General features: G+C 41.6%; 2 long non-coding RNA genes across 2 annotated transcripts; both read left to right on the top strand.

Annotated features, from left to right (window-relative positions):
• Positions 1-35,682: 35,682 nt before the first annotated feature.
• On the top strand, positions 35,683-127,585 carry LOC109496439. The gene is made up of 5 exons (XR_002739881.2): positions 35,683-35,804; positions 43,042-43,095; positions 106,933-107,025; positions 119,075-119,184; positions 127,194-127,585. It is a non-coding gene; the product is annotated as an uncharacterized LOC109496439 (long non-coding RNA).
• A 399-nt stretch (positions 127,586-127,984) lies between these two features.
• On the top strand, positions 127,985-137,561 carry LOC111558736. Its single transcript, XR_002739863.2, has 6 exons — positions 127,985-128,824; positions 129,235-129,400; positions 130,333-130,435; positions 133,307-133,621; positions 134,817-134,914; positions 136,179-137,561. It is a non-coding gene; the product is annotated as an uncharacterized LOC111558736 (long non-coding RNA).
• Positions 137,562-144,179: the final 6,618 nt, after the last annotated feature.

Raw genomic sequence — 144,179 nt, 5'->3', positions numbered from 1 at the left:
ACATAAAAAATAAAGCAAGATACTTACTTAAAAGTAAAATGTATAAATAATGGAATAATGCCAATACCAAAGAAGGATTTTACTTCCTCTGATAATTATTTTTAAACAGCTATATTTGCCCTCAAATGAAACTTCTATTACCCACATTTCTAGAATTTACTTATTACAAACTGCAGTTTGATCTTTAATAAAATGTTAAACTGACAAGCAAACCAGGTTTTATTAAAATAGAAGGAGGTCGAGGATTACAGAACATTGCAAAAGGATTCTTGTTTGTTTCTCACCTCTTGTCTCCTGTTGGTGGAAAATAAAATCAAAAGTTGCCAATCCAGTCATTTTCTGTTGAAAATCAAAGGAAAAATTAGGCTAGGATTTTTATCACAGTAAATAAAATCATGGTAACTTCGAATTAGCTGAAGCATCAAATATGCATTTCATTATGAAATCGCAATGCCTTTACCATTATTAAAGTGTTTACATCATTGAAAAATGCTGCAAAATAATTGATTTGAGTTTTGGGCAATTTCTGAAAACTTGATAGTGGATGCCTTCAAACACCCACAAGAAGAAAAAATATATATAATAAACTCTCCTGTTCTCATCACTGAGATTCAACAAAGAATCAACATTTTGCCATCTTTGTTTCATTTATACACACCCACTTTTTTTTCTCCCCTCACCCCCCCACACTGGAGCATCTTAAACCAAATGAAAGATATCATGTCATTTCACTGTAAATGTTTTAGTTTGTCTCTCTGATAAGGGTATTATTTGTAAATTAACCATTATGCCATTAACCCACCAAACAAAATTAGCAGTTCCTTAATATCACATCACAATTAGTCCATTACAAATTTCTCTAATATCTGAAAATGTCATTTTTTAATTAATTTGTTTGAACCAGTATTCACAAGTTCCACTCATCGCATCTGATTATGGCTCTCTAGTTTCTATTAATTCTATTACAGGTCTTCCTTGACTTACAATGGGATAACATCTTGATAAACCCCTTGTAAGTTGAAAATATCAAAAAGTCAAAATGCATTTAATACACCTACCCTACTGAACATCATAGCTTAGCCTAGCCTACCTTAAACATGCTCAGAACACTCCTGTTACCCGACAGCTGAGCAAAATCATCTAACACAAAACCTATTTTATAATAGAGTTTTGACTCATGTAATTAATTGAATACTGTACTGAAAGTGAAAACCAGCCTGGTTGTATGGGTATAGAACAGTTGTCAGTGTATCAGTTGTTGACCCTTGTGATTGTGTGGCTGACTGGGAGCTACAGCTCTCTCCCCTGTCCAGCATCATGAGAGAGGATCGTACCTCATATTACTAGCCTGGGAATAGATTCAAATTCAAAATTTGAAGTAACGTTTCTACTGAATGCATATCACTTTCACACCACCATAAAGTCAAGAAATTGTAAATCAAACCATTGTAAGTTGAGGACCATCTATACCTATTTATTTTTTAGTTCTCGTGATACAAATTTGTTGGATAAACTTGGTTATTTGTCTTGAAGAATGGAGTATGGTTGGGATTTTTATTACTTCCTCATGGTATCATTTAACTCGTTTCTCTCTTTGCCAATATCTTCCGTAAACTGGCAGACAGACCTTGAGGCTCAGTTCAATTCAGGTTCAATTTTTTTCTTTGAGAATAACTCAGTGCTGTGAATATCCTATTGTATCTTATAATAAGGCACCCAATCAGGGCACCTGGGTGGCTCAGTCGGTTAAGCATCCGACTTTGGCTCAGGTCATGATCTCACAGTTTATGAGTTCAAGCCCCATGTCGGGCTCTCTCATACAAAGAGAGTTTCCGCTTCATTCCTAGAGCCTGCTTTGGATTCTGTGTCTCCCTCTCTCTCTACCCATCCTCCACTCGCACTCTGTCTCTATCTCAAAAATAAATAAACATTTTAAAATTTTTTAAAATAAAAGAAGGCACCCAATCTCTGTCCCATTTTCAATGATGTGAGAATGATCACTGGATTCCTAGGCTATCAGCTCAATCCATCATTATGAAGTTAGGAAGCTTTTAGCCAATGGTTTGGTATTTATTAATGGTCATTGGCTACCTTCATTATTTCTTTGATGGTTGCAAAAATAATGATTTTCTAATTCTGTTCCGTATTTATTTCCTAGAATTGTTCTATGAAAGGGAACTTCCCTTCAGGAACTATTGTTTACCTTCACATACCATTCACACAAGAAAATCAGAATAAAAGCTTGACTCTGATACTTTATTTATCAATTTCGGCAACATGTGCAACCTACAGAGATAATAATTTTCTGACTCCCATTATCCTTTTGACACACTCAGCAGAGTGTTCTATAGCATCGTCTGCCTTCTCATACGAAGAGAATTTCAGCTTCATTTCTCCCAAGGCTTGCTCCAGACGTCGGATCTGTCATTTCTCCAAGGAACCTTGGTTCTTTTTATCAAGGAGTTGTATCTTTACAACATAAACTGGGCCATAAAAGGACTTATTGCTACAAGGTTGTCATTAATTTAAGACCTTTTCAGTGAGAAGATTTGGGGAAACATTTTATGACAGTAAAAAGTAATAAGTTCATATTATATTTTCCTATTCACATGTAAGATAAGGTTTTTACTTTCATTTTATACTTGTATCTTTTGCACACTGAAAATATTGACTTCTTTATTTTTACCAGCTTGATTGAGCTATATTTGCTTATAAAAATCATATATATAGTTGAGGTGCCTGGGTGGCTCAGTCGGTTAAGCATCTGACTCCTGATTTTGGCTCAAGTCATGATCTCACGGTGCTTGAGATTCTCTCTCCCTCCCTCTCTCTGCCCCTCCCTCCCTCCCTCTCTAAATAAATAGATAAATAAATAACTTTTAAAAAACTGTATATAGCTACAGTGTACAGCTTGATGTTTTGATATATGGATACATTGTGTAAAGATCACCACAGTAATGCTAAGTAACATATCCATCACCTCTGCATAATTACCATTTGTGTATGCAATGGGAAGCTTTAAATTAAGATATATCTTCCTAGCAAATTTCAAATATACAGTACAGTCTTGACTCCTGTCACCATGCTGTACGTTAGATCTCTAGAACTTATCCATCTTGCACAACTGAAAGTTTGTACCCTTTGACCACCTTCGCTCCATTTCCCCCTTCCGCCAGTCCCTGCAACCACCATTCTATATATATAAGAAAGATCATGTGATATTTCTTCTTCTGTGTCTTGCTTAGTTCACTTAGCATTTATGTCATCCAGGTTCATCCATGTTATCACAGATGGCAGGATTTCCTCCTTTCTATGGCTGAATAATATTCCATTATATATATATATATATATATATATATATATATATATATTCCATTATGTATATATATATATATTCCATTATATATATATATGTATATATATATATATACATATATATATATATATATATATATATATATATATATATATATCACATTTTCTTTATCCACTCGACTTTGAAAGGACCTAGACATGGGATTGCCGGATCATATAGTGGTTCTATTTTAAATTTTTAAGGGGCACCTGGGTGGCTCAGTTGGTTAAGTGTCTGACTTCAGCTCAGGTCATGATCTCACAGTTCATGGGTTTGAGCCCCACAACGGGCTCTGTGCTGACAGCTCGGAGCCTCAAGCCTGCTTCAGATTCTGTGTCTCCCTGTCTCTCTGTGCCCCTCTCCTGCTTGTGCCCTGTCTCTGTCTCACTCAAGAATAAATAAACATTAAAAAAATTATTAAATTTTTGAAAACCCTCCATATTGTTTTCCACAGTGGCTGTACTAATTTGCATTCCCACCAGCAGTGCACAAGTGTTCCCTTTCCTTCACATCCTCAAAAATACCGAAAATCTTGATTTCTAATGGCAGCAACATAATTACTTATTTGCGTTATCTAAAATATACCCACAGAGAGGCACCTGGCTGGCTCAGTCGGAAGAGCTTGCAACTCTTGATCTTGGGGTCGTGAGTTTGAGCCCCACATTAGATATAGAGATTACTAAAAAATAAATAAATAAATCTAAAAAAATAAAAAATAAAATAAAATATACCCATAGTAATTACAAAAACACCAATAATTTTACTACTAGCAGTAAGGTCACAGTACAGTTTAAGATTTCTTTGTGGTTTTTGCTGTCCTCAGGAGATACCCCGCTAGAGACATACAATCAATACACTGTGTTTTAAAGTCATTTGAGGTTATTCCTATTTCTATATGCTTGTGACATTACCCTGACATATAATTAGGTTTATGTGTTTCAATTTGTTGTCATTCTTTATTTTTTTTTTATTCCAGTATAATTAACATACAGTTTTGTATTAGTTTCAGGTGTACAATATAGTGATTCAAGAATTTTATATGTTACTCACTGCTCATCACCATAAGTGTACTCTTTTTTTGTTTTGGTTTGATTTTGTTCTTTTTTTAACAGCAATACTATTTGGGGCTTTTTTCATTCTCCGTAAGTGTGCTCTTAATCCCCTTCCCCTATTTCATCCATCTTCCCACCCGCCTCCCCTCTGGCAACCACCAGTTCTCTATAGTAAAGAGTCTGGTTTTTGTTTGTCTTTTTTTTTCTTTGTTTTGCTTCTTAAATTCTACATATGAATGAAATCATATGGTATTTGTTATTCTCTGACTTAGTTCACTTAGCATTGTACTCTTTAGGTCCATCCACATCGTTACAACTGGCAAGATTTCATTCTTCTTGTGGCTGAGTAATATTCCATTTTATGTATATACCACATTTCTTTATACCACATTCATCCATCAGTGGATGCTTGGGCTGCTTCCATAATTTGGTGATTGTAAATAATGCTGCTATAAACTAGGGGTGCATGCATCTTTTCAAATTAGTGTTTTCATATTCTTTGGGTAAACACCCAGTAGTGGAGTGATTGGATTATACGGTAATTCTATTTTTAATTTTTGGAAGAACCTCCCTACTGTCTTCCACAGTGGCTGCACCAGTTTGCATTCCCACCAGTGCACCTGGGTTCCTTTTTCTCAGCATCCTTGCAAACACTTGTTTCTTGTGTTTTTTATTTTAGCCATTCTGGCATGTGCGAGGTGATACCTCATTGTGGTTTTGATTTGCATTTTCCTGATGATTAACAATGTTGAGCATCTTTTCATGTGTCTGTTGGTCATCTGTATGTCTTCTTTGGAGAAATACCTGTTTATACCTTCTCATTTTTTAATTGGATTATTTGGTTTTTTGGTGTTGAGTTGTATAAGTTATTTATATATTTTGGATACTGACCCTTTAGAAACAAAACAAATGAACAAAGAATAAAAGAGGGATGCCTGAGTGGCTCCATTGGTTGAGTGTTGGACTTTGGCTCAAGTCATGATCTCACAGTTCATGAGTTCCAGCCCTGCATCAGGTTCACTGCTGTCACCCTGTCAGTGCAGAACCCACTTTGGATCCTCTGTACCCCTCTCTCTCTCTCTGCTCCTCCCCCACTTGCACTCTCTCAAAAAAAAAACATATATATATATATATATATATATATATATATATATGCAAAAAACAGACTCTAACTATAGAAAACAAGCTGATGGTTGCTAGAAGGAAGGTGGGGGGGGTATGGGTGAAATAGGTGATGGGAATTAAGAGTACATTTATCATGATGAACACTGAGTAATGTATAGAATTGTCAAATCACTATATTTTACACCCAAAGTTAATATATTTCTGCATGTTAACTATACTGGAATTAAATAAATAATAAACAAATAAATTCCAAAAATGAAAAAAATGGGTTTTAACACCCTAAATAGGTAAACGGACTCCAAACCTATCTAATATATTGTATATATTACTTTTTTATAAGACGACCCCCACACAAAAAAATTAATAGAGTTAATTCCACAATCACTATGTCTGTGATTCATAATAAAAATCATAATTGTATTTGCTAATTTCACAATTACATAAACATGCACACACATATACCCATGACAGTGAACACACACACACCATTGAAATGATAGTGAATATGAGCGGTCACTAGAAGTTTTTCTTGCTTTAGCATTCATAAAGCCAGAGGTTGATGTGATGCCATCAACGGCCTTTATAGGTTGAGTCCAAGTATATGCTTTATAGCAAAACTCTTTAGACCATTGTAAGGAGCCAGCACTTGGATGTTTTACGGTGATTTCCCATGTGATGGCAGAGGTGATCCCAGGGCATAAAACTTCATCAAAATGACAGTAATGTCCTTAGATTGCAGGCAAAACACCAGAAGCTGGGAAAAGGCAAAGAATTCTGCCCTACAGGTTTCAAAGGAAGGATGGCCCTGCTGACATCTTGATTCAGATTTCTAGCCTCTAGAACCGTTAGAAAATAAATTTCTCTTGTTTTAAACCAAAAAAAAAAAAAAAGCAACAGTAGTGTCCTTAACAGTTGAGGAAGAAGAGGTTTTATCATTGTAAAGTGGAAACAGTATGATCCTGAGTTCACACATTTGGGTTCAAGTCTTGGCTCTACTACTTAGAAGCTCTTAAATCTCAGGTAGAAGGCGATGCGAAAGCCAAAGATATTCTCAGAAGGTTGTGACTCTCAGACCTATTTACCATACCTCAGCTCTGTTACCACTGGAGCTCCTTGTAAGTAAAACGTTTGCATGCTGCCCAGCCTTGATGGAATACCTGGACTTGACCTAGGTATATTTAGTGGGCATGTATGACAGGTGCATAGTGAGGAGGGAAGAGAAGTTTGTCTTTACTGTTTTCAGATGTAGCAGCTCCTAGAAAAAACAACTAAAACTGTATCTGATTCAAGGTAGTCATGGATGGAAGGTCACTAAGAATTCAGATTCCCCCCACCCCCCGTCAACTGTGATCTTCTTGTATTTCTCAGAGTAGAAATTTAAGATTTATATTCCCTGAAGAGAAACCACACTTACCCAGGGCTTTGAAAAAGTTCACAACATTTATTTGCAAAAAGAACTTCACAGATGTTATGCTAGCATTTTGCTACAAACCATAGGCATAGATAATACCTAGGGAACTAGTAATTTTAGTAGATAGATACAGAAGTCACTGAAAGACAAATGATCCAGAATCTAGATTCAGCTCTTAGACAAGAATGAGTTTATATGATAACGAAGTTGCTTTAGCCTTTCTTTTCTTTTTTTTTTTTTTTTTGTGCTTGTCAGTTGGATCAAGTTGCACCGTCTCAAAAACCAGTTGCCAAGCAACTGATAAAGCTTCCATTGGACTGTGAAAGATCCAGCTTAATAAATCTTTTAGCTAAAACCTCTTCCTTTGGAAATTATGTTCCCCAACATTCCCCAGGTATATAAGCTGTGAGGTACAAGATTTTTTAGCTCCATGTTTTATTATCTAAGGTACAAATTCCAATTGGACACCAATATGATGTTATGGTTGACATTTCATTAGCCTTTAAAATGAATTCAAACAAGAGGCCCAGCAGGCCTCTACTAAATTCTAAAGCAAGTAAGCTAGTGTCCAGGTGTTTTCTTTGAGTTGGGCTCTGGTGGAAGAAGAGGCTCCAGAGGTAACTCAGGATCAAAAGATGAAGACAAAGATAACGAGATTTGAATTCCAGTTCCATTACTTCTCAGCTCTGGACCTTAAACAAGACGTTTTAATCTACCTGAGTCTCAGATTGTTCATCTGTCAAATAGCAATAATAATAACAGAATGAACCTTACAAGGTTGTTGAAAGGATTAAGTGTGAAAATACATGTAAAATGCTTAGCAGGATGCCCAGAAAACAAAAAGTACTCAACGAATGTTCCCTGGTTGTTTTTTGTTTGTTTGTTTGTTTGTTTTTGTTTTTTTGTTGTTTTTTTTTTTACACTCTTAGCACTTTCCTCCCTTCCCTATTCTGGGCCACTGCTTCTAGTCTCTTCCATATTCAGGTCATTGTGCATCTGCCTTTTCCCAATGCTCAATTAACTGTTCGGTGTAGAGGAAGGAGCAAACTGTTTGGCATCATGAGACCTGGGTTCAAACTCCGATTTACCTCATAGTCATCCTGTGACCTTGGAAGAGGGATGGCACTAAATGCATGCAGGTGTGGCCCTAATGATCACATGTTATGAACCACATCAGCCCAGGTGAATCCCAGAAAAAGGAGACAGGGAAGAGTTGCTGTGACTGAACCACACCGTAACAGTCAGATGGGACAGGCCCCTGGCTTCTGCTCAGATCCCTTTCAGTTCAGCAGCGGCCATGGGCATCTCTGGATTAATGAAAGTTCTTCATCAGCAACCAGATCCATACCCTTGGTAGTAAGGCATCCACCTTCTCTGCCACCATTCTCCTTACTTAGCCAAACATACTTCCTCTCTTCACAGGCAAAGGGAGGAAGGCTTGCTTACACTTATTTACTCATTTATATGCAGGGCAAGATACTTCATTCATCACATCAGAACACAGTTTTACCAGCTCTGTTATTAAATTACATCATTTCCTGGATAAGCTCTCTGGCTCTCAGTTTCCTCATGTTTAAAACCAAGATTGTCATATCACCCTGTTGCTTCCTGCAGTCGCTACCTCCATAATATCTTAGAGTATCTTGCTATGGGTCCGGTTACCTGGTTAAGAACCTATGCAATTAGTGCTTTTCTATGTGCTGATCAATTGTGTTAGCCAATAAAAGCACTTTACTAGATTCTAAAGTATGCTACTGGGGCGCTTGGGTGGCTCAGTCGGTTGAGCGTCCGACTTCGGCTCAGGTCATGATCTCGCGGTCCGTGAGTTCCAGCCCCGCGTTGGGCTCTGTGCTGACAGTGCAGAGCCTGGAGCCTGTTTCAGATTCTGTGTCTCCCTCTCTCTCTCTGACCCTCCCCCTCCAGCAGGTTGGGAGAGAGAAGCTAGGAAGGATGCAGAAGGAGAGTTTGACAAAAAGGTCAATAACAAGCTACACCAGTAGCGAAAATTTCTCTAGGAATGACTTCAGACCATGAATAAGAGGGAATTCTCTTCCTTTCCCACTTTCTTCCTGTTCCACACTTCCCAGTTGCTAGAACTATGGCATATTCTTTATACAGTATGGATTCAAGATACTTCTGTGGTTGGTGTGACACGTAACCATCAGTTACAATAGTGTTGCCCTGTAACAAGTGGTCTGAGTTCCAAATCACCAACTTACTATTAAAAATGTTTTTAGGGGCACCTAGGTGGCTCAGTCAGTTGAGCATCTGACTCTTGATTTCTGCCCAGGTCATGATCATGGTATCAAGCCCCATATCGGGCTCCGTGGTGCTCACTGAGTGTGGAGCCTGCTTGGGATTCTCTCTCGCCCTCCCTCTGCCCCTCTTCCCTGCTCAGGTGCTCTCTCTATCCACCTAAAAAATTTTTTTATGTTTGTAAATAAAAACTTTACCTTTATAACTCTTCCCAAAGTTAGGGGCTAGAATTATTCAGTGAGGAAAGGCCCTTAGGAAAAAATTCCAGTTGAAATACAAAATGGAAATAGAAGGTAGTCAAGCAACTAGCGAGTGACTTGTGTGTGGGGCAAAGCAAAGCTATAGCTGAGTACAGGAAATCTGAGAAGGGGAAGTGGTAGATGAAGAAAGAGAAGTTGATGGGAGATAAAAAATAGATTGACAAGAATGGAGAGAAGAGAGAAAATCAGGAGAGTGGGCAGTTCTCAGAATGAAAATCAGAAATAGCCCTTTCTGTTTTTGGGACAAGGATCATAGAACTTACTCTCTCAGGAATAACAGGAAGATGGGTAAGATCAGAGAGTAACAGAGGATTTAGATATTTAAGCTTTAGCCACTACCATATGTGGACTGGAGACAGTGGTATGGTGGGGCCACCACTTAGGTGGAAGAGGATTGGCCTTCCCTACCTCATCTTCAACCACCTTTGTCCTGTCCAGTACAAGAGGAAAGTGAGCTCTGCTTATAGCCAGACTCTTGGTTATTACAAAATGTGATAACTTTCTAGCAGACCTCAGTTCCCCCAGGATTTCTGCTGTGAGGGCTAAGATCAGTACCAAGGATAAACCTGTTTCTTTTGAGGGTTGGAAAGTTCTCATCTTTATGCTTCAGTTATTCCCTGAAACTCACTGTCTCATACTTTTATGCATATCTTGTAAAATGGAAAGAAATAAATTTGGACCCAATCTACCACTTTTCTTGCTTACCCTTACTGGAGTCTTCTCTGACAGTTTTGGTAAATTCAGAATGATGCAGAAGGAAGATATTCTTTATAGCCTAAATGCTAGTTACATTTATAATGTTATGCTTCCAATCATACATAGGAAATGTCACTTTCCTTAAAATATAAAATCTTGATTTCAGGAAGCTGGTTAAAAAACCTTTAGTTTACTCTGGAATGGAGGTGGATCAAGAATTTGTTCTGTGCATCAGTAGAAGTGTTTGCCCTTAGAAGAGAAGGGCTTCTACAAAAGGGATTACAGTATTCATTAATGATGCTTGAGTGGCCCCTCCTTCCATCAAATTTTTCCATTCAAATCTCCCATTTTTATATTAAACAGTATTATTTGTGGTAGTTGACAAGGTTGAGGGCCTGACATATCATTAACGTAGAACAGGCAACTGCAGCCCACTGGATTTGACCACAAACTCACTGGAACCTTGGCTAAAGAGCAGTGTGAGTGGGATGGAAAAATGGGGAGAATCAAGCATGGAGGAACAGGGGCACACACAGACACTACTCTAGAGGGAAAAGAACGTGCTGGGTCATACAGCTTTTCAAAGTTTCACTTTCCTCAACTAAAAATGAGGACAACAGTTAATCTCATCCCTCTATGTTGATAATTATTTAGACAACAAATGTAAATGTGATAAGCAGACCCTTAGTAACATTCTTAATGTCCCTTCAGTTATTCCTTCTCTACCATTACTTCTCACCTTTCTTTCTGGAACCCTACTAGATATATGTTAGAACTTTTCCTGTTATTGTCCGTGCCTCTTAATCTCTTTCAAAATTTTTTTAACTCTTTATAACTTCATGTTTAGTGCTATTTTTTCCAATCTGTCTTCCAGTTCACTAATTCCTTCTTCAGTCAAGCCAAATCTGCTGTTTAAAACTTGCAATATTTTTTTAATTCATTGATTTCTTGCCACTGCATTTGACTCTTTCTCAAGGGCATGCGCTATTTAAAAACTATCTTGTTTATTTTTGAGTTTAGTTATTTTTTTTAGTGTTCATTTACTTTAGAGACAGAGACAGACAGAGTGTGAGTGGGGGAGGGGCAGAGAGAGAGGGAGACACAGAATCTGAAGCAGGCTCGGCTCCAAGCTGTCAGCACAGAGCCCTACGTGGGGCTTGAACTCACAAACCAGGAGATCATGACCTGAGCCGAAGTCAGACCCTTAACCAACTGAACCACCCAGGTGCCCCTTTGAGTTTAGTTTTTATTCTTCCTCTTCCCTCTGAATTATTTTTAAATGCAGTTTTCAAAAATATTCTTCAGCTGGATTTGTTATCCTAAGCTCTATATTTGTGAATACTTATGTGGTTTGTATCTTTTGACTTTTTCTCAAAGTAAATCATTTCTTCACATGGTTTATAAATTTTTACTGTGAGATCATCTTCATCAGGATTCTCCCACTCTGATAAGTGTCACAGCCACCTTAAATTTTAGAGTTGTTGCAACAGAACAGTTTTAAATTGTTTCTATTAAAGTACTCAAGAAGACTCATCCATTCTTGGTCAATTTTTATATTAACAGCTTGGAGAAACCCTTGCACAAAGTGAGTAGTGTAAATTTAGCCTCCACACCCAGGCATAATGTTGGCCTGAGGCTTTGCTTTTCATGCAAGAATGTTTTTTCATCTACCTCCTAATAAAAACAAGAAAGGCCAACTTCCTGGTGCACATGTGGGATGGTGGGCAGGGTGTTTCTAGTTCCTCTTCTACTGAGAGAACAACACTTCCACGTCCCATGCTTATGCAGAGGTCTTATGCGTCTCCCCTCTGCATCGTATAGGCTGATGGCCATACATTCAGTTATTACGTGGATATTAATATCTCAAGCCCTGGCTTGGTTACCTATTTCTGTGTAACAAACTACTCGGAAACGTACTGCCTTAAAACAAAAACAACCTATCCTTATCTCTCATGAGTCCATAGGTCAACTGAGCTCAACTAGGTACTTTTTCTATTCCATCTGAGTATTAGCTAGAAGTCATCTGGAGGATTTACTGGAGATGAAATAGTCAAGATGGCTCACTGTGATTGCTGGAAGTTGGTGGTAGCTGCTCAGTTGGGCTTTTGGATAGGAGGCATCGGTGCTCCTCCCTATGACCACTCAAAGCAGCTGGGTTTCAAGAGGGAGCATTCACAGAGGAGAAAGGTGGAAGCTCTAGATCTCTTAAGTCATGGCCTTGAATATTACACAGCACCCTTTCTCTCTCATTTGATTGGTCGAGATCAGTCTAGGTACAAATGGGATTTCTACGTCTTGATGGAAAGTGTGACAATTTGTGGCTGTCTTTAATCCACCTCTGACTCTATCCCACTAGAGCCTGTATCTGGTCCATTGCCCTCAAATCCTTCTGATCTTTTTCTCATAAAATTCCACTCTAAATTTACATTCCTTTTTTGGTTTTGGCAACTGAGCATGAATCTCATTTTTCCTTTTGAACTCAACTGAATGCTTAATTTTTTTTTTTTCATTTTAATGTAGTCCTCATTTCTAAGTTTAGTTTGAGGCTAACCTTGTCAGCTTTCTTGCTGGAACTCCATATTTCTTTTCTGTACTCCAATGCTTTAGCAAACTAAGATGTGTTTGTTAAACAAAGCCAACCTGCAGTTATTATTTTTCATAAAGCAACAAGATTTTTCTGCTATGCCAATAAGGAATTTCTGCCACAGAGAAGAAAGATATAATATTTGTATATGTGTCCTCTGGCACACGATTTGCCTGATCTCTCTCTTTTCTATCTAGGAAACATTGTTCCTCAGTTGTTCGTTGTCAGCCAAGCAATAGAAAGGCTCTATCCAACAATGGTGCAGCAATTTGCCTTCCATTATTAGAATTAATTATTAGAATTCGGTCAAAAGAAACTCATTTGAGCCCAGTAGTCGTACAGAATCAGAAATCACCAGAGAAAACCAACACGGTGAGTTCTGCCTTATAGGTGCTGAGTAGTAAAGCAATGAAATGGAACAGAGAATTCATTCTGTTTCTGTTTTCATCCAAGCTCTCATGTTCCTTTTAACTGCTAAGACTTCTAAAAAAGATGCATTTGGTATGGAGTATTGTTTTGGCCCTGCTGACAGAAGGAATCCACCTTCCTTTTAATTCTAGAGTTGTATCTATGTCCATTTAGTGTGGCTCATTTCCTTTCTAAATGAAATGAAATTTGCATTTATATAGCCCATAACATACCACATGGGATACTGAAAAGCCCTACATGACAGAAACTATTCACAAGCTTGGAATTGAAGCTCTTCTAGCAGACAGATTCATCTTCAAAGTCTTAGACCACCTAATGCTACCTGCTCTGAGTGCTCAATGGGTTAGGAATAAGAAGGCTGGGAAGTAAAGTTTCACTTCTTTCCCCAGCTTTATTAAGATATAATTGACATATAACATCCAAGTAAGTTCAAGGTGTACAAAGTAATGGTTAGATACATGTATATGTTGTGTCATGATGACCACAACAAAGTTAGTTAACATCTCTGTCATCTCACATAATTACCATTTTTGTTTCCATGGTGAGATCTACTTTCTTAGTAGGTTTCAAGTATATACTTCAGTATTATTAACTAGAGTCACCCTGCTGTACATGAAATCTCCAGAACTTATTCATCTTATAACTGGAAGTTATTCCACATATATGTGAAATCTTTAAAAAGCCTAAATCACAGAAATACAGAGAACAGTGGTAGTTATCAGGGACTGGGGGGCATGGAGGGTGATATGTTGGCCAAAGGGTACAAAATTCTGTTAAAATTCTGAATTAGGCCAAAGGGTACAAAATTCTGTTATAAGAATATTGAATTAGGTTCCAAGGATCGAACGGTATAGCATGGTGACTAGAGTTAACAAAACTCTATTGTATAATTGAAAGTTGCTAAGAGAGTAGATTGTAAATGTTCTCACACACACACAAGGGTGATTATGTGAAGTGATGGATATGTTAACTAACTTTAATGTGGTAATCATTTTGTAATATATATATATGGATCATATCATTACACTTGTGTACCTTAAAATTCTGTCAATCATATCTCAATATAGCTGAAAAGAAACTTAATGGAATGCTTCTTTGCCATTTTGTCCTTCCATTCCTTTGACAAGAGGAGAAAATTAAAAATATTTTTTTCTACTAACAAACCTGTGACACAGCCAACTTAGTCAATCACAAATAAAACCTATCATTCATTTAGTGTGATCATTAACATAATGGCCAAAGTGATTAGGTTGGCTGTGTTACAGCCAGTGTGGACTAGCCATGCTTAGATGTAAACTTTTACTAGCCTCTCTATATGTTCATGGGGAATATTAACAATGGAGCACTTTCTGTCTCCATTTTGGCTTTTGGCTGATATGTGAAAATAATAAATACTGAATTCCAATGAGAACAAAAATGTCAAAACTATTTCTTGAGAAACAATTAGATGACCATATTTTCTTCATGTTCATTTACTTTGAGAGAAAGAGAGAGCATGAGTAGGGGCAGGGGCAGAGAGAGAGGGAAAGAGAGAATCCCAAGCAGGCTCCGGGCTGTCAGGGCAGAGCCTGACACGGGGCTTGAACTCATAAACTGTGAGATCATGTCCTGAGCTGAAATCAAGAGTTAGACACTTAACCAACTGAGCCACCTAGGCACCCCTTGATGATTAGGGGTGCCTAATCATCTTTATTGAGGATATAGCATATCAATAAAGATAAGATTTAGAATTTTTGAGGAAAATTTCTTTGGACAGAACTGGATTGTTAACCCCATCATCCCAAGCAGTGTGTGGTATGCCTGTCCTTCATTTCTAGTCAGAGGGTTTTGACACTGTTCACTAGTGTTAAAGGGACACATTGGCCAGATCTCTGACTCCCACCTGTAAAACCTCAAAGCAGAGATGGGCTCTGAAGACTGGAGTAAAGGACAGATGATTGGGTTGGAACTGATCTATTAAGGCAGAAAATGGATGAGTGTTTTCCATGGACCAGATGGGAGACCTTCTGGCATTTAAAATCCCACCCAAGGGATTGGTGTGGAGGGGAGCTGTGACCACAGCAGAAGGAGTTCTCATAAAGTGGGCCCCTGAAGGGTCAGCTGCTGAAGGGGAGCTGCCACTCCATATCAGAAGTGCCATCAGATATTCCCAGTGAGGGCCCCTGAAGGACTCCCACCCAGAATTCACACAGGCAGCTTATAACAGTCTCATACCTCTGGACTCCCCTCCATTTTTGTGGCTCTGGTCTTGTCAGAACTATGGTCAGGGAGATGGGGGAGAAGGGAAGGCACCGTGCCCTGCTTCCCTGGCTTCTCTCCTATAGAGGGCCTCCAGATAGGGGAGAAGACATTTTAACTTCAAGTTATGACTATTTAATATAATAAGACCATGGCATTCTAAATTCTGAACTGGGTCTGTGCTGGTAACTTAAAAAAAACTATTGGCCTTTTTTTTCCCTGAAAGTGGACAAAACAGTCCCAAGACTGAGTTTTTGTCCAGGATCAGAAGTGGCATTTCCCCCACTAAATAAATCATGAAATGACTGGGAGACAAAAATCAGCATGCTTTCTGGTGATGTCCTATAGTTTGGTTTGTTAATACACTTTTTCCATCTAGAAAACATAACTTCTAGAGAGCCCCTTTTTTTTAACTGAAAGAGACTTAGGGAACATCCAATTTTCATTTTGCAGATGAGAATTCTAAAACCCGGAGGCTTAGATTGAAATGCCAAACATTCCTTGTACTAAGTCACCTTGGCCAAGGACCTTTGAACTCCTGAGTTTCAGGATCTACATAAGTATAGCCAAAATGCTCTAAAAAGAAAGAAGTGATAGTAAGAATATCTGCTTCCCTGGGTGTTGATATCAAATGATACAATATGTATAGAAGTGCTTTAATATTAGTAAGACGATAGACATTTATGTTTCGTGATTACTGTTGGTGACAGACCAGGGATTAGTATCAAAGTCTCCTGAGTTTATCTGGTGTACTTTCACTTTACCGCACTATCTCTGTTGCATATTTATGATATATACCAACAAGGAGACGAAACCATTTAAGGAATAGAGTCCTCAATATAGCCAGTCCATTTAATTGGCAGATTGTTGGATTGATCTGGCTGATCTGGGCAAATGATCCTTCCATTGGGTTTATACACATATTCTGAAGTGCTCCCATAGATTTAAAATAGTAATTTGTATTCGGTTACATTGAAATTAACATTAAAGTGTTACCTTAATTAACCAAAATACATAGTTAATGTAGATCTTGGGGGCTGAACCACACCTTTCCGACTCCAGCACAAGATTTACCACATAAAATCTGATATTACGATCTTATTGATATGGGTAGTTTGACATTAAAAATAGGGTAAACATATTCTTAATCAAGCTTTTTTCCTAACTTTTGATACTAAGTTGTGTATACATACACATATATATGTATACCTATACATAACATCCATACATACATAAATGAAAATGAAAGAAACTATTAAAATTAAGCTTCAGTTCACCAGGACTCAAGGACTTTTCAAACCATTAGGTTATGCACTCTCATTTTAAAAAATTGCAATATATTTGTGGAGCAGAAGTCAAATGAATTGTTAAGAATATGTAAAGGGAGAAGAAAACATTTCTCTAGCAACATTTCATCCTTTGTTAGAACTGGTACAGTGGAACGGTCATTATGGCCAAAACTTGCCAGGAAATGTCGCAAAAGCCACAGTCTGTTTCTAAGTTGCCCCTAGCATTGATTCCACCTAGCTGGAAAAGAAAATAGTTATTTATCTGTAGATGGTTTTAAAAAAATCTAAATTAAAATGCGTGTATCTGGAAGACCCACAGTAACAATTAAGAAGAGGTATGTCCATTTTTTTAAGCAAACTTTATATTCTTTCATGGAAGAGGTTCAAAGGAATTTTCTTCTAATTATGCTCTGGAGACCAAAAAGCAGTCACTGGGTTTCCTGTCCATATCATATCAGAATGAGTCAACAAGATGATTTTGCACAGGGATGACATATGGAACAGGAAAAATTAAACATGTTTCTAAGAGGAAATTGTTATCATCAAAGACATAAGGAAAGTGAAGCAAGATCTGCCATCAAGTGTATGGGTAGAAAAAAGCATTAAGTTTTTGAAAACATAACTCTGTATCTTCCTAACCCTGGAAACTTCTCTAAGGATGACAAGGCATGTAGTTTGGCCACAGAATTACATTTTTTAGTTATTTTTTTCTCTTCCCAGGTGCACAAAATGTTTCTCTGACTTCTAAAGCAATGGAAAAGCTTGCAACCACTTGTGCGTGTGTGTGTGTGTGCACGCACACATGCATATGTGTGGAGAAATAGAAATAGACACAGGGATGGACATGGATATAGAAATACACACTTTTTCACTATAATGCCAATTTTTTTAAACTCCAGGAAGTTGACAGTTGTGTCTTGGGCATCTTTCTTTCTCTCAAAATTACACTCCTTCTCATCCAGCACCCAACCCGGCCCTTTACCAATAGGCATTGAATAAATATTTACAGGATAAATTTCCTCTGGGGCTATCTTGAACTACTGCCAGAGAACTACTTGTCTGCAGAGGACCTTGGCACACTGTTCAAGAGAGATACTCAGCAGTAGAGATGAAGGGCCAGTTTCAACAAGTGTCTTGGGGTTCTCGTGTGAGAGCCCGACCCATAAAGATCCAGTAGATTCAGATGGGGCTGCGTGTGTCTGGAGGGTTGACTTTACCAGGGATCTTCACATAAGAGGACAGGGTCTCCTATAAAGTATCCCAGCCCAAGGGAACAAAGCTGAGCTTGGTGTTCCAGCTTCACGCAAGGGCAACGGTTCTGCATGAAAAGGGAGGGCATGGTTTTACATATGCCCTGTTCAAGTTGCTGTGTGACCGACAGGTAGTATATCACAATGGTTAGAATCCAGAGCTTTGGGTATGAATTTGAACTCTGCAATGAGTAGCTCTCTGCCATTGAGCAGATCCCTTAGCCTCTCTTAGCCTCAGTTTCTTTGGCTGGAAAATTGAGCCAGCACTACTATAGAATTCCATAGGGTTGTGAAAATTACCTAAGGGTGGCTTCTGGTTTTTGACAGGCTGACAAACCACCTCCTGCAAAAGCAAGAAACCATCAACTGAAGAAGTAAAATTATGAAAACTTTTAGATGCCTTGAGGGGCTGAGGGCAAGTGTGTCCTAACCCAGTGGGGTAATGAGAAGGTAGCTTCCCGGGGTGGAAGGCAAAGGCTGTAGCGATGGAAGGTGGGTTGGAGGACAGCTTTCAAGTTCTCCTGTTGTTTTTATTTCTTCACATTACCTCGAGGCCATTATTGCCTGTCCCACAACTAGAGAAATCCAGGCTGCCGCCGGTCTGTGAGGGTGATATCCAGAGAGCAAAGAAGCCCTTCTGTGGTAAACAGCTAATAAAACAGGTGTAGGTTGCAAAGGGAAAAACAGTAACTCTACAGTGGAGGGACGTGACAGACACCTCCTTAACCAAGTGAACAAGGTTAACATCATCAGTAAGAAGTCACAATTACACCACATATCCCTGATATGACAGAGTGAGAATGGAAATGTGTCTCTGTGGTATTTTTCCCCAAAACCCATAACCCCACCTGAATTTTGAAAACACATCAGATACACAAACTGAGGGATATTCTACTAAGTATATGATGAGTACTCTTCAAAACTGTCCATCATAAAAAACAAGGAAAGTCTGAGAAATTCTCACAGATCAGGGGATATGACAAATAAATGTCAATGTGGCACCCAAGATTGGATAGTAGAACAGAAAAAAAAAATAACATGAGTGGATAAACTGGTTAAATATGAATAATGTGTGTGGTTTAGATTAACCATATTGGACCAGTGTTCATTTATTAGATTTGACAAATGTACCATGATTATGTTAGATGATTGTATCAGGGGAAGCAGGATAAGATACATGGGTGAAGCTATATTGTGCTTATCTTCAAAGCTTTTCTGTAAATGTGAAATTATTACAAAAAAATTTTTTTAAAGTTCAAGTGGGGCCCCTGGGTGGCTCAGTCGGTTGAGCGTCTAACTTCAGCTCAGGTCATGATCTCACGGTTCGTGAGTTCGAGCCCCACATCGGGCTTTGTGCCGACAGCTCAGAGCCTGGAGCCTGCTTCGGATTCTGTGTTTCCCTCTTGCTCAGCCCCTCCCCTGCTCACGCTCTGTCTCTTAAAATTGAAAAAATGTTAAGAAAAATGTTCACGTAAAATAGGTACAGGTAACTCTGCTGTCCTTAATAGTCATTCCTCCACACACACACACCCCCCCCCCCATGCCCTAGAAACCCTCAGAGCTGGAGGGGACTGCCTCATTCTTGTACTGCTTCTTTGTAAGAGTTTACTATCAAATTCTCAGCAGAAGTTGCCTGGTAGAGGAGCAGGATATAGGGTTCATTAAAAGTGGTTTGTCAAGTTTTGTTTCTAGCAAAAATAAACTAGGTTGTTTAGGGCCTACCCTCCCACTGAGGACAACTAAAATACTCAACAAATATTTAAATAGTTCCTTCAAGTCATGGGAGAGCTACAGAGAAAGTAAAGAACGGCAAGTCCTGGAGTCGAGACAGAAGAAAAACTCAAAGAGAAATGAGCCTGGCATTTGAAGCTTCAATTTCTACTCGGGCCAATTTTCAATTCAAACGTGATGGCTGAAAGGCTGAAAAACTGAGCAGAGATTTTTAAAGAGCCTTGGGTGTTAGGTAGACAAAAATTGGAATCGGGGACTGCCAAAGAAGGGGAGATTCTGATGAACATTACAGGTTTTGCAGTTGTGACGTCAAAGGGCCACATTCAATAGTAAGGATAAACCAGAAATAAATAAACCCTCCTAAAGTTAAAAGCCCAGGGAAGGGCACCTGGGTGGCTCAGTAAGTTAAGCATCTGACTCTTGACTTCAGCTCAGGTCATGATCTCACTGTTGTGAGATTGAACCCTGTGTCTGGGTCTGCACTGAGCGTGGAGCCTGCTTAAGATTCATTCTCTCTCTCTCTCTCTCTCTCCCTCTCCCTCCCTCTCCCTCTCCCTTCCCTCTCCCTCTCCCTTCCCTCTCTCCCCCTCCCTGCTCACACACACTCTGTCTCTAAAATAAAAAAATGAAAGCCCAGGGAAATTTCTCCAAAGAAGATACACCAATGGCCAGCCAGGGATATGAAAAAATGCTCACTAATCATCAGGGAAATGCAAATCAAGACCACAATGAACTATCACCTCAGACCTGTTAGAATGGCCATGATCAAAAAAGACAAGGGACAATAAGTGTTGGTGAGGACATAGAGAAAGAGAACCCTTGTTCACTGTTGATGGGAACGTAAATTTGTATAGGTGCTGTGGAAAACAAGAAGGTTTCTCAAAAAATTAAAAATGGAACTACCACGTGATCCAACAATCTCACTTCTAGGTACTTATCCAAAGGAAATGAAATCAATATTTCGAAGAGATATCTGCACCCCCATGTTCTTTGCAGCATTATTCACAAGGCAAGACATGGAAACAACCTATCTGTCAATGGATGAATGGATGAAGAAATTGTGATGTGTTACTCAGCTTTTAAAAAGAAGGAAATCCTGACATTTCTGACAACATTGGTGAACATGGAGGACGTTATGCTAAGTGAAATGAGCCAGACACAGAATACAAATCTGGGAGGATATCACTTGTATGGTTGCCAGGGGCTATGGGATAGAGAAGATGGGGACATGTTAACTGAAGGGCACAAACCTTCCATTATAAGATGAAGAAGTTCTAGACATCTAGGGTACAGCATTGTAATTATTAATGTATGCTCTAAATTCACTCACAGAGTGGATCTTAAGTGTTCTCACCACACACACACAAAAATGGTAACTATGTGAGGTGATATGAAAATTAGTTGATCGTGGTAATCATTACACAAAGTATATCAAGATACCACATTGTACATCTTAAATATATACAGGTTTTTTATGTTCATTTATTTTTGAGAGAGAGAGAACATGTGAGCAGGGGAGGGACAGAGAGAGAGAGGGAGACAGAAGATCTGAAGCAGGATTTGAGCTGTCAGTGAACATGCAGGGCTTGATCTCACAAACTGTTGAGATCATGACCGGAGCTGAAGTTGGACGCTTAACTGATTGAGCCACCCAAGAGCCCCTTAAATATGTACAGTTTGTATTTGTCAATCATACTTGAATAAAGATGGAGGAAAAAATGAGGTCTCACCAAGACCACCAGTTAAAGACCAACTTAGAAAACTCAATATTTTCCTATAACAGTGATAATTAACTAGAAAATATGAAGTCATTTTCCCAAATTAATCTACAAACTCAATGTAATTTCTATCTAAATTATCCAGAGTTTTAAAGGAACTTGATAAAACTATTTTGAAATTTATATGAGAGCCAAAATATGCACAAAAAGCTATTTAACTCTGAAAAAGAAGAACAAAGAGTAGGACTTAGCCTAGCTAAGATTTAAGATATCCATAATCCCATAGTAAAAAATACAGTAAGACATTGGCCAAAAAAATAAGCAGATAGACCAGTGGAACCAAATAGAAACTCTAGAGACAGGCCCACAAATGTTTGAAACCGTAGTATCCGAAAGTACACCAGAAACTAATGGAGAAAAGGACTGCTCTTTGTGTGGCCTCAGGGAAAACTGGCTTATTATACAGAGAAATATAATGCTGTATTTGTACTATGCATCATATAAAAATGGGATCTTCAGCTTAATGAAATATGAAATAATAGAAGATAATGTAGGCGAATATCTTTGTGATGGATGCGAGGGGAAGAGCTTCTTAAAACAACAGCGTAACGTATCACGCAAAACTTTGATTACTTTGATTATGTCAACATGTTAGAGTTCGGTTTGACAGAGAACACCATGGGGGCGCCCGGGGGGCTCAGTCAGTTAAGGGCCTGACTCTTGATTTTGGCTCAGGTCATGATCTCATGGTTTTTCAAGCCCTGCATCTGCCTCCATGCTCACAGTACAGAGCCTGCTTGGGATTCTTTCTCTCTCCCTCTCTCTCTGCCCCTACCCTGCTCATGCCCACGCGCTCTTTCTGTCTCTCTCTCTCTCTCTAAAAATAAATAAATTTTTTAAAAAAGAACACCATGAAGAAACCTGAGGAGGCAAAAGATCCGTTCAGGCTTTTAAAGGGTACTTGAAGGAAAACACAAGTATGACTACATTTTGTCGTTCAAATATCTTAAACCAGAATGGATCTCTCTGTGACCATCCAAACTCCACTTATACCCCCAAAGCTTGGGACATTTGTTGAATACTTCAAAACGGCATATGGGCTGAAGCCTTAATGTGAAGTTAAATGACGATGTGGTTGTTTCTTTTTAATAGATTTTAACAAGATCATTAGTGATGACAAAGTAGGAGAGAAGGAACTTTGAAAATATCTCAATGTATCTTATCAGTTGATAAAGAAAAACAAGCCCAAAGACATCAAATAACTTACCTAAAGTCACAGTCGGGTTTTTAGTGTTGCCTTCTGAGAGAAATTTTAAATGCAAGGGCAAAATCTAAAAGTCTGCATGTTTAGATTTTTATGTCTTGAAAACTCATTCTGCATGGGATTTTATAAATTTGATCAGCCATTTGGCAACCTTCGGGTAACTAAGGCCCTTTTATCATGCCTTCAAAATAAACAAGAAATAAAAGGGAAATGAGTTATCTCTTAATACTTCCCTGTACATTTTTCTCAATCAATGAATAAAATAAAATGTCTTATTTAAATTTTGAAAGCAGCAGAGTTGAATACAATATATTAGTGTAATCACACAGACCCAGGGGCCAACACAGAATAGCAAACTGCATAGTTCACCTAGGGGAACCTGAGGAAGCACTTTTTCTGTAAATTCAGTGATATTTCTCCCTGCTGAGAGAGAGAATATTGCCTAAGAGGCAACTTTTTTTTTTTAAGAGACAATTTTTATAACCCTGGAAACCACTACTGAATGCCCAAAAACTGCTGAAATCCCCTTCCAAGGCTTCAGTACATTTTCATCCAAATTTTACAGATGAAATCAATTTCAGTGAGAATACTCATAGTATCCAAGCATTCGGTACCCTCTTAAACTATATGCCCCCCAACTCCCTCACAATCACTACCACATACCCACTGACCTTGATCCCTCAAGATTCTACTTGAAGGCATCACTTGGGTCTTAATGCTAAATCATAGACACACTGAGTCTGTAATTGGTATCTAGCCATCCCATGAGTCCCTCTCAGGAAGCTTGCACTTTTCCACATATGGTGGGTTGAGTAATATGACAGAAATTCAACTTTATAATCAACTTGAGACGTAAATGTTGGTCTAGACGTAAAATTGCCTTATGATCTGACACCAGAAAAATGTTTGCTGGTAGTATTAAAAAGAGAAAGCATTTTCACTCTTTAAGAAGTCTTAAAAATTAATATTGAAAGAGTAAAAAAAATCTGAGGAGATGGCCATCATGGCAGTGACATCATTCCTGAATCTTTACAGACTTCTCACATTAAAAATGACAGAATAGGGGTGCCTGGGTGGCTCAGTTGGTTCAGCATCTGACTCTTGATTTCAGCTCAGGTCATGATCTCACAGTTTGTGGTTTCAAGCCCCGTGTCGGGCTCTGCACTGACAGCATGGAGCCTGCTTGGATTCTCTCTCCCTCCCTCTGCCCCTCCCCTGCTTGTGTTCATTCTCATTCTCTCTCTCTCTCTCTCTCTCTCTCTCTCTCTCTCTCTCTCTCTCTCAAAATAAATGAATAAACTTAAAAAAAATAAAATAAAAATGACAGAATAATAGAGAAAAATAGAAAACTCGTTGACAATATTTTCAAACAAACTAACTGATAAGCTATCCAAAAGAATCTAAAACTACAAGCAGGTGCGGGGGAAAATCACCAGTAACTTTGGAGACCTGCTTGGTACTGACTTAGGGGAGAAAACAGAAAGAAGCATTGTTCTTTGAAGGACCAAAGAAAGCCCAAACTAGCCAAGGTGGTCCCCTGAAAGTGGGGCAAATGGAATTGGGAACATCAGCTGAAACTGCAGAGGTTTGCCCACTCCCATAGGAAATGAGGACCGCCATGGCTGAGAGCACCAAAGGGGCTGGAGCAGCTAAGACCCCGTGGACTCCCCCAAGTGCCAGGCCCCGAATCTTTTCCATAACAAGGTACCGCAATTTAGACGAACTGCTAGGAATGAAATGACCAGTGCGCAGGATGGGGGCAACAGAGATTCAGGAAAGACAGGGTCCAGTTAAAAGTGAGGAGAGGAACAGAACCAAGAAATCACAAAGAGCAACTACCATGTTCTTGAACACCAGGTAGAACCGATACACAGGGAGGGCTAAATCAGAAAGAAATCAAGAATGTTGATTCATTCACGACACTGCAGATAAAATAGAAGGTGAACAGCAAGAAAAAATGGTTGCAAAAAATGAATAAAGAGATAAAAAGGATTTGAGAGGAAGTGTCAGATATTAAAGATAGGCAAAGAACACTTAACATTAATGGATTGTAGCACCCCTGAAGAAAAAAAACTTAACAAATGAAAAGAATAAATGCTACAAATATTATTTAAGAAAACTTTACTATGATGATACCGTTTTAAAGTTTCAAATCTACAGGTTGCCTGAGTGGCTCAGTTGGTTAAGCGTCCGACTTCAGCTCAGGTTATGATCTCACGGTTGGTGGGTTCAGGCCCCACATTGGGCTCTGTGCTGACAGCTCAGAGCCTGGAGCCTGCTTTGGATTCTGTGTATCCCTCTCTCTCGCCACTCCCCTGCTCATGCTCGCTCTCTCTCTCTCTCTCTCTCTCTCAAAAATTATTTTAAAAAATCTTGAAGTTCTGGGGCGCCTGGGTGGCGCAGTCGGTTAAGCGTCCGACTTCAGCCAGGTCACGATCTCGCGGTCCGTGAGTTCGAGCCCCTCATCAGGCTCTGGGCTGATGGCTCGGAGCCTGGAGCCTGTTTCTGATTCTGTGTCTCCCTCTCTCTCTGCCCCTCCCCCGCTCATGCTCTGTCTCTCTCTGTCCCAAAAATTAAAAAAAAAAAAAAAAAAAAAAATTGAAAAAAAAATTAAAAAAAAATAAAATAAAATAAAAAAATAAAATAAAAAATCTTGAAGTTTCAAAACTACGTACTACAAGAGCACACTACTTATCTGAGAAGACTGACCCAGAACAGTTGACCAATACCCAGGCAATTTAACAACATTACTAGACTTTAAATAGAAATTTTTAAACACTTTTGGTCATGTAAGCAAAAAGAGCTTGTGAATTATAATGAAAAAATTAGCTTGTTATCATATATTTCAACATCAAAGCTTTAAGTCAGAAGAAAACGATGTGATATATTTCATATTCTTGAGGAAATACGTGAGCAAGAATTTTACATCAAGCAAAATTGACTTTCCACTATAAAGGGCAAAAACTGTTATCAACAAGCAAGAATGCAGAATATTGTCCCCATGAGCCTGCCTGAGAAATCTACTAAACACCAAACTTCAGATAATCTAAAGAACTAGAAAGATATTGATGTAAGGACTGCAGATGAGCCTTGGGTATATAGTTACCAGTACAATGAAGACTAAATGGCATTTAGAAGGAAGAGAGCAACATCTGTATGCTCAGATAATATGCATATCGTTCAACTATTTAAAATGAACAGAGGGAGCAAAGAGAAAAACATAGGCAAAAACTGTTTAACTGTTGGAGGTTGAGTGTTAGTATTGTTATTTTGAGGCTTTTGTGCATGAGGTGTGGAGTAAAGAAATTATAGGACATTCTATTCTATAATTTCCTATGTCCAAAATTCTCTGGGTAAAAGAAAGGAGACAAGATGTAATATGGGACAGGTTTAAAAAAAAAAGACTATATTCCTGAAATTGAAATAAAAATATCAGTAAGATGAGATCAAGTATTTTTATTTTTTAAAAAAACTACATAGAACAAGAGGGTTCCTCTTTCTCCACATCCTTGCCAACACCTCTTGTTTCCTATGTTGTTAATTTTAGCCATTCTGACAGGTGTGAGGTGATATCTCATTGTAGTTTTGATTTCTATTTCCCTGATGATCAGTGATGAAGAGTATCTTTTCATATGTCTATTGGCCATCTGTATATCTCCTTTGGAAAAATGTCTGTGTCTTCTGTCCCTTTTCAATTGGATTAGTCATGTTTGGGGTGATGAGTTTTATAAGTTCTTTATATATTTTGTACACTAACCCATTATCAGATTTGTCATTTGCAAATATCTTCTCCTATTCCATAGGTTGCCTTTAGTTTTGCTGATTGCTTCCTTCAATGTGCAGAAATTTTTTATTTTGATGAAGTCCCAATAGGTTATTTTTGCTTTTGTTTCCCTTGCCTCAGGAAACATATCTAAAAAGAAGTTGCTACAGCCAATGTCAAAGAGGTTACTGCCTGTGTTCTCTAGGATTTTAATGGTTTCCTGTCTCACATTTAGGACTTTCATCCATTTTGAGTTTTTGTGTATGGTGTAAGAAAGTGGTCCAGTTTCATTCTTTTGCATGTTGCTGTCTAGTTTTCCCAACATTATTTGTTGAAGAGACTATCTTTTTCTCACTGGATATTCTTTCCTGCTTTGTCAAAAATAAATTGACCGTATAAATATGGGTTTTTCTATTCTGTTCTATTGATCTATGTGTCCATGTTTGTGCCAATACCATACTGTTTTGATGACTACAGCTTTGTAATATAACTTGAAGTCCAGAATTGTGACGCCTCCAGCTTTGCTTTTCTTTCTCAAGGTTGCTTTGGCTATTTGTGATCTTTTGTGGCTCCATACAAATTTAGGATTGTTTGTTCTAGCTCTGTGAAAAATGCTGTGGGTGGGAATGCAAACTGGTGCAGCCACTCTAGAAAAAAGTATGGAGGTTCCTCACAAAGTTAAAAATAGAACTACCCTACAATCCAGCAATTATACTACTAGGTATTTACCCAAAGAATATAGAAATACTAACTCAAAGGGATACCTGCACCTTGATGTTGATAGAAGCATTATCCACAATAGCCAAATTATGGAGATAGCCCAGTGCCCATCGACTGATGAATGGGCAACAAAGATGTGGTATATACATACAATGGAATATTACTCAGCCGTAAAAAAGAATAATGTCTTGCCATTTGCATTAACATGGATGGAGCTAAAGAGTATTATGCTAAGTGAGGTAAGTCAGTCAGAACAAGACAAACACCATATACTTTCACTCATATGTGGAATTTAAGAAAGAAAACACATGAGCAAAGGGGGGAAAAGACAGGCAAACCAAGAAACAGACTCTCAACTACAGAGAACAAACTAAAGGTTATTAGAAGGGAGGAGGGTGGGGAAGTACATTAAATAGGTGATGGATATTAAGGAATGCATTTGTAGTGAGCACCAAGTATTATATAGAAGTGTTGAATCACTACATTGACACCTGAAGCGAGCATTACACTGTGTGTTAACTAACTGGAATTGAAATAAAAACTTTAAAAAAAATGGCACAGATACATGTATTTCCTAGCCCTATCCACTGAGGAAATAATAACCAACCCAAGAGCAATTGGGCCCATATGGGCCTGAAATATTTCTCACTAAAAGAAATCATGGCCATCTGGAGAAGTAGATGACTCCAGGTCTGCAACTAGAAATGTAAGAATGATTGGGGAATATTTTAGACAGCTACCAAAGACTACAAGGATCAAGTCAAAAGGATTCAGGAACTAACTTGAGGAAGCTTCCCACTACCAAAGATGTGACAATTTGAGTCGTAATAAATGCAACTAATTTAAACCCATCAAATATCTATAAATCCATGGCCATGTAATAGTATTTTTACAAATGTGATCTGTCACCTTTGAATGATGAGGATGACAGTGAGCCAACTCATTGCCTTGAAATTGTGTAAATGAAGGAAAAGCATCAAGCATCTATCCTGCCGTTCCTATATGAATTGTACCACCGGGTAACCAAAGAGCAGATGATAAGTATGTCTTTGTAAAAGTATTCAAAATAATAAATGAAAAATGAACAACAGAATAGCACCATGTTGCAACCTCATTGAAATTAACGTATCCATCCATTGAGAAACTACAGCTACTAACATCCTAACACAGAAAACAATGTGTCTCCAAAAGAAAGAACACAGCATCCTCCCTGGTTCTGTCAAGGGATTCAACCTGAATCTGATCAAACTTCTGGAACCACCTGCCAGTTTGTAGGAAATATAATGGGCAGAGAAACATTGACCTATACCACAAGTGTACCGTCCCAGCAAAACCCAGAATGTGTGAAATTCTCGATGTCAAAAGAGGCAAATTGTAGGAAAAGAAGGGGATTGAGGGGAGACCTGTATAATAGAAGAGACTCTAAAAATATATCTTTTTGGGGGGAACCTGGTTGGCTCAGTCGGTTAGGCATCTGACTTCGGCTCAGGTCATGATCTCACGGTTCATGGTTTTGAGCCCTGTATCGGGCTCTATGCTGACAGCTCGGAACCTGGAGCCTGCTTAGGATTCTGGCTCTCTCTCTCTCTCTGCCCCTCACCATCCCCCACTCACATTCTGTCTCTCTCTCTCTCTCTCAAAAATAATAAACATTTAAAAATTTTAAATATATATGTATATTTAAATATAATAATTTATATAATATATATTTAATATATATGATATAATATATATTTAAATATATATATATATATATATATATATCTTTTTTTAATAGGCAAGACTAAGCTATAGTTTCTAGGCATGCCCAGAAATATTTGCAAGGAAGGATTCCTATAAGAAGTAAGGATAGAGGCACCTGGGTGGCTAAGTCAGTTAAGCATCTGACTCTTGATTTCAGCTCAGATCATGATCTCGGGGTTGTGAGACTGAGCCCTGTGAGACTGGCTTCATGCTGGGCAAGGAGCCTACTTAAGATTCTCTCCCCCTTCTGTCTCTCTCTCTCTCTCTCTCTCTCTCTCTCTCTCTCTCTCTCACCACCCCCCTCAAGAAAAGAAAAATGACAAGGATAGTGATTACTTTTGAAGGAAAAGAGTGTTGAAGAGGAGTTCCAAGAGGCGACTGGCAAACTTCTATTTCTTGACCCAGTTAGGAGTTAGGATTGTGTTTTCCTTGTAACAACACACTAAGATACACATTTGTTTTGTGTGGTTATCCATATATGTATTTTGTTTCACAATGAAAGGATTTTAAAAGTAGCGTTTATACTCATATCACTATCAATGTTGGCATGTTTTCGTTACATTTCTTCTCCCCGACCTCACTCACCCCTGTGCTTACATCACCATAGAGGTCCACCATCTCCAGAAAGCCTTTCTTGACTTCCAGTTAATAGAGCAATTGGAACCTCATGGTAGAAGCTTATTCTACATGGAATTTTGATGATGTTTCTTTATGATATCTAAAAGTTTGTTATGGACCATTTCCATTGCAAAAATACAGGGGCTTGGCTTAATAGATATTTTGAAAACATGGTAGAAGGTTTCAGAATAGTGGGAAGTGAAAGGCATTATTTTGTGAACTTTCCTGACAGGCTTTGGATTCACAACAGTGGTACCTATCACATGTTTCCTGGGCTCTTTTGAGACCAAATTGTAGGAACATTTTCCCTTTTGCTTTTGCCTCTACCTGGACTAAATCTGATTTTTCTGTTTTGGGTAAGAATAACAATAAAATCTGAAAAGCCTGTCTATCTTGAAGAGAAGTCTAGACAAGTGATTAGGTTAAATGCCCCAAACATTTCACAATGGTAATATAAGGTGACATATTAGAGAGGCATAAAGAATAATCCTATTATATTTACATGCAGACATTGCCCTTGGGGCTGGCTTAATTAGTCCCGTTAATCACCATGGCCCTTTCAGCGCTAAGCTGGTGAAAAGCTAAACCTGATTAATATTCTCTATGGCCAAGCACAGTTTCGGCTGTAGCAGTGCCTAAGCTCACAGCTGTCAGGGAAATATTGCTGCATTAATTTTCCTTTCCTTCCATTATCTCTGCCCCATTCTCCCCTTCCCAGGTTACCAGCATATTAGCAACTTGAGGTGTTTTTGATATTCACCCTTGTGCGTATCATTCCTCTTTACACTTGATTAGTAGTCTGTTGTGCAAATAAATACAATTTTTTTTACCCATTCTCCTGTTGATGAACATTTGGTTGTTTCCACTTAAAGCTATCGTGAATAAAGCTGCTATGAACATTCTTGAACAAGTTATTTTGTGAACACATTTTCATTTCTTTTGAGTAGATACCTACAACCAGGATTGCTGGGTCATAGGGTAGGTACACATTTTACTTCAACATGGATGTAATTTGTATTTTCCTGATAACTAAAGATGTGGATCAAGTTTTCATATGCTTATTGGCCACTTGAATATCTTTTTTTGTGTGTGAATTGTCTGTTTAAATCTTTAGCCCGTTATTATTTCATTGTTCATCTTCTTATTTTTGAGTTATAAGAGCTCTTTGTAGATCTTGGATGTTAGTATTTTATCCGATAGGTGCTCTGTAAATCTATTTCCCCAGTCTATGGCTTGTCTATTCATTTTCTAAACATTGTCTCCAGATAAACAGGAGGTTATAAGTTTGTTGAAGTCCAACTTACCAATTTCTTTTCTGTTATGGTTTGTGCTTTTTGTGTCCTGTCTGAGAAATCTTTGCCTATCCCAACATCATAGATATTTTCTGATGCTATTTTATTCTAGAAGCTCTACTGCTTTAACTTTTATGTTTGAGTCTGTGATCTATCTTGAATTAACTTTATGTTATATGCTATCGTGGTGTATGATATGATACAGTATGTGGTGTGATATAGTAGTCAAATGTTATTTCTTCTCAAATGGATAACCAATTTTTCCAGAACCATGTGTTGAAAAGACCATTCTTTCCCCCTTTGAAATACCTTTGCCAAAAGTCATTTGACCATAAAGTGTGGTTCCGTTCATGAACTCTGTGATCTGATCCATTGATTTTTGTTTTTATGCCTATTAATACCGCAGTCTCTTGATTACTGTTGACTTGTAGTAATTCTTAGAATCAGGAAATGCGAATCCTCCAAATTTGTTGCTCTTTTTAAAGATCCTTTGACCAAACCCGATCTTTTACATTTGAATACATATTTTAGAGTCAACTTGGCAATTCTTAGATAGAAACCTGCTAGGATTTTGACTGGGATTGCATTGATTATATAGATAAAATTAGGGAGAATTAAAATCTTCGCAATATTGATTCCTCCAGTCCATGAAATATATACTAGTATTTTTACCCTAAGTAACCAATTATCTTTTAAATACATTAATAATTTTTTAAAGTCTTTCATATTTACTAACATATTTTTCATTTCTGCCACTCCTCATACTTTAGGTGGATTTGAATTTTTATCTGTACTTCGTTTCTTTTTAGCTTTAAGAATTTTTATAGTGCAGGTCTACTATCATGAACTGTTTTAACTTTTATTATCTGAAAACATTCTTATGTTTTGTTCTTTCATAAAGTAAAGTATCTCTGGATATTAAATTTTCAGTTAAAAGTTTTGGTTTTTGACACTTTATAATGTCATTCCGTTGTCTCTGCCTTGCATCCTCTGTGATAAGGTATCAGTCACTGCTTTTATTATTGTTCCCATGTGTGTAATGTGTCTTTTATCTCTGGCTGATTTTTAAGTTGGCTCCTTATCTTTGGTCCTCAGAATTGTGATTAAAATTTGCCTGCGGGCACCTGGGTGGCTCATACTCATGATTTCAGCTTAAGTCATTATCTCACATCCTGCAATTGCCTACCCCTACCACCCCCCACATCCCCCACATCCATCCAGGCTCAGCATGGAGCCTGCTTGGGATCCTCTCTCTCCCTCTCACTATGGCCCTCCCCTGCCTGCACTCGTTCTCTCTCAAAATATATAAACAAACATTTTTTTAATAAATAGATAGATGTTGCCTGGATACACTTTTCTTTGTGTTTATCATAAGACTTTTTTGAGCTCCTTGGATTTGTGAGTTGATATTTTTCAACAAGTTTGAAATACGGGGGGGCAATTATTTCCTCAAATATATGTTCTGCCCCAATGACTCTCTCTTCTCTCTCTTTTTTTTTTTTTTTTAATCGAAACTACTTATTGTTATACCCCCTGGTATTGTGCAACAGGTGTTTTACTTTTTGGTTTTATTTTTCTTTTGGTCCTTCAACTTGGATAGTTTCTACTGCCATGTTTACAAAAGCATTGATTTTTTTTTTCTTCTCCAGTGTCCAATCTGCTGTTAAACCCTTCCAGTAAAATTTTAATTTCAGATCTTGTACATCTGCTGTTCCTGTTTCATTTCATTTCATTTATTATAGTTTGATCTATAAACAGATTCCCCACATGTTCTCTCACTGTGGCCATTTTTCCTTAATATTTATATTGGTAATAGCTATTTTCTAACCCTTACCCACTAATTCCAGTACCTGTGTGATCTCTGAATTTGTCTCCTTCTTATATTTCAGATTTCTCTGTTCATTCACACATATTGTAACTTTTTTAAAATTTATACTTGGCATCATGAATGTTGTGGGGTTTTGTTTTGTTTTGTTTTGTTTTGTTTTGTTTTGGCCTGGATTTGGTTGTCTTCCTAGAAAGAGTGTTGGATTTTATTTTGGCTGGCAGATAAGTTTTGGTAGATCAGCTCGAACTTTTTGAAGCTTGGCTTTAGAGCCCTTCTTCTAGGACTATAGTGCCCTCTCCCTAGGCATGGTCTTCCTAGGGTCTCAACTAAATGACCAAAGTATTAAGCAAAATCTCTTCATTTTTGCCAATTGAACCACCTGTGTCTCTTTTATCTTCCGTATTCCCTGCAGCTGTTCTCCGCTAGACCTCATAGAGTTTGCCCTATGCCTGTACAGCTTGTATTTGACCAAAGATTCAAGGAGTCACCTGTACAGATGTGTGAAACTCCTGTTCTGCCCAGGTCCCTCTCCACAGTAAATTCTGGCCAACTCAGCAATCTGGATCTAAGCAGAGCAAGACTGCTATTCTGTTTGGGTACTGTTTGGGTACACCTCTGGCTGTAGCCTAGAAAGTTCACCAAAGCAGAAAGTGGAGTAAATATGGAGCCTACCTTGTATATCTCCTCTCCAAGATCAAAACCCTGTTTTGCCTACTGACTTAAATCAGTTGCTTCATTTATTTTGTCTAGTTTGATGGTTGTTTATGATAGAAAAGTAAATCAGGTAGCCATAACTGTGCCATGATCAGAACCAGAGTCTTTAATCTTCTGTGCTTTAATATTGTCAAAGGTTTCTTTGAGGATGCATTTAAAGGTTCTTGCTAATCAATTCTTGTATCGTTAATGTGGTTGGCCTCTCCCATGTATTTTGGATCATAGACACCTTTGAGAATCTAATGCAAGTTCAGGGAACTTTCTTCAGTAGAAAAAAAAAAGTACATGGTCCCATTTTGTAGGCAGTTCCAGAGATTTCATTGATCCCCCGCAAAGCCCAACTGTTAATCACTGCTATCAACAGACTGAGATTTAAGAATCCCTCGTCAATATGCTTTCTACAGCCGTAAATATGTGGCTGTTCTGTTTTGTTTGCAAAAATGAAAACAAGCTGATAATAGCCAACATAGAAAGTTAGGATAAATTTTACAGAAAGTAAATAGTTTCGGATACTGGGACAAATATATATTTCTTTATATACCTCAACAAGTTTATGATTCACTTTCTGAACTTAGGAAAAGGTTTAAGATCTTTCAAAGTCTTTTCCTAGGTGAGCCTAAACTCTATATCTACCACATTGTGGCTTCAGTTACACTTATCTTGTGAAAATTGATCCAACTGATTGTTGTATGGAAATCAGTTGGAGTTTTTTGGTAAAAACGGTTGGTCATTACGTAGTTAACCAATTTAATTATGTGCTTGTGGGTTCTTCTGTGATTAATAAAGGGAAATGCACCAATAAGGTCCAGTTCAAAACCATACAAGAGGCATTCACCTTATCTTCACATCGGTTTCTTCAGAAGCTGACTCTGAGATAAGAACTCAAATACAAGAAATGTATTTTTTAATGTTTATTCATTTATTTTTAAGAGAGAGTGAGCGTGCATGCATGTGAGCAGGGGAAGGGCAGAGAGAAGGAGAGAGAGAACCCCAAGCAGGCTCTGTGACATCAGTGCTGAACTCAGTGTGGGGCATAAACCCACGAACCATGAGATCATGACCCGAGCCAAAATCAAGAGTCAGACACTCAACTGAGCCACCCAGGTGCCCCAAGAAATGTATTTTGGAGGTAATCTCAGGGAACATTTGAGGGGCATAGAGAAGTGAGATGGGATAGGGAAGAAAGCCAAGGAAGGGACTGTGGTGAGGCAGGTTACTACTTTGGAAAACTAGAGTTTAATCCCACTGGAAATCTCTGGGGGCCAGTGTAAAACACACTCCTTACAAACCTCATATCCAAGGGGCAAGAGACCTGGGTTATCTGTCCACCAATTCCCACTAGATATTGGTTGAGGGCTGCACCCAGAGAGTGTCGATTGTCTGGCATGTCAGGCCTACTGTATGTGGGTGGACGGAAAGGATTTGGTGGCTAGAGAGATCCTTGAAAGATCACAGGTGCTGGCAGTTGAACTCAAGCTGTCACATATACATCAGCGCTGGGGGGATGTGGGTAGGGCACAAACAACAGCTGCTATTTCCTTCAAGCCAAAATAGTAACTAGCACTGATGACACTTAGAGTAAATAGCCATGTTTTCCCCCATTTTATAGTTTTATTTTGTTCTGCAGGATGATGGATGCCTCCCTTGGAGCCCCCAAGACTTGGTATCTGTCAAACAGCATTCACTCCCTAATATATATCATATTCAGAAAATAATGTTCAAATTTGCTGATTTGCTTTGGTTTGCATATTACTTCCCTCTGGCTATGGTAGCTACAGCATCATCAGAACATGTTTTAATAATAAACAAATAAAAGTCCCTGCCAAATGTAATTAATTTTCTCTCATATAAATTTGTTTTCTGGTGTGATGTCACCACAGGATTCTACATGACAAGGAAAATGGATGTAGTCTTTGTGGTGACTGATTTCGTTCATCCTCTAAATTGGAATCTAGAGTAACTTCAGGGGGAAAACATTTTCTTGGTATGCTTTGCTTCCTTTGAAATAGCTACGTAATCATGGTTCCTACTGTTTTCAGTGCCAGCTTCTGTCCTAAGTCCTTTGTGTGTATTGATTCATTTAGGATGCATACAGCCCTAGGAGGTATGTACTATCATCAGTCATATATTATAACTAAAGACAAGGAGGCAGATAAAAATTACTTTCCTTACCTAGTAAAGTCACAACAATGTTAATTAGAAACTTCTAGAATTATAACCCCTCCTAACAACTGCGAGCGCATTGTTTCCCATCTGCATCTCAACCACCACGAAGGAACTTCATCAGCCAGCAATGTAAATCCAGAGTCTATTTCTTCTTCTCAAACTTTTGCCAAACTTGGATTCCAGCTGGGCTTTGCCTGAACTCCCCCTGGAGAAAGAGGCCACTTCAGAATCTTGATGTACCTCATGGTGGAGGCTGCTCCGGAAGATATTTAGCAAACCAAAGCAATGTGCTCCAAACAGAGGTAAATAAACTTTTTCTATAAAGGACCAGATAATAAATATTTTCAACTTGACCAGCCATCGATAGCCCCTGAACAGTAGACAATGCATAAATAACTGAGCATGGCTGTGTGCCATGCCAAATAAAACTTTATTTATAAACACCAGCAAGCAGCAAGTTGGAGTTTGCTCACAGGCTGTTTGCCAGCCCCTACTCTAGAGCTATATGGAGTGTAATTACGTTCCCCATCATCATCTGCCTTGAGTTCCACTTTCAAAAAACATTTGAATATGTAAAGCCATTATTACCCAATTTGTAGGAAAAACTCATGTGAAGTTAAGGCTAGAAGGGACTTGGGGAGATTTTCCCACTTGATTTTGTTTCAACGTAAAGGCTTCTTTTAGTGCCCCTGAGCTTGGTTTATAAATGTTTGCTAGTGAAGGGTAGATTGCGAAAACTGGGGAGAGGATATTCAGGGAGAAACAAGTGCTTCCCTTGTTAAAATTAGACAATAGCCTCACAAAGTTCATTAGAGTTCTTCAAATTAATTAAATAGGGAAACGAGTGTTAAAGCATTAGAAGCGAGTAAGAACGATAATACAACAACCTTTACTTTTTCAGGCAGGGTAAAAAAGGAAAAGAATTCCATTCATAACAATTTAATGTTTATTCACAGTTCTTACAATAAAATCAAGTGAATATATAGTCACTATTTGGAGGTAACCAAGTGACATAAGTATGCCTAATTTGGGAGATATTTTATTCTCTGGGAAACAACTTCAATGGGGAGAAAAATTGACTTGATTATATGTAAGAAGTTATCATTGCAGCATCCTAAACTAAAAGAGACCCTAGACGTTAGCTTTCGTCTCACAAATAGGAATCTGAGGCTCAGGGGGTTCAATGTAAAACCAAAGGTCATCCAATTAGAAATGAAGCTGGGATGGAACCCACGTGCACTGATGAGAGCCATGTTCCAATTTTAAAGTTTTGTTTTTTTTTTTTGAGAGAGAGAGAGAGAGCACGCACGCATGTACACAAGCTGGGGACGTGCAGAGAGAGAGGGAGAGAGAATCCCAAGCAGGCTTCACATGTCAGCGCAGAGCCTGAGCTGGGGCTCAAACACATGAACCATGAGATCATGACCTGAGCCCAAACCAACTTCACATATCAGCGCAGAGCCTGAGTTGGGGCTCAAACACATGAACCATGAGATCATGAACTGAGGCAAACCAAGAGTCAGTCACTCAACCAACTGAGCCCCCCATGTTCCAATTTTCAAGCCAGAAGGGTTCAATCCCAGCTCTGCTGCTTAAAACTTTCTAACTTTTGGGAAGCCTCTTAAAATTTCTGGGTTCTCCTTTGTATTTTCTGCAACTGGGAATGACCAGTCAAGGTTTTTCAATGGTTAAATGAAATATCAGGTAGAAAATCCCAGGCACTTAGTAGTTGCCCAATAAATGATATCTATAATATTCATCGGATAAGTATTTGTTGGGAACTTACCATCTGGTAAGCACTACATCAGGGAATGGGGATGCAAAGGCAAATAAGACAAAACCCTCAGCCTAGAAATGCTCATAGGAAACAGACACACGAACAGATCATTTGTAACATAGTCTGTTTTAAGTGCTATAACTGGTAAGCACAAAGGCCAGGAGAATATGGAAGATGGAGCATTGAGGACTGTGCTGTCCAACCCAGCATCTATTAGCTACATGTATTAACGGAGCCCTTGAAATATGGCTAATCCAAATTGAGATGTGCTGGAAATGTAAAATACACACAAGACTTTTAAGACATAGGATGCGAAAAAAGAAAAGAAAATACCTCATAAATAACTTTCTATATTCAGTATATGTTGTAATGAAATGTTTAGATAAATAGGCAAAATCATATCTCTCAAGCATTATATATATTTGGCAGCGCATAAGCAGAGGAGGGCCAGAGAGAGGGGGACAGAGGATCCGAAGCAGGTAAGCCCGATGTGAGGCTCGAACTCATGAACCACGCGATCGTGACCTGAGCCCAAGTCAGACACTCAACCAAGTGTGAGCCATCCAGGTGCTGTCTTTCAAGCATTCTAAGTCTGGTAAAGAAGACAGACAATTGCTATATTGCAATACAGGCAAAACAGTATTGGGGAAATCCACACGGAGAAAGCATGCGTGCTACGACTTCGGACTTAGATCTGAAAGCTGAGCGGTTCCCTGGGGTGAAGGAGGGAGGAGAAGCGGCCAGCCATCCCAGTGGGAAAGGTGGGAGGAAACACACGACAGTGTTCTGGAAGGAACAAGCAGTCGTTTCTTCTGCCAGTTTTCTAAGATGTCCTTAAACCCTATCTGAAGAATTTAGAGCCGTTTGCAAGTCGCTTCCATAGTTTCGTTACTCAAGCAACATTTATTCGGCATCGGATAATATCATAGTAGCTAATATGTACTGGTTTCTTATAATGTGCCAAATACCGAGTGCTTTTCATTTAATCCTCAAAGTAACCCATGAGATAGGAAACCTTATCCCCCTATTTTATAGCTAAGGAAACTGAGGCCTACAAGGATTCAGTCACTTGCCTGAGATCATACAGTTAGGAAAAGGCAGAGCCTGCCTTGGATTACAGGTCTGACACCCGGTCCCCGATTCTGTGCCCTCAATTCCGTCAGGGTGCTGCCTCCCCACCTAGTCTGTATCCTCCTGGGAGGATTTGAGCAGGAAAAAAGCAGAAAGTTCACAGCATAGCCAGAGGGAACAGCTCCATTTGTGGCCACCCGGGATGTGACTGCCAGCCCTCATCCTAAAACCAGCCCTGTGTAAAGCACATTTTGAAAGCGCAGAAGGCTCAATGGAGAACTTTCTGTGGAGACAGAGTAACCAGAAGTGGTCCTGAAGGGTAGAACTCCGGAGAGCAGGCAACAGAAGCAGTCGGAAACTGCCCCTGGGAGAGTTGCCTCCGCCAGGAGGTGTGCCTGGAAGCTGCCGTGAACAGACAGGCAGGCAGCCACCATCCCCAGAAATGGCTGCTGAGGCCGCTACTAGAAGGGCAGGCTGGGGAGATGTTGTAACCAAAGGTTTCTTGACCTCTGCCATCTCAGAGAAAACTCTCTGGACATCAAGGCAACCGACTCCATTGATCTTTTAGTAGCCTACTTCCTAAAGATATGGTATAAAATTGCCTACCTATAGATCTGCTGAGGTTGGTCCCCGGAACTTCTGAGTAGGGGGTTTTAGGCCAGCAATATGGAAAAAGAGAAAAGGGGAATGTTGTGTCGGAGAAAGAGAAACTAGGACCCAGCTAGTAAGTTTCTGGTGGAGGTTAAGCCTTTGGATGAAAATACCTGGTTGCATGTATATGGCATATATAAAAATAACATATTCTATAGGATTAACCTAAATAAGTAAAGTTATACTCTATGTCAGTTTTTTTTTAGTTTATTTATTTATTTTGAGAGAGAGAGCAAGCAGGGGAGGGGCAGAGAGAGAGAGAGAGAGAGAGAGAGAATCCCAAGCAGGCTCCGCCCTGTCAGCACAGATCACCACGCGGGGCTCCATCTCACAAACTGTGAGATCATGACCTGAGCCGAAATCAAGAGTTGGATGCTTGACCAGCTGAGCCACCCAGGTGCCCCCATGCAAGTTTTCACTTTTAAATATAGATAACTCCTGGAATCAAGGACTTCTGATAACAAATGGTGATCAAAAAGATTTGAGTCACGTTGGGAATCAGATTCTCAGACAAAAGTTTGGTATATTTGACAACACTTGTGCCTAGGCTGTAGACAGTGTGTAGGCTGGCTGGCACAAATTCCACTCTTTTCTACCCGATAGCTATGCGACCATTAATCACGACTCCTCACTTCTCTGAGAGCAGAGATTTGGTCTTGTCATGTTCTCTTACTGAATCTCCAGTGCCTGGAATATGCCTACCGCATAGTCATTACTCAATAAAAAACTGTTCAGCTAAACTGAATTGAATAGCATCATAAGAATGATTCTTGTCAAATATTTATTAGACATTCTGCATTGCATGGTGCACTTGATGTTCAGAACTAATGTAAAAGAAGTCCAGCAGACTTTTCTCCAGAGTCTACAAAGAACCCTTACAAGTTGATAATGAGACAAACAACCCAACTAAAACATTGGCAAGAGATCTGAATGGACATGTTACTGAAGACAATATACACATGAATACGAAGCACGTGAAAAGATGCTCAACATTGGTCACTAGGGAAATGCAAATTCGGTTCAGACCACAATGAGATACCACTGCATACTCCCTACAATGGCTGGAACCACTGTCATCAACACAACAGACAAGAAGGGTGAAGAAACAGGAACTCTCATGCGCTGCTGATAGGAATGTAAAATAACACTGCCATTTTGGAAAATAACTTGGTAGTATTTTAAAAAGTGACACATAAATTTACCATGCACCCCAGTACTTCCATTCCTAGGTATCTACCCAAGAGAAGCCAATATATATGTCTACACAATATGTCCACTTGCCTACTTTGAGGGATATAAGAACCTCATTGATAGTTGAATCTACTGTTGCTTAGCTAAAGTCAGTAATTTTTCCCAAGGTCAGAGAGTCTGTTAAGAGTAGAGCTAATATTTAGGGGCGCCTGGGTGGCTCAGTCAGTTAAGCATCTGACTTTTGGTTTCAGCCCAAGTCACAATCTCACAGTTTTGGGAGTTTGAGGGCAGAGCCTGCTTAGGATTCTCTCTCTCTCCCTCTCTCTCCACCCCTCCCCCACTCGTGCTGTCTCTGTCTCAAAATAAATAAACAAACTTTAAAAAAAAGAAAGAGTAGAGCCAATATTTTAAGACAACCTTCTCACTGCATCACACTGTTGCCCAGATGTGTACAGATTTTGTAAGTACTTTTTGTTGTTAAAAATAAAACGTATTAAAAACTGACAGCAATACAGGGGATAAAACACTGTAAATGTGGTCTTTTATTCTGTAAAGTTCTATAGTGAGACAGTTTTGGTAACCTTTCTATATTTCCATTTCCTTATCTGCAAAATGAAGATATTAATAGCAACTAATTCATAAAATTATTTTTGAAGTAATGAATGAGGCGATACAAGATACAATGTCCCACCGATAGAAATGCTCAATGCTTGTTATCTATCATCCCCAGTGTTGTTATTATAATAGCCACGTTTCATCATTTCTCCATGGAAGTTGAGGAAAAGAAAACAAGCATCAGCTAATTTATGGGGAATCTTCTCAAGAATATGTTGCATATTTAGCTTCAGGAATCATGGAAAAGTCCTAATGGGTGCTTTGATTATCTCACTTTGGGAACAGGAAAACTGCAAACATGCTGACTACGCTTGGGCTAGGAATGTACTCTTTTGAATACATTAATTTGAGATTATGTTGTATTAGTCAGCATAATGTGGTCACAAAAATGATTTACTTCCCAGCATTGCTAAAATTTGTCGTCTTAAGCAAGATAAAGCCGTTAAGCAACAGTAATTACAGCCTGAGTTCTCTCAAGTGGAGTCTACGGAAAGTGAACCAATGGGAAATAAGCTGTTGATCTGATTTAATAGTCATGGCGAAGAGGGGGCAACATTACGAGAGAGATCAGCCCTGTTAGAGGCCGAGACCGGATGTGACCTGTGGGATGTGACCTGTTTGTGTAAATGATGCTCTGTCCTCGAGACTGGGTCACCCAGATGCGGACAAAAGAGTTGTCACCACCATGCCCGTTGCCAGCCACATCCGTCCAGAAAGAACAGACCAGAATAGTGCTGGACCTTGGGATCAAAACTGGAGAAATGGGAGTGTATTCGTTCACTAGGGCTGTCATAACGAAATTCTGCAGACTGGGTGGCCTCAACCATAGAAATTTATTTTCCTTGCACTTCCGGAGACTAGAAATACCAAATCAAGGTGCTGACAGAGTTGGTTTCAGCTGAGGCCTCTGTCCTTGGCTTGCAGGTGACGACCCCTTGCAGCCTCTCCACATGGTTGTCCTGTGGGTGTTCGTCCCTGATGTCTCTCCGTGTCCCAGTTTCCTTTTCTTTGAAAAACACCAGTCAGACTGGATTAGGACTGATCCTAATGTTACTCATTTTAATTTACCCCTTTAAATGTCTTGTCTCCAGGAGCGCCTGGGTGGCTCAGTCAGGTAAGCCTCCCATTGAGGCTCAGGTCATGATCTCACGGTTCGTAGGTTCGAGCCCCGCTTTGGGCTCTGTGCTGACAGCTCCGAGCCTGGAACCTGCTTCAGATTCTGGGTCTTTCTCTCTCTCTCTGCCCCTCCTCTGCTCATACTCTGTGTGTGTCTCTCTCTCTCAAAAATAAACATTAAAAACAATGTTTTCTAAAAAGGTCCTGTCTCCAAATACAGCCACATTCTGAGGGATTCCTAGGCCAAAATATTAAATCTATAAAATATTTTTGTTTTCCTACTGAATTAAATTAAGCTTGTCAATTGCAAATGTGCTTTTCATGTGGAGATTGAACCCAAAGTATGGAGATTGCTGTCTGACTGTGTAGTTGATGGCTGTGTTCTCCATTAGATAGAACAGGAGGTGGCCAAAGGGTTAATTCTCTTCTAAAGTCATGTAAAAAGTTCAGAGAGAATGTCATAAAATATATTTCCTGTGAATCACTATCATTTCTGAAGGAAATGACTGTAACAGAAATCTGTGCTATGTTCTCAGCATTGCCTAAGAAAAACAATTGATAGAAAAAGACATATATATAAGTCTTTAAACCTTAACTTGCCCCCCAGCAGGACTGTAGGGAAGCAATGATACTCTGGGCCAAAGGCCCCAAGCCAATTGTGTTTAAAGAGGCACTTGAGGCTTCCCTTTGAAAAGCTGAGTGCCATCATTGGTCATTCTCTAGTTGAATGGACAAGGTACCCCAAGGCATCTCCCAAACACTTTTTCATTTATACTTTAAAGATAAAAGGCATCACTCCTTCTAACACATTTGACCAAGGATCTTGGACAAACAGCAGAGGACAGCAATAAGACTCATTTATCTATTTCTGGGTAGATAGAAGCTGGGTAACTGGCTTCACTGCATCCGCTTCCGGCTCCAGCAAAAGCTCCGCCTCTCCAAGAAATAAGAGGAACAATAACAACAACAACCATAATAATAAAAAGAGCTGCCGTTCACTGGGAGTTTATTAGGCACCGGATATGTTTTAGGTGCTTCATGTACATTAACTTATTGAATCATGATAGTAATCCTAGGAAGCCAGTTACCGGTAATAATATAACCTTCCCATTTTGCAGATGGGGAAAATAAGGACAGACAGGTGAAGTGCCTTGAACAAGATCACAGAACCGGTAAGCGATGTTGCTGGGAGTTGGACCCAGCCCGTACAGCTTTGGCATTCATTCGTGTGTATGCTGCTCTCTACTGCCTTGCCAAAGCACTTTTCCACCTACCTGGACATCACCCCCAACAACAAACCTCAACCCCACCTTCTCTCACTTCTGCCCTCCTTAAGTGGCAAACAGATGATTCTCTAGACAGCTTCCTTGTGGGCTTATTTTTTAAATACTATATGTGGATGCCAATCATATCACTTGAACACACAAATGTTGGCCCCATTTCCCTTTTTGTGATGTTTGTGTATGTGTCTCCCCCCAGCGCGCTTAAATCCCCTCTGAAAATACAGATCATTCAACAAAGTAAGCAACTATGTGTTGAGAGGAGGCTACTTTGACTGGCTTCACTTTCTAGGTTCACTCAAGTTCCAGTGCAGGCACTGTCTGGGCACTTAGTAGGGAGGGATAATGAAAAAAAACCACAAGCCTAGTCTCTGCAAAGAGCTGACCTTCTAATCACAATATTCCTTACTGCTGGCTGCACATTCGAATCACCTGGGGGAGCTTCAGCATGAATACCAGTGCCCTCAACCCACCCTACACCTTGCAAACCAGAATTTCTAGGGGCAAGGCCGAGACGTAGTAGTGTTTCTGGAGCTCTCCAGGTGACTCTGTAAGCAGACTGGGCCTGCCCATCACTGTGGAGAGACATACATGTAAATGTATGAGACCTTGTGGTTAGAGTAAGGTCAGAATGCTATAAATAGCAGGAAGAAACAACCACTGCTTCTGACTATAGACCCTACAGATGCCTTCACAGAGGAGAAGACACTGACCTGGTCTAATTGGATGAGCAAACGTTCACAGGGTAGAAGGGAAGGGGTCTTGGATATTCCAGGCAGATTGAAGAGAAAATGCAAAGATACAGAGTTAGGGAAAAGGAAGGTGCATTTTGAGAAGAAATATGGTTTCCCATGGCTAAATAGTAGATGGATGTCGGCAGGGCAGGAATCAGATCATTAATGACCTTGAGTGGCATGCTGGGTGTTGTGCTTGAATCCTGCAACTGAGGGTCCTAGGTGTAAACCAATACCCTTCTCCCCTTAGGGCATGTAAAAGAGGACTCAATATTTTTCTATAGGAATTTTACTGTAAAACTTAGGAAAAACAGAACCAAAATCAGAGAAAATCAAAGGCACAGAAATTAAATCGTTATCCTATATAATTAACATATGGAACATACCTCTGTCATCCCTAAAAAAAAAAAAAAAAAACCCTTCAGGTAGGAGCCCTTATCAAGTAAGGACCGTCTTCCCTTCTATCTCATGAGCATCTCTTAGCTCGTGTCAACCTTGAGAAGGAAGAAGAAATTTTTTTCATCTGATTTAAAATCTCTTTTTATTTTTCAAGGACAGGAGATGGTCTGTATGTGGAGGTCCCATTTTTCCCTGTTCCCCAAGTGCTTTAATAAATCTCTCCATGGGAAATGTGGGCTCTGTGAGATTCCAATTCTTAGAGTTTAACAAAGTGATGCGTGTCAAGTCAATCAGTAGTGTCACTTAGCTGTATGACTTCAAGTCATTTCACCTCTTGGAGTCCCACGTTTCTCCACTGCATCATGAGAAGCTCTGCTCAGTTCCCACCAGCTCTGAGATTCTGTGACTTCCATGGATTCTAAATTTTTTCCAGCCCTAAAGTTTGGTGATCAAAATCACTTCTGATGCTAACTCACCATGATTCATCTGACAGCCCATGAAAGCTATTTTACACCTTGACACCCACCCCCCCTCCCCAGAGAGAAATCAGCTTAAAATGTTTTTCTTTGACAAAAATGTGGGCTTAGTACTTAAAAATGCTGTCAGGTTGCATGCAGTTTGATGGAACTGCTTAAGAAATCTGTCAACAGCATACTGGGTTAAATTGTTGAGCAAGCGAACTGATCCTGTACTAATGTAGTTGGATATTTTCTGACAGCCTGCGATAGCTTCTTTAGGTCTTTATGTTCTGTCAACTCCTGGAGATAGCTTCTTAAAGAGGGGTGAGTCTTTATGTATTAAAGAATGTCAAATGTGGTTCCGTCACTTACATTTCAAGGGCATTCTACACAAGGCTGCCCTAGGTCTCTGTTGGAATGCCCAGAAAAGTTCTGCTACACCTTGCTCCAAAGAAAACGATTCCGTTTCTTCTCGGAAGACTAAGGTTCATTCTTGTTGGAATATTTCAGTTTTGCCAAAAAGGCTACAAGCCGTGGCTTTGGATACACAAAATTAAAGGAAACTGCTCAGTACCTATTTTGAGTGTCCCAGTCTCTTACCATGGGACTTCTTCATAGTGTACCTCCTCTATTCTAAGAACCAGCCCAACCACTTGCATTAACAGTTTCGAATTGAAACCCCAAAGACAAACTCAGATAGCTATGGGTCAGACTTTGCCCACACTCTGTAAGTGTTCAGCTATTATTGCTGCCGAAGTGACATCATTACTATTATTCAATCTCATGTTCCCATTCCCTGTAACTCAAGGAATAGTGGGTGGACCAGCAGAATTGGCACCACTTGGAACCTTATGAAAAATAAAGAATTGAAAGGCCCACTCTAGGCCTGCTTAATCAGAGTCTACTTTTTTACAAGATAGCCAGGTGATTTGTAAGCACATTAAACTTTAAGAAACACTCATTGGGAGTGTATAGACTTTGGAGTCAGACTAGCTGTGTGACTAGGCAATGAAAATAAAACCTGACATTTACTCAGGGCTTAGTGGTGCCAGAACTGTGCCCAAGTCATCCTGATTAACGCCTCTGAGCCCCTGTTTTTCCATAGAATGAAAGACAAAGATAAAGATATTTCCCTCATATGGCAAATGGTATCGACAAACTGCTCCCTCCTAAAACCCAGCATCACCCTTGATCCCTCCCTTTTACCCCACTTTCATCCAGTCCTGACTGCCCTGCCTCCAAACTCTCTCAAGTCCATCTATTTCTCTCCATCTGCACAGCCAACAGCTTAATCTTAATAATCATTTTCCTTGTCTGGACCCCTGCGGTAGCCTCTTGACTATGGTAGCCTCGCCATCAACTGTCCATCTCAATTCCATCCATTCTTCCCATAAACATTAAAATATATAGGATTGAAAACCTTAAACATAAGATGCCATAGAACTAACCTATAATAAAAGCTGATTTATAAGACGTCATAATTTCCAAGCGTAAGCAAAGTGACCTGGGTGTGACTTCAAAGAGGCACATTTGGTGCAGGTCTCATGGCTTCTAGGAAAGGGGAGCCCAAAGTGGGAAAATCTGTATATGTAACTATGGCCTCTCCAGGGAAGACGAGACTCTTATCACACCTGGACGTGAGAGATCTCTCTCTCCCTCATCCTCTCCCTCTCTCCTTTGTAAATCTACTGTACAATGAGAGTGGACATGGACGCAGAAAGCCAGCTCTCAGACCAAGCAGTTGCCTCCTGGAGGCTGATATTTTTGCTACCAAGGCTGCCTTTTGAGAATCATCCAGACTCCCATGAAAATTCTCCAAAAGGAGAAAATGCACAGATAATCATCCTGTCTACCTATCAGTCTTGCTTCTTAGTATATGAATAAATTTGCATTGTTTAATGCATCTGTCCTTTGTGAGGTCGTCCCCCCAACCCCAAATACTTCTGAGTAGACTAACTAAATCATGTTCTTAGTATCTATATTAATTCAGTTGCATAAGAAACCACCTAGCCATGCAGTGGCTTAAAGGCACAGCTGTTTATTGATCTCATGATTCTGTGTGTCATCAATTTAGAGTGGGTTAAACTGGCTGGTGCTGCTGATTTGAGCTACCATGTTGACCTTGGTTGGGACTTACACATGTAGCAGTAACCACCTGCCAAGCTGACTCGGTGCTGACTATCAGTTTTTTTCCACATGGTGTCTCCTCCCCCGGTAGGCTAGCCTGGGCTTGCTGGCAAGATTCCAAGAGCACTAAAAGGACAAGCCCCGATGCACCAGCACTGCTTTTCAAGTCTTTGCTCATGTCACAGACGCTACTGTCTCTTTGGCTAAAACAAGTCAAAAAGGCTAATCCCAGATGTGGCATGGCACTCCTAAAGGACATAGATACTGGCAGCCATGAACAAATTGAACTGTCCTTGCAATCAATTCACCAAGCATCCAAGGCCAATAGCCAGAACACAGTAATGATATCAAGGAACCACCATAATAAAATCAGGCAGCCTCAGACATGCTTGAGTCACTATCTGTTTACAGTACATCCAACAGTTGCAATATTCTACACCATTTCCTTGAAATAAGATCAAGCCATGTACATGAGAGACGAATTGAATTTAAAAAGCCCTTGGAGGGGCGCCTGGGTGGCGCAATCGGTTAAGCGTCCGACTTCAGCCAGGTCACGATCTCGCGGTCCGTGAGTTCGAGCCCCGTGTCGGGCTCTGGGCTGATGGCTCAGAGCCTGGAGCCTGTTTCCGATTCTGTGTCTCCCTCTCTCTCTGCCCCTCCCCCATTCATGCTCTGTCTCTCTCTGTCGCAAAAATAAATAAACGTTGAAAAAAAATTTAAAAAAAAAAAAAAGCCCTTGGGGCGCTTGGGTGGCCCAGTCGGGTAAGCGTCCAACTCTTGATTTCAGCTCTGGTCATAATCTCATGGTTCATGAGGTTGAGCCCCACATCAGGCTGCACGTTGACGGCACAGAGCCTGCTTGGGTTTCTCCCCTCTCTCTCTGCCCCTCCCCTTCTCTCTAAATAAATAATAAATAAACAAACTTAAGAAGAAAAAAAAGAAGCCCTTAATCCCTAGGAGGCACTGCCATCTCTGTCTGCCCTATATTTCTGTGTAACTACCAGGAACACAAAGTGTCAATGGCATGGCTCATATCCATGCTGTATTGTCAGGAATGGGAGCAGGCAGTGATGAGCCAATACTACCCTTTGGCATGTAAGGACTCTCAAGTTTCAGCATCCATAGGAGATGTCACATTTTTCTGACCTTTTATGAAATCTGACTCATTGTGCTATGCTACTAAAACAAAGAAGAGTAAGAAAGAAATCATGTATGTGTTTCCAAAATACAGTTGGTAAAGAGACCTCTTTGTACTAACAAAACTAAACTAAAAGCTCTCTAAAGCAATTAGATCAGAAGTCTATGGCATTTTTCAAACAGATGAACTCAATAAAACCTAGGTTGTCTTCCAGAACATTCTATGAGTATTGTGTGCCTGGGGAGTGCCTTGTGAGTTTTCTTCTCAGAGTCTTATACATGAGCTAGGACCTGAGCCCCCCTCTTTGTGTCATCACCTATCAAACTGTGTGGAATTTTTCACCTCTTGGTATTGAGCCATTAGCATGGGAAGAAGTAAGGACACTAGAATCTGATCTCTTAAACTTCTTTGTCCTTCCTTGGGTCTCCCTCCCAGAGCCAAAAGAACTTCCTGTCCCAATGGAATAGAAGCATCTCTCCTTCATTTCCTCCTTTCATGTGTATGATCTTTGATTCCTCCCATTATTTCCCTGGCCATAAACCTTATGACTCATAAGATAGTGGCAGGGGAACAACACCTACAAAGAAATAAAAAAAAAATCTATTGAGTTATCATTTTCAAAATCTTATCCTCATCTCCTTATTTCTGAAATTATATTTTTGCTCCAGCAGAAATGGAAATATTTTTCATGCACAACATAAAAGAAGTAGTGTTTGTGTAATAGCAATAATATCCCAAAACTTGGCATAGAAAGATAAGCCAGAAAGGGATTTGTGTTCATCACAGTATCAGTCTTATATGCCTCTTGTCACCTCTCTCCTTTCTTTCCACTTACCTCCCGGCTATTAATAGATGCAGAGCTGCATAGTGGCAAGATGATGGTTGTGGTTAAGGAACAGGGTTTTGAACCCTAGATTTTCGACTTAGTAATTGTATTATAGGGAGCGAATTCACCCCATGGCCCTGAGCCTCGGTTTCCCTTTTTGTGGCATGGAGATTAAAAACACCTTTCCTCACAACATTGTGATCAATGTGGAATAAGAAAAGATATATAAGCAGATGCCTAGTTTGGTGCCTGACCTATAGTAGATGCTCAGTAAATGGTTGTATTATTATATCCTCAGCTGATAGATTTTCCTCCTCAAAGCATAACATCCAGCATCTCAATCTATCGCCTCCCCTGACGCTTTTTCCAGTCTGCAGGTGTTACCAGCTTATGTTATCAACTTTACTCTTCTAACAGCTCAGCCTTTCTCCGCAAAGGCTTCCCAACAGATCTGCGCTCAAATTCTTCCCAGGGCCGGGGCAGGTAGGAGGGGAGGAGAGGAAATTTCTCGCCACCTGCCTGCAACGCCCCGATGCCACTCTGTTTGCATAATCTCTTTATGCAATGCCTCGGGTCCAAATAGCTCATGAAGCACTTTATAAAGTTTACTGACTCTAGAAAGCATGTTGCAAAGAGAAAGTACTAGGTCCACCGCTGAGATGGCACACCTCCAGGGTACGGGGAAGAGGTTACAAAACATGGCACAGTAGTTCTTCCCGGCACTTGGGAAGCCAAATGAGGAGAAATGCTCTGACTTAACCTGAGGGCACAGGGGAGTTAGAATCTTAGGAGGAAATGACCCTAGCTGGAAGTGTAATAAGAAAAGAGAGATGCCTAGCTTTCATAACCACAGGTAGCTGAGAAATTAGATTTGTGATGCACCTAGAGATTTAATTTGTTTTCTTCAAGCCGGCATAACACTCGGAAAATAACAGGTCAGGGTTTCTCAAAACATGGCTGGGGAGGACCACATCAAAGTCATGTGAGGTAATTTTGAAATATGGAGATTCCTAGGCTCTAGATTGAGGCCTGAGACTCTGCATTTTAAAGCAACTCCTGGTGGCCATTATGGCCCAAAAGGTTTGTGTTTTGTTTCATTTCCATCTCCTTACACCAACTCTGAAAATGGGGGGGAAGCAGCAGAGAAACCCGAAAATCCTGTAGGGCCCAAGAAGCAACACTGAGGCACTGAGCTCCATATGAGCCACAGAAATAAAGAACCCCTCTCCCCTTTCCCTACCCTCAAGAGAAAGGGAACATTGAAGAGCACAGCCTTATTCCTTCCCACAAATTAAGACACTCCTATGGGCCTTGACCGTGGGTATCTATCTTAGCCTCTTTTCAAATTTGTATTTTCAAATCTCATACAAACTTCTTCACTCAGCTGGTTATACCTTAATTTCTTTGAGGCAGTGGTTCTTGACGTTTTTCATGTCACAGGCTGCTTGAGAATGCTGGAAACTGTGAATCCCCTCCTCTCAAAAAAAGAGGCATGTTCACAATATTTAGCAGAGAGCTCAAAACCTTCGGACTTAAAGTAGGGTCCCCACACCAGGAGCATGGGCATCATCTGGGAGCTTGTGAGAAAAGTAGGTGCCATTTGTGACAACATGGTCTCACTTATATGTGGAATCTAAAAACACTCAAGCTCATAGCAAAAGAGAACAAATTAGTGGTTGCCAGGGGTGAGAAGTGGGGGATAGAGGAAATGAGTGAAGGTAATTAAAGGGTACAAACTTCCACTTGTAAGATGAATATGTTGTGTAATAAGTAAAGCATGGTGACTGCAGTAACAATACTGCATTGTATATTTGAAAGTTGCTAAGAGAGTAGATTTTAAATTTTCACCACACGTGCAAAAAAACGAAAAAACAAAAAACAAAAAAAAAACCCTAGAATGATATGAGATGACGGATGTGTTGGTTAACCTTAATGCGGTAGTCATTTTGCAATCTGTACATACATAAAATAACTCTGCTGTATGTCTTACGCTTATGCAAAATCATATGTCAATTATATCTCAATAAAGCTAGAGAAAAAAGGGATGTAGCCACTGGTCTCAATAGATGCAGAAAAAGCATTTGACAAAATTCAACATCCTTTCATGATAAAAACTCAACAAATTGGGTACTGAAGGAATGTACCTCAACATAATAGGTCTAATAAAGGTCCCATATGGCAAGACCACAGCTAGCTAAAGACCACAGCCTAATAAAGGCTAGTAGGCCTAATAAAGGCCATATATGGCAAGACCACAGCTAGCATCATACTCAGTGAGGAAAGGTTGAAAGGTTTTGTGCTAAGAACAGGAACAAGGCAAGAATGCCCACTCTCACTACTCTTATTCAACATTGTGCTGAAGTCCTAGCCAGAGCCCTTAGGCAACACAAAAAAATAAAAGGCATCCAAATCAGGAAGGAAGAAGCAAAATTTTCTCTGCAGATGATCTGATCTTATCTCCATAAAACCCTAAAGATTCCACTGAAAACTGATACGACCAATAAAGGAATTTAGTAAAGTTGCAGGATACAAAATCAACACACAAAAATCAATGTGTATCTATACACTAAACAATGAACTATCTGAAAAAGAAATAAAGTAGTCCCATTTAAAATAGCATCAAAAAAGTAAAATATTTAGGAATATATATAACCAAGGAGGTGAAAGATCACTACACTGAAAATTATAAGACGTTGATGAAAGAAATTAAAGAAGACATAAATGAAAGATATTTCAGATTCATAGATCAGAAGAATTAATGTTGTTAAAATGTCCATACTACCCAAAGCCATATATAGATTCAATGTAATCCCTGTCAAAATTCCAATGACATTTCACAAAAAGTAGAAAAACTGATCCTCAAATGTGTGTGGAACCACAAAAGACCCCAAATAGCCAAAGCAATCCTGAGAAAGAACAAAGCTGGAAGCATCACACTTCCTGATTTCAAAGTTTATTACAAAGCAATAGTAAGCAAAACAGTATGGTATTAGCATAAAAACAGACATATTGACCAATGGAACAGAATCAAGAGCCCAGAAAAAAATCCATGCATATATAGTCAACTAATACTTGACAAGGAGGTCAAGAATCCACAATGAGGGAAAGGGTAAATGGTGTTGGGGAAACTGGATATTCACATGCCAAAGAATGAAATCAGACCCCTATCTTACACTAACTCGAAATGGGTTAAACACTTAAATGTAAGTCCTGACACCATAACACTTCCGGAAGAAAACATGAGGAAGAAGCTCCTTGACATCACTCTTAATGATCATTCTTTCAGCTATAACACCAGAAGCACAGGCAGCAAAAGTTAAACTAGCGGGACTACATCAAACTAAAAAGTGTCTGCACAGAAAAGGAAACAATCAACAAAACGAAAAGGCAGCCTATGGAATGCGAGAAAGTATTTGCAAATCACCTATCTGATGTCCAAAATATATAAGGAACCCATTCAAGTCAATAGCAAAGATAAATCAATAAACCAACTTAAAAAATGGGCAGGAGACTTGAATAGACATTTTTACAAAGAAGACATTCAAATGGCCAACAGGCACATGCAAAAGTGCTCAGCATCACTCATCATCAGAGACGTGCAAATCAAAACCACAATGAGAGATCACCTCACTCGTGTCAGAATGGCTATTGTCCAAAAGACAAGAAACAAGTGTTGGTGAGGATGTGGAGAAAAGGAAACCCCTGTGCGCTGTTGGCAGGAATGCAAACTGGTGCAGCCACTGTGGAAAATAGTATGGAGGTTCCTCAGAAAGTTAAAAGTAGGACTGTATATGATCTAGCAATTCTACTTCTGGGTATGTACCCGAAGGAAATGAAATCACCGTCTCAAATATCTATATCCCCATGTTCATTGCAACATTATTTACAATAGCCAAGACATGGAAACAACCTGAGTGTCCATCAACAGATGCCTGGATAAAGAAAACATATACAACAGAATATCATATGTCCATAAAACGAGAAGGAAATGCTGCCTTTTGCAGCAACGTGGTTGGACCTTGAAGTCGTTATGCTAAGTGAAATAAGTCAGGCATACCAATATCGTATGTTCTCACTTACATGTGGAAGCTTAAGAAATGGCTGAACTTAGAGAAACAGAGAGTAGAATGATGGTTACTAGGGGCTGGAGAGTGGGAGGAAGGGGGAAATGTTCGTCAAAGGAAACAAACTTTCAGTTATAAGATGAATAAGTTCTGATGATCTAATGTATAGCATGGTGACTATACTTAACTGCTGGAAGAGGCAAGAAAGGAAGATTGCCCAAATCTTCAGATGGAGCATGGCATTGCTAACATCTTGATCTCTGACCTCTAGCGTCCAGAGCTATGAAAGAATAGATTTATATTCTTTTAAGTCACCCAGTTTAGGAAACTAATACTGGCTACCTCATTTAGTTATTCCCTTGCTTATACTCTTTCTTTCATCATGGGTCTGGCTCCAATCTCTGCATGCTCCCTGAATACAGAAGACACATGGAGCAAGCTGTCTCTAAGAGGTGCCAAGAAGCCCCTCTCACTGACTTGAAGTGAGGGTAAGCATCCAACTTCACCTCCGTCATGGGAGGAAAAAAGAGGAAATGTCACACAACTACAGAATCCAAAGAACTTTCTCTCTCTCCCTCCCTCCCTCCCTCCCTCTCCCTCGCGCTCACTCACTCACCCACCCTCCTGGCCTCTCAAGCATCAATCTTCTGACATACTTGAGTTGATATTGAGCTAACGGTCCAAAATTCTATGTGTGTCAATCCAGCACCTCAGGTTGGAACATTAGAATGTGAGAGTACTTAACATCTTTTTATTTTATATTAAGAGCCTTTAAGACCTAAGCAAAAACTAAGACAGGTAGAATCCCATTTTATACTTCTGATAACACCAGAGGGCAAAACATGTTGGGTTTCCATTACCTTGGAAGCCACTATCTAATTTCTAGTCCTGAGAAACTTAGGTGAAACGATGATGTGCTAAGCAGCTAAGGTCCTCTTGCTAATTGTCTAAGTCAAATAGAAACGAAATGGTGTTCTGAAAACATCAGAACTCGTGTTCCCATGAGTCCCTCCAAAAATCATTACACCCACTAAAATCATAATCGCATATGGTTTACAAAGTCAAGTCTTTATTTTTCAAATCCAAGGGGTAAGGAGAAAAATGAATTTTCCAAACTATATGCAGTTGCTCCTCGGATTTTGAATAGGTTGTGTTCCAAGAGTTGATTTGTAAGGTTTTTGAAATTTAGAACACATATGCTAACAAAATGATGTCCAAAAAAGTGATTTCATTTTTTCAGATTAACCCCACACACACACACATTTCGTGTCATTTGATTTTGTTGATTTTGGCGTAAGAAATATATCTTGAGCCACAACTCTGTGCCAGGTACCAAGCTGAGCACTAGATTTCTAGCATTCTCTATTAACGCCCCATCCCTGATACCCAGCACGTGCTCAATAAATAGTGCGTCTGTTTGAGGCACTCATGAATAAATGAATGAATCTTAGTTGAAGGGGCATAAGCTTGCAGCCTGACAGACCTGGATTTGAACCCTGGGTCCATCTTTTCCTTGTTTTATGACACTGGGCAAATCACTCACTCTCCTTAAGCCTTGTTTTCCTCACTACGGAGGGAAAAAAAAAAAAATTGCTGTGAGGACCAAAGGAGACATGGCATATAGAGCAGCAGGTAAAATGCCTCACATGTGGGAACTCAATAATGTTAATATCATTATAATTCTCTTGAATTAATACCTGCTGAGTCAGTATGTCAATCAAACACAAAAGGACAGTCTCATTTCTCTAACTCAATGTTTCTCAACTGGGAGTGACTTTGCACACACACACACACCCCCACCACCACCACCAAAGGGGACATCTGCAATATCTGGAGACAATTTGGGTTGTCCTAACTAGGGATGCATGGTGGATGCTGATCCACCTCCTACAATGCCCAGGACAGCCCCCTAAGTCACATCTGGCCCCCAAATGTCAGCAGTTAAGAAACTGGGTTAAGAAACCTTGCCGCATCTTCGCAGGACCCATCGCTTTGTGGTACACCTACTTCCTTCTGTCTGAGTCCGGCCACTCCTTCGCTCTTCTCCACTTTCAATACCTTTAGAATCACAGAACACTTGTGTCGCAAGACATGATCTTAGTCGGGTCCCCCCCACCCCCGGAAGCAGACTCGGGGACAAGGTTCGAGTGTAAGTTATCAGGAGGTGGAGGAAACAATAGGAGGTGAAGAAGTGAGTCGGGGAGCAGAAGGAAGATAATAACAGATGCAGAGTCAGGGAGGGTATGTCTCAGTTATCCCTGAGGCAAGGGAGCCAGGGTATCTATCCACAAACCCACAGCAGTCATTAGCTGAGGACTGCTCCAGGGATGTTGATTCCCTGACACCTTCGGTCTTCCGCCTGAGTGGTAAAGCAGGATTCGGAGGTCAGAGAGAGTCCTCGAGTGACAAAATGCAGGCACTGGGAGTTAGAAGTCAGGCCGGTGTGCCATGATGCAGTTAAGAGTGATGGGCTATGTGCAGGACAGTGACAGCATCCGCTTCATAGCTTTGTCACCATGGCTTTGCTAATGAGCGCGGGCTCGGGGAGTCTGAGTGCTTGGATGCAAAATCTGGATGTGGCATTGACTTGGCCTGGGACCTTGAACAAGTTATCCTTCTCACTTCAGTTTCCTCCACTGCCAGACAGAAATGTCAGTAGTGCTGACCTCACAGGGCTGCCGCAGGAATGACACAAGAAAATGCCAGTGAATCGCATAGAGTGTCTCGCACAGGCAGCCTTGGCCGTGGTAGCCATCGAGGTCATAATAATAGCTGTCCGTGGCTGAGCATTTACTTCATGCCAGGGGCCCCCGTAAGTATATGGCACACGCTAACTCATTTAATCTTCCCAATGACTCTTTGATGTAGGAAGCATCGTTATCCCTGTTTCGCCGGTACCTGCGAGGTGCTGAAAGGTCAGCCACGTCAAGTTGTGCTGCTTGACATAAGATCGGAAAGTTGGGAGCCATCGGTTATATAAAGAAGGAGAAAAGGACCTTCCAAAAGTAGGAAGTTTGCAGTGTCCATGTATGCTAAATCAGAGTCTTCTGGAAAACCTTTCTCTCCTTGTGTGGTGACAGAGTCAGACACTGAAATATGACCAAATATTTCCTGATGCTCCGAGTGCCAGGTGTAATCATTCACCTGAATTGCATGGTGACATTTTGCCCAAGCCCTGTGCTCGCCAAAGCAAGCGGTGGGTGGCCGCTCCATCCTGAGGAATGTGGTCTTTTTCTCCCCGTGGCCCACAGTCACAATGAAACCTGACCTTTGCGGTTTCATTTTCGGGCTTTTGAAATGAAGACGTCGGGATCCAAAATTGGACAACGTTGTCAGCAGGGAGACGCCTGGAAGCAGAAGATTTATGGTAATAAAAACTTGTGCTCTCAAAGGACCGGCTAAATTACAGTTGGCACAGGGCATATTAGAGCTCGTCCAGATTTACTGTCAGCCCTCCGAATTCACAGCCTTAAAAGGCAATAAATTGTTGGAGGAGTGCACCGCTTAAGCAGATCAGAGGTAAAAACCAAAGCGGAGAGCCTATAAAATGAAAATTATTGGATTCCAAACTTTTCTCCTAAATTTTATCAAAATATAAGATCTCCTGACACGAACGGGGGTGTTATTAAGGAGTCTGAAATTCCTGTGGCCACCTGATCCCTCTGTCTGATTCTCCCTTACCCCCGATCTTGGGGGGCGGGGGGGAGTGTCTCAAGGTGTTTGAAGAAGAAAAAGGTTGAACAGCAGCCAGCAAATGAGTTCACATCACTTTGCTCATTTATCCCAGTCTGTTTTTGCCCTTCGGTGCTCTAAAATTGTGAACACTAAATCTGGAAATTGCGAATACCTCAAAAAAAAAAAGAAAAAAGAAAAAAAAAAAGGAAGGCTCGCTCACCATGAGTATCCTATAAGACTTTATGGTATTAAGCATAGATTTTATTCCTTTCGTGACACACCCATCTGTAATACGAATATCCTTAATTTACAAGTAAATTTAACACATTTATCAAGTTAGAAAATGCTCTGCCAGCATTATAGGCAGTATAATAAGGGGATGATGATTAAATATTTATTCATACCATCCTTAATAAGCAAAATATTTCTCCTAAGGAAGCTGAAAAGTTAAGAAGCGGGGGGAGGGGGGTGGGGAATGTGAACATAAAAGAATACAGAACAAAGTGTAATCAATGGTGAAAATCCGTATCTTAGCCCTGCTTAACGGATGACAGCTCTGTGCTGCCTCAGCCTGGCACATCCTCCTGGGCGCAACGTTCCGCCAACCTGCCCTCTCTCCCGAAACACACACTATCTAGTTCTCTCCTAACGGTGCAAGCCAAGACAAAAACTCCCAGATAAATAGGAAACAGAAACAGTCTTTCAGTGTGTTTTACCTCGAATAACCGTGCCCACGAGAGTCAAAGGTGATGAAATTCTATCCAACTTGAGGAATATAACAATATTCCTTCTTTCTTCACGCTAGCCCTTAGGAAATGAAATTCCACACCCTCCCGTTATAGCCCAGCCCAATTTTTTACAAGCAAGAACGTGAAAAAAGATCTGGCTTATGACTAACCTAACTCCTTAATCTTGCACGTTAAGCCACTCTTCCCTTTGATTGTCCTCACTCGATGTAGACAAGCTGTCATATATCTAATATCCACTTCCTTATTTCTCTTTATCTTCTCCGAGTCCCTCAATTTCACTGCCATTCTTGTTTTTTACATCTAGGCATTTATTTTCTGGGCTGTGTGTGAACTCTCGAAGGTTCTTAAACTTCATGAGTTTTGGAGTTCAGAATTACATAGGTTATTTAAAAGAGGCCTTGAGGCATCTGGGTGGCTCAGTCTGTTAAGCATCCAACTCCTGATTTCGGCTCAGATCATGATCTCATGGTTCGTGAGATTGAGCCCTGCATTGGGCTGTGCACTGACAGTGTGGAGTCTGCTTGGGATTCTCTCTCTCTCTCTCTCTCTCTCTCTCTCTCTCTCTCTCTCTCAATAAATAAACATTTAAAAAGTAAAAATAAAAGAGGCCTTAACCAAGACTGTATATGAACTCTATTTTATTTCAAATTTATTTACTATAAACATAAATATATTCCTTTTGTAAAAAAAAAAAAAATAAACAGTATAGAAACACATGGGTTAAAAAAAAAAAATCCATCTCAGGACACCTAGGTGGCTCAGTCCGTTGAGCTTCCAACTTCAGCCCAGGTCGTTATCTTGCGGTTCATGAGTTCAAGCCCCACGTCGGGCTCTGTGCTGAGAGCTCAGAGCCTGGAGCCCGCTTGGGATTCTATGTCTCCCTCTCTCTCTGCCCCTCCCCTGCTCGCCCTATCTCTCTTGGACTATTATCTCCCCATTTACAGACCCATGTGTATACATAAACAGGTAGTATGTTGAATTTTATAGAGATTATTTATCTTTGTTTATAGAATTTATCTTTGTATACTTCTTGGCAATTTTGTTATACTGATATATAAGACAAAACTGTTCAATACTAAAATGGATGTAACTTCAGTTGGGGACAGAGGCTAGGAATGACAATGACTTCAACAAATTAGATCACTTCTCTCTCACCGTGGGAGAAACTAGCTCATTGTTCTCCACACCATATTCAGTTTGGCATACAGTTAAACTGCACTTCCCAGACCCCTTAGAGTTGACCATATCCATTTGACTGAGGTCCACCATTCTTAACAAGTAGATCTTGGTACTGTCTGCTGTGCTTAGCCTCTGGACCTTGTAGGGATCTGAATGTGTGAGTCTCCAGGCTGTCTTCCTTTCTTTGATTACAATATATCCCGTGTCTGATGCCTATCCATTACTATATAATCTCGGAACACTATCGCAAGATGATGTTCATAGCATAAGAAAATGTAACAAAGTCTCATATAAGGTCTCAAAAAACAATATAGAATTCCCCAAAGTTCCAGATCAATTAATCTGTTCACTGCCTCAGAATTCTAGGAGCCCCTGTCTTCCCAGAAGGCCACTGGATTAACACCAAGGAATCACAGTCTGTGTGTATCAAGATTTTAGTGTTCCCTGCCTCAGGCCATGCCCCCACTTGAGGCTGACGTGAAGTATTATGGTTCTCCTGGCCCCTGGCTCGTAATCCTGATTCCTTGCTCCTAATCAGGGGCATAAACTGAGCCCTCTATGAAGATGCTAGCTTAATGTTCATATTGGTTGTGGCAGAGATTGTCAAGGTATTCACCAAACCCATCTCCTCTTCTTGAGCCCACAGCTAGACTACATTTCCCAGCTTCCCTTGCAGCCAGGTGTGGCTAGATGCCTTAGTTCTGGTCTATGGATTGTGGGAAGAAGTGATATGTACCACTTCCAGCCCTGGCCCATAGGGATATTTGTCAGCTTTCAAGTAAACGTGGGCAGATTTTTAATGCCTATATAAGAACAAAGTTGTGAATTAAGTGTGAGAGGAGAAAAGAAGACATTTCAGGGGAGGAAAGAGGAAATTATAGACGAGGATACACTTTTTTTAAAGAGAGGGCAGAATATATGTTATATATACATCCAAAAGAAATACTTGGGGAAAAACTCTCCGGACTACATAGCATGCCCCAATCATATACAAATCAAACCCTTTAGTTTAGTATAAACTACAATGAATATTCAGTCATAGGCCCAACCAACAGTTTTAAAGTCTTACGAGAGGTCTGAAGTGTGACTCAATGACAAGACAAGTACCTGGATTAGGGGCTCCGATGTAAATCAAGGTGGGTTCACATCCTGGCCCTGTTATTTATTAACTGGGTAAATTTAGATTAATCATTTAGTGACTCTAGCTTTCTGTTTCACAACTTCAAATACAGATAAAAATCCTACTTGTCTCATAGATTAAATTAAATCATGCATATAAAGTGCTTAGAACAAAGCCATGCACAGAATCACTCATTAAATTCACGACCTGTGGCAGAGACATTTACTGCTCTCTGCATATTCATGTGCACCCCCATATTTCCCAGGCCCTTTAAAGTTGAACAAGACTATGTACCTAGATCTGTCCAGTGAACTGTGAGCATGTGATGTGTGTCACTTCTGGGTCAAAACATTTAAGAGCCAATAGACGACCTTTCAGCTCTCTTCTCTAGAGACGTGACTGCAGGGGCTACAAGATGAGACAGCAAAGACACAAGATGGAAACAGTGTCCATTGCTGTGTCTTCAAAAGGAGGATGGCTGCCTTGAGTCACTGTCTCCTCTCAGACTTCATGTGAGTAGGAAATACGCCTTTGTTGGGCTCAACCACTGAGACTTCAGGATGTTGTTGCCCAGCATGGCCTAGGCTAACCTAATACACCATTATAATGCAGTCTCATTATATGCACAATCAGATACATTCAATTATGTAATCTTGGCAAAAAACAAAATTAAGAGAGAGGGAATGGATTGGAAAAATTATATTGTTGAAATGTCCACCTTACCCAAAGCAATCTATAGATTCAAGGCAATCTCTGTCAAAGTACCAACAGCATTTGTCACAGAACTAGAACAACGAATACTCAATCTACATTGGACCACAAAAGACCCCACATAGCCAAAGCAATCTTGAACTAGAACAACGAATACTCAATCTACATTGGACCACAAAAGACCCCACATAGCCAAAGCAATCTTGAAAAAGAAAAACAAAGCTGGGAGTGTCACAATTCCAAATTTCAAGACCTACTACAAAGCTGTAGTAATCAAAACAGTGTGGTACTGGCACAAAAATAGACATGTAGATTAATGGAACAGACTAGAGAGCCCAGAAATAAACCTATGATTATACGGTTAATTAGCCTATGACAAAGGAGGCAAGAATACACAATGGGGAAAGGACAGTCTCTTCAATAAGTGATGCTGGAAAAACTGGACAGCCACATGTAAAAAACATAAAACTGGACCACTTTTTCACACTACACACAAAAACAAACTCAAAATGATTAAAGCCCTAAATGCACATGGATGGCTCAGTCAGTTAAGCATCAAACTCTTGGTTTCAGCTCAGGTTGTGATCTCACCATTCATGAGTTCGAGCCCCACATCAGGCTCCATAGCTGGCAGCGTGGAGCCTGCTTGGGATTCTCTCTCTCTCCCTCTCTCTCTGCCCCTCCCCTGCTGTCTCTGTTCCTCCCAAAACATAAACTTTAAAAAAATAAAAAGCTTTAAAAAAATGATTAAAGACCTAAATGTGAGACCTGAAAGCATAAAAATCCTAGAACAGAGCACAGACCATAATTTCTCTGGCATTGGCCTTAGAAACATTTTCTTAGATATGTCCCCTGAGGCAAGAGAAACAAAAGCAAATATAAACTACTGGAACTACATTAAAATAAAAAGCTTCTGTACAGTGAAGGAAACCATCAACAAAACAAAAAGGCAACTGACTGAGAGAAAATATTTGCAAATGATATATCCAACAAAGGATTAATATCCAAAATATATAAAGAACTTCTATAATTCAGTACCAAAAAACAATATGATTTAAAAATGGGCAGAGGATCTGAATAGACATTTTCCCAAAGAAGACATCCAGATGGCTAACAGACGCATGAAAAGATGCTTAACATCACTCATCATCAGGGAAATGCACATCAAATCTGCAATGAGATTATCACCTTACATCTGTTAGAATGGCTAAAATCAAAAAGACAAGATATAACAAGTGTTGGCAAGGATGTCGAGAAAAGGAAACCCTGGTACACTGTTGGTTGGAATGTAAATTAGTACAGCCACTGTGGAAAACAGTATGGAGGCTCCTCAAAAATTAAAAATAAAAATATCATATGATCCAATAATTCCACTATTGGATATTTACCCAGAGAAAACAAAAACCCTAATTTGAAAAGATCTATGTACCTTTATGTTTATTGCAGCATTTTTTTTACAATAGTCAAGATGTGAAAGCAATGTAAGTGTCTATCCATAGATAAATGGATAAGGAAGATGTGTCTGTGTGTGTGTGTGTGTGTGTGTGTGTGTGTGTGTGTGTGTGTGTATACAGAACAGAATATGATACAGCCATAAAAAAAGATGAGATTGTGTCATTTGAGACCATTTGAATGAACCTAGAGAGTACCATGCTAAGTGAAGTAAGTCAGATCAAGAAAGACAAATACCACATGACTTCACTCGTATGTGGAACCTAGAAAAAAATTAATAAACAACCAAAAAGCAGAACCATGCCTAAAAATACAGAGAACAAACTGATGGTTGCCAGGGGGTGGGGGCTGGAGTGTTGGGTAAAATGGGGGAGGGAGAGAGGGAGAGTGGGAGGCTTCCAGTTATAGAATGAATAAGTCACGAGAATAAAAGGCACAGGATAAGGAGTAGAGTCAATGATAGTGTAATAGCGCTGTCTGGTGACAGATGGTGACTACACTTGTGAGCACAGCGTAACATATAGAGGTGTCAAACCACCATGCTGCACACCTCGAAACTATTGTGACATTGTGTGTCACCTATACTCAAATTTTTTAAATTACCCAAAAAGAGAAGGAAATACCATTCTGCTCCCTTTTTCACTCAAAAAGTACAAGCTCCAGCACAAGTATGAGGTAAGAATCATCCATGTATGGATGCACCCTCATTTGGTCCCTGTTTTTACTGCCTCTTATATAGTATAAGCATCTCACTAGCTAAATATAGCTGTAGTTTTTAAAGATGCATATTTCATGAACATTGTATTCCCTAAACAGACAACTTTTTTACCCCATGCTCAACTGAAAAGCAAAACTCAGAATTCTGTTCCAAAGCTGGTGAAAAATGCGGCTGTGTTGGGCTTGCTAAGAGAAAGTAAATCTCTTGCCAGCCAGTGTGGCACTTTTCCTAAGGGATCTTCATGAATCATTTTGACCAGAGGAACTTCCCGGCTAATTTTAGACCCTGACCTCCGTGTGCGATGTAACTCCAGCTGATTACTGTGAGCCTGAACTGATAGGACAGTGAAATTTGATAAGTATATAGAATTATTGGAACATAGTAGACACTCAGTAAATGTTAACCTCTACCCTTGGCTGCCACATTTACTTGAACAGCATACTTCAGAGGCCCCAGTCCAATGGATGACCTTCTCCTGGTCGGGGCTAGCGAATCCACGTTGGGTGAAAGAGGAATGTTTACACCACCCCTCTGCATCAACACACCCCCTTATGTTTCCATACAAGAAGGGGCCTCCACACCTCTCTACCTGATGACCAAGGGTCAGTGGGAACATCTACAATCTCTGCCCATTGGTTAGAGTCTAGGCTATTCATCGGGTACTATTTTTCTCAATCGATAGAGTTACGGAGCTTTAAGGGCCACAGTCCACTTGGGCACATTCTGCCTTTGCTCTTCTTGAGCTCAAGTGGCATTTCCTTGCCTTCTCTCTCAATGTGTCCTACCAGCCACTCTGTAAGCGAGGCAGGCGTGTACCCCCCTGAAGTAATGTGGGGGGGTGGACATAAAGACTGCCCTGCAGACTCCACTCTTCCAACAGGCAAATAGAGGGGTCTGGGCTCAAAGAGAAAGCAGGAAGTTCCACGCCAGGCATCTCTCTAAAGTGTATTTCGTTCCAGAGAACCCTGTATTTGAGAGTTAAGAGACTTGCATCCAGCCATTCATGCTGACATCATTTGGGTACTTTGTTTATAGTCTCCATCACCCAGAAGCTTGGGAAGGATAAAGGGTGAGTGCAAAGCTCACCTCAATCCCTGGCACAAAGAAAGGCACACCTTCCCTTGGGACATTATCCATAAATGTTCCCTTTAGAAGGAGATCAACAGGACACTTATTGTGATGAGCACTGAGTAATGTACAGAATTGTTGAATCATTATGTTGTACACCTGAAACTAATATCATACTGTATGTTAATTATACTTCGAGAAAAAAAAAAGAGAAAATGTTGTCCTTATAAACTGCCCTAGCTCCCTTTCTTATCCTTTGTAGAATTACAGGAATTATAACTAAAGACTCATCTGGAAATAAGTTATGATAGCGACGTGTTGCCAGACTTCATCTCTAAGAATTGTTACAGCCATTCATTCAGTAGTAGCTTGGGAGAGGGAGCCTCTTATGTGGTTACATATTAAAGTACTGCATCACTTATGAAAGAAATTACATTGCTCCGTTACAATGCATTTCTTTATCGCACAATAGAATAAAATATGCAAAATCTGATATACTCAATGTGCACAGACCAAAGCTGTTTATTCCTGCTGGGTCTTATTATGAAGACAAATGCTGTAGAAATGGGCGTTCATATATTTCTGTTTATATTATGTATACATAAAGATGTATACATAGGCCTGTAGATGTGGAAAATATTTTAATAAGCAAAAGCCTAAAATACCCAATGTAACAAAGTGAGCTAAAACTTTGGGGTTTTTAGGAATTGCACAGAGCTCGCCTTCGGATGGAGTGTAATATAATTAAGAGGCGAGGGCGGCTCAGGCCATGGGAGTCAGAGAGGCCACCAGCCATGTGGGATATATTCCACGTGCTGAACACAGGAGAAACTAAACATACAGATGCATCTTCCAAGAAGGCCACTTCGTGAACCTAATTAAAAAATTACAACCTCTGTGGTGTGTGTTCCATGCCCCACACCTGTGGGATTTGCTTTCTTCTGATGTGCGTTGCTATCTTCCACAAGTTTCTGTTAAGATGCTACATGCCCACTGATTCCCACCCCTCCCCCGGTACATGTTACTCCTAAAATTTTTAAAAAGGTACTAGTGACTCTTGATTGTATTTATCACATTATGTGGTGACTGCAGCCCACTAAATTTATTATCTTTCATGAGGTTTTTAGTGTAAGCTCTGGAGAAATTTTCAGGTAGGGGAAAGCTGGTAACAACTAATAGGTAGGGAAGCACCTGGGTGGCTCAGTCGATTAAGTGACCACCTCTTGATTCCGGCTCAGGTCGTGATCTCACAGTTCATGAGATCAAGCCCCATGTTGGGCTCAGCACTGACAGCAAGGAGCCTGCTTGGGATTCTCTCTCTCTCTTCTCTCTCCCTCCCTCCCTCTCTTTCTGCCTCTTTCTGCTTCTTCCCTGTTCATGCTCCCTCTCTCTCTCTGTCTCTCAAAATAAGTATGTCTTTACCACATATGTATGTACTCATAAGCAAACCACAACTGCTGTGCATACTTTAAAATTTTTTTAATGTTTATTTTTGAGAGACAGAGACAGCACGAGGAGGGGAGAGGCAGAGAGAGAGGGAGACCCAGAATCCGAAGCAGGCTCCAGACTCCGAGCTGTCAGCACAGAGTCCAACGAGGGGCTCGAACCTGCAAACTGTGAGATCATGACCCAAGCCGAAGTCGGTGCTTAACTGAGGGAGCCACCCAGGCACCCCGTGCCTCCTTTTAAATGCTCCATAAATAGTATCATACATTGCACATTCCTCTACATCATGCGTTCTCAACTGGAATGATAATTGGTTCTTGGGGGGGGTGTGGATTAGGAATAAATGTCTAAAAAGACTCTTTGGGGCAACAATAAAGGAAAAAATTTTGAGAAACCCTGTCCTACATTTGGCTATGTCCCCTTAGTTTTCTGCCTGTAAGATGTGTCTGTAGCTTTATGTGTGTAAGATGTGTCTGTGTTGATGTGTATGACTCGAGTTTATTCCTTTCCACCGTGACGAGCATTCCTTTGCGTGAGCGTGTGTATCCATTCCTCCGTGCAGAACGGGTCAGTTGCTTCTGCACCTATGGACATCCTTGAATATGTCTCCTCACTCACAGGTAAGGGAATCTCCCTGTGATATACACCTAAAGGTGGCAGCATTGCTGGGGCTTCAGTAGAAGCATATTCAGCCTTACTAAACGTGGGTCAAGCAGTTACAGAGCCACCCAGATTCAGAGAGACATAAACCCCACCTCTTGGAAGAAATTTCTGAGAATGTGCAGCCATCTTTAACTTCTCCACGTTGGGGACTTGCGGGGGGCATGGTCCCCACCTTCCCACCAGTGCAGCTCAGTGCAGAAGAAAACTCACTCTTTCTGTCAGTACTCTCTACTTATATCCATCCAGTCACCTATTTTTGTGGACTGTGTGTATGTGTGTGCATCCATCCTTAAGGTTGTTTTCATACAGAGAAGAGTAGTTTGGGGTTCGGTGTGTGTCTGTGGTTTTTTTAATTTTAATGCTTATTTATTTTTGAGAGAGAGAGAGAGATGGAGTGCGAGTGGGGAAGGGGCAGAGAGAGAGGGAGACACAGAATTCAAAGCAGGCTCCAGGCTCTGAGCTGTCAGCACAGAGCCCAACGCAGGGCTCGAACTCATGGAGTGCGAGACCATGACCTGAGCTGTAGTCAGACACTTAACCGACTGAGCCACCCAGGCACCCCTCTGTGTGTGTGTGTGTGTGTGTGTGTGTGTGTGTGTGTGTGTGTTTTAAAACTCAACATTCAATGTATTTAAATTACAAATTCAAAAATCTAATTCCTTAAGGTTTTTTTTGAAATGGCTGAAAAAATTTTACAAATGGTAATAGTATTGCACATTATGTTAAAAATGTCATTACCTTGGGGCACCTGGGTGGCTCAGACAGCTGAGCGTCCGACTTTAGCTCAGGTCATGATCTCATGGTTCGTGGGTTTGAACCCCACATCAGGCTCTGTGCTGACAGCTCGGAACCTGGAGCCTGTTTCGGATTCTGTGTCCCCCTCTCTCTCTGCCCCTCCCCTGCTTGCACTCTGTCTCTCTCTCAGAAATAAATAAAAAACATTTTTAAAAAATGTCATTACCTTGGGGCACCTGGATAGGTTAAGTGTCTGACTTTTGGTTTTGGCTCAGGTCATAGTCTCATAGTTCTTGAGTTCGAGCCCTACATCGGGCTCTGTGCTGACATCACAGAGCCTGCTTGAGATTCTCTCTCCCCCTCTCTGTGCCCTTCCCCTACTTGAGTGTGCGCTTGCTCTCTCTCTCTCTCTCTCTCTCTCTCTCAAAATAGAATAAGTAAACATTTTTTAAAATGTCATTACCTTTGAAAGATATACTGTATTTTTTTTCAAGTTTTTATTTAAATTCTAGTTAATTAACATATGGTGCAATATTGGTTTCAGGAGTAGAATTCAGGGGTTCATCACTTACATACAACACCCAGTGCTCATCACAAGTGCCCTCCTTAATACCCGTCACCCATCTAGCCCATCCCCCACCCACCTCCCTGCATCAACCCCCCAGTTTCTTCCCTATCGTTAAGAGTTTCTTATGGTATGTTTCTCTCTCTCTCTCTCTCTCTCTCTCTCTCTCTCTCTCTCTCTCTCTCTCTCTCTCTCTCTCTCTCTCTCTCTCTCTCTCTCTCTCTCTCTCTCTCTCTCTTTTCCCCCTCCCATATGTTCATCTGTTTTGTTTCTTAAATTCCACATATGAGGGAAATCATATGGTATTTGTCTTTCTTTGACTGACTTATTTCACTTAGCATAATGCACTCTAGCTCCATCCACATCGTTGCAAATGTCAAGATTTCATTCTTTTTGATGGCCGAGTAATATTCCATTGTCACATCTTCTTTATCCATTCATTAGTCATGGACATTTGGGCTCTTTCTGTAGGTTGGCTATCGTTGATAATGCTGCTATAAACATCAGGGTGCATGTGCCCCTTCAAATCTGTATTTTTATATTATTTGGGTAAATACCTAGTAGTGCAATTGTGAGATCATAGGGTAGTACTATTTTTAACTTTTTGAGGAAACTCCATACTGTTTTACACAGTGGCTGTACCAGTTTGCATTCCCCCCAACAGTGCAAGAAGGTTCTTCTTTCTCTGCATCCTCGCCAACACTTGTTGTTTCTTGTGTTGTTAATGTTAGCCAGTCTGACAGGTATGATATGATATCTCATTATCTCATTGTAGTTTTGAATTGCATTTCCCTGATGATGAGTGATGTGGAGCATCTTTTCATGTGTCTGTTAGCCATCTGGATGTCTTCTTTGGAAAAACGTCTATTCATGTCTTCTGCCCATTTCTTCACCAGATTATTTGTTTTGGGGGCTGTTGAGTTTGATAAGTTCTTTTTAGATTTTGGATATTAACCCTTTATCATATATGTCATTTGCAAGTATCTTCTCCTATTCCATAGGCTGTCTTTTAATTTTGTTGATTGTTTCCTTCTCTGTGCAGAAGCTTTTACCTTGATGAGGTCCCAGTAGTTCATTTTGCTTTTGTCTCCCTTGCCTCTAGCAACATATCTAGTAAGAAGTTGCTATGGCCGAGCTCAAAGAGGTTGCTGCTTGTATTCTCTTCTAGGATTTTGATGGTTTCCTGTCTCACATTTAGGTCTTTCATCCATTTTGAGTTTATTTTTGTGTCTGGTGTAAGAAAGTGGCCCAGTTTCATTCTTCTGCAGGTCACTGTCCAGTTTTCCCAACACCATTTGTTGAAGAGACTGTCTTTTTTTCCATCGGATACTCTTTCTTGCTTTGTCGAAGTTGACCATCCTTAAGTTTTTAAAAGCTTAAAATTTTGTTCTATGGATAAGGCTACCAAAGTTGAGGAATAACTTTAAAAGGCCCTTAAATAATGTCAGTCCCATTTCTAATTTAATTAAATGTTTTAAGCATTTTTAACTAAATTTACGAATTTAATGTATTTCATTTTTTTAAAAAAAGCTACAATTGTCTGACCTCACCAACAAAAATTTCAAGCTCTTCAGCAATGTTTACAAATGTAATAAACTTATAAATAGGACAATACTTAAGTACTTTAAATATTCTCATTCAGCTTATAAATTTAGTAAAATTTCAACTTAGCACAAATCTAAATTAATTACTCGATTACATGCTCTGATTATCTGAAACACATCTGTCGTTAATTCTAAGTTTTCTTGGGGTTAAAGCTGCTAACCCATTATGTCATCCCACACAATTTGGGGGTTGGTATCCCTTATAACTTGGGGGGTTGGCCAGAACATGACTGATGTTTGACCATGACACTGATGGAACTTACCAGGCCCTACTTATTCTTTGTAACAGCATCTTCAAAACTATCAAATGGGATGGGACATAGCATCCTTTTGATGTGAGTCAGATTTTCAAGCCAGATTAGACTCTGTCACCCCCCACCACGATGGTTGCCTCACTTGATTTAATTTCGCCTTTCTTTGGCTCATCAGACATATACATTCATTTTCCGTCTAACTCAAAAAAAACCTTTGAACTTGATTCTTTCCATGTCGTTCTTATCTCCTAAGACCATGTGAATTTTGTAGAAATTAAGAGCTCAGCCAGATGATCTCCAGATCTCATTCATGGTTTTTTCTGACCATTTGATCACAAGCCCCAATGTCATGCTACAGAAACCAAGCCCTGGATAACTGGAGAACACCCAGCTGGCCTCTCTGCACCCACACGTGGGGCTTCCCCAGTGGAGGAAAGCAACGACCCCTGCCCTACACACAGAGCAAGGAGGATTTCTAGGCACACACTGGTGCAACTGTCCCCACCCTGCCCTCCTCGACAGAGGCATGGAAGAAAGATTAGAATACTCTTCCAAAGTATTTCAGAAGCCTGCAGCTTTCCCTGAGATGTCCACACTTTGCTTTGAAAAGTCAATTTTACAAAATGATTCCACTTTCTCTCTCTAGCTGAGCAACAAAATAAACACTGCCATCTGGGGTTGCAGAGAGTGATTTACTGAATACTTATCCCATACCCTGCCCTATGCTAAATGTATTTTACATGTGCCTCTTTTACAGATGAAGAAAATTGAGGCTGAGAGAGGCATATCATGTAAAAATGGGCCCAGTGGATCTTGGAATTCGTGTCTAAAAATAAAGCAGGTTTCATCTAAGTAAGGCACGTTGCATCACACTGGGCAGCCTTCACTGTTTTCAGTTTTTCATGTTTCCCTTTAAAGCACAAGTCAGAAAGCCTTTCTAGTAAAAGGCCAGTTAGTAAATATTTTAAGCTTTGCAGGCCATAAGTCTTCTGTTGCAACTACCCAACCCAGCTTCACTGTAGAGGGAAAGAGGCCCTGGACAGGATGTGAATGAGGGCATGGCTGTGTTCCAATAAAACTGGATTTACAAAATCAGGCTATAGTTTGCTGATGATGGAAATGTCTGGAAACTGGGTTGTGATGACGCCTACTCAACTCTATAAATTTACTAAAAGTCATTGAATTATACACTGAAGATGGGTAAATTTCACGGTGTGTAAAGTACACCTCAATAAAGCTGTTAAAAACAGAAACCAGTTAGCTTCTGGGTTTAGATAGCATGAGCTTCCTCACCAGCCATAAACAATTCACAATTCTCCTCGCGTAAAGCAAGCCACCTCTTGTCTTCTTTTTTTTTTTTCAAATTCCTCCTCCTATTTTATTTATGATATATTCCTCTCAGGATCGTCAGGACGAGCACCTGAAAACCTACCAATGAACTAGATAACTCTGTGCACAAAAAAATTTGGCCCTGGGTTTCCTCATTTATATTTACTTTTTCTTATATGTACTTCTCCTCAGGCTGAACAGAGGCAGCCAAAGCTCTACTGTGATACACAAAACAGTTCTGGAGAATTCTTTATCAGTTCACATACAGAAGGGAAAACTCATGCTTATGATGTGTTATCCTATAACCTCAGCGCTATCTGTTGCCCAACCACACCGACACATTCGATCTTTCTGAAGCGATTAAATATGCATCATTGCCTGTTTTCATTTATAAATCCCAACACATGATAACCAACTAAGAATCATAGCACGGTGTTACTTTCCCTTTATTTTAACATCTCCTTGGCTGTGTAACACATTTTTTTTAATGTTTCCAGGTACTTCTTTTATCTTCATAGAACTCTAAAAGATACGTAGAGAGTCTTTGGTCTCTTCAGGGTGTAGCTCAGTTGGGGGCAATTAATGAGGACAGAACATTGAACCTCTTCCTTCAAGGGTGTTACCAGCTGTGGAGTCATGTAAAAAGCTCCTTGTGGTGTGAGTGTGGGAGGACTGGGGAAAATGCCACAAGGAAAACATCAGGCAACCTTAAGGACCTTGTAAGTCCCGGGCCTGTCCTACAAGCTCACTCAAAGCTGCAAGAGAAAAGGAATCATTGTCCACAAACAGAAGAGCAGCGGTTTTCAGACACGTCAGATACTGGTCACTTCCCAGTGAGCCATTCTCAGGCTGTCAAAAGGAAATGAAAGAAAACAGTCTCATCTTTATAATTAATTTCCTTAATCTGCACTGCCCAGGAAGCTAATCTTTGCTCAATATGCTTTTTTTCTTCTTCTATAATTGAACTCTCCCTTATGTGTGAGAAGGCAAGGCCTGCCACATGCTGACGGGGGAGTGAGCTCCACGGCTGGGGGAGAGAAAGGGAAGAGGAGAGAGGGCCATACAAGAAGGAGGAAGAGAGAAACAGGAAAAGAGGTGGTAATGAGGCTGGGTAGGTGAATGGGGGAAGGAAAAGAGAAAAGTTGGACTTTGAGAAAAGATAAAACATCCAAGCTCTCCCACACCAACCACATATTGGATGCCAACCCAGAAGAACTTTCTGAGGAAAGACTTGCTGGCCCACAGGTGACCCTGGGTGGGTCTGCCTATCACCAGTAGGATCTGAATGGATTTCTTTCCAGGCAAATACCCAAGTTCCACAACAGGCAACTTTATCCCTAAATTTTAAGAAATAATATCTATAGATCACTTCCAGCACATTCTGCTATCTACTCGATTCGACATTGTTCTTGTAGAAACCAGATCATCAGACAATTGTGTTCCTTATCCCTTTTATTTTGACTCTTCCTAGTCTTGGACTTACTGAACTGAGCTTTGGTATTAGGCCATCAGGCAATATCAAGGGAGTTGATAAAAAGTGGTTCATATTGATTTTTTTATGTCTGAGGGGTGTTTGTTTTTTTATCACACATAGCACTTTATCCTCTATTAGGAGAAGTCAGAAAAGAAAATTCTTTCAAGACTCAGGAGCAGGGTCTGTTACATACATTTCCTCTAAACTGTGAAGGGTCTTTACTTTGGCTCAAGTTGGGATACAGGGCACATCTCTCTCTTTCTTTAAAACAGAATTTATTTTTTTTAAGCAGTTTGGAGTCCACGGCAAAAGTGAACAGAAAATACAGCGATTTCCCATATCTCCCTGCCTCCACACACATGTGCTCAGCCTCCCTGACTATCAACATCCCCACCAGGGTTTCACACTTGTTACAACCTACACTGAGACGTCATTATCACCCAGAATCCGTAGTTTACATTAGGGTTCACTCATGATGTTGTACATTCTATGGGTTTCACCAAATGTATGATGACATGTGTCTGCCATTATAATATCACACAGTAGTTTTATTGCCCTGAACACCCACTGTGTCCTGCCTATTCATCCCTCTCCCCACTACCCCTGGCAGTCGTTGATCTTTTTACTGTCTCCATAGTTCTGCCTTTTCCAGAGTGTCATATAGTTGGAATCGTATAGTGTGTAGGTTTTTCAGATTGTTGTCTTTCTCTTAGCAATATGCATTCAAGTTTCCACCGTGTCTTTTCGTGCTCGATAGCACATTGCTTTTTACTGCTGAATAATATTCCACTGTCTGGATGGACCACAATTTATGTATCCATTCGCCTACTGGAGGCCATCTTGGTTGCTTCCGAGTTTTGCAGTTAGGAATAGAACTACTATAAACTCTCATGTGCAGGTCTCTGTGTGGGCCTAAGTCTTCAACTCATTTGGGTAAATGCCAAGCAGCAGGATTGCTGGATCACATAGTAAGAGTATGTTTAGTTTTGTAAAAACACAAAAAAAACAAAAACACAAAATCTGCCAAACTGTCTTCTAAAGCGGCTGTACCATTTTTCTTCACCAGCAATGCTTAACAGTTCCTGTAGCACCGCCTCTCTGTCAGCATTTGATATTGTCAGTGTTGCGGATTTTGAATGTTCCAACATTCTTATTGTTGAATTACAAGAGTTCCTTGTGTATTTTGGACAGCAGTCCATTATCAGAGATGTCTTTGGCGAATATTCTCTCCCAGTCTGTGGCTCGTCTTCTCATTCTCTTGAGAGAACGGACCTTCTTAAATGAGAGGCCCATCTCTCACAGGGTGCTATGGCATACATTTCGGGCATTACATTTATTTTTATTTTCATATCACTTTTCTATATTTAATTCTTTTTGCCATTTTTCTGTGATTCTTACTGTTTACTTTTCTGACACGAATGGAGTACACATGCATTGTAGAAACTACAGAAAATTAGAAACCAATGAAGGGAAAGTATCATCCTCTTTCCCTCGCCCTTAACCCTTCACTCCTCTACATGTCAGTTGACATTTTGAAGCAAACTGCTTCCTTTTTTTTAAGTTTATTGATTTATTTTGAGAGAGAGAGAGCAAGCGCAAGTGGAGGAGGATCAGAGAGCGAGAAGGAGAGAGAATCCCAAGCAGGCTCCACACTGCCAGCACAGAGCCCGACTGGGGCTCAAACCCATAAACCATGAGATCATGACATGAGCTGAGGTCAGACGCTCAACCGACTGAGCCACCCAGATGCCCTCGTTTCCTTCTTTTTCTTGAAAGAATACTTAGCTGTAGAGTTCTTTTACAAAATGAGATCGTGTCATTATGCTTTTCTGTAAGCCACTTTTTTTGAACACTTTTACACGCTATAAAGTATGTTTCTACAAAGTGATGTTCAGTAGTTACACAGTATTTTATCATTTATTTAACCAGTCTCCTTTCATTGGATATTTTTAGTAGATTCCAAGTTTTCACAAAATAGGTACTACAGTGAGCATCCTTGTAGGTATTTCTTTGTATAGATTCAAATTGATTTGCCTCCTCTTTTATTTTAATAATAGAACTGCAGACGGGCACCTGGGTGGCTCAGTCAGTTGAGTGCCTGACTTCGGCTCAGGTCATGATCTCACAGCTCACGAGCTCAAGCCCCACGTCAGGTTCTAGCCTGCTTCAGATTCTGTGTCTCCTGCTCTCTCTGCTCCTCCCCATTCACACTCTGTCTCTCTCCCTCTCAAAAAAATAAATAAACAGTAAAAAAAATATTTTCATTGAACTTCAGATTCTAAAACAATCTGAAAATTTTAAGATTGTTATATTTATTGCCAAAGTGTTCTCCAAAAGGGCTGTACCGATTTGTACAACTATCAGCAATGTACAAAAGTATCTGTGTCTTAACCTTTAGCCGTATGACACACTATTTTGTTTTGTTCTTTGTTGTTCGTTCAACCAAAGTGCATCTCAAAGTTATTTGAGGAGAGCCAACAGCACGTGGCTGTGGAATGCACCACCCGTGGCAATAATTTAAGGGGAAATGGAAGAGAAAGTGTTGGGGTCAGATGGACACATCAGGAAATGTATCGTGAAGTAACCCTGTATAGAACCTTTCAGAGAAAACATTGATGCCTATGGAGAAAGCCCAGCCACTGGGAAGCATGTCACATGGACAACCTAGAAGGTCAGGTGGTGTTGGCCAGAGAAACAGCAAAGCCAAGGGAAAGAACACTTGAGAACATTTAAACAAAGAGATATTTTTCTCTTTTCTTGTCCATCTTCACTGATGTAACAGATGGGGGGACGTCATCGGAAAGGGAGAGAAGGCATCCCAAAGCAGACAACATTCTCTACTCCTGATTACTATACTCCACATTATCATCATTCTAAACACCAGGCATCTCTTATCTTGGGGATATACTATTGTTGAAGGGCTAACACCTTCCGAAGGATCAATATCTAGTTAATTGATACATCATGACACATTTTCTTAGGGAAGGATAGGACCCGAAGGAAATGGACACAAGCCAGGTGTGTTTTGATGAGGCAGAGAAATCCAACCAACTCTTGACAGTTTTCAAAAAGGAAGGGGCAGGGGAGAGGTCAAAGACAGAGGTACCCTGCCTCCCAATTCTGGCTACTGCCAGCCCTGGCAAAAGATGGTTCTCCACAGGATGCAAAAGTTAGGTTTGACTTTATGGATTGTGAGGTTGAGCACCTGGTGTTTTTTGACTAAACTGTTTATTCAGGGAATTCGCTTTCAAGGTAGCCCACAGAGCACCTCCAATTGCCTGGGGTGTCTGTGTTAAGCTGGCTGATGGTGCATAACCTATGGGAGGAGGCAGAAGAGACCCTTCTTCAAACAAAATGGAATTTTAACAGAAAGCAGGAAACAAAGGACACGAGAAATGTTGGCTCTCATCCCCTCTTCTCCAGAATCTGTCACCCTTGAGATACCATAACATGGACACTCAAACTCCAAGCACAAGGCAACTTTATTTTGTCCCTTTCTGGAGCAGCGCCAGGGGAACCTCATCACTTGCACTACCCTCTCCAACTCAGGTGCAGAGGGTCCATCCCTTGTAGCCCCGGGAGTTGTCATAACACCTGCCTTGTAGGCCTGTTGGAAGGCTTAAGTGAAACAAGACATTTGAACCGCTTGGTATACAACCTGGTATATAACACACCCTCCACAAGTGTTACTAGTGTAGTTTTAGTCCTGTTCCTGTCCCTCTCAGAATGACTTCCCAGCAGCACAAACTAGAATAATCGATGACTCTTCAATGTCCATCCTCGTTAGGAGGACACAGTTAACCTTTCGTGACCTGCTTCCACCCATGCGTTGGACCTCATCTCTTGTCATTTCTCAGCCGGTTCTAGTTTTATCCAGGTTGAAAAACATGCACTTCACTGAATGGGGCCTGCTTCTGCGCACCCACGGGCCTTTGCTTTTGCCTTCTCTTTTCAAATTCCCATTCATTTGCCATTTCCTGACCTCCCTGTTCACATCCCCTCCCGTCAGCACACGAAAGCCAGATGGTGTTCCATGCAATCCCACACCACTGTGTTTACATCCAATCTGACACCTCCTCACCTGTTGTCCGCAGCTTTTTACTTGTCTGTGCTTTCTCACAGGGTGCTTCTGAAATTTTAATAGGCCTACAAATGACCTGGGCATCTAGTTGAAATGAAAATCCTCACCAGTACATCTTGGTGGGGGCTAGGATTCTACATTTCCGACAAATTCCTGGGTAACCTTGATGCCGCCAGTTCATGAACCATACTCTGTTCAGTTTTGTTTTTTATCGACGTTGAGTTGACACGCAATGTTGTATTCATTTCAGGTGTACAACATAGTGATTTGACAACTCTATACATTATACTATGCTCACCCTGATAAGCATGGTTACCATCTGTCACCATACAATGTTATTACAATGTTATTGCTGTATTCCCTATGCTGTCCTTTTCATCCTCATGACTTGCTTACTTTATAACTGGAATTTTGTACACCTTAATGCCCTTTACCTATTTTCCTGCCCCCCCCATCCCATCCCCTCTGCAACCATGAAGTTTGTTCTCTGTATTTTTTATTCCGTTTCTGGTTTCTCTGTTCATTTGTTTTATTTTTTAGATTCCGTATATAAGTGAAATCACATGCTACTTGCCTTTCCCTGTTAGACTTATCTCCCTTCACATAACGCCCTTTGGGTCCATCCAGGTTGTTGCAAATAACAAGATTTCCTTTTTTATGGCTGAGTAATATTCCATTGTGTATATACACACCACATCTTTATCCATCCATCTATCAATGGGCAGTTAGGTTGCTTTCATATCTTGATTACTGTAAGTAATGCTGCAATGAACATAAAGGTGCATATATCTTTTCAAATTAGTGTTTTTGTTTTCTTTGGATAAGTACCCAGTAGTAGAATTACGGGATCATATGGTAATTCTAGTTTTAATATTTTGAGGAACCTCCATACTGTCCTCCACGGTGGCTGCGCCAATATACATTTAAACCCACAGTGCACAAGGATTCCCTTTTCTCCACATCCTCGCCAACACTTATTGTTTCTTGTGTTTTTCTTTTTATCCTTTTTAAATGTTTACTTATTTATTTTGAGAGAGAGAGGGAAAGAGCAAGCACAAGCAGGGGAGGGGCAGAGAGAGAGGGCAAGACAGAATCCCAAGCAGGTTTTGAGCCATCAGCACAGAGCCCAACATGGAACTTGAACTCATGAACCATAAGATCATGAGCTGAGTTGAGATCAAGAGTCGGATGCTTAACTGACTGAGCCACCCAGGCGTGTCTCTTGTGTGTTTATTTTAGCCATTCTGACAGGTATAAGGTGATATCTCACTGTGGTTTTAATTTGCATTTCCCTGATGATCAGTGATGTTGAGCATCTTTTCATGTGTCTGTTGGCCATCCTCATGTCTTTGGGAAAATGTCTATTCAGGTCCTCTGCCCATTTTTAATCAGATTATTTAGTTTTCATGGATTTTTTTTTTTTTTTTGGTTTTGAGTAGTGTAAGTTTTTTAATAAATTTTGGATATTAATCCTTTACTGGATATATCATTTGCAAATATCTTCCTCCATTCAGTAGGTTGCCTTTTTGTTTAGTTGATGGTTTCCTTTGCTGTGCAAGAGCTTATTACTTTGGTATAGTACCAATAGTTTATTTTTGCATTTGTTTCCCTTGCCCAAGGAAATATCTAGAAAAATATTGTGAAGGTTTATGTCCAAGATATTACTGCCAATGCCTTCTTGTATGAGTTTTATGGTTTTATGTCTCACATTTAGTTCCCTAACCTGGACAACACTTTGAGTACCGTGATGCTCAACAGTAGGCTCTTTGATATCAGGAGTCCTGTCTCCTTAACTGAGTGTCTCCAACACTCAGCCTATTCTCAGATAGCTAAAGTCTTCTTCTGAATGTTGGTTAAATGGATATATGGTTGAATGAACATAGCAGGACAGTTGTCCCCAATTACCCTTGTAACAGGGCAGCAGCATGCTTCCTAGTCTAGAAAACTTTTGCCTCAACTTCCTGTACGCTACTCAGGACTGCGTTATAAGACCTTACTTCTTTGCACAGCTCACTTCACTTCTCATCTTCCTGTTCCAACCTGTGATTCCTGTTCCAACCTGTGATTCCTCTGTTACAATTCCTATCAATGAGAAAATGGCACAGTCAGGGTAAAGTGGGATAGACAAGCAAAAGAATGAGATGTAGGAGAAGGGGAGAGGGGAAAGAAAGGAGGGAAGGGAAGGGAAGGGGAGGATATCGATAAAAGGAGAGGACTAGAGAACGTCAAAGGAAGGAGAAACACCTAGTCCCTCACTTCATGTAACTCCAGTTCACACATCTATTATTCTTACATGCCTAAACTTCCTCTCAATACTTTCCTCATGTACTGACCTTGACCTTCTTCATTTATTAATTTATCCATTCAACACATCAGCCACTGAGCCAAGGATACATTTATGAGCAAAAACTAACATAAACTTGGAAGTTATAGCCCAGAGGGTGGGGAAAGAGAGAGACTAATTAAATAAGCACCCATTGTAAAATTATGACAATGTTCAGAGCAGAAAAGTCTTCTCTGGGAAATGGATGGTTGAGCTGAGCCAATTTCATTGGCTTTTGAAATTTATTTTAGTAGTTAATCATAAGATCCTAACTTAAAGTATTAAAATTTAAGCAAACAAGAGGAGAGACTCTCGCAGTTGTTCCATACTACATAATGTGTGGAAGAGGACTATCGTCTAGAAACAATGCCTGCAGGTGCCCCAAGGCAGCAATAATACATCTATGACACCTGAAAGGAAGGTCGCCAGGGGACTTGGTAGAATGGCACCCCTCTCAAGTTACCAAGCATTGTCACTTGGGAAGCCTGGAGCTGAATGTCTGGATTCGAAGGAAGTCTGTAATAGCCTCACATGAAGAGTAGCTGTGCATCCTTGAGGAATCTTCTCCTTATTGGAGAAAAGGAGAGACCTTGAAGAGATAACTCACTTTCAAACTGAACCCTAAGGCAGAAAGACAAGCCCGAGGTCCTGTGAGAAGACGTGGGCTGCTGAAGAGTATTCTAGCGCCCGAGTTCATAAAATGGCAGAAATAGGAATAGGAAAAGAGGCAGCAAGGTTATAACCGAACCCATCGGTAAATAAAGCTGAACCAAGCTGTACTGTGCAGAAAGTAAATTCTCTTACCTGTGACTAACCATAAAAATCCTTAATCACCAGTAAGCTTTAATGATATACACTGGAAATGTTATGGTAAGAAAAGAATTTTTAATTAAATATTTCCTTATCAGTCCCTTGTTGGGGGAGGATTCCATTAGGGTCATAACCACCAAACTAAAAATTCTTTTCCTTTGATTTTGAACTTGGAATCAAAAGACATCAAAACTAAATCTGTTTGAGAAAATATCATTCGAAGTTCTTTTCATCTTAAAATTAGGATAGTGTGCAATTTTGGCTCAGGCAGAGAGAATAAGAATCTCTGCGTTTTTGAAAAGACACTGAAATCTTGCTCTCCAGAACATGGCAGAAAGTCATGGCACCTCCACTAATTTTATGAGTGGTCAGGCTTCCTTCGTGTAAGAGCTACATCCTTTACGAACCTTCAGGGGTATTTCTCCATAGGACCATTGGTTCAAGATTCATGCACATGTTTTATTCCAATGTATCTTATCTTTGGTGCATTAGAATGTCCATATGGTGATTTCCAGGTTCTCCCAGAACCCAAAAATAGGCTTTCCAGATATTGGCACTTTCCCTGACATAGGAGTGTTCCTCTCATCACTGCTTACAAATTTATCAATCACCAAAAGTAATAATAATTAAGAATTGAAATGCCAGAGACCGCAGTTACCTTCTGAATAAAGCTCATCTCCTTCTCCTTTATGTGTTCACATTCCCATGCTGTTAGTCAGGTTAGGATAAGCCCTGCCGCAGTAACAAATAAACCCTGGAATCTCAGTGACTTCATGCAGAAATGTTTATTGCATAATCATGTTCAGTCCACCTTCCTCCATTTTGTGGCTCTACAGCTGGAACACATGGTTTAAAAGCTCAAAGTAGCATGTGATTAAATAGATGGATATGACACACAGATTCTTGATTGCTTTGTCCAGGAGTGACACATGTCACTTCCAATCAGAGCTCATTGGCCAGGACTAAGGACATGTTCAAGCCTAGCTTCAAGGGAGTATGAGAAGTTGAGGGTGAACATGGTGATTTAGTGAGCATTACAGTCTCTTTCACACCCATCAAGCAAAAGAAACTATTTAAATAAGAATAGAATTGATGTGGGAGTGCCTGGGTGGCTCAGTCAGTTAAGCGTCCGACTTCAGCTCAGGTCATGATCTCACGGTTCATGGGTTCGAGCCCCATGTTGGGCTCTGTGCTGATAGCTTGGAGCCTGGAGCCTGCTTCAGATTCTGTGTCTCCCTCTCTCTGTTCCTTCCCTGCTCGCTCGCTCTCTCTCTCTCTCAAAAATAAATAAAGATTTTAAAAAAGAATAGAATTGATATTCAGTGGGGAAAGGAACAACATAGATATACACATACTCAGACTGGTATGTCCACCATCTCCCCTAGACCCCCATGCCTAAGGCTACAGCTCACATGGTCAGTGAAATTCCAAGTTGTGGGGGAACCACTGGTGCTTCCAGAATAGTCTCTCAGCAGAAGGTGGGGCATCTTCTTAGGCAGTAGTAGCTTTGAGCTGACAGCACATAGCAGAACAGAGGAGAGAGAAACAGGCCAAACTCCTGCTGAAATGCTTGTGTTTTAGCTCACCTTTTCATCCGACATGCACGATTTTTAGTTTCCAATAATTAAATCCAATCCTCTTCTTCAGAGACAAGAAATGTCTACCTGAACTATATACTTGGAAGGAGGATCCTATAATGAATTAAAGATTATATGTGTTACATGGTGCATGACTGGGCAACAAGGAAGCGAAAGGTATTGTTAGCTCCGCGTTACAAGGAAAGGGATGGTGTGGCACGTGACCTGCCCCGGGGCCAGCACTGGTGGCTGTGGGTGGTGTTCCACCGTCTCCTGTGCTGGCTGCTTGCATTCCTAACAAGCCAGTGGAAGCGAGGAGTCAACCATATCCTACAGCGATCTCTGGCGGGCATCCGCGGTCATTGCATCTGAATCATTCGTGCGTACACTGGAGTTCACCCAGGGCAGAAGCGTGCGGCCAATGTCAGAACTGAATGACGCCTTGGGGGTGACCGAGTGTGGGCCTCTCATTTTGCAGAAGAGGATGACCAAGTTTAGCAGAATGGGTTGTTCCAGGGGCTGAGTTTAAACCTGAAATAACTTAGATCCCTTCAGATAGATCTTCAGGTGGCCACCCATCTACTTACAGTCGGCCGGCAGGTTCCCCGTTTCCTCTAACCCTCAGAACAGCCTGCAGGGTGGGTATCATTATTCTCCAGACAAACTCGCCCAGGTCTCACAGCCACTAGTAAATGGTCTTCTACTCTTTCCTTCTCTTTCCTTTTCTCTTTTTCCATTTGTGTTTCGTGTGTGCTCCTCGGGCATATAGAGGTGTTTAGAGGCTATGCTGCGTGTCCCAGGTCCCCAGCTATCGTAAGGTCATCATCGCTGGGCTTTGCTTTCTGGTGGGTGGTCTTCTCCGGATCTTCCCTCTGCTACTTTAACAAGACCAGTGGAGAAGAAAGCTTCTTTCCTGAAAGGTCTCCCAGAGTCCTGCACAAGGCTCTCACCGGCCAGACCTGGGCCACATGATCACGCCCAGACTCTAGGGATGGCATCGGTGCCGTATGCCCTGTGAGGGTGCCCAACCATCTACTGAGCAGGCCCAAAACAACTATCCGCTGTGCTCTCGAGAAGTAAGAGGTGACTTCCACATTCTGCTCTCCTACGTGCTTTCAGTTCAAGGCTCCCTTGCACTAGTTTACAGTTCCCCAGGCGTGGAACCGCTCTTCCAAGGTGAATGCTGGGTAGTACCTAAAGAGTAGAAGGAACGATCTCTTGCTTGCCACCAACTCAGAGGACTCGTGGATTCCTTCTCCTCTGTGCTGTTCAGATGGGAGAAGCCCCGATATTCGTGACTTCAGCTGAGAAAGGGAATGTTTTCTAGACTTTATGTCGTCTGGAAGAAACTGTGACATTATTTAAAAGCATTTTACCCTATCAATTTCTCCTACATTCCACTACAAATGACATCACCGTTGCAGAGGCTTGAATAAAATCTTTCTTTTATCACCTTTTCTTTTATCAACTCGTTCCTCCATGCCCCCTACGGTTCGATTACACCAAGTTACCCGCAGCTTCTAAAATTACATTTAAAAAAAAAAAAAGATTGACGTTTGCGTTTTTATCAAGTGGTTTCATGAACAGTAAGTAGGGGTGGAGCAAGAACTTGGAGAACAAAAATCTAAAAATAGTTAAGTGATAAATGATATGGTCATCCAAAAGTCTTAGGAAGAGTTGTCTTTTTAAGAACAAGAAAACATCCAGTGTTAATGGTTCCGTTCAAACCCTCACTTCCGGGTCAGAGAGAAAACTGTGCCCGCCATAATGACTCCATTGGAAGGCCTTTACAGTTAGTTAGCCAAAGGGTGGGATATGCTATCGCCATTACCAGCTTCCTCTACCCCTTTGGAAAAACAGAATCTGACACTTCACTCCGATGGGAAAGGAAACAAATGTGACAATTGTAAAATTTTGAGAAACAGGAGCTACTAATTTCATATATTTGACAGGAGCTCAGAATTTGAGAAATAGGTAGCATTTTAGGCATTCGTTGGAACCACGCCCAGTTTTTAGGTCACCTTTTTTTTTTTTCTGTCTTTTTTCAAGTAAGGGTAATTGGGTTGAAGACAAGGCTTTGCAAAGTTTGCCTGAAGCTAACCTGTAGTTCACAAGGGAACCAAGGGGTCTCATTCCACCAACATGTCTCATTCCACCAAGGAATATTAGCTTCAGCTGTGGGCATGCCTAGACTCAGAAAGTTCGATAGTATCCTGAAGAGTTCCGAGTCGACCACATAGCTTGTTGACATTTGATCTCTCCATGTTGTGGTTTTTCACTGCTAAAGAACTTCATCTACATCGTGACTGATTAACTATTTCAATTCATATTCATGTCTTTTCGATCATCCTGGGTGCAGTTCACAATCTAGCAATTCATATTCCACAGCACAGGGTTACAGTTGGTAAGAATATTAACTACATCTGAAGGGAAAATATATCAGACCCATGGGGGCAACAAAATACTCTTAAATAAAAACTTATTCTCCTAGTGTCTGTCAGATGCTCTCCGATGCTGTCTGTCAGAACTCCAGATGCTATGATATACTCTCTTTATGCAATAGCAGCTAGACAGATGAGTAGGAGAACCTGAAAGACAAAATGATGCAAATAATATATGCACCTCAAGAAAATCCTGCACATGGAGTTTATTGGGTCATTACATTTCTCCCTATGATCACCAGCGTTTAAAACTGATCTTACAAGACCCATGGGCTATTTCACTATTTCAATTACATTTAGTTTCATGGCTGAATTAATAATGAATGATGTTTATGGCATGAGAAGTATTATAACTACTCAAGGTGATATTTTCAAGAGGTCACCATATTTTCATTGCTATGTATAATTATTCTCATTTTCAAAGATGAAGCCTGTGACTCACAAAAGAGTGGCCCCAACTGAAAATAATGTGCACAAAACATGTGACCACCACTGGAAAATGTGACCACCATTCTAATATATTCAGAAAAAGTTGGCACCCCATGGGACATTTATTGGTCTCTACCCAAAGGAATTTATTTCCATACTGATTCAAAAATGATCTTGTAAAAGAATATCTCATCCATAAATAGTTCCCCCAGGACCCATCGCATCAATAGATCTGAGTAGAACTTGAGTGGATCTTTTTGAAAAGCATTGCTAACAATGAAATTTTCAGAGAGGTGAAGCTAAGGAAAAATAAGATCCTCTAACATTACACTTTTTCATTGGCTTGGAAATTTTTCCATCCATTCGAATGAACCTCCTATGCACTGAGCACTATCTGATACTTTGTCCAAGAACTTTGCCAAGTAAGTTGCCTCCATCTTCTGCCTGTTCCCTAAAACTTACATACCAATCATCTCCTTGCCTTTTAGCTCCATTTTCTTAACCTTATTGATCTATGCACCTTTTCCTTCTCTCCCACTGTCTTCCACAAGACCACCTCTAACAATCAAAAGTCTATTTTGGAAATTAGCTCCCCAAAGCTTCCCACCTTAACCCCACTTCCTATGATCAGGGGGTTCTCTGGGGGCAGAGGGTTGCCTTTCATTCATGAGATCCTCCTTTGCCCTGGGTAATACGGTCGCTCCTCACAGAGGCCCTCCCTAATCCTAGCCTAAGTGATTTTCTCTCTCATCCTGTTCTGATCATGTCCTCCCTTGCATGTTCATAATTGTGTTTTTATGTTTATTTGCATGCTGATTATATGCCCCTCCCAAATACATTGTAAGCTTTGTGAAAGAGAAACACAGTTTTTTTTTCATTGCCCCATACCCAACACCTGGCATAGTTCAGAATACATAGCAAGTACATGAGTACTTGAATAAATGGATCCTTGTCCTAAAATTATTCCCTCTGTGTTTTATTGGACCCAAATTATTCAGTGGCCTGTGTGTCCCCCTGAATATTCCGTAGCCCCTTCCATTACTGTGAGTAAGCAGTCATTCAGAAGATGATAAAACACATATATTCAAACTCTAGCAATATTAATTGATATGCCAACTGGGTAGCAAGCAGGAAAACAAGATGGCCAAAAACGTTGTATCTGAGGTTCACACACTGACATCTTAGGACAGGTTATTAAGGATCTGCAAAGCCTGGGAAATTTGTTTTAATTTTGCATTTTCCATCAAATAATCATCTGAAGTTTTAATATGCCACCTTCTAGATCATCAGAGTGTCCTCTTTACACCAAAAACTGTCTTACTTTCGGATATGTTTTTTTGTTTTCTTACAATCTACTTTGGCCTCCAAGCGATTTCACAGAGTGACAGCATTCAGCTTCACACTATGATGATAAGCATGTCTGGCTTCCTCTGGGTTGGCATTTCCTAATGTTCAAATGACAGCAATCAGCCCACATCTGCCTTTGAAGTCTTCCTGAATTCTTGTACAAGGCAGAAAGGCAAAACTTGATTTTGCAGTAATAATTTGTGCTTGGAAGACACGCTCATAGAATAAGACTTTAGTTTCTAAAGTATTTGCTTTTCAGAAACTGAGACTGTTTAACATAATGAAAGCTTCATAGTGTCATGGGTCAAGGGTTAATATGAAAATGGGAAAAAGGCCCAGCTAGTTGTTGGGGTTATTTTGTAGAAATTGAACGTTGATTCCAAACTTTATCTAGAAATACAAAGGACCAAAATTCCTTTAAAAAGAAAAAAACTAGAGGACTTACATTCCTGCCTTCAAGAGTTACTCTAAAGTTACAACAATCAATACAGTGGGTTTTGGCATATGATCCACAAATATATCAAAAAAATACCATAAAGAGAAGAAAAATAGACACACTTACGGCCAAATGACCTTTGACAAAGATTCCAGAAGATCCACATTGGGGAAGGAAAGTATTTCAACAGCTGGCACTGGAACACGTGGATATCTATATTTTAAAAGACGAACTTTGACCCTTACCTCACACCATACCTCAAGGTGGATTGCAGGCCTGAATGTAAAAGCTTAACAATAAAGCTACTAGAAAAATAGGCAGAGATTTCTTAGAGTGCAAAAGTCTCCAGCCTTAAAATTAAAAAAATGATAAATGGGACTTCATACAAATTTAGAAGTTTTACTGATCAAAGGATACCATTAAGAAAATGAAAATTCAAGCCACAGACTTGGAGAAGAATTTATCTATGTACCTATGTATGTGTCTATCCAACTTGTATCCAGAATTTGCAAAGAGGTCCTACAAATTAATTACAAAAAAGACAAACAATTGAATGAAAAGGAAGCAAAAGATTTGGACATATCAAAAAAGAAGATACATGAATGGACAATGAAAACAAGAAAAGATGCTCAGCACTGTTAGTTACCACCTAAATACAAATGAGAACCACAATGAGAGACTGCTACATATTCATTAGAATGGCTAAAATTTTAAATGTAAATTAAAAATCTAAAAATTAAAAACTAACAATACCAAACTCATGTTGGCAAGGATTAAGAGCAAAGGGAACTCTTCATGCATTGCTAGAGCGAATGTGAAACAATATATCTGTATGGAAGCTTCTTAATAAAGCTAAACATAAAACTACCACATGACCCAGCAGTTCCATTCCCGGGGACCGAACAAAGAAAACTAAAAGCGTATGTCCTCAAAAACACCCTATCAAGAATGTTCATTGCAGCTTTATTCATGATAGCCCAACACTTCAAATGGACCAAGTATCCATCAACAGGAGAATGGGGGAAAACATCATGGTAGAGCTATACTATGAAACACAACTCAACAATTAAGAAGAATGAGCTGCGAATGCATGTATCAACATGGATGAATCTCAAAATCATTAAACTGAGTAAAGGAAACCAGAGGCCAAAGAGTATATACCCTGTGATACCATGTACAGGAAGCTCTAAAACAGGCAACACTAATCTATCGAGATAAAAATCAGAACAGAGGTTGCCTGGTGGAAAGGAGAACGAATAGGGAAGGGATACAAAGGAACTTTCTGAAGTGATGGAAGATTCTCTATCTTGATTGGGGTGTTGGTCACATAGGTGTACATATTGTCAAAACTCATTGAACTGTCCGCTATAGATTAGAACATTTTACTGTATGTAATTGCACACACACACACACACACACACACACACAAAACACAGCAGTAGGAGGAACAGCTGGTGTAACATTTTTTTATGACATTATTCCGGGTGTTTTTATTTGTCTTCCACTGTGATAACCCTGTGAAGTGTTATTTGTAGAATGTAAGTCACAGAGGTAGGAGCCACATCCATTTAACTTGCTTAACATAATACCAATCCCATGGCCAATTTCTAGTGAGGGTGTTTGATGAGGAGGAGGAGGAGGAGGGCAGAGGTAGCTGATGATTAAATAACAGAAACTTACTTTGTGTGCAGAAAAAGAAAGTAGCAGAAAGTGAATGGTAAATACCTTCAAGCATTTCCATTTGAGGTATATCACGTATGAAGCAATATGTCCCATCTGAGTTTGCAGACCATCAGTTAAGTAGTTTCTAACTGTGCGAGTGGTTTGCGTTCCATTTCTTCTCTACTTCTGTTGAGTTCAAATGGCATCATCTGTCGCTGGAGTTTAAAACAGACATCTTTACCACCACAAGTGTCTTGTGTTCTCCATCAGAAAGGAGAAGGTAGTGTGGCAGGTAATTTATGGATGATATTTTGATGTTGCTTGAGAAGTGATAAAACATGAAGCCCTGTGAGCCATTTAATCCCAAACAAAAGACCTAATTAAATGAAAATGATCAGTTAGAGCTCCTAGTTCATGACCAACGAAGCTCAAAAAGACAGTGGCTGGCCTGGGCTGGCTGATATTGCTTACAAAGAGGAGGCAAAAATATCTCTAATATTATTAGATGTCCGTGGTAGGAATTCCGTCTTGAAGAGAAAAAGGACAAGGTCCAAACCTACTTGGTAAGCCCCAAAGCTACTAGAACAGTCAACCAATGCACATCCATGACTCATGGGTATAGTCGAATCGTTTATAAGAGACAAAAAGATCAGAGAGGCACAAGTCCTCAATCCCATGGATATCAATAGAGAAGAGCCTGCTGCTGCTTATGAAACCCCTTCCTAAATACCAACGAGAACGTACAATAAAGGATAGGTCAGAAAAACAGGACATGGGATTTGTGGAAACATGGGTGATACGGAGCCTTTGTTCTTCTCTCTGATTTCCGCCAAGAAACTGTCGTAATTCGGGCAGGTGCAAACAGTTCCATAAACGATGTGTACAGAACTGGTAGTGAAGCAGCCTAAGAAATTCTGTAGAAATGCATCATTCTAAAGAAGAAAGTGGAGTGAGCCCGTTGAGTATCAGATAAATGAAAATTACTGTCATTATTTTCAACAATGCTGTTAAATTGTTCTTGAAAGATCCTTTCAGCTATTATAGGCATTTTGATATATTTTAAATTTGTACCTGTAATAAACAAGTGGTAATGTGTGCCCTTATGATGGGTTATCAGTAAAATGCAGAGAAAAGCAACATTTTGCAAATTATTTTCAGATCTGCCTTTAGAAGGTTTGCCCACAGACAGAAAGGGATTGCAGTGAATCTCAATTCAAATATCTGATGCAAAATTTTAGAGCCAAGGCAATGTGTAACAAGAGCAATAAATATTCCTATGTAACCTAAATCATAATCATATATTAGAGAACATATTTTTTAATTAATCAACAGAATTAAAATCATAAGCATAAAGGTGTTCATGCGGCAAGAACCATAATAGCAGAAAACTAAAACTATCATATGCCTAACATTAGGGGAATAGTTGAGAAAATCATACTTCACTTAAAGAACATTCAGACGTTAAAAACTATAATACTAAAAAAATATATATAATACAGAGGATCTTAAAATACCATGGGAGGGGCACCTGGGTGGCTCAGTGCGTTGAACGTCTGACTCTTGATTTCAGCACAAGTCACGATCTCACGGTTCATGAGTTCTAGCCCCGCATTAGGCTCTGTGCTGACAGTGGGGAGCCTGCTTGGGAGTCTCCGTCTCTCTCTCTCTCTGCCCCTCCCATGCTTGCTCTCTCTCACTCCCTCTCTCAAAATAAGTAAATAAACTTGAAAAACTGCCATGGGAAATGTACAGTTAAGTGACTAAAGCAAGACTCTGAACTACATGTGTTTATGATGCCAATACATAGAGAGATGCCTAAGTACACACACACACAAAGATGACACAAGTTGGGGCGCCTGGGTGGCTCAGTCGGTTGGGCGGCCGGCTTTGGCTCAGGTCATGATCTCGCGGTCCGTGAGTTCAAGCCCCGCGTCGGGCTCTGTGCTGACAGCTCAGAGCCTGGTGCCTGTTTCGGATTCTGTGTCTCCCTCTCTCTGACCCTCCCCCATTCATGCTCTGTCTCTCTCTCTATCTCAAAAATAAATAAACGTTAAAAAAATTTTTTTTTAAAAAGATGACACAAGTAGACATTCAAATATTGACAACATTTTTTTCTTTAAAAAAAAAATAGGGGCGCCTGGGTGGCTCAGTCAGTTAAGCATCTGACTTCAGCTCAGGTCATGATCTCACGGTTCATGGGTTCAGGACCCGCATCGGGCCCTGTGCTGACACCTCGAAGCCTGGAGGAGCCTGCTTCGGATGATTCTGTGTCTCCCTGTCTCTCTGCCCCTCCCCCACTCACACTGTCTCTGTCTCTCACAAAATAAATAAATTTTTAAAAACTTGAAAAGAAAAACGTAATGCTATTTTGCATTGCTTTATAATAAGCATTTGTACATTTGTAATTGAAACACAATAATGACATAGTCTATTCATTTAAAATGTTGACTGTAATAGATAGAGGGCTAAGTCCTTACCACACATCCTCTATTCCCCCAATCCAGTCAAGCCTCCGAGATATCCAGTAATAATAACTCAGGGAATATTCTGCTACATCTCTCATGATGCTGGTATACAAACACATGCAGGTAAGAGAGAAGGTCTACTTTTCTTTCTACCAAACTTACAGCCTACTCTATTTTTTTCCAGAAGATTGTCCCCCCCCCCCTTCCTTAGTAACGTATCACTGCCATCTAAGTCAATATATAAAGCTGTGATTCGTTTTTCTGGCAATCACTCAGAGTAAGAATTTGCACAATTCATTCAGCCGTATTTCTGCTGAGGAACAGCTACCTTGTTTCCAGTTTTATCACTACAAGAAAAAGCTGCCTGGATCTGCCTGTGGTTATACCTTCTGCCGCGGTGTGTTTAATCCAGGAGGATGGGTCCCCATAGCTGGGAGTGCTGGACCAAAGGCGTATTCATGTTTTCATTCTTACAAATATAAGAAGACAGCTTTCCCTAAAGGTTCTACATTGGCTTCCCCACAGAAATACCCAAACGTCTGTTTTCCCAGATTGTCGCCAGTACTGAACGTCCTCGACCTTTGATTGTTTGCAACTGGGCAAGTGAGAATTGGTCTTCAAACCCACATTCCTTTGAATGTTGATGAGGTTAGCCCCCTTTCATTCATTTATTAGTCATGGCATTTAGTTTCTAGAAAGTTTCCAGTGTGTCGCTTTTCCGATCGGTTTGTGGTAGTTCTTGGAAAATTAGAGGTATGAAGGTTTTGCCTACCATATGTGTTGTGCATATTTGACTCTATCTTGTCTTTTGGGTTTTTTCTTACACATTTTTCCATCCAGAAATATTTTTAAACTTGTACTCTTTCTCCTTGTCTCTCTCACCCTTGCTCTCCTAAATTCTTGTTGGTTGATACTTTAAATTAAAAGTGAGCATGACCATGATACGACTCTCTTGGACAGCCAGTGTCTGCATAACCAGACCCTGACAGAGCTAAAATTAAAGCAGAATAGATCAACCCAGACCTTTGCTCCCAGACAAAACCACTATTTCTGTCGGTGATCCAAAGCCAGGGGTGAGGTGCCCATCTCTCTCAAGAGCCACAGAATGATTTTATTGAGTGCTTTCTGGACCAACACGAATAACGGGGGATCTGCCATCCAGGCCACTGAGCATTACTTTGACTATCAGAGCTCCCTGATTTTAAAATCAAACTGCTTGGCCAAATGCGTCCATATCTGCAGAGAAACTAATATCTCCCCTACGGGAAAAGAGTTATAATTCATAGTTCAGGCCTGACAACAGCAGGAGTGAATTAACCAACCTCGGAAACAAAATAGAGCCGTTTTTATTTTATTTTAAACCTGTTTAATAACTATAATGTGCATAGCTGCTGAGGCAGTAGCCACCAGTAGGAAATTATGATGAACATAAATTACCAGAGCACTTTGGCCCACAGGTAAGCAAGGTTTCAGACTGATTTATTTCTTAAAACAGAAATCAAAGTTGCTGAGGCAAAAAAAAAAAAAAGTACATACAAAAATGCTAAGGCATTGATACAGAGCCAGAAAGGGAAAGTTTGAGGAAATTCAGGGAAAGAACTACAGGGTTCAAGCCATAGATCCCAAGATTGATGGAAATTGTAGGGTAGGAGAAGGAAGAGTAAGCTCTAAGTCAGAAAGCACAAAATTTACTGAACTAAACCGATCCTGTCTGCAGAGACCGGTGGGAAAGGAAAATGCAGGGTCCCTTGTTCATAAATGGTGAAGAATTAAAAAAACAAACAAACAAACAAACAAAAAAGTCACACTAGAGCATTAAACCAACAGGGCGACCTTCTGAGCACAAGAGTCTATGGACTGATTGGGATGACAGAAGGAGGTATTTGTAAAAATTCTTTGTAAATTTGAATTAAAAGAAACCAGCTCAAAGCAGCTGGGGGGGAGAAAGAAAGAAAGAAACCAGTTCGCTAAATGCAGTGTGGTTTCCTGGACTGGATCCTGGAACAGAAAAAGAAGATCAGCAAAACGCTGACGGAAACATACCCGTGTTAATTCTGCAGTGTGGACAAATGCACCAGTTACAGAGGATATCAACATCAAGGGAAGCTGATGAAGGTTGTTCGGGAACTCTCTGTACTATCTTGGCATCTTTTCTGTAAATATAAAATGATTCCAAAATAAAAGGTTTATTTTAAAAAATGAAGCTAGTCTTTTATTTGAAAAAAAGGTGGTGGGGGGGTGCATCTGGCTGGCTTAGTGGGTAGAGTGTGCAACTCTTGATCTTGGAGTCGTGAATTCCAGCTCCACGTTGGGGATAGAGTTTACAAGGAAGGAAGGAAGGAAGGAAGAAAGAAAGAGGAAGGGAAGGAGGGAGAGGGGTGGGGGGAAGGGAAGGAGGGAACAAAGGGAAGGAGGAAGGAAGGAAAAGAAAAAGAAACAAAGAAATTTCCTCCCAGTTTGATTGGGAGAAAATGATGATTCTCACTTACTTGGAGGCAAAAAAAAAAAATTAACTTTTCTATTAAAATATGAACCCTGGGGCACCTGGGTGGCTCAGTTGGTTAAGTGTCCGACTTCGGCTCAGGTCATGATCTCACAACTCTTGGGTTCGAGCCCTGCGTCGGGCTCTGCTGTTGGCACGGGGTCTGCTTCTGATCCTCTGTCTCCCTCTCTCTCCGCCCCTCCCCAGCTCGCTCGCTCACTCTCTCAAAATAAATAAAACATTAAATAAATAAAATATGAAACCTGTCCTAAGTGATCTAGACAGTTACTTTAAATTATATCTACCTAAATACATAGACATAAATACACAGACAGGAAAAGAAGCAGGTGAAAAAACAGACTGGGTAAATGCATGTGACTTGAAATTCTGCTGCTTGGATCCAATAGTCTACGTGTTTCTAATTTACTCACAGGTTCTACTTTGATTCCAGAATCTTCTTCCCTTAACAGACATCAGTCCATATTCTGTTCTTATTAACATTTTTTTGATCAAAAGATTAATTCATGCTTGTTCTAGAAAATGTATAAAAATACAACCCCCCAAAATGATCTATAATCCTATCGCTGAGAGACAAACATAGGCACCATTTTGACTCATTTTTATCTTGTGTGTGCATGCCCATGTGACCATAAAATATCTTTCAGAACAATGGAAACCATTATATATAAATCAGCGTTTCCAAAATTATGTTCCATGAAACATTGGAATTCGTGATCAAAACATCGGGGAACATAGCATGCCATTTCTCCCTCTTAGAGACTCACTCTGCAAAGTAACATAGTAAAATCCAGGAGAGGCCCCGCAGAAGTTTTTAAACCCAGATTTTTCAATATATGAATTCTATTATTAGCCAACAGAATATTCCTTGTGAAACTCTAGTATAAATAGCTCTATTCCAGATTTTTTCACTTAACAAGATGTTACGAGCATCTTCTCGTGTTACTAAAAATTAATCGCAAATATCATTTCGGTGGCTACAAATATTATATCATATGAGCATTCCTTTATTTATTATACCAGCAGTTGGCAAAAGAATTCCAAAAAGCACCAGATAGCAAATATTTGAGGCTTTGCGGGCCTTTCCGCCTCATTCCAATGACTCAAGTCTGCTGCTAAAACACGAAAGCAGCATATATATATATATATATATATATATATATATATATATATATTCTTTGCTTACAGGCTGCACCAGGTCGTGGGCCCATAGGCCATCGTTTGCCAACCCATGTTTTTCTCCCCAATTAAAAAAAAAAGTTATATTAGGCATTTAGTGAAACAAATCTTTGTCAAATTTCTGATCATTTCCTTTGAATTTCTTTCTTTCTTTTCTTTCTTTCTTTCTTTCTTTCTTTCTTTCTTTCTTTCTTTCTTTTTAGAGAAAGAGACAGTGCATGCAAGCAGGGGGAGAGGGGCAGAGGGATAGAGAGAAAATCTTTTTTTTTTTTTAACGTTCATTCATTTTTGAGAGACAGAATGCCAATGGGGAAGGGGCAGAGAGAGAGGGAGACATAGAATCCGAAGCAGGATCCAGGCTCTTGAGCTGTCAGCATAGAGCCCGATGCAGGGCTCGAACCCACAAACCATGAAATCCCGAGCTGAGCTGAAGTGGGACGCTCAACCAACCAAGCCACCCAGGTGCCCCAGAGAGAGGCAATCTTTTTTTTTTTTTTAATTTTTTTTTAACGTTTATTTATTTTTGAGATAGGGAGAGACAGAGCATGAACGGGGGAGGGTCAGAGAGAGAGGGAGACACAGAATCCGAAACAGGCTCCAGGCTCTGAGCAGTCAGCACAGAGCCCGATGCGGGGCTCGAACTCCCGGACCGCGAGATCGTGACCTGTGCCGAAGTCGGACGCTTAACCGACCGAGCCACCCAGGCGCCCCTAGAGAGAGACAATCTTAAGCAGGCTCCTGCAGGGCTCTATCCCACAACCCTGAGATTGTGACCTGAGCCGAAATCGAGAGTCAGGTGTTCAACCAGCTGAGCCACCCAGGTGCCCCTGGATGGATTTCTAATAAATTCCTTGACCCCACCAACTAGGCTAGGGAATATGATTATCAGGCTCTGAATGCACACTGCTAAATTACTTTATAGAAAAGGCAAGTGTCTGAAAGTGTCTGTCTTACTCTACCCATGCCAGCCTTGACTGTTATCACTTTTTTTAATGTTGACTTACTTATTTTTGAAAGAAGGGGGGAGGGGCAGAGAGAGGGAGAGAGAGAATCCCCAGCAGAGTCCACCAATCATCACGGAGCCCAACGGGGGGGGGGGGGGGGGGGGCTCGAACTCACGAACCGTGAGATCATGACCCGAGTCCAGAGTCAGATGCTTAACTGACTGAGCCACCCAGGTGTCCCAAGTGTTATCACTTTTTAACTTTTGCTAATTCGATGGGTGAAAACCAGTACGTTTTCCTATGCATTTCTCTGATTATCAGTGAAGCCTGGACAATTTTTTATGTTCACTGAGCATTTGCGTTTCTGGGGTGTGTCCTTTTCCTGTTACGGAAATACTGTTTGTTTTTTTAAAGTCATATAGGTTCTTTATATACCGGGCATATTAACTCTTCTTACTCTTGGCAAATATTTTCCTCATTTGTTGACCTTTTCATTCCATTTTTATAGTTTCCATTGTAGAGATGATTTTAAATGTTATAAAATGATGGTAGATTAAATACAGGTATAGAGTACCAATTGCTGTAAATTTATAAATCTATCCACACTTCCATTTTGGTCTCTCCCTTTGCTGTACGCGTGGAAGGTCATTTCCTACCCAGAGATCCTTTCAATAGTGAAGTAAAAAAAAAAAAAAAAAGAATAGTCAACTAAATTTTCTCCTGCATTTTATTATACTGTATACCTTACGTTTAACTCTTCATATCGTGTGGTACCTACTCAGTGTATAGTGTGAGGCAAAGTCCTAAGCTGTTTTCTTTCCAAATTATTTTTTCTGACTTCAATTTTTCCATCATCATTTATTACTTAATCCACCCCTTCCCCCACTGATTTGTGAAGAATCTTTTTTTCCTTTGTAAACACTGGTGTCTAAATAAGGGCAAAAGTGGGACCTGACACGAGAGTAAATATGGGGGGCATTTCTACGCCACCCCGTTTATCTGTCTGTCCTTTCTTGTACTGGCTGAGCACCGTGTCAGCTGTTGTCATTTTCGGCACACCCTTGCACATCTGTTAGTGTTAAAATGCGTGCCAAACACCATCTCACGCTATTATTCCAAGCCCTTCTCAGAAGTTCTTAAAGACCGTCTGGGGAGTATTTACGTTCGGAAAGAAAAAAACCCAGCGTATGAGTGAATAATCTACACAGAAACTACGCCCAGATCACTGACATCAAGTTTAACAAGAAAAAAAAACAAGATGAGAACCAAACTAATCACGAGAGAAAAAGGGTGGAGGGCCCACCCCGTCTTGGGAAAGATTGTCTCCCCATTTACTTTAGGCCTCCAGATAACAGTCGATTCTCGATTCTTCCGGGGAAGTCGGCTACAAAAAATGTGTCCGGCAGTCCCTGGATCATCAGTCCCACATTAGCCATGACTTTAGCCCTGTCCCCAGACAGACGCATTAGCAGAATCTTAACGGAAACGTGCTCGGCGTGAACAGTGTCTCTCTTGCGTCCCTTCCCTCTCTTGCGTCCCTTCTTGCGTCTCTCCACCTTCCTTGGGTGGGTTGTGAACACAGAAATGCTCCAAAGCGTGCCAGCTCGGACTGGTCGTGTAGACCTGGATCGGCCAGATCTAGCCCTCGGCCGGCTGGTGTACATCAAGTTTTACTGAAGCAGAGCTGTGCTGTTTCTTTCTCTTGTCTAGGCAATGGCGGCGTTAGACAGCTTGCAAGCTGGAAACATTTCTTTATCTGGCCCTTTAGACAAAAAGTTTGCTGATTGCGTCCGGGATATGGGGTTCCGGCTCCCTGCTAGTACAGGCCCCCGCAGGTACGGCCTACTGACTGTAGAGACAGACTCCTATCTCTCTCCTGTTTTCACCTCACTGACTCCTGTCTGCTTGTAATTCGAACCGAATCCAGATCCCAGCCATTCACACAGGAGACCGGCGGCTAATGGAGTCACAGCCTTTAATGTCCCTCCGCCGGCTGTAATCAGCACCTCCATTCAATCTGATGGTCAAGGCCACAGAAAAGCTTCAGCTGGGACAGCGAAAAATCAAGGGCAAAACAGCCAAGCGAGGGGCAAGGTGCAATTGCTCCCGTATGCGGAGGCCTAGGCCAAGGTGAAAATAGCAACGTGGAGATGTCCACCTTCAGGGATCTCTGAAATAGATGCGTCATTTTTAAAGCACATTTCTTCGGTCAGTCGGAAACCTCTTCAGGGAACAGCCAGGACATTTACGGGCCTTTGCGATCTGGATCTGGCTCTGGTTCCTGAGCTGTAAACTGAGTGACACTTCGTGCCAATAATCTTGTGTTTCCGCAGCAGCAGAGAACAGCAACCGACCAAGCGGTATGTATGATGCCTCCCGACTTATGCTGTACTTCGGACTCCTGGGTTTCGAAGCATCTAAATTGTTTTTCAAATCACTTCCTAAGAGCGCAGCCACAACATCTGGTGGACAAAATTATAGGCACACTTCATGTATCCTTCGTTACCAGAACAGAAGGTGTTCAGACATACCGTACAAGTAAAGTTTTCAAGTCAATAAATGTGAAGGTCGGGATTCTTTTGGTCATAATCATTTGGGAAAGAATTTTTTTCCAAAATGTATTACTTCACTTTACATTAAATGCAAAACGCGAGATTTTTCAGGAACCAAGGGCCATCGTTTTGAGCATTTAAGGCTCTGCCGAGAACAATCCCTGCCCTTGAGCGAGATAGTCAATATTTTAGGCTTCATGGGCCACAGACGGTCTTTGCTGCATGTTCTCTGATTATGGAGAAATAAAATTCTAGCTGGGGAAGTTAGGCTTCTTGGAGGATCTGAGTTGAATCCTCAAAGGATGAATATTCAAAAGCAAATACACATCCAGAATATATAAAGAACTCGTACAACTCAACAACAAAAAGGCAACCCAACTGAAAAAAAAAAAATGAGTAAAGGACTTAAACAGACCTTTCTCCTGAGGAGATACACAAGCAGCCACCAAGCACCTGAAAAGACGCTCAGTATCATCAGTCATTAGGGAAATGCAAATCAAAACCACAAAGACATATCACTTCTCACCCACTAGGACTGCTAGCACCGGGTGTCATATGTGAGAGGTGGGTCATTGGGTTCTGCTCCTGAAGCCAAGGCTACACGGTATGTTAACTAACTCGAATATAAATATATACATAAACATAAATATAAAGGGCAAATAACAAGCGTTGGAAAGAGTGTGGAAAAATCGGAACCTTTATGCATTGCTGATGGGGACGCAAAGTGGTTCAGCTGCTGGGGGAAACAGTTTGGCATTTCCTCCAAAAGTTAAACATGGAATTACTGTATGACCGAGCAACTCCATCAGTAGGTATTCAGTAGGTATATATCCAAAAGAATTAAAAGAGGAACTCAAGGGGCATCTGGGTGACTCAGTGGGTAAGCGTCTGACTCCTGGTTTTGCCCCAGGTCATGATCTCACAGTTCCTGGGATCGAGCCCCGAGTCTCTCTCTCTCTCCTTCTCTCTCTGCCTCTCCCCCTCCCCCAACCACGCATGTGCACTTGTGCGTGCATGCATGCGCATATGCTCTCTCTCTCTCTTTCAAAATAAATATTAAAAAAAAAGAAGAAAGAAAGAGGCAATGAAAAAAGCACTTGCATATGCGTGTTCATGGAAACACGGTTCACAACAGCCAAAAAGTGGAAACAGCCCAAATGTCCATCAACAAATGCGTGGATAAACCAATGGGTAGTACATCCCTACAATGGAGTATTATTCAGCTATGGAAAGGAATGGAGTTCGGACACCTGCTACAACATGGATAGACCTCGAAAACATGATGCCGAGTGCAAGAAGCCAGACATGTGTTGTATGACTCCATTTATATAAAATAGCCAGAAGAGGTAAATCCGTAAAGACAAAACACAGGGGGCGCCTGGGTGGCTCAGTCGGTTAAGCGTCCGACTTCGGCTCAGGTCATGATCTCGCGGTTCGTGAGTTCAAGCCCCGCGTCAGGCTCTGTGCTGATGGCTCAGAGCCTGGAGCCTGTTTCAGATTCTGTGTCTCCCTCTCTCTCTGACCCTCCCCCGTTCATGCTGTCTCTCTCTGTCTCAAAAATAAATAAACGTTTAAAAAAAATTTTTTTTTTAAAGACAAAACACAGACTGGTGATTCCCAAGGGCAGGGGGAAGAAGAGACTGAGGAGTGACTTCTTAACACCTACAGGCTTTCCTTCCGGGATCTCGGAAGTATTTGGGAACGAGATGCACCCAATACTGTGCTTGTACTAAATGCCACTGAATTGTTCACTTTAAAATGGTTTATGTTATGTGAATTTTACCTCATTTGTTTTAAAAACTAGGAACAAAGTCAATATACAGGGTGATCACAAAGTCAGGAATCACAGCTGCTGGTTTATTATGATATAATATCAATAAGCCATTTTATCTGCCTATTTGCCTACGTTTCCATTTTTTGGCCACCTTGTGTATGTATTGCTTTTCTACTGTGAAAGCGATAGATATTTGTTGTAAAATTCAAAGCATATAGAAAATGGCATAACAATAGCTAAAATGTATTAGGCCCTGGCCATTTGCTAACACTACGCTCAAATGAACCAACCAACCCATACGTGTCTGAAGCCTCACAACAACCCTGCGAGCTAGACACTGCGTCTGTGCCCAATTTAAAAGATGAAAAAACAGAAGCTGAAAGAGATTAAGAAACAGGCCTAAGGACGGAAAACTAGTAAATAGCAGAGGCAGAATTGGAACCCCACAGTCTGACCCTAGAAGCCTGGCTCTGAAACACTGCCTTCCACTGCCTTGAAAGAAACGATACTGTCTTCCCTAATTTCATTCTCTAGAGGCAATTCCTGTTAACTAGACATTTTCAGACCATCTTTAAAAACAAAATGAGGATCCTACTGTAGTCAATATTCCAAGACTCAGTTTTTAAATCTAATATATCATGAGCATATTTTCATGTCTACACATTTATTTTATCCTTATTAGTGGGCGCATGAGATGCCATTGCACAAGTAGATCATCATTCAGTTACCCAATTCCCTAGTGTTGGGCACTTAAGTTGTTTCCTTTTTTTTTTTTTCCCACTGTGACAGTGTTGTGATACAACTCCCAATGTCTCTGCTCGCTTGCTTGATTATGTTGTCAAGGTAGATTTCTAGAAGTGGAATTTCTTGGGCAAGAGATACGCTTGTTAGTCACTGTGATGCATGTTGCCACATTGCCCACCCCGAAGTTTGTAGAATTTAGATTTCCACCACTCGTGTGTGAGGGCCCCTTCTTCAGACCATCACAGTCCTGGGCATTGCCAATCTTTTTGGTCTTTACCAACCAGTAAGTCAAAATTTATATCTTGTTATTTTAATTTGCATTCTTTCATTATTAACAAAGTTGAGCATATATCCACACGTGCACTGGCCATTTGAACTGCTTTTAAGAATCAATTCTTGGGGCGCCTGGGTGGCGCAGTCGGTTAAGCATCCGACTTCAGCCAGGTCACGATCTCGCGGTCTGTGAGTTCGAGCCCCGCGTCGGGCTCTGGGCTGATGGCTCAGAGCCTGGAGCCTGTTTCCGATTCTGTGTCTCCCTCTCTCTCTGCCCCTCCCCCGTTCATGCTCTGTCTCTCTCTGTCCCAAAAATAAAATAAAAAAAAAAAAGAATCAATTCTTGGGGCACCTGGGTGGCTCAGTCAGTTAAGGGTCCGACTTCAGCTCACGTCATGATCTCGTGGTTCTGTGGTTAGAGCCCCGCGTCGGGCTCTGTGCTGACAGTTCAGAGCCTGGAGCCTGCCTCAGATTTTGTGTCTCCCTCTCTCTCTGTCCCTTCCCTGCTCGTGCTTTGTCTCTCTCTCTCTCTCTCTCTCTCTCTCTCTCTCTCTCTCTGTCTCTCAAAAGTAAAAATAAACATCAAAGAATTTTAAAAAAAAAAGAACCAATTCTTTATGCCCATCTTTTGCCCATTTTTCTATCGGGCAGTTTGTTTTATTGATTTGTAAGACCTTTACATGATGGCGAATACCCCCTCCCATATTTTTTTCCATCATATGTGTTGCATACTTTTTCATGGGTTACTATTTGTCTTTTAACTTGTGGTATTTTGGGCCACCTGTAAGGTTTTTTAGTGTGGTTAGTGAAGTCAAATCTCTCAATATTTTTTTAAATGTTTATTTATTTTTGAGAGAGAGAGCATAAGCGGGGGGAGGGAAGAGAGAGAGGGGCACAGAGGATCCAAAGCAGGCTCTACATCTACAGCAGTGAGCCCAATGCAGGGCTCAAACTCACAAATCACAAGATCATGACCTGAGTCAAAGTCAGATGCTCAACTGACTGAGCCACCCAGGCGCCCCCAAATCTCTCAGTGTTTTAATGTTTCTCACTTTGCTGCCATGCTTTAAGGGAGATTTCATGTCAAGATGAAGATATATTTTCCTGTTATGATATTGTGATTTATAATAAGCAATATATATTTGGTCTTTCTCCTCGTTTCTGGCACAGACCTCCTAGGAATTCCCTAGGAATTTCCTAGTGATGAGAGAAACAAAAGTGCCCTTTGTTTATTATGTTAGTGAGTTGACTTTTGGAAAGCACCTACAAATGGGGGCTGATTGCCAGGAGAAGCAACTATGTGATGAGGTTGGAACTTTCAGTCCCCCTCCCTGACATCCAGGGGCTGGAGGTTGTGTTCAATCACCAATGGCCAATGATCTAATCAAACATCACTATGTAATAAAACCTCTAGAAAAACCCAAAGGGGAGAAGTTCAGAGAGTGTCCAGGCTGGCGAATTCATGGATGTGGGGGGCAGACTGGTGTACCTGGAGGGGGCATGGACACTAGCTGGGCCCAAGAATTGCTTGGTGGTGTGGGAAAAAACCACATACACATACACATCAGAACTGCGTGTTGGGACCCTTTACCTGTTTTTCTAGTAAAGTTTTACTTTTCCTGTTTAAGTCTTAGTCCACCTGGAATTGATGTTTGTTTATGGTGAAAATTAGGGCTCTAACTTTAGAAATGAGGAGGAAGGCAGGATTTTGTGGTTTGGTTGGTTGGTTGGTTGGTTGGTTAGGTGATTGGGGTTTTGAAATTTGTTTTTGTTTTTGAAGAAGGGAAGTTTCTGTTTTTATGATAATTTTTTCAATTATCTTGTGCCGATATTGCTGTAGAGAATAATTTAACTGCAGCGTCACAACAGAATTAATTCAAGAGTTATATTCAGAGCGTGGTATTGTGCTCCCTTTCCTTTCCATGGACATCTCATTATGATTCCAGACTTGGTCCAATGGGGACTTGAACCAGAGTGTACGGCTGTAGAGGTGAATAAAATCAAGTTCCAGTCAAAGAAACAGGAAGAGAAGATGCCTGAGTGGTGACACCATGATGGTGTGGGCACTGATAACATTTATTGGCAATCCAGGCCTATGCCTACTTGACCAACTCTCTTAGAACTGGGCTTGGGGTCAAGTTGTCTTGCCCACCTTCACAGTTGTTCTTGGGTTATTGTGCATGTAGTGGGGATAAAACGTTGGCTGACAAGTTCATCCTTGTTTGTGGTGATTCTTAACTCACAAGTTTCAACAAGGAGCTGGAGAAAGGGCAACAGAGTAACAGTGGTGGGTACTCAGAGACGACAGGGAATACCTGACTCCCCAGAGCTTCCTTGGGTACATTTGGCCTAGCTGGCAGACAGTTGGTATGTCTCTCCTTTATCCCTTCAGCTTATGCCTCCTCCTGCGAAATTTACCAGCCTACTCCTTACCCATCATTCTTAATCCCATTGCCCTGCCTTATTTTCACTGAAGCGTTTTCTGAAAATATTGAATTTATTTTTACAGGATTACATGTTGCTATGGGTTTAATTGTATCCCTGCCCCCCCACACACACACACAAAAGATAAGTTGAAGTCTTAACCCAAAATACCTGTGAATGGTGCTGGAGTACTGTGGACCCTTAATCCAATAGGACTGGTGTCCTTGTAAGAAGAGGGAAATCTAGACATAGACCCAAACACAGAGAGAGGATGGCCACGTGAAGACAGAGGCAGAGATTGGAGTTAGATTGCCATAAATTAGTGAGCACCTGAGACTAAGAGACTAGAAAGAGGTTAAGGAAGGATCCTTCCCTAGAGCCTTTCTGAGGGACCATGAGCCTACCAACACATTGATTTAGGACTTCTAGCCCCTAGAACCATGAGAAATTGGATTTCTGTTGTTCTAAGCTGCCCAATTGGTGGTACTTTGTTACAGCAGCTACAGGCATCTAATAGACGTGTTTACAATCTATCTTCCAGCCAGGCCCTGGCCACATACACCACAAACATGAAATCAAGGGCAAGGACAGGTCCTGTGACTTCTATACCAGAACAGTGCCTAATGCATAGTTGGCACTCAATAAATATTTATTGGAAAGACAGTAACATGCTTTGGCTCTGCACCTGAGAAGATGCTGGTGCTGCCTCCTGGTCCCCTTCCTCTTGCCTCACTTCCCGTCCCTTGACTCTTTACCAGTCTGTCTCAAGACCCTTGCTACAAAGCTTCCCACAGCTGCCTCTCACTGCCTCCATGTATCTTTGAGCTGTGCTGTCCAACTGTCTACATATGACTGTTGACTACTTGAAATATGCCTAGAGCACTGGAGGAATTTAATTTTTCATGTTGTATCACTTTAATTAATTTTAAATTTAAATACAAAAATAAATGCTCGATTCAGTTACTGGAAAGCTTTTAAGTATGCTTGGAACATCTTGCATATGTGAATCTGTTTTCAACTCTAGGTTTTATAAAATCTAAATGTGAAATAAGCACGTCAAATAAAAATTTAGTATGCAAACTGAGTTGTGCTTTGAGTGTAAAATACCCCCTAGATTTTGAGGGTTTCATATGAAAAAAAAATGAGTTCTCATTTTTATAATACTTACATTTGGAAATGACAATATCTTAAATATGTTGGGTTAAATGCAATGGATTGTCAAAATTAATTTCACTTATCTTCACTTTTTTATTTATTGTGATTACAGTATAGGTGACATACAATGCTATATCAGTTTGAGGTGTACAATATAGTGATTCAACACTTCCATATGTTAGCACCCTGTGCTTATCACAACAGGTGCACTCCTTAATCCCCATTACCTATTTCACCCATTTCCTCACTCCCCACCCCTCTAGGAACCATCAGTTTGTTCTCTGTAGTTCAGAGTCTGTTACTTGGTTTGTGTCATTCTTATTTTTTTTCCTTTGCTTGTTGTTTTGTTTGTTTAATTTCACATATGAGTGAAATCATAGTACTTGTCTTTCTCTGACTTATTTTGCTTAGCATTATACTCTCTAGCTCCATCCATGTCATTGCAAGTGGCAAGAGTTCATTGATTTTTATGGCTGAATAATATTCCATCGTGTATATATACAACATCTTCTTTATCCATTCATCCATCGATGGACATTTGGGCTGTTTCCATAACTTGGCTATTGTAAATAATGCTGCTATAAATATTGGGGTGCATGTATCTCTTTGAATAGTGTTTTTGTATTTGGGGACAAATACCTAGTAGTGAAATTTCTGGATCATGGGGTAATTCTATTTTTAATTTTTGAGTAACCTCCACAGTGGCTGCACCAGTTTGCATTCCCGCTAACAGTGCAAGAGGGTTCCATTTTTCCATATCCTTGCCAGTACTTGTTGTAACATGTGTTTTTGATTTTAGCCATTCTGACAGGTGTGAGGCGATATCTCATTGTGGTTCTGGTTTGCATTTCCCTGCTGATGAGTGATGTTGAACATCTTTTCATGTGTCTGTTGGCCATCTCTGTTTCCTTTGGAGAACCGTCTATTCATGTCTTCTGCCCATTTTTAATTGGATTATTTGTTTCGGGAGTGTGGAGTTGTGTAAGTTCTTTATATTTTTGGATACTAACCCTTTGTCCAATATGTCATTTGCAAATATCTTCTCCCATTCTATAGGTTGCTTTTTAGTTTTGTTGATAGTTTCCTTCACCGTGCAGAAGTTTTTTCTTTTAATGTCGTCTCAATAGTTCATTTTGGCTTTTATTTCCTTTGCCTCAGGAGACATATCTAGAAAAATGTTGCTACAGTCAGTGTCAGAGAACATACTGCCTCTGTTCTCTTCTGGGATTTTTGTGGTTTCAGGTTTTGCCTTTAGGTCTTGAATCCATTTTGAATTTATTTTTATGCATGGTATAAGAAAATGGTGCAGCTTCGTTCTTTTGCATGTAGCTGACCAGTTTTCCCAACACTGTTGAAGAGACTGTCTTGTCTCTTTAACAAATGGTGCTGGGAGAACTGGACAGCAACATGCAGAAGGTTGAAACTAGACCACTTTCTCACACCATTCACAAAAATAAACTCAAAATGGATAAAGGACCTGAATGTGAGACAGGAAACCATCAAAACCCTAGAGGACAAAGCAGGAAAAGACCTTTCTGACCTCAGCCGTAGCAATTTCTTACTTGACACGTCCCCAAAGGCAAGGGAATTAAAAGCAAAAATGAACTATTGGGACCTCATGAAGATAAAAAGCTTCTGCACAGCAAAGGAAACAATCAACAAAACTTTGGTTGCAAAACGAAAAGGCAACCAACAGAATGGGAAAAGATATTTGCAAATGACATATCGGGCAAAGGGCTAGTATCCAAAATCTATAACGAATTCACCAAACTCCACACCCGAAAAACAAATAATCCAGTGAAGAAATGGGCAGAAGACATGAATAGACACTTCTCTAAAGAAGACATCCGGATGGCCAACAGGCACATGAAAAGATGCTCTATGTCACTCCTCATCAGGGAAATACAAATCAAAACCACACTCAGATATCACCTCACGCCAGTCAGAGTGGTCAAAATGAACAAATCAGGAGACTATAGATGCTGGCGAGGATGTGGAGAAACGGGAACCCTCTTGCACTGTTGGTGGGAATGCAAACTGGTGCAGCCGCTCTGGAAAACAGTGTGGAGGTTCCTCAAAAAATTAAAAATAGACCTACCCTATGACCCAGCAATAGCACTGCTAGGAATTTACCCAAGGGATACAGGAGTACTGATGCATAGGGGCACTTGTACCCCAATGTTTATGGCAGCACTCTCAACAATAGCCAAACTATGGAAAGAGCCTAAATGTCCATCAACTGATGAATGGATAAAGAAATTGTGGTTTATATACACAATGGAGTACTACGTGGCAATGAGAAAGAATGAAATCTGGCCTTTTGTAGCAACGTGGATGGAAATGGAGAGTGTTACGCTAAGTGAAATAAGTCATACAGAGAAAGACAGATACCATGTGTTTTCACTCTTATGTGGATCCTGAGAAACTTAACAGAAACCCATGGGGGAGGGGCAGGAAAAAAAATAAAAAATAAAAAAAAGAGAGGTTAGAGTGGGAGAGAGCCAAAGCATAAGAGACTCTTAAAAACTGAGAACAAACTGAGGGCTGATGGGGGGTGGGAGGGAGGGGTGGGTGGGTGATGGGTATTGAAGAGGGCATCTTTTGGGATGAGCACTGGGTGTTGTATGGAAACCAATTTGACAATAAATTTCATATATTAAAAAGAAGAAGAGACTGTCTTTTTCCCATTGGATAATCTTTCCTGCTTTGTCAAAGTTTAGATGATCATATAGTTGTGGCTTTATTTCTGGGTTTTCTATTCTGTTCCATTGATCTCTGTGTCTATTTTACATGCCAGGACCATAACGTTTTGATCACTACAGCTCTGTGATTTAGCTTGAAATCTAGAATTGCGAGACCTCCAGCTTTGCTTTTGTCTTTCAAAATTACTTTGGCAGTTTGGGGGTCTTCTGTGGTTCCATATAAATGGTAGGGGTTTTTTTTGTTCTAGTTCTGTGAAAAATGCTATTGGTATTTTAGTAGGGAATGCATTAAGTGTGTCGATTGTCTGGGAGAGTATAAACATTTTAACAGTATCTGTTCTTCCAGTCCGTGAGCATGGAATTTTCTTTCCATTTCTTTGTGTTGTATTCACTTTCTTCCATCAGTGTTTTTCAGTTTCCAGAGTACAGATCTTTTACCTCTTTGGTTAGGTATCTTATTCTTTTTGGTGCAATTGAAGCAAGACTGTTTTCTTAATTTCTCTTTCTGCTACTTCATTATTAGTGTATAGAATTGTAGCAGATTTCTGCACATTGATCTTATATCCTGTGACTACTGAATTCATGCATCAGTTCTAGTAGATTTTTGGTGGAATCTTTAGGGTTTTCTCTATAGAATCTCATGTCATCTGCAAATTGTGGAAGTTTGACTTCTTCCTCACCGACTTGGATGCCTTTTTTTTCTTTTTGTTGTCTGATTGCTGTAGCCAGTTCTTTCCAATGAGTATGATGTTTGCTGGAGGGTTTTCATAGTTGGCCTTTATTCTGTTGAGGTGTCTTCTTTCTAAACCTACTTTGCTGAGGGTTATCTTTTCAATGTAACTACTAGAACATTTAAAATTAGGCATGGCTCACATTGTATTTCTATTGGAGAGCGCTGGCATAGAAGTTAAGAGCTCTGCAGTCGGCCTTATTTGAGTCTCCATCCATTTGTGCATTGGGGCAAATGGAACACTTCTGAGAGCTGGCTTTATCATCTATGGCCTGCAGGGTTTTTGTTAAGCTTAAAGCGATAAATAAGGTAATTTGTACAATGAATGGCATATAAAAGCTTAATAAATGGTAATTCGTTTTGAATTTTCTTAAATTATTACTTTTCCTGAGGTGGGCATTAAAATGTTTCCTCCTGTTCTGACCTGCTACAAACGCCTCTCTATTAAAAATGACCTTACCTCCTGACGAATCATTGAATTCTCTCCCTGAAACCAATATTGTACTGTATGTTAACTAACTAGAATTTAAATTAATGTGTTGTTTTTTTTAGATTATCTTACCTTGACCCAGGCTGGCTATCTAATTGGCAGAGCTCAATGCAAAAGGAAAATGTAAAACGAAACAAAACAAAACAACAGGGAAAAGTGCTCTTAAACTTATTAACATACAGAAAGTTTTCCTTTCTTTACAGAGTCTGTCTCGACCTGGGGTGGTATTTGCTCTTGACTTCCACACTCTGCGGGCGCGCGGACATTCGTCAGGTATCCGTGGGGGTACTCATGAGGTGAGTGCAGACCCTCACAGGTGACCAGGGCCCTTGCCCTGCAGCTTGGTGTGGCCACACACGTGTGCACAACCCATTGTCTGCCACGATCCCCTCTTGCCCGCCACCGGCCGACGGGTCAGTCAGTCTCCCCTTCCCACGGGACTGGCACTGCACTCCACAGTGGATGGGCAGTGCCCCCAAGGGGTGAAAGGCTCCGTGCCAGGGCACACTGGGCACTCAGGTCACAGCCGGAGAGGGTGTGCCCTTCTCCCCCGCCGGGTCCTGCGTGGTGAAGACAGCTGTCAGCCTTCACCCAGAGATGTCCCAGGCCTCCCCAAACCCACCCCCACGTCGCCCCACCCTCCTACCCCACCCTGCCAGGCCCTCTGGAGGTGGGACAGCAGCTACGAAACCCTGGCCTCCCCTGCCCACCGCAGCCCACACCCTCACAACAGCGGCCGCCCAAGCAGAGGGCAGCGACAGCTGCGGGGCAAGGAGGGGTAGGGAAGGCCACGGGGGCACCGGGCACCGGGGTCGGAGCAGCTACACCAGTGCCTGAGAACCGGGCCCAGGGAAGCATCAGGTGGTGGAAGGAGGGGCTGCGCGCGTGTTCCCCTGTCCCCTCGGACTTCACCTACAAAACATACAATAGATCAAAGGAAGAAGTTCAAGATGGTGACTGGAGCGCATTGAATCCCAAGCGCACTGAATCCCAATATCAAGTGCAATCCCGGTTGCACTCAGCGCATACCCACGAGGCAGGCTCTCCTTTGACCTTTCAGCAGACCTGGCGGGTGCCCTCCCTGCCCCCCCTCGGGTCTCTTTTGTAGGTTCTGTGCATCCTTCGCCTGGCTTCTATGGACTTTGCTTCTGAAGGCTGGTGCTACGACTTTGCTTTGCTCGGAGCACCGCGCCCAACCTCTGTAACCACTTCACCCGCTGGGACTGAGAGCACAAGTGTCTGGGAGTTCGCTTCCTTCCCCGGGAGTATGGGAGTCTGCAAGCCTAGCTCCCTCCCTTTAAGGCCTGCGGGGCCTGGGAGCCCGGAGGCTTATAGTCTCTGAGGCTCATTCCTCCGCCAGAGCTCCCAAGGATTAGGCTGAGGCTGAGTTCCCCATCCCGCACCCTCCTCTCCAGAACACTTCCCTCCTCTGGGGAGCACTTCCCTCCTCTGGGGAACATTTCCTTGGGAAATCCTTTGCTCTCAAATTCTTGTGTCAGGGTCTGCTTCTGGGGAACCTGAGTTCAAACGTATCTTCCTTTTACTGTGTTTGGATCATAATGTCGCGCATCGAGGACTGCCATGTACCAGCCACGTGCTAGGTGCGTCATCCCCCGAAACGGTCCCTGTACCTTCCTTGCTGTGGAGCACAGCCAGCACGCAGGATGTGCTTGGAAGGAACAAGCACGAATGTAAAAGAGCAGTCCTCATTTGCAAAGCAGAATGCTTAAATTAAGGGGAGGTGTGACACATCTTCAATTAGCAGGGCTCTTGAGACAGAGAAGTGCCCTGTCATCAGTATACTGTTTCCAGTGCTATTCAGGCAGTCGTATGGTGCTCCCTACGATTTAAAGAAGCTGAAGACCTCATTTGCTGCCTTTAAGCCAAAATATTCTTAAGCTAAACATCAAGCCTCACTTAGACATGACCATATGTGACACTAAGGAGCAGAATCACTTATCTTGCTCTAATGGAGTAAGTGAAAGAAACTCCACAGGAGAAAAATGCACTAAGTGCAAAGGCATAGTGCATGCTTTCTTTCTCTTGAAAGCCACGTTTTAGTCAGAGGAATAATACCAGTTATCCTAGAGAGAACAGAAGAGGGGGAAAAAATCCTCTCTTTTAAGTAGGCAATTGGATCATCAAAGAATCTCTTTGATTCCTAAGAGTCTGCTTGAATTACAGAATTATGTCTTAACACGCCTCACTTCTGTCATCATCCAGAAAGTCAGTTTTCTCTTTTAAAACTAAAGCCTGACTTTTCCCTTTTCGACACCAAAAGTTAGCAGCTCTACCCACATGAAGGTGAAAATGCTGAATGAAACTTTTTTTTTAATTAGTCATAGGTATGTTTTACCTAAATGATGACAATTCACAAAAGCTGTGTTATGTTCATTTAAGAAGTCCATATTTTAGGAAACTTAGAACACGTAATCCCATAGGAACGGTACGATACAAGGTCTGGACAGTCAGAAACCCTATGTAATCCACTGGGTAGCTAAATTTAATATATATAATGTCATTATAATTCTAATTTCCGTGTATGCCTATGGGAAATTCGTCCGCAATGTCCACATGGTATGCCCAAAACTGGCTTCTTGGCAAGAAGAGCCTGACACATAAGGGTGATAAGACAACAGACAGATAGTCCAAGGCCAAGAATGTTAATCATTTATATCGGCATCACTAGTACATGGATGTTTTCCATTTAATTTTTTTTGCATACATATTAAATTTTCAAGAGACAAAATTGAAAGTTACAAAAGGCCATACGGCCAAAGGCCTCTTCTCACCATGTCCCTCTGCACCCATTCCCCTCCCATGGTATTAGTTTCTGTGTATCATCTAAAGGTTTTCTCTGCACGCTGAAGCAAATGCAAATCCATTTCTTCCTTCCCTTTTTATATCTATGTGCCTTGCTCTTTTGCTCTTAATGATAATGGTCTGTTTTCATTAGAGGCTATTAAGAAGGTCTTTGAACCTCAAATTTCATTTACTTCCATAACAGGAGACTCCCAGTGACATCCACTGGACAACTAATATCCAAATCACCAAAAGCAGGTGGCTGAGTTCAGCTTAGACCTAGAGAATCAGAAACATATGTTACCCACCAAAATGTGTGATCTGAAGGTATAGGAAAAAGACCATTAGCTCTGAAGTTAAAGAGATTTGGTTGGATTCAAATCCTGTCCCTGTGTGGGCCCCTTGGGCAGTGGGAATAATGGTTTCTACCTCCATGGCCCTAGGAAGAGTACAGATGAATTGTATGTTCATATTAGGAAGGAACTCCAGGAACTAGTTTGTCAGCTCATAGACACCCATGCCAACATCCTACAGCCCACGCCCTGGAAGTCCTAGCAACCCCTCTCACCAACCTCAGCCCTGGCAAAGTAGGCAGCTTCTTTGCTGCCCCTCCCTTGTCCACTTGTCACACTCCCTTACCGTCCTCCACAACCCATTAAGAGATAGCCCATGAGTAAGAGTTCCATGGATAAAATTTTTCCAGCACACTCATTCAGAGGGTAACAGGCACAAAAAAGTGAATAAACAAATTAAAATACATATGGTGATAAAAGTTAAGAAGCAGGGGTGCCTGGCTGGCTCAGTCAGCGGAGAGTGCAACTCTTGATCTCAAGGTTGTAGGTTCAAGCCCCATGCTGGGTGTAGAGATTACTTAAAAACTAAAAAATGGCACAAAAACAGACACTCAGATCAATGGAACAGAATAGAGAACCCAGAAATGAACGTATGAAACGTAATGAAACGTATGGCCAACCAATCTTTGACAAAGCAGGAAAGAATATCTAATGGAATAAAGACAGTCTCTTCAGCAAGTGGTGCTGGGGAACTGGACAGCAACTTACAGAAAAATGAACCTGACCACTTTCTTACACCATGCACAAAAATAAACTCAAAATGGATGAAAGACCTCAATGTAAGACAGGAAGCCATCAAAATCCTTGAGGAGAAAGCATGCAAAAACCTCTTTGACCTTGGCTGCAGCAACTTCTTACTCAAAATGTCTCCAGAGGCAAGGGAAACAAAAGCAAAAATGAACTATTGGGACCTCATCAAAATAAAAAGCTTCTGCACAGTGAAGGAAACAATCAGCAAAACTAAAAGGCAACCAACAGAATGGGAGAAGATATTTGCAAATGACATACCAGATAAAGGGTTAGTATCCAAAGTCTATAAAGAATTGTCAAACTCAACACCCAAAAAACAAACAACCCAGTAAAGAAATGGGCAGAAGACATGAATAGAGACTTTTCCAAAGAAGACATCCAGATGGCTAACAGACACGTTAAAAGATGTTCCACATCATTCACCATCAGCGATATACAAATCAAAACCACAATGGGACACCACCTCACACCTATCAGAACAGCTAAAAATAACAACCCAGGCAATGAGAGATGTTGGCGAAGATGTGGAGAGAGGGGAACCCTTTTGCACTGCTGGTGGGAATGCCAACTGTTGCAGCCACTCTGGAAAACAGTATGAAGTTTCCTCAAAAAATTAAAAATAGAACTACCCTATGACCCAGTAATTACACTGCTAGGTATTTATCCAAAGGATTAAAAAAAATGCTGATTCGAAGGGGCACATGCACCCCAATGTTTATAACAGTTTATTAACAATAGCCAAATTATGGAAAGAACCCAAATGTCCATCGACTGATGAATGGATAAAGAACATGTGGTGTATATATACACTGGAATATTACTCAGTGATCAAAAAGAATGAAATCTTGCCATTTGCAACAACGTGGATGGAGCTACAGTGTATTATGCTAAGTGAAATAAGTCAGAGGGAGACAGATGACATATGATTTCACTCATGTGGAATTTAGGAAACAAAATAGATGAACATAGAGGAAAGGAAGGAATATAAAATAAAAACGGAGAAGGAGGCAAACGATAAGAGACTCTTAAACACAGAGAACATGGGCACCAGGGTGGCTCAGTCAGTTAAGTGTCTGACTCTTGGTTTTGGCTCAGGTCATGATCTTGTGGTTTGTGAGTTTCAGCCCCACTCAGGCTCTATGCTGACAGTGGGGAGCCTGCTTCAGATTCTCTGTCCCCCTCTCTCTCTGCCCCTCCCCAGCTCAAAAATAAATATTTAAAAAATACAGAGAACAAGCTGAGGGTTGCTAGAGGGGAGGTGGGTGGGAAGATGAGCTAAATAGGTGATGGACATTAAGGAGAGCACTTGTTGGGATGAGCACTGGGTGTTATATGCAAGTGATGAATCACTGGGTTCTATTCCTGAAACCAATACTACATTGTATGTTAACTAACTTGAATTGAAAGAAATAAGGAGAGGAGAGGGGAGGGGAGGAGAGGGGAGGGGAGGAAAGAGGGAGGGAGGAAAGAAAAGAAAATTAAGAAAAGAAAAGAAAGGAAGAAAAAAGAAAAGAGAAAGTGAGAGGGAAAGAGAAAGAAGAAGAGAGAGAGCAAAAGAAAGAATTATAAATGTCAAACGACATATAGAAAACACCTATTTGAAGGCACTGCAGAACATCAGTGCAGGCAAGCCAAGCATGGCTAGAAGCTTTGAGAAAAGAGGGATACAAGAGGTAAGCTAGCTCCACATTCACCCCAGATTTTCTCAGAGAGCAGTTCACACTCATGGCCCAAACAGACAGCACTGCGTTACTGAGCTGAGGAGATGGAGGGCACAGTTGAGAGCTGTCAAAATGGCTGGAACTTGAAGGGCAACATCCCAGAGAAACTCTGAGCCCCAAAATCTGCATAAAATTTCCCCTCAAGTGACCAGATGCCTTCTAAGCTGTCTGGGCACAGGGTGAGGCCCCAGGAAACCCATCAGAAAACAGCAGCTGACAGAATAACAAGTTAGGCAGAGGTCACAGCAACCACAGGGTGCCAAGAAGACCATGGTAACTCCAACTTTACTAAGGTAGAGGGGCCTTGATAAACGCCCTAGGCCATGCATCCAGACATACAAATATGCTGTAGGATTAAGGGAAGACTGAAATAGATCATCCCTCACAAAACCTAAAAGCCAAGGCTCAATAGGATCAAGGTGAGCCACTGGCCCTTTGTTTGACTGCCAAAAGAAAAGCTAACCCTCTTTGGAAGAGGACAATATCATTCAGAGCCTCTATAATTTTTCCCACAATGTCCAGTGTCCACTAAAAAATTATAGGCCATCCTAAAAATTCAAAGCAAGAATAATTGACCAAAAAACAAGAGAAATAAAACAAGCAATTTAAACAGTATGGTTTCATATCATGATTTATGATATTAAAATCTTAAAATAGTTACAATTAAAAGAATCTTAAAACAATTAATATAGGAACAGATGAAAATTTTCAGCAGATACCTGGAATCCAAAATGAAAAGCCAACAAGTTCTAAAAGTCCCTCTGAAAAAGAAAATATCTACACCTAAGAATTCAATAAATGGGTTTAATATTAGATTAGATACAACTGAACAGAGGAAGACAAATGAGTAGATATATGCAAATTGATGAAAAGTGTAAAAAAGATAGAAAATATGTGGGGAACCTGGGTGGCTCAGTCAGTGAAGTGTCTGACTCTTGAATCTCAGCTCAGGTCTTGATCTCAGAGTTGTGAGTTCAGGCCATGCATTGGGCTCCATGCTAGGTATGGAGCCTACTTAAAAAAAAAGAAAATACAAAAAAAGAGCATAACAGCCATATGGGACATGGAGACTAGGCCCAATACAAGCATAATAGGACTCCTAGGAAGAAAGGAGATAAAGAGAATGATACAGAACTGATGTTCAAAGCAAAGCAATAACGGCTAAGAATGTCTCCAGTAGCAAGGAAACCAATGAAAGATACTAATCCACAGATTCAAGAAGCTCAGTGAACCCCAAGCAGAATAAATAGAAAGAAAACCACACTTAGGCATCTCTTAGTTAAACTGTTGAAATCCAGACTTAGCAGTGTGTTTTCAATCTCCAGTCAGGACACACATCTCCCCCAAGGGAAAAGATGAGCACTAGTAGAGTATATGTGTATCAGATGTGAGCATTTCAGTGGAAGAAGGTCACTATTACATGTGACAGGGAAGTTGGGCTGGGGGAGGGGAGCAGACAGATGTTCAAGGAGTGAAGTGCTCAACAAGATATAAGAGGATGGGATCCAGAGCTCATCCCGGAGGGAAAAGAACCACAGCAACCCAGTGGTAGGTTCTCCATATTTGTAAGTGTGCGTGCATACGTATGTAGAGTGGGTTTGCAAAAATGAAGTCGTCATATGCATCTGGTTTCATATCCTGCTTTTTTAAATTTTATACATTATGAAGGACTGCAGTAACTGCTGTTAGGGCCTATAACATTTACCACTTCAGTGCCTGCAGCCCAACTTCATAGTCATCCCCTCCATCTTGTTGCCTAAAAGCTCTCTCTGGCATTGTAGTTGCCTTGGCCACCTGTTGTCAGGCTAGAAGTTCTATGGAATTAATTCCTCCTGGGAGCAGGTCTCAACAAATGACTGATGTGAACTGGTATATAAAAATACCCCAGGGGTGCCTGGGTGGCTCAGTTGGTTAAATGTGTGACTCTTGATTTCAGCTCAGGTCATGATCTCAGGGTTGTGGAATCAGGCCCCATGTCAGGCTCCACACTGAGCATGGAGCTTGCTTAAGATTCTATCCCTGTCCCTCTGCCCCTCTCCCACTTGGGTGCTCTCTCTCCCTGTCAAAAAAAAAAAAATACCCCAGTTCCCTTGCCCTTTAGCTGAGATAACTCAGGTATGGTCTTATATCAGCTCAGTAAATTTCATCAGTTACCATTAGTGGTAGTCATTAACCCTTTATTGCCTGCCTTTCCATTCCTGCCTCGCTTCCCCACTCATTACTAGAGTTTCTCTGACCTCCCAAATAGAGGAGGTCTATTGCATTCAATAGACTTGCATTCAAATTCTTTTCTCAAGAGTCTTCTAAGGGAATCTAAGCTGACACAACACCTTTCCATTATGGGAAGGTGAAGGAAGAAGTCATAAAGATTAAAGGAGTGAGTATCTATAAGGTGTTAAGAAATTGCCAGACATCTAATTAGCACTATATATGTTTGCTCTCATCAGTACTATTATTATTATCTATTACATCTCCATTTGTAATGATTGGCAACCTTGCTATTAACAACTGTTGCAAAATGCCTCCTACTTTCTTTCACTGAGGAATAGTCTTTTTACCAAGCATTTGGCCATGGTCTAACATCTCCATTCCCTATAGGCTGTGGAAGTCCGTTACCCTTGGCAATAGTTCTTGGAATTTTCATCGGGTGTATCTGAATTATATTTTGTTGTCGTTGCAGTCAGTTCTCCAAAACCTTCACAGTCTTCTCTCTCACTCAGATATGAGGCATGCATTATTAATTAAGTGACAACATTATTACAGCCGGTAATTGAATTACTCCATAGCTCCTGCCTGCAGTAATTAGCATCTATCAAAATAAAAGAGGAGGAGTTGTGTTGCCCTTATTACAAATGATTTGGTTTCATGGGTTTTTGATCGAATTAAATAGAATCAAAGTAACAAGTGATTGAATTAAGTGAAAGTCATCATGTTTGTATTGCCCTTATTTGTTCCCAGACTTGACTGAATATTGAGAGTCTACTTTGTGGTCTATACATTTTCCTTACGAAACTTCCTCCTTGTCAGTGCAGACCCAGGAATGTGACTATACTTTTAAACTGACGTACGGTCTTCTCATCAGACTATTGAGGAGCTGTTTTGCACACACAAAAAAACTACTTAAAAGTAAGTCGAGAACAGCGAACTAAATGTAAAAATGATTCCACAACCACTCTACCAATTATAGGCATAACCAAGAAGCACTTTATGTGCGAAAATACTCATAAAATCAGAAAGGTTTCAGAGTAGGTCGATAGCTATCAATTTTGATTAGTGTAAAGCAAAACAGTAATGCAGGGAAGGGCTGAGCAGGCCAAAAACAGAATCAAAGGGAAGTGTTCTCACGATTAGGCAAACAGATTGTCTCTCACAAGCAGACACACAACACACGCGAAACAATCAGTAAGAAGAGAGGCCCTCCCAGAGTAGAAGAAATTCTGAGTCCCAGTTAGCATTTCTGAACATCTCCAACTTTCCCTTGGAATTACCTCTCAAATGCTAGAGCACAGCAGGCTTGTGGAATAGATTAGGGGAGAAGAAAGGGATTAGGAGGTGAGAGAAGAAAGGAAGGAGAGAAAGGGATGAAGGAAAGGGGAAGGGAACGGTAATCGTTGACTCATATATGATACAAAGTGACTCATATATGATACACATGACTCTCTATGTGGAAACACCTGGTCCTTATACAAATTTAAGATATTTGTATTATGCTAAGTGAAATAAGTCAGTCAGGACAGATACCATATGTTTTCGCTCATATGTGGAACTTGAGAAACATAACAGAAGTCCATGGGGAAAGGGAAGAAAAAATAAGTTACAAACAGAGAGGGAGGCAAAACATAAGAGACGCTTAAATACAGAGAACAAACTGAGGGTTGATGGGGGTGGGGGACTGGGGGGTGCGGGGAAAATGGGTGGTGGGCATTGAGGAGAGTGCTTGTTGGGATGAGCACTGGGTGTCGTATGTAAGAGATGAATCACAGGAATCTACTCCCAAAGCTAAGGCTACACTGTATACACTGTTTATTAGCTAACTTGACAGTAAATTATTTTTAAGAGATATTTTGGGGCACCTGGGTGGCTCAGTCGATTAAGCATCTGACTTTGGCTCAGGTCACGATCTCACGGCTTGTGAGTTCAAGGCCCCCACTGGGCTCTGTGCTGACAGCTCGGAACCTGGATCCTGCTTTGGATTCTGTCTCTCTCTCTCTCTCTCTGTCCTCTCCCCGACTCGTGCTGTCTCTCTCAAAGTAAATAAACATTAAAAAAAATTAGGGGCGCCTGGGTGGCTCAGTCGGTTAGGCGGCCGACTTCAGCTCAGGTCATGATCTCGCGGTCCGTGAGTTCGAGCCCCGCGTCAGGCTCTGTGCTGACAGCTCAGAGCCTGGAGCCTGTTTCGGATTCTGTGTCTCCCTCTCTCTGACCTTCCCCCGTTCATGCTTTGTCTCTCTGTTTCAAAAATAAATGTTAAAAAAAATTTTTTTTTAAATTAAGATATTTATACAAGTTTCTTGACAGTGTTTCCTCTCTTAATATGTAAATGACAGTCTACTTGATAGAAGAAGGCATGGATGCATATAATGACTTTATTCTGAACTAAAGACACCGCATCATTATTGGAGCTGATGCTCTTTCATGCTAAAAATTTCTTAAATAATAAAAGGAATTTGTCTTTAAAGAAAAGTGAGTTTCACACATACAAACAGCTCTTTAATTTCATGATAGATAATAGAAAAAGCAAACTATAGAAATATCAATGATGGAGCAGTAGGATCAGTTAGGTGGAAGAACATTCTAGAAATCGATGATCTCATTAGTCCTCAATATAATAGAATTCACTCTGGCTTTTACCTGCCTCAAAAGGATCTTCTAAGCAATTATTCATCAAGATAATAAAGCATTGAAAGAGGCTGGCTTAAGGAAATATCTCTATACCTAAAGATATACCAGAAAAACATGCATACATACATATATTCATAACCTAAATAACCACCCCTCCTGAGTACTAAGTACTGAGTACTGATCTTCTGTACCTGAGTACTAATCTTCTGGAGCAGCTGATTTTTCAAGTTACTCTCCTGCCATACAAAATCTATGATTTGCTAGAATTTTGAAATCCTCTGTAAGCAACATGCTAATACAAATGTTACAACACTAACTATATCCAAGGAAAATGTAACCTTGTGTAGACATCAATTTGTAAGTGGCCAAATTAGGGGAGAAAAAGAAGAAGGAAAACAATCCATCACCTCAAACAATAAAACAATATATTTCTTAAAAATATATTCTGGTGGCGGGGGGGGGGGGGGGGGGGGGGGCGCCTGGGTGGCTCCGTTGGTTAAGCATCTGAGTTCAGCTCAGGTCATGATCTCACGGTTCGTGGGTCCGTGCTGATATCTCAGAGCCTGAAGCCTGCTTCGAATTCTGTATCTAACTTTCTCTGCCCCTCCCCTGCTCACACTCTGTTTCTGTCCCCAAAAATATATGAACAATTAAGTAAATAATTAATTAATTCTAGGGGTGCTTGGGTGGCTCAGTCAGTTAAGCGTCTGACTCTTGATTTCGGCTCAGGTCATGATTTCGCAGTTTGTTAATTGGAGCCCGGAATCCAGCTCTGCACTGATGGTATGAAGCCTGATTGGAATTCTCTCTCTCTCTCTCTCTCTCTCCCCCTCCTCCATTCTTTCTCTTTCTCCCTCTCTCCTCCCTCCTCTCTCCTCTCTCTCTCTCTCTCTCTCTCTCTCTCTCAAAATAAATAAACTTTAAAATTTTTTAAATAAAATAAATTCTAGTTATTTCAAAAAGAGCATGTTCATTGGGGAAAACTTGGAAAACACAAGGATAGCAAATAAGAAAACAAACTCACTCAATTCCAACACGGTTAGCATTTTGTGTGCACCTTACAGTGCAACTGGATGCATTCTGAGGACTGTATACATCCATGTAACCTCCACCCAAATCAAGGAGTAGAATACCTCCGTCTCTCCCAGAAGGATTCCTATGGCTCCTTCCAGTCAATCCCCACCCTCCCACAGGCAAGCACTGTTCTGATTTCTGTCACCGTAGATTAGTTTTGCCCGTTCTTGAAGTTCGTAGAAATGGAATCACACAACAGAATGTCCTTGAGATTCGCTCGCGTCGTTGTAGGTAGAAATAGTTAACCCACTGTAACTACTTAGCCGTTTTCCACCACATGCATATAGGAGTATTCCATTCTGTGGCTGTCCCACGTTGTTTACTCTACCCCCTGTTGAGAGCCAAGGGTGAGTAGAATGTAAGGCGGGCACTAGAGGAGAGAGCTGGTGAGTAACAGTCGTGGCCTCAAGAATAGCTGACTTGCCTCCAGGAAGTTTTTGCAGGAAAAGAGAACCGCCAGACTTGTAGAGAAAGAAGCCATTCCCAGAACTTATTATCAGATGCGAGGTCACCAAAGTGGCTCAGAGGATGCGTTGTAGTAGACGCTCTGAGGGCTGATGGCCCTCAGCTGAAGGGTGACTCACCCGAGGTTATGGTCCCTCCTCAGGGGAAGCTGGCGGCGAGCGAGCAGTCCAGTTGAGGGTAGAAAAGCCAGGCCTCCCTTACCTCAAAGCAGGTCAGCTCTGAAGGGCTGTCTCAGTTGTGGGGTTCCCTGAGAAATCGACGGAAGTGTCCGTCGCGGCCCCCTCGCTGTCCCACTTCTCCTTCAGCCTAATCATACCCCTTTCACCCCTCTTAACCAGCGGTGTTCCTGAGAACGGACTGCAACAAAGCCCCTGCAGGCCAAGGTGACACATTCTCGGAGCACTCTCCTCATGGAACCTCACCCGTAACAAGCAAGTTTCAAAGCCAGGTAAAGTCCTCTGTTTTGGATTCTCTCTCTCGAGAACGTTTGGATAATTCTAGGTCCTTTGCATTAACATGTAAATTTTCAAATGAGCTTGTCCATTTCTACCGAAAACCCTGTTGGGATTTGGATCCGAATTGTGTGGAGGCTGTGGGTCAATTTTTTTTATTGGTTGGTTGGTTTCAAATTATTTAAATTCCAATTAGTTAACATACAGTGCAATATTGGTTTCAGAAGTAGAATTCAGTGATTCATCACTTACATACAACACCCAGTGCTCATCACAAGTGCCCTCCTTAATGCCCGTCACCCATCTAGCCCATCCCCCACCCACCTCCTTCCATCAACCCTCAGTTTGTTCTCCATCTTTAAGAGCTTCTCATGGTTTGTTTCCCTGTCTCTTTTTTTTCCCTCCCTTCCCACACGTCCATCTATTTTGTTTCTTAAATCCCACATATGAGTGAACTCATATGGTATTTGTCTTCTCCGAATGACTTACTCCGCTTAGCATAATGCTCTGTAGCTCCAGCCACGTCATTGCAAATGGCAAGATTTCATTCGTTTTTATGGCTGAGTAATATTCCATCGTGTATATATACCACATCTGCTTTATCCATTCATCAGTGGACATCTGGGCTCTCTCCATCGCGTGGCTAATGTTGATAATGCTGCTATAAACATTGGGGTGCACGTACCCCTTCCAATCTGAATTTTGTATCCTGTGGGTCAATTTTGAGCTGCGGTTAGTCTTTTTTCCATATGGATATCCAGTTGTTCCCGGAACATTTGTTGCAAAGGTTATCTTTTCTCCCATTGGATTAGCTTGACACGATCATGTCATCTGCAAATAAAGATGATATAGCGTCGAGTAGAAGTTGTGAGACCACATATCCTTGCTTTCTTTCCAATCTTTGGGGGAAGTGTCCAGCCTTTCGGCAATGAGTATGTTACCCGTAGGTTCCTTACCACCACCACCAAGTAAAAATACCATTTTTATTAAATACCAAATCTTCCTCTGTTCATGGGCCTATTTCCATTGGCCTATCTTCTCCTACACTCCCTAGTTTTATCGTTTTGATATCAGGTAGAACAAGGGTTTTGTTTTTCTTGGTCATTCTCTATTTTCTTATTCTTCTAGGTAAATTCTAAAATACTATTTGTTTTTATTTGTCCCATTTTCTGTCATTCTCCCTCTGTTTCTTCTCTCTTGCTTTCTATGTAATCATATGTTGTTCTACTATTCCATTTTCATTCCTCTATTGACTTTTTATCTATACCTAGTTTGCATTTCTTTTCCTAGTTCGTATTTCTTTTCCTAGTTTGTCTAAACATTACACTATGTACCCTGAACTTACAAGAAACTATGTAGATTTAACATTATACTGCTTCACCTAAAATGTAAGAAGCTTGTAACAGAATGACTCTATTACCCTCTCCCTTCTTATCGTTTCATTATTATACCTATATTTGTATCATTCATGCCAAAATAAAATATTGGTTTTGCCTTAAAGAGGCTATTATATTTAAGGAAATGAGGTTTAAAAACAAAGAGTCTTTTACACTTAAGCAAATATTTCTCATCTCCAGTGCTCTTAGGTCACACGTTTCAGTTTTTTACACATCTTGAGATTTTTATTGTATATTAGACACTATGGATGGTATGTTTTAAAGAATCTGGACTCTGTTATCCTTTATGAAATATTGTTGGGTTTTGTTTTACCGGGTTATTAAATCACTGACTGATAACCTGGAGTTTGTGGAGGCTTGGTTTTACACTTTGTCAAGGGAGGATCTGTTTTGATTTGTCCTTAGTCTTAGAATTGATCTCTCAGTCCTGTGGCAAAGTGTTAGAACCCTAGGCATGGGCTTTTTCTGGAATTTCAGTGGAAATCCCAAAGTACTTGCCAAACCTCTATACCTAGGCAGGACTCAAACTGCAAACTCTGTCTCCCCTGTTGTGGGCAGGAGTTTAAATCTCTACCCACGTGTTTCAGCCTTTTAGCTGTTGCCTTCCACTGGTATCCTTGGATACTCCTTGGTGCAAGTTCAATTCAGGGATCAGCCTAAGATGTAGGGGAGATTGTACCCAGATTCGTATGCATACCTGAGATGAATATATAGGACTCAACGGGAGATTCTATGCAGCCACCTTTGTGACTCCCTCCTTTCTGGACTTTTTACCACTCAAACTCCAGCCACTCCTGCATCTCCCAGTTCGATCTTCTGACACCTCCGGCCAATATGACTTCAGCTTTCTGTTTGAGTTTTAGCACTGACTGGAGAACGCCTTCCGAGGAAGCGCTGCATAAACTCGGATCTTACCCGGTGCAGTTTCCTTCTTTCAAGAGTCAAATCCTGTTTCTGCCGCCTTTTTGTCATTTTCTAGTGCCTGCAAATAGTTTTGTTAGTATTTCGTCAGAGGTTTACGACGTATATATTCAGGGGGGTTGCGGGGGGGGGGGGGGGGGTGGGTAGTCCAACCCAAGCTGTTCCACCATCACTAAAACTGGAAATCCTTTGCACATACTGTTTGGTCACTCGCTTTGTCCACCTAACAATTTAGCTTGAACATTTTCCTTCATCATTAGCATCTTCTTCTACAACCTAATTTCTCAGATTCGAGCATAAGTTTTTAAGTTTTTTTAAGTTTTGAAACTTAGAGACAGAGAAAGGGAGCAGGGGAGGGGCGGAGAGAGAGGGTGGGAGAAAATCCCAAGCAGGCTCCAGGCTGATAGCGTGGAGCCTGATGTAGGGCTCAAACTCACGAACTGTGAGATCACGACCTGAGCTGAAACCAAGAGTTGGACACCTAACCGAATGAGCCACCCAGGCGCCCCTCACGGATCATTTTTTAAAAATAAACCTCACTGGATTCGTGTCTGAATAGTGGAAACTGCCAAAATACATAACTTCAGCTTTCTTGTAAGATCCCAACGACTGGTTTGCCACACCACGGAGGTGGTGAGAAAGTATTATTAGGTAACCTATGGTGAAAATTCAGAACTTCACCAACTATCCCACTCGACAGAGTTTAAACAACTTGCCTGGCCCCTCTTCTAGCTGTACCTTAACTGATATACCAACCGTAGGGATATTCAAAAACGGTGACACTGGTTCTAAAAAAGAACTTGCCCCTCAGAAAATAAATGAACAAATGTTCAGTGCACCTTTGCAAGATTGGCCCTTTCTCCGCACGTGCCCCCTGGGTGCACTAGTATTTTCCTCGTGGGAGCTCTAGGGAAAGGTGTAGGGAAAGAAAGTTGACACGCAGAGAAACCCTTCACCACACATCAGGGCTCACCAGCCGTTTATATTTCAAACACGCTCTGATTTACAAACACAGTAAAACAAGAGAGCTCGACGGGCTGTGCTAAGTCCGTGGGGCACTTTCCATATATAATACTGACTGATAAACACCCTCCCTCTGCAGAGGCAAAGTGGGAAGCTTTTCCTAATGCAGGCTTTGTAGCTGTCCCCACTGAGAGTAGATAAAAATTTCAAGCATTAGTTATCAGGTCTGACAAGATTTATATTTAGGGTGGGTTGTTGTTGTTTTTTTTTAATTCCAGAGTTTTCTAGGCAATTCCATCTCCTGGAAGAGAAAGCTCTTTTCTCTAGTTTATGCCTGTGTTGATTATTCACCATGGAGAGTAAAGAGCAGAAATGAAAGGCGTACAAAACGGGGTTTCTCTTGAGACAGCAGAACGTGGAGGACAGCTTTTCCTGGACTGTCATTCTGCTGTCGGGGTTTCGGAAGCGGAGCCGCAATTGTCTTTACTCAGGACACCCGAGCCCCGGCAGGAACGCTCTAAGTGTCCTGGAAAACGCAAGATTCTCCGGGCCTCCGATCGTTAAGGGCTCGGCACCAGGACCTGTGAGGATCCCTGCAGTTCTCCACCTCTTGGATAAAAATGCTGGCTGAAAATTCAAGGAATAAATCTGATCCCTTATGCCCTGGTACTTACACTAAGCCGTCTTAATAAGAAAGCGATTTTGAGGGACGGAAGGCATGTTGATCTTGATCTCCATCAACACACTTACAGTTCGCCCCAGGTGCCCTGGAGTACCTGGGACTGGACACACCGCCACCCAGAGGCGAGGTGGCGGAATTGCAGATGAGGTGGCGATGGTGTTTTGTGAATACTTTTATTTTTCTTCTTTCAGTTTATTTATTTACTTTGAGAGAGACAGAGCGTGAAGGGGAGGGGCAGGGAGTCTCAAGTGGGCTCCGCGCTGACAGCGCAGACACCGGGCTCGAACTCACCAACCGTGAGATCGTGACCTGAGCGGAAACCAAGAGTCGGATGCTTAACCCAACTGAGGCACCCAAGCGCCCCTTCTTAACGCTTTTTTTTAATTGTTTTTAATGTTTTATTTATTTTTGAGAGAGAGGGCGCATGCGCGAGCGAGCTGGGGAGGGGCAGAGAGAGAGAGGGCAACACAGGATTAGAAGCAGGCTCCAGGCTCTGATCTGTCAGCACAGAGCCCGATGCAGGGCTCAGACCCACGAACTGTGAGATCATGACCTGAGCCGGAAGTCGGAGGCTGAACCGACTGATCCACCCAGGCGCCCCCGCTTGTTAACGCTTTTCATTTGAATCTTCCAACTTTAAGTTATCACATCATCTGCAAAGAAAACCATCTGTCTGGTGACCACTAGAGCAACCTGTACTGTCTGAGGTTTTCAGAAACTATAGTCAAAGTTCTCTATAATTCTCAGAATTTTCCCTGCCTGTCCTCAGGAAGAGGTTTGATTCCTATGTACCAGAATGATCTATAAGTACTCAGCAACAGGGCCCAAGGTGACACCAAGAAGATTTTTTTTTAAGGTGCAAATAACATATTTCAGCCAAAGTCAGCGTGTACTTAATAGGCAATTAGTGACATTGGAAAAGCAGGAAAAAGAAAGACGATTGAAGATGAAGGCCACAAGGGGAGAGGCAAGGACAGCTGAGTGGATGAACCGGACCCCCAAATAGGTAAAACTAGATGGAAGCTGCCACTGAGGTACGCCCACATGAGCTACGAGGCAGAGAAAACATCTGAGGTGATTGTGGCTCAAGCTGGAAGACGCGTGTGGCATTTAAGGGACGCTTGCTATGCACCCAGAGCTTTACGTGGCGTCTCCCTTAATTTTCTTTAAAAAGAAAAAGCGTATTTTTTTTTAAGTTTATTTTTGAGAGAGAGAGAACACTCGAGTAAGGGAGGGGCAGAGAGAGAGGGAGAGAAACAGAGGGAATCCCAAGCAGTCCCCGCACCGTCAGCGCAAAGCCCGATGGGGGTCTCAAACCCACGAACTGCGAGACCAGGACCTGAGCAGAAGTCGGACCCTTAACCAACTGAGCCACCCAGGCGCCCCTCTTTTAAAAATATGAAACAGAAGCTTGACAATCCCTGAGTAAGCTCTCGCTGTGTGCCATGCACCGAACTAAACACTTTACATGCATTATCTTGTCCTTCACCACAGTCCTTTTTTAATTTATTTTTTAATTTTTTAAATTTTTTTTTCAACATTTATTTATTTTTGGGACAGAGAGAGACAGAGGATGAACAGGGGAGGGGCAGAGAGAGAGGGAGACACAGAATCGGAAACAGGCTCCAGGCTCTGAGCCATCAGCCCAGAGCCTGACGCGGGGCTCGAACTCACGGACCGCGAGATCGTGACCTGGCTGAAGTCGGGCGCTTAACCGACTGCGCCACCCAGGCGCCCCTTAATTTATTTTTTAATTTTTTAAATTTACATCTAAGATAGTTAGCATCTAGTGCAACAATGATTTCAGAAGTAGCTTCCTTAGTGCCCCTTCCCCATTTAGCCCATCCCCCCTCCCACCACCCCTCCAGCAACCCTCAGTTTGTTCTCCGTGTTTATGAGTCTCTTCTGTTTTGTCCCCCTCCCTGTTTTCATATCATTTTTGCTTCCCTTCCCTTATGTTCATCTGTTTTGTCTCTTAAAGTCCTCAGATGAGTGAAGTCATATGACATTTGTCTTTCTCTGACTCATTTCACTTAGCATAATACCCTCCAGTTCCATCCACATAGTTGCAAATGGCAAGATTTCATTCTTTTTGATCGCCAAGTAATACTCCATTGTATACATTTACCACATTTTCTTTATCCATTCATCCATCGATGGCCATTTGGGCTCTTTCCATACTTTGGCTATTGTGGATAGTGCTGCTATAAACATTAAGGTGCATGTGCCCCTTCGAAACAGCACACCTGTATCCCTCGGATAAATACCTAGTAGTGCCATTGCTGGGTCGTAGGGTAGTTCTATTTTTAACTTTTTGAGGAACCTCCACACTATTTTCCAGAGTGGCTGCACCAGTTTGCATTCCCACCAGCAGTGCAAAAGAGATCCTCTTTCTCCGCATCCTCGCCGACATCTGTTGTTGCCTGAGTTGTGAATGTTAGCCCTTCTGACAGGTGTGAGGTGGTATCTCATTGTGGTTTTGATTTGTATTTCCCTGATGATGAGTGATGTGGAGTATTTTTTCATGTGTCGGTTGGCCATCTGGATGTCTTCTTTGGAGAAGCGTCTATTCATGTCTTTTGCCCTTCACTGGACTATTTGTTTTGGGGGTGTTGAGTTTGATAAGTTCTTTATAGACTTTGGATACTAACCCTTTATCTGATATGTCGTTTGCAAATATCTTCTCCCATGCCATCAGTTACCTTTTAGTTTTGCTGATTCCTTCGCTGTGCAGAAAGTTTTTAGTTTGATGAGGTCCCAGTAGTTCATTTTTGCTTTTGTTTCCCTTGCCTCCGGAGACGTGTTGAGTAAGAAGTTGCTGTGGGCAAGGTCAGAGAGGTTTTTGCCTGCTTTCTCCTCGAGGATTTTGATGGCTTCCTGTCTTACCTTTAGGTCTTTCATCCATTTTGAGTTTATTTTTTGTGTCTGGGGTAAGAAAGTGGTCCAGGTTCATTCTTCTGCATGTCGCTGGCCAGTTTTCCCAGCACCATTTGCCAAAGAGACTGTCTTTATTCCGTTGGATATTCTTTCCTGCTTTGTCAAAGATGAGTTGGCCATACATTTGTGGGTCCATTTCTGGGTTCTCCATTTTGTTCCATTGATCTGAGTGTCTGTTTTTGTGCCAGTACCGTACTGTCTTGATGATTACAGCTTTGGAATACAGCTTGAAGCCCGTTCAAGTAGGTATTCTTATCCCCAGTTTACATACACTACAAGTATTAGCCGGGATGACCCTTCCTTTTGAGATCTGCATAAGCTTGGTGTAAACCTCCATTTCGTGACAAAGCAATGCTAGCTAGCCCCATGATTTTGAGCCCTTCCTTACGAGCATACTTTCTCAGTTTCCCCTGTCTCTGAGCTCCTGTTTTAGTGGAATGAGTTTTGCTTCGTAACTGTCTGACCCTTCCATCTTTCTTTTTTTTTTAATGTACTAGATTGTCAAATTGTCTTCCATACAACACCCCGTGCTCATCCCAACAACTGCCCTCCTCAATGCCCATCACCCATTTTCCCTCTCCCCCATCGCCCCCCCATCCACCCTCAGTTTGTTTTCTGTATTTACATCTTTCTTTCTTCCATTCACTTCTAAACAGAACGCCAGGCCCATCCCTCTACTTAATTCACACACGAACGCACACACACACACACACACACACACACACACACACACATCCAACTCAGCCATTTGTGTTTACAGCAAATTTTACCAAAGATTTAGAAAGATAGATTAGGTGAACAGCACAGTAAGAGAAATAAGTTGGAACTAACAGCTCTCCCTGTTCCTGGAGTCCTTTTTTTTTTTTTTTTTTAATATTTACTTTTTTGAGAGAAAAAGAGAGAGAGAGAGAGCGCGCGCGCATGTGTTTGTGAGCATGAACGGGGGAGGGGCAGAGAGAGAGCAAGGTACAGAGGATCTGAAGCGGGCTCTGTGCTGACAGCAAAGATCCTGAGGCGGGACTTGAACTCACGAACCTTAAGATCATGACCTGAGCCCAAGTCTTACTGGCTCCTCTTTCCCCTTCTCCCTTACTCCTTCCCACAGGGCCAACGATAAATGACGGACTTCCCCCACGTTCTTATAGAAAATGATTGGCCTGGACTGTATCCTGCATTTCCTTTCCAGACCCTTCTCTGAGGCCTTTACTTTCATGATACCATGAAGGTATTTTCCAAAGGGAGTTCTGTCTCTGAGGAATTCTGGCAAACAAGAAATACAGATGAGGAAACCAAGGCTCTAAGAAGTCTTAAAATTTGCCCCCAGTGAAGCAGGTAGTGACAGCTCACAACTCATTCCCTACAGCTGCACTGTCCAATACGGAAGCCATTAGCCTTATGTTGCTACTTAAATTTAAACTGGACCTGGGGCGCCTAGGTGGCGCAGTCGGTTAAGCGTCCGACTTCAGCCAGGTCACGATCTCGCGGTCCGTGAGTTCGAGCCCCGCGTCAGGCTCTGGGCTGATGGCTCAGAGCCTGGAGCCTGTTTCAGATTCTGTGTTTCCCTCTCTCTCTGCCCCTCCCCCGTTCATGCTCTGTCTCTCTCTGTCTCAAAAATAAATAAATGTTAAAAAAAAAATTAAAAAATAAATAAATAAATAAATAAATAAACTGGACTTAATTCGCATTGAATAAAATTAAAATTTCAGTTCCTTCCTCTCGCTGGCCATATTTGTTTTCATATTTTTAATGCTTATGTATTTTTGAGAGAGCATGCAAGTAAGAGGGGGAGGGGCAGAGAGAGAGAGAGAGAGAGGAGGACAGAGCATCTGAAGTGGCCTGTGCTGACAGCAGAGAGCCGGATGTAGGGCTCGAACTCATGAGCCGTGACATCATGACTTGAGTGGAAGACACTTAACGGACTGAGCCACCCCAGGCGCCCCTCGCTGGCCACATTTTAAGTGCTCGGAAGCTCTTGTGGCTGCTGGCTATTGTGCTATGCCGTGCAGATAGAGAACAGTCCAGTCACTCCAGAAAGTTCTGCACATGCTGTACAGTTCCCAGACTCTGCTCTCTTGCCTCGGTGCCACCGCTGGAGATAGTCACAGGCCCTTGTCGTTCTTCTTCTCTTGGACTGCCTCCTGCTGTGCTATTTGTAAATGAGAAGAAACACGGAGGACGAGTGGTGACAAGCAGTTGCAAGTACGGAGTCTGTGAAAACAGCCTAGTTTCTCTGTTACCTGTGGCTCTTCCCATATTTCCACTGGCCCTAAACGACTGTTGAGACCACTTATCCTCCGGGAACAAAGGCCTCCTTTCATAGTCAAGGCACTGGCCACCTTGTGAACCTTACAGAAGCTGCAGGTTTTTAAAGAGTGCTCGTGTTTCCTGCTCCTGCTTCCCCTCCCTGCTTGAAGGGTAAAGCACTTTCTTCTGAGCTCTCAATTCTCTTGAATTCTCGGAATCGGTTCAAAGGGCCCCCATTTCTTCACGTCGAGCTTTGACCGCAAGACAGATGATTCATCGAGATTGAACGCCTTTCAGCCAGTGCAACTCAGCTCCCCTTTGCGATCACCTGGGAGCTTGGAAAAGATCCGGGTGCTCAGGCCCACCGAAGACCAGTGACATCAGAGTCCCTAGGGCCGGGAGCGGGGCCTCAGCACTGTTCATAGTCGACCACGGATTCTGACGTGCGTCCCCGTCATAAGGCAGCACCGGCATATGGAGAGCCACCGCACGGTACGGATTCCCCAGACCGGCTGTCCCTGAGCATTGCCCTGGGATGCTTTGTCGAAATACAGATTTCCAGGCTCCCCGCCCACCAACTGAGTCACAGTCTAGAGGCTCGGGGTCAAGCTATTTGTATTTTTCTGAGGAGGCCTAAGAGATTTCAAGGGAACACAGCTTTGCAAACATTCGCCTCCGGGGCATTGGGCACCCTGTAGGGACAGGGGCACAATTGCGCAGTGAGGTAAATGTACCTCTCTTGTGCACTTGGGGCCCACTCACAGGCTTCCTGCTCACCCCCCCCCCCCCGCCCAGCACTGCAAACAAGGGACCTCCACACCTGCTCTCTTACTGATCAAACACCCCCTGGGTCCTCCCTGCCTCCATCATGTTTGGGTTTTCACCTCTGCTTTCTAAAACAGGAAACTGAAATAAAGCTGGCATCTGGAAAATCCTCAGAGAATCCCTATGCAATGGACCCTTTTCTGTTCCTGATGCGACCTTTCTGCCTCAAGATGAGTCTTTTTCCCTGGCATCCAACCCATGTTATAATGGAGACCAGCGTCCCAGCATCTTGCCTTATGCACAGTAAGTGCTCAAAAAAGGTTTCGATGTGAATGATAGATGTATGCAAGTATTTCTATATTCATAATTTGACATTCAAAGATTTTTTTAAATTTTCAATGTTTATTTTTGAGAGAGAGAGACAGAGACAGAGCACGAGCAGGGGAGGGGCAGAGAGAGGGGGAGACACAGAATCCGAGGCAGGCTGCAGGCTCTGAGCCATCAGCACAGAGCCTGATGTGGGGCTCGAACTCACAGACCGCGAGATCATGACCTGAGCCAAAGTCGGTCACTCAACCGACTGAGCCACCCAGGTGCCCCAACATTCAAAGATTTTTTTTTTAAAGGTCTGTGTTTCGACAGTCCAAAGAAACCCCTTTTGTGACAATCAAACTAGTTCAATGGCACATCTTTGCGTACAAATGTGGTAAAATAGAACGTAGGAAAATTATTTAAATTAACAGATGGACCCTTCAAGCTGTCTAATTAATGCATTGGGAATTAGTGTCACTCCAAGTTTTTTTAAGATTTTATCTTTAAGCAATCGTTACACCCAACACGGGGCTCGAACTCACGACCCCGAGATTAAGAGTTGCCTGCTCTACCGACTGAGCCAGCCAGGCACTCCTGTCACTCTGATTTTAAATCAATGTTCTGAAGTAGTTGGAAGGGCCCACTGAAACGGTCTTCCACATATTTGTATGAATTTGGCTCTTAAATACATATAAACTACCCAAAAGACCAAAGAAAATAGAAACAGGTGTCTTCTCTCTGAGGCGATTTTCTTGAAGAAAGCCCACATTTTCAGAGCTTGGGGGCCCCAGTGTTTGTTAAGGTGGTTTTCACCCAGGGGCCCTAGAGAAAGAGGCAATGATTATTTCCAGGTAAAAGGATTTTCCTTCCTTCTTTTTGCTTTGATTTCCTGTTTTTTATACAGTAAACACATCTATTTTTAGGCAATAATAAATTGAAGTGTGCCAGCTCAATAGTGAGCATTGGGAGTTCTGTTCAAGTGGAAATCAGAGAAGACCTGTCCATCACTGCTCAAAGATAGAGGAGGTAGGCCCAACTAGCGTTCACTTCGTGGTTGGAACCCTTCTCTTTGTTTTTTTCGTAACTTTTTTAATGTTTATTTATTTTTGAGAGAGAGAGAGAGAGCATGAGCAAGGGAGAGACAGAGAGAGAGGGAGTCACAGAATCCGAAGCAGGCTCCGGGCTCTGAGCTGTCAGCACAGAGACGGACGTGGGGCTCGAACTTGGGAATGGCGAGATCATAACCTGAGCCAAAGTCAGACCCTTAACCGACTGAGCCACCCCGGCGCCCCGGAACCCTTCTCTTTAGTGGGAGCTTTATGCCAGTTTAAACTTTTGAAGATAAATATTAATCCATGATAGAATCTTTTCTCCATCACACAAGATTTGCCAGTTGCATATTCCTTTATACATTCTTCACGGATAAAGAAAGACTTCAAAAATGGATCTTGTAAGTAGCTTAAGAAAATCATCCCAACATTAGAAAATCGGTATGCAGGGAAATCTATAATGGGAAAAATTTGGCAAACAAGCTAAATGTCCCCAGATAGAAGAATGGTCTAGCAAATTACAGTATAGCCATTTGAAAGAATATTTTGAAGCCAATTGAAATGTTGATTATGAGGGATAGCGACCGAGAGAATGCATATCACATAACATTTTTAAAGAACAATATATAATCAACACCAGAACGGTAGGCCACTTCCTACCCCGAGAATGACTACAATGGAAAAGACTGACAGGGAGGGAAATAGGCACAGCCACTTTAGAAAGCATTTGGGCAGGTCCTCAAAAGGTTAAACACGGACTTACCACGTGACCCAGCAATTCCACTCCCAGGCTTATACCCGAGGGAATTCAAACCAGTCCTTCAAATACTTGTATGTGAATGTTCTTAACAGCACTGTTCACAATAGCCAAAGGGCGGCGACCACCCAAACGTGCTTCCTTGATGACCCGCTGAACAAAAGGAGGCATACCCACGGTTGGGCCTGCAATGGGATGTGGTTCGGCCATAAAAAGGACTGAAGTACTTCTAGCAACCACAGTGTGGATAAGCCTTGAAATCATTAGGCAAAATGAAAGAAGCCAGTCACAAAAGACCACACGTTGAGTCAATCCGTGTATATGAAATGTCCAGGATGGGCACATCTGGAAGACATAGAAAATCTCTAGGGCTAGGAGGATTGGGCATGACTGCCAATGGGAAAGGGGGGTTCTTTGGGGATGATGGAAATGCTTTAAAATATATTGTGCTGGGGGCACCTGGGTGGCTCAGTTGGTTAAGCGTCTGACTCTTGACTTTGGCTCAGGTCATGATCCCATGGGTCGTGGGATCGAGCCCCACGTCGGGCTCTGCACTGACAGTGCTGAGCCTGCTTGGATTCTCTCTCTCCTCTCTGCCCCTCCCCTGCTCACTCATACTCGCTCGTTCTCTCTCTCTCTCTCTCTCTCCCTCAAAATAAGTAAATAAACTTAAAAAAAAACTTTAAAAAATTTATTGTGCTGACAGTTTCACAACTCGGTAACTATACTAACAACCACTGAGCAGCGCCTGGGTGGCTTAGTCGAATAAGTGTCCGACTTTGGCTCAGGTCATGTTCTCATGGTTCATGGGTTCACACCCTGCATTGGGCTCTGTGCTGACAGCACGGAGCCTACTTAGGATTCTCTCTCTCTCTTTCTCTCTCTCTCTCTGCCTCTCCCCCACTTGTACTCTCTCAAAATAAATAAACGTAAAAAAAAATTGTATACTTTGGGTGAATTGCATGGTGCATGAATTGTATCTCAGTAAGTTGCTGTAAAGAGTGCATCTAGTTATGTGCACGCTGTGACGAGAGAAAAGCAGACGCAGAAAGGAAAACATTCAAATTTAAAAATATTTTGCAATGTGATCATGTAATTATAATAACAAAAATAAAAATGAATCCAATTAATGGAGAGGAGCCAGGGCAGAGATTTGCAAGCTAGTTTTGTAAGCACTCCATGTTGTCTGCAGTAAAGTAAAGGCTTACAACATTTGGGGACAGGCACTGAGGGAAGAGAAGACAACTCTCCCTAAAAGTCAAAGGTAGTAGAATAGATTAGAAAGGCGACTGGCAGGGGCTCCTGGGTCGTTCAGTTGGTTAAGCATCTGACTTCAGCTTAGGTCATGATCTCACAGCTCGTGCCCCACGCCGGGCTCTATGCTGACAGCTCAGAGCCTGGAGCCTGCTTCAGCTTCTGTGTCTCCCTTTCTCTCTCTGCCCGTCCCCAATTTGTGCTCTCTCTCTCTCTCTCTCTCTCCCTCCCTCTCTCCCCCTCAAAAATAAAGAAGCTTGAAAAAAAAAGGCGACTGGCAAACACAGAGTAGGTCTACAAGAATCATTAGCTGAGTGGATATGTCTTGGGTTATATCCTGAGTCCCTTGTCTCTCCTCCCCATACCCTCCCTAACAAGTTTCATTCTCACCTATAACCTTGACTCCCTTCTGTAGCAATGATTTGCCAGTCTATTTACTGCACAGAGCTCTTTGCTGAGTTTGACTCCTGTAGCTATCTGCCTCTTATTAATAATAACTAGCGCCTGGGTGGCTCAGTCGATTGGGCATCTGACTTCGGCTCAGGTCATGATCTCGCGGTTCGTGAGTTCGAGCCCCACGTCGGGCTCTGTGCTGACAGCTTGGAGCCTGGAGCCTGCTTCGGATTCTGTGTCTCCCTCTCTCTCTCTCTCTGCCCCTCCCCCACTCCCCCACTCTGTCTCTCTCTCTCTCAAAAATGAATAAACATTAAAAAATTTTTAAACAATAATAACTATAAAGTTTATTACTAAACTGTGTTCCCTGGCATTAGCCCTCTTAGAATCAGCACTTACAAGAATACCTTTGACTTTTTTTCTCTTTTTTGGACACAATACAAGCTTATTTATTTGGACATTCTACCCAACACAAGTGTCAAGGTAGTAGTAACGTGTCCACTTGGAGCCCAAAGCAGGTGCCTGCTCGAAGACAACTCCACCCTGCAAACCCTTTTCCCCTCCGGCCACCAAATTATGAAATAATAATGCCGAGACCGTCAAGAGCAGGGTCAAGCAAATGATGTCAAGGACCCTGACAAGAAGGCATGAATGGCTCAACACAGAAAGAGACGTATTTCAGTGGCAATTGGCTACTGGACACTGTGTTCGTGCTCTCCTTGCATTATTAGCCCATTTAAAGCTCGTATCAGCTCCAGGGTGAGTGTTAATCATATTTACGTTTTCAGGTGGATTCAGGCAGGAACAGTAAGGGCTAAAGGTTTCACAGCTAGGAAGGGGAAGAACGAGAATTCGAATACAGGCAGTCAGACCCCAGAGCCTCACTCTGTGGATCAGGGTTCCTTCACCTCAGCACTAGTGACATTTGGGGCCAGATACACTGTTGACCTCGACCCATTAGATGTCAAAAGCAATGCCCGAGCAGTGACCATCAGAAAAACCAAGAGCAGAGAAAAAGACAGGAAGAAGGAATGAGAACAAATACCCTTCTTCTTTTGGACTGATTTGCTTTTGTTTAAAGCAAAAGAAACAGAAACAGTCCTTAAAGGCTAATAAGAGACGGGTAAAGATGGGTAAAGAAAGAGTCCCTAATGTACTTAAGCTTACCTAAGAGTAAACAGAGATATTCTGTAAAGCAGTGTTCCCCAAATTACGTAATCACATACTGAGCTGAAAAAGTACTGATAGCTGAGTCCCAGCCACAAGAGATTCTAATTTAATTGGTCCAAGATGTGGCCTGGGTTTAGGGTTTTTTAAAAGCTCTCCAAGTGCTGCTAGTATGAATCCAAAACTAAGAACCACTGCTATAAATTATTCAACTAGTACGTTATTTCTATGGGTCTTATGAATTATGTAAATTGATTGCATTTGTTTAACCTAATAGAAAACCAAACGGTTACCTAATAAATTGAGTACATATATTATTATCAACATTCATTGATCGTCAGATTTGTAGAGGTTCATTGCATTCTCCATCCAGAACGGAAAGCATTCCCTAGTTCCTAACTTTTTGGCCATCTTGTTTCCCATCATCGTTTCCAGTAGAAAATGAACAAAAAAGTTGGAAATGCTATGAGTTATTTCATAGTTGTTCACAACACTGTAAAACTGTAATGGAAGAAATTTTTTTCATTATTGGGTACAATGTGGTTTGGAGTGGTTTCAGGGCTCTAAACACTCTCTTTTGGATTATTCCAGTATTTTTGATTAGGTGATTTTTCTACACGTTAATCTTGTCCCTACCACCATGAACAATCCAGAATTCACGGGCTCAAATGCAACAAATGCATTTCTAATATGGGATTTATTCAGAGGACAGCAGGACACTGTAGATTTTTATAATCTCACCTTCAAACTATGGAAAAGATGACCATTTTCCCAACTTGCTGTCTAGGACAACGACCAGCAAATCTTACCCAATGGAGACACAACACTGCTATTCACACCGAGTATCCTCCCTTTCATTCCTTAGACAGTCTACACCTGCACATGGTAAGCAATAAAACAGTGTGGACCTTCTAATCACTTCTCTAGTACTGATGATCATTTGTAATGACATTGAACAAAACTTTGCCCAGCAATTTGCATTGATTCTTGGGAGAGGGTCACTTCTCACTCCCTGATCTAAGTGTAAGTGACTCCTTACACATTGATCCATGGAATTCATAAGATTCGTCAGAATTCAGCAAAAGAAACCAAAATTTACGTTCAATTACAAGTTATCTTTCAACCCCTACTCTGAAGACTAGGGAATGGGTTTGCTTATTTTGTTTTGTGGTTATTGCCAATTTTGTTGGGTATTTTGTGGAAGGAAGAGAAGGCTTGGAAGGGTCACGAGTTTTCCCAGGCCCCGGGAGTGCATAAATACTTCCAAGAGCAGGGTGGAATTCAATAAATTATGGCAGAAACTCTCTTCAAAAGATGAGTCTACACTGTAGATGTAGTCTACACTGACCCTGGATAGCAGAAATATCTGAATTCATATAACGCATATATTCCCAGAGAGCTATGTGTCATCTAATGACATTTTGATTTTAATTGCACACATGGTCCACTCCTACAGTTAACTCTTTGCAAACAAACAAAGCATAGGGAGCATCAATGCCTACTCTTTTTGAGTCTTCATGGCATCTGGCAACCTGCTTTATATGTTAAAAATATGCCCTGTAGGAGCACCTAGGTGGCTCAGTTGGTTAAGCATCCGACTCTTGGTTTCGGCTCAGGTCACGATCTCACAGTTCGTAAGTTCGAGCCCTGCATCAGGCTCTGCACTGATGGCACAGTCTGCTTGGGATTGTCTCTCTCCCTCTGTCTGCCCCTCCCCTTCCTGCTCATGCTCATGCTCTCTCTCTCTCAAAATACAAAAGTAAACATATATATATATATATATATATATATATATATATATATATGCCTTTTATGTCCAAAATGTGTGCTATTTATTGGGTGTCTAGGGGAAAGATCCTTCAATCACATAAATTATTATTCTCTAGGGGCGCCTGGGTGGCTCAGTCGGTTAAGCGTCCGACTTCGGCTCAGGTCATGATCTCGCGGTTCGTGAGTTCAAGCCCCATGTCAGGCTCTGTGCTGACAGCTCAGAGCCTGGAGCCTGTTTCAGATTCTGTGTCTCCCTCTCTCTCTGACCCTCCCCCGTTCATGCTCTGTCTGTCTCTGTCTCAAAAATAAATAAACGTTAAAAAAAAATTAAAAAAAATTATTCTCTATTTTGTGTAACTTCTGCTTTTTGTCATTCCAGTGCTCCTTTGTAAACTGAAGGTGAACCCGGTAAGCAATAAACAGTATGGACCTTCTAATCATTTCTCTAGTACTGATGAAGTCTGCGGGTGGAAGGACGGAGTGACCCAGAAGAAGTATGGTGCAAGCATGGGATTTTTGATGGCTATTGAACTGCTTGGCTCTGCTCTCAGTTTCCATTGATTTCTTGGCGTTGACAGGATCTACTACTGCGATGCTTTGTTTCAGAGAGCCACTTTTTTGTTTTTTGGCTTTTTTTTTTTTTTTTGAGAGCCAGTGTTTTATTTTCCCTGCTGCGGCATGTCCCTGGTGCATAGGTCATTTCCTGGAGACCTCATCGTAGCCAGGAAACAGCCAAGAGTGAAGAAATAAGCCAAAATACCTCCAAGCAACTAAAATAGATAATGGCCAAGTCTCCACTGTCCAAACACTTCATAAAGAGGAAAGCCCTTTGGAGTTCTCTGCACATAGTTCTAGTAAGCTCTATTGTGTGATTTTCTGGCAAAGCACTTTAAACAGCACGTGTGTTGGGAGGTTAGGAAAGAAGAGTTGCCAAAGGCTGGGACACTGGCAGCTATGAAAATGACATCTGATAGACTGCAAGAGAGAAAAAGACCAAAGAACAAAAAGAAAAGAAAAGAAAACCTATAAAAACAGGAATCAAGGAATCAAAACTCAGAGATGGGATCATGCCACAGAGAGGCAAACACCCCATACGTGACCACTGGATTCCCGCGTGGGAGAGAAATTGACATCCACCCGGAAGCCTGAGATAAAAAGACTGGAACAAGGTATGCTCAGCAAACTGTTGGAGAAGGCGGGAAGTATGTGATACATTTTAGAAAGATTTCTAGACAAAATAGTTTTGCTACTGTTTTTGTGTTTAAATGCGTAAAGTTCAGGGAGGGGAAAAAAGATCTTTTACTTTTTAAGCAGTTAAAAAAAAAACAACCCTGTAACAGAAAAAAGAAAATCGATCCGGAAGTCATTTAAATAGGCCAGGTCTTCCCTAACCTGCTGGATACATTAGGCATTCCCGTCTTTCAAACAAAGCATGAAAATCTCTTTAGAAGTGTCATGTTCTGCAAATATCACTATAACAGCGATAATATGATTCCCGAAGGAGAGAGACACACACAGAGAGACAGAGTTTTTTCCCAGCCACCTATGCTCTGGATGTTGACCTAGTTATTAACATAATTCATTCGGCTTTAACTTTACTTATCATTCATCAGACTTACTTCCCATGCACCTAGGTAATATTCCTAATTTTCATTTTGATGGCTGCCATGGCAGGTGGCATGCCATATTCCATGATTCTAAATGACTTCCAATTTTACTAATTATCCATAAGCAATAAAGGAAGGAAGGAAGGAAGGAAGGAAGAAAGGAAGGAAGGAAGGAAAGGGAGGGGAGGGAGGGAAGGAAGGAAGGAAGGAAGGAAGGAAGGAAGGAAGGAAGGAAAGGGAGGGGAGGGAGGGGAGGGAGGGAAGGAAGGAAGGAAAGGAAGGAAGGAAAGGGAGGGGAGGGAGGGAAGGAAGGAAGGAAAGGAAGGAAGGAAAGGAAGGAAGGAAGGAAGGAAGGAAAGGGAGGGGAGGGAGGGAAGGAAGGAAGGAAAGGAAGGAAAGGAAGGAAGGAAGGAAGGAAGGAAGGAAGGAAGGAAGGAAAGGGAGGGAGGGAAGGAAGGAAGGAAAGGAAGGAAGGAAAGGAAGGAAGGAAGGAAGGAAGGAAGGAAGGAAGGAAGGAAGGAAGGAAAGGGAGGGGAGGGAGGGAAGGAAGGAAGGAAAGGAAGGAAAGGAAGGAAGGAAGGAAGGAAGGAAGGAAGGAAGGAAGGAAAGGGAGGGGAGGGAGGGAAGGAAGGAAGGAAGGAAGGAAGGAAGGAAAGGGAGGGGAGGGAGGGAAGGAAGGAAGGAAAGGAAGGAAGGAAGGAAGGAAGGAAGGAAGGAAGGAAGGAAGGAAGGAAAGGGAGGGGAGGGAGGGAAGGAAGGAAGGAAGGAAAGGGAGGGGAGGGAGGGAAGGAAGGAAGGAAGGAAAGGAAGGAAGGAAGGGAGGGGAGGGAGGAAGGAAGGAAGGAAGGAAGGAAGGAAGGAAGGAAGGAAGGAAGGAAGAAAAGAAAGAAAAGAAAGAAAGCTCTTTCCTTTTGCCTTCTTGCAACCGAGACAGCAAGATGCAACACCAGGAAATTGGGCCAGGGTTCTCGTTCTTGCCGCTTCTGCTCAAACCCCACCCCCACCCCGCCCCGGGTCTGATCCCGAAACACGGCCTCAATACGCGCCGCCAGTGTGTCAGCGCCCGAAGGTACAGGCTTCAGCAAGCTAGATTAAGTGACCTTCCTTGAACGGGTCATCCAGAATACCTACCGCAATTGCAGATACCCAAGATAGCTACCTTAATGCTGGCTCTTCGGGCCTAAAATAAAAATACTTCAATGATGAGTGCCTTACCAAAACAAGAAAGAAACAAGAAGACCAAAATGGAGCCACTTGCCCCCACCCCACCCCACCCCCCAACGACAGCAAACCCAGTCTCAGTTAGTTTCATCCTCTGCGGCAATGCTACGCTTGGAGTCAGATTGACTTGTCCGGATTGGCACTAGTGGGGTCATCTGCATGATAAAAACACTCCTATTCCCTTCCCCCACCGAAACAAGAAGTAACAATCCTTGCTTTTCTTTTGCTAATCACTTTAGCCGCCGCCCCCCCCCCCCACCCTTCCTGTAAAAACCTCCCATTCCGTATACCTCCTGGGGTATCTCTCTAGGTACTTGTTAGCTGGGATACTGCTCCCTTCGGGAATCACTTAATAAAGCCAATTATATCTTTTTTTTTTTTTTAAATATAAACCCTACATCCAACTCGGGGCTTGAATTTCGAGATCCTGATGCTCTACTGACTGAGCCAGCCAGGCGCCCCCACGTCTTTAAATTCACTCGGTTGAATTTTGTTTTTTAACACAAAGTTGTAATAAACATCTATATCTATATAGGTAGACGTAGATAGCTATTGTGTTCTTTTACAGTAATGAATTACTATCAGAGGATAAATTCCCCAAAATGGAATTCGAAATCTATCTAAAGTAAGACCTGTATCTGAACCGTGACTTGCTTTACAGGTGGTCTTACCGCTTATCAAGACCTTCCTCCCCCAGATTAGCCTCAACCTAGCCCCCCACTTGGAGCCCGCTTCCTCCCACCTGTCTCCAAACTGCCCAAGAACGCAGGGCCCCTGGAGGGCTCAGTGGGTGGAGCCCCCGACTTCAGCTCAGGTCGTGATCTCAGGGTGAGTTTGACCCCGCATTGGTCTCGCTGCTGACATTGGGGCTTACTGCTGACAGCTTCAGATTCTCTGTTCCCCCTCTCCCTACCTCTCCCCTGCTCACCCTTTCCCTCTCACAAATAAACATATTTAAAAAAATTGTTTTAATTGCCCCAGAACCCAGAAATCTGTTCTTCACAGAGAAAGCAGGAGCCTTTTGCTGCCATCTGGTGGACATTTGGTGACGGCGGCTGTGGTGCCGGTGTCTCTTGTATTATGGCAAAGATGACCCCGTGCTCGCGAGGAGCGCGTGTCCGCGGCTCTTACACCTGAGCACACATCACCCATCTGTGAAAAGGGCCCAGCGGGCATTATTGTTCCTTATGAACAGATGAAGATAGGCTCTGGGGACTAGTCACTTGACCCAGGCCACACAAGCAGCAAGGGACAAAGCCAGGTCTTCCGTCCCCTAGAGCCGATGTGCCCATTCCAGCACACGAGCTCCTGGTGTACGGTATCCATGCCAAGCAAAATCTGAAAATATTGGGGGTGGGGCGCTATTAACCTGATTTTTCCCCCCATAACCTATAAGGCGAATACTGCACAGTATAGGCGGGTGTCCTTTACCTCCGTGTCATGACATCTCGTGAGAACTCAAAACATGCCATACGTGGAATTATGCTCTAAAAAAAACCCTTACACCTTGGTGGGCTGAAAGGATTTTAGCCAGCTGAAATTAACAGTATTACTTAGAGACTCAGCTAACCCCGAGCTTGTTGAAGATTCAACTTTTTTAAAACGGGGAAGAATCGAGTTGGGGATGCAGTCTACAGACAACACCTCGTTGAACCTTAGATGTACAGCTCCACTCAGGTACATGCGATGACATATGTCACTAGAGTGTCTGGCGGTGAGATTCCCGCACTTCCCCGGTCACTTTCTAAAGTATCTCCATCACCAACTCTACCCAGCTGTGCCCTCTGCTGGATGAAGGTGGGTACTGTTTTTGCGGAGCTCTGCACAGACAGAACATAGTGCTTTTTATAATCCTATTTAAGCAAAACTTTGTCGTTACTTGAATTCTGAGTACCATTTCATAATTAGTTGGCTCTGTCTCACACCAGTCCCCTAAACCTCTTTCTACATCACTATTCAAGAATCTCATCTACCGAAGATTCAAAACACTGTTAAAAAGATTAGCTCAGTACTGTATTATCAGCTGATACTGACTCTTGTGACTTCTCAAAAAAGTACTCATAGTTAAATACAAAAATGTAAATATGGGTTCATCTTTTTGGAGTTTCCCACATCTCAAGAAAATGCGTAATGAACCCTTCCGTTACAGTATTTAAGCTTGCAAATATCCAAATAACCGCGATTATTGTCCCACTTCGTTTCATTTCACTGAAGCAGTGTTTATTCCCATGTAGTATGCTACCTTTTGAAGGGCCGTTCTAGCTCCCGAGATGCCTGTGGGGTCCAGTATCGCCTGGTCCAGAACGTCAGTGTACTCCAGCTGAGAAACCCTGCTCTACCCAATCCTACTCCCTTTCCCTTTCCTGGGTGTTGGTGCCAACCAAGGTCATCTCTTCATAAGCACCCTCCTCCGTCAACTCCATCACAGAGCTGGCTCTCTTTCTGAGCGCATATATAAGAAAAAGAGTGTGTGTGTGTGTGTGTGTGTGTGTGTGTGTGTTTAAAATTATCAGCGTAAAACAAAAGTGGGAGGAGATACATTAATTATAAAGAGCGGTTCTTTTAAAGGAATGGCGTTGGGAGGGATTCTTGGTGTTTTCCTTCGTGCTTAAGCGCATGTGTCTTCCGAGATTTGTGGATTTCTTCTTGTGTTTTGCTCTGTGCACTAACCGTGTATTACTCTGCAGTTTGGGGAGGGAGAGTGTGGCAACTGTAAAAAAAGAGAGAGAGAAAGGACATGGGCCATAGTAACGGATACTGCAGGGGCCAAATAACAGTAGGTAGCAGATAGGGAGAAGTCAGCAGAAAGCCCAGGGGGCAAGGGTAGGAGGTGTTTAACGGACTGCTGGCAGAGAAACAGCAAGGGGTTGGGTGGAAGGAAGGCAAGGAAATCTACGTGGCCCACTTTTTACAGAAGCAGGACCAAAAAGAGAAGGAGAAAGAACAGTAAGGACAGAGAGGTGAAAAATCAACCAAAACGACTGTAAGGACTGGAGCGCCTGAGCAAGGCCGATGCTAATGGGGAAGGGGCTGGGGAAGGAAAACGTATGGATGGAAGAAGACGTCCATTATCGAGGGAGCGAGGTGCCCACCAGGACGCGGAATTGGATCCGGAGAACACGAGCATGGGCTGGGCCAAAGAGAAGCCGAGATCCCTCTGGCTCTAAAACAAGAGGCGAGGTGAGTGTGGAGTTCAGAGGGCGCTGCATTTCCAAGGAAGGACACCCGCCCTGGTCATTTGCATTTTTGTCGCAGGGGGAGGGGGGAGGGGGTACGGTCCAGGTTGGGGGGGGGGGGCAAAGCTGAACGAGATCGGAAAGTGTAGCAGCGGCCCTCAGGGGGGCCTGGAGCCGCCACGAGGCAATGCTCCTGGGGAAACTTGATGTGGAGAACAAAGGCAAAAGAAATGCAGAAAAAATGAAATTTCCTTCCAACTTGCAGCCCGTCGACAAGTCCTTGAGACAAGCAGAGTGACCTTCCTCTAGGAGCTCAGCTGTCTCCGTGTGAATACTTTGCTAGAGGCGAAAGGCAACCTTAGCTTGACATATGCCCGACCTCCAGGATCCTGTAAATCTCCTTGAACTTATAAAAATTCCTTTGGAAACTTCCTTTATCTCCACCCCCCAAGATAATATGTTAGCAATCATCCCCCAAGCACATGGCCCCCGATATACATCTGAAGGGTCACATGACTGAGGTTTTAGTAATAAATGGCCTTTTCCTAACAGCAGCTAGCCCCTCGAAGGTTCTGGAAACCTTGCTCCCAAGTTCCTTAGAGACTTAGACCCTCCAGAACCCCCTCCCAACTTAAAAGTATATAATCAGTCACTCTTCACAACCCCAGTGCAGCTCTTTCTGCCCACGGGTCCTGTCCCCGTGCTTTAATAAAACCACCTTTTTTGCACTGAAGACGTCTCAGGACTTCTTTCTTGACCATTCGCTCCTGGACCCCAACAGTTCACATCAAAATTGACCTTGCTTGGGGCGCCTGGGTGGCTCAGTCGGTTGAGCTTCTGACCCCGGCTCAGGTCATGATCTCCGGGTTTGTGAGTTCCATCCCCTCGGTGAGCTCTGTGCTGACAGCTTAAAGCCTGGAACCTGCTTCGGGTTCTGGGTCTCCCTCTCTCTCTGCCCCTCCCCGCTCGCAGTCTGTCTCTCAATCTCTTTCAAAAGGTAAATAAACATTTAGAAACATGTTCAGGTGGCCTTCCTTCATGCAGCTCCCGGGTAGGAACTCAGGACTGTTGGGGCAGGTGCCTCAGCACCGCTCAGGGGACCCAGGCAAGGGGACTGGCTCCTCACCAGCTTCTCCACAACACTCAGGCAGCAGAGGGGTACCAGGGCTGGGGAGATCCAAAAAGCCCCCAGAAGCTTAGCCACGGCTTCCCACACCTAGCGCAATCATCCACACCCGTTCATCCCCCGGGGGGGGGGGGGGGGGGACTTCGCCCCACCCCACCACCCCCTATAGCACAGTCCGGGACTATTCTGTGCTACTTCCGGCTTTAGGCAAAGGCCTCTGTAGATTCCCTCGCTGTGGGGGATTTAAAGAAACTCCACATCCACTTCCCCGGCCTCCTGGCAGCCTTCAATCTCCCCAACGGAGAGGGGAGGGATGGGGTTGCTGCGGGCACCCAGTGGGTGCGGGCCAGGGAGGCTGGTCAACGTCGTGGTATGGTACACAGGACACGGGACAGGACACAGGACAGAGCCCCCAGGGAAGGATGATCCGGCCCCAAATAGTAGTGCCGAGGGTGAGAAACCCCAATTTAAAGAGCTCCTCGTCTGCAAGGACCCTTAAAGTTTTGCTAAAATCCACTTAAGGATTATTTATAAGTTGAGGTTTACACCCAAAGACCATCTCAGGCAAGAAGGTGAAGAATGGTAGGATTTATAAAATTCCCCCAGATGGCGCTCTAACACAAGGGAAAAATCCAACCCACCGCCTGCATTTCAGAATCCAGTCTCTCTCCCTGGTCAGCCCTCTGGGGTAACACTGCCCATCCTTTTCAAATCGGAGCCTCACTTTTTAGGTACGCGGTGTTTCCCACCACCAATATTTTTCTGCAAGTGAATTAAAATGAATGATGACTGGGGCTTCTGGGTGGCCCTTTTGATTTCGGCATACAGTTCATGAGATTGAACCCCCCGTGAGGCTCTGCACTGACAGCATAGAGCCTGCTTGGGATTTTCTCTCTCCCTCTCTCTCTGCTCCTCCGCCCCCCTCTGTCTCTCTGCCTCTCTCTTCAAAATAAACTTTAAAAAAAATGAATAATGACTAGGGGCGCCTGGGTGTCTCAGCCAATTAAGCGTCTGACTTCAGCTCGGGTCACGATCTCACGGTTCGTGAGTCTGAGCCCTGCATCGGGCTTTCTGCTGTCAGTGCAAGGCCTGCTTTGGACCCTCTGTCTCCCTCTCTCTGCCCCTCCTCCACCTCGCACATACTCTCTCTCTCTCTCAAAAATAAATAAACGTTTTTTGTTTTTTGGGGTTTTTTTCATGAAGAATGACTAAAACTCAGTCTGGAAGATGAAAACAACAGGGTCGTGTCT

The sequence above is a fragment of the Felis catus genome, chromosome X (genome assembly GCF_018350175.1).
Source record: "Felis catus isolate Fca126 chromosome X, F.catus_Fca126_mat1.0, whole genome shotgun sequence".
In the NCBI taxonomy this organism is placed as follows: Eukaryota; Metazoa; Chordata; class Mammalia; order Carnivora; family Felidae; genus Felis; species Felis catus.
Note: the sequence above shows the minus strand (reverse complement) of the source record. Positions and strands in the feature narration are given on the sequence as shown.